At 47.9% G+C, this 140,514-nt stretch overlaps 6 protein-coding genes across 10 annotated transcripts; 4 read left to right on the top strand and 2 right to left on the bottom strand.

The window, feature by feature from the left end:
• Window positions 1-30,320: 30,320 nt before the first annotated feature.
• OXA1L (OXA1L mitochondrial inner membrane protein) lies at window positions 30,321-41,090 on the top strand. The gene is made up of 10 exons (XM_033170299.1): window positions 30,321-30,429; window positions 32,347-32,490; window positions 32,624-32,813; window positions 34,275-34,418; window positions 34,708-34,793; window positions 35,343-35,507; window positions 37,634-37,738; window positions 38,293-38,455; window positions 39,214-39,294; window positions 40,859-41,090. The coding sequence occupies exons 1-10, from the start codon at window positions 30,340-30,342 to the stop codon at window positions 40,960-40,962; spliced, it is 1,272 nt and encodes a 423-aa protein (XP_033026190.1). The 5' UTR covers window positions 30,321-30,339; the 3' UTR covers window positions 40,963-41,090.
• A 1,455-nt stretch (window positions 41,091-42,545) lies between these two features.
• Window positions 42,546-60,024, bottom strand: SLC7A7 (solute carrier family 7 member 7). Of its 2 annotated transcripts, none has more exons than XM_033169980.1 (10): window positions 59,792-60,024; window positions 58,016-58,558; window positions 53,020-53,145; window positions 52,377-52,521; window positions 50,105-50,228; window positions 49,647-49,750; window positions 47,103-47,199; window positions 45,278-45,427; window positions 43,902-44,085; window positions 42,546-42,857 (listed from the first exon to the last, which is right to left on the bottom strand). In XM_033169980.1, exons 2-10 carry the CDS (start codon window positions 58,554-58,556, stop codon window positions 42,775-42,777), a joined length of 1,554 nt encoding a protein of 517 aa, XP_033025871.1. In that variant the 5' UTR covers window positions 58,557-58,558; window positions 59,792-60,024; the 3' UTR covers window positions 42,546-42,774. The 2 variants fall into 2 exon arrangements, with proteins under 2 accessions (XP_033025871.1, XP_033025872.1); XM_033169981.1 differs by lacking the exon at window positions 59,792-60,024 and adding an exon at window positions 59,405-59,560.
• Window positions 60,025-61,827: 1,803 nt separating this feature from the next.
• On the top strand, window positions 61,828-66,134 carry MRPL52 (mitochondrial ribosomal protein L52). Of its 4 annotated transcripts, none has more exons than XM_033170952.1 (5): window positions 61,828-61,916; window positions 63,417-63,501; window positions 63,614-63,720; window positions 64,394-64,458; window positions 65,953-66,134. In XM_033170952.1, exons 1-5 carry the CDS (start codon window positions 61,898-61,900, stop codon window positions 66,097-66,099), a joined length of 423 nt encoding a protein of 140 aa, XP_033026843.1. In that variant the 5' UTR covers window positions 61,828-61,897; the 3' UTR covers window positions 66,100-66,134. The 4 variants fall into 4 exon arrangements, with proteins under 4 accessions (XP_033026843.1, XP_033026846.1, XP_033026844.1 ...); XM_033170955.1 differs by having other exon boundaries at window positions 61,840-61,916; window positions 63,653-63,720; XM_033170953.1 differs by lacking the exon at window positions 61,828-61,916 and adding an exon at window positions 61,928-62,023 and having other exon boundaries at window positions 63,653-63,720.
• Window positions 66,135-71,418: 5,284 nt separating this feature from the next.
• Window positions 71,419-96,062, bottom strand: MMP14 (matrix metallopeptidase 14). Its single transcript, XM_033169192.1, has 10 exons — window positions 95,889-96,062; window positions 86,370-86,518; window positions 82,147-82,269; window positions 80,926-81,233; window positions 80,249-80,410; window positions 79,387-79,550; window positions 78,602-78,740; window positions 78,069-78,219; window positions 75,232-75,347; window positions 71,419-73,683 (listed from the first exon to the last, which is right to left on the bottom strand). Exons 1-10 carry the CDS (start codon window positions 95,985-95,987, stop codon window positions 73,361-73,363), a joined length of 1,734 nt encoding a protein of 577 aa, XP_033025083.1. The 5' UTR covers window positions 95,988-96,062; the 3' UTR covers window positions 71,419-73,360.
• A 10,689-nt stretch (window positions 96,063-106,751) lies between these two features.
• Window positions 106,752-120,249, top strand: LRP10 (LDL receptor related protein 10). The gene is made up of 7 exons (XM_033169572.1): window positions 106,752-106,972; window positions 108,804-108,842; window positions 110,539-110,671; window positions 110,846-111,036; window positions 112,083-112,938; window positions 115,261-115,390; window positions 117,296-120,249. The coding sequence occupies exons 1-7, from the start codon at window positions 106,906-106,908 to the stop codon at window positions 117,881-117,883; spliced, it is 2,004 nt and encodes a 667-aa protein (XP_033025463.1). The 5' UTR covers window positions 106,752-106,905; the 3' UTR covers window positions 117,884-120,249.
• A 6,031-nt stretch (window positions 120,250-126,280) lies between these two features.
• Window positions 126,281-138,246, top strand: REM2 (RRAD and GEM like GTPase 2). The gene is made up of 5 exons (XM_033170379.1): window positions 126,281-126,430; window positions 132,592-132,878; window positions 133,965-134,038; window positions 136,741-136,948; window positions 137,128-138,246. Exons 1-5 carry the CDS (start codon window positions 126,396-126,398, stop codon window positions 137,400-137,402), a joined length of 879 nt encoding a protein of 292 aa, XP_033026270.1. The 5' UTR covers window positions 126,281-126,395; the 3' UTR covers window positions 137,403-138,246.
• Window positions 138,247-140,514: the final 2,268 nt, after the last annotated feature.

Here is a 140,514-nt window from a genome sequence, read left to right as displayed (position 1 = left end):
CGCGAGTAGCCCCCTTGGATCACGGAGCAGCTCCTGGCAGTTGGGCCTGGCACCACCTTCCCAGGTTGGATACCTGTGGACTCCACCTACTCCAGCAGCCGCCCAATCCCAACTTGAGTCATACCTGGGAAGTGGCAATTGGATTCAGAGCTTCCCCACCCTCCACTCCCTCAATTGATGTTTACTTTGCAGGTTAACCACCTTCTTTTTCCACAGCTACACAGGCACACAGGCGCTGCTATGTCAAGGTCACTGTTGAAGGGCCAGAAAGGACTTTCCCTGCATTGGCAGGCTTCGCCTTTCCTGTAGCAATTCGTCACAACTTTGGCAGTTGCAGGCCTTGGGCAGAATCCTTTAGTCATCTACAAAATTGGGGGGCATGGGGCGGTGACCACCACCCCCATGGCGGCGTCGATAACAGGGTTCCTGTTAAAGGGGTTTCAGGGAGAGGCATTGGCCATATGCCCAGAGGTCGTCACTGCCCTCCCCCTCCAGCGGTGGCGAACAGAGGGGCGGGCTATCTGCTTGAACATATGTTCTCCAGAGTTAGCCCAATCCCCACTCAGGCTGGATAACCCTAAAAATTACCCAGAACCTCGGCTGGGGGGCTGGGAAGGATAAACGCCCAATGCCTGAGTCAAGGTCTCCCTACATCCAAATATTAATGAAGTTGTGGTCAATTTAATCCCATAGAACGTTGACACGTGTCGTTATTTCCCTCAGGGGCTGCCCGGGGTTTGGGGGACGCTGCCTGGCCACGCAAAGGAAATGATCCCAATGAGAACCTATATCACAGCAACCATAAAGAAACTAGCGTTCTGCAAAAACAGACAATCCTTACCGGCATGGTCATAGGATTCAATGCAAGTGAAATTTCTGTCCAGTGGATGAAGAATGCCCTGGTTGAAGGTCACCATGTGAACACCCGAGTCTTGAAGGGCAGCAGCAAGGATTCCCTCTTGGCCTTCAGCCAGATGATAGTCCCCTACTCTGACTGGAAGAATGGCACTTCATACTCCTGTATGTTCACCCATAAAGCAGGCACCATGCAGCCCACCCAGAGGCCTGAGGAGAAACCCCAGGGTGAAAAGTGATGCACACTCCTTCCTCAGCATCACAACCTCTTCAGTCTATCCCAGATTCAATTATTTCCATGTATCCATGTCTGGCCTAAGACTAAATAAAAGTGAACAAACTCACAGACATCTCATGATGTGATCACTTGGTTGAGGCAGTCGGTGGGTTCTGGAAAGAAGCGGGGAATGGATTAATCTCCCTGCAAAATTGTGTTGAAGTTTGATGATAGTAGAAGAAAAGTGTATTTAGCAAATAACCATGAAGCTCTCTGGGGGGCTTTTGCCTAATCCCTGTCTCTCAGCCTAACCTACCTGTAATGATCTCAGGCGCTCAGGCAAGCCCTGATAAGAATTATGGTTCATTTATTTACCTTTTACATCCAGAGCACATCTCCGAGCCTGCCGCTGTTACCTAAGAGTTGGTCACTCTGAGTCTTCGCCCCCATCATAGCACGAAGGGCGCCAAGGTCCAGCCCCTCCTCTCTTGTACTTCCATTGCATTTGAACTCTTTCAGCTGCTGCAGGGAGAAGGGCCGCGGGCTTCCCCCTCGCAATTAAGTGAAGATCCGTCTAAACACTGACTTCCTCCCAGTTGCCTAGCAACCCCCTCAATGTCATCCACCTCCTCCCCTCCTTCTACCTGCGAACTCTCCAAGTCTGCTGCTCTATTCAAGTCTGGAAACTCCTGAGGAGGGTGGCCAAACTAACCCACTCCTGCTCTGTCTGTGGCTGCAATCCCTCATCTCCACAGTCAGACTCTTCCCATGTGTTCGATTCAGCCACGTCCCTGACACTACCTCACCGGGCATTTTTTCCCTTCTTCACCACACATTTTTGTGTCTCCGCCCACATACACCCAGCAGAGCACTTCCTATCAAAAGAAAGGTGAGTGGAGTGCCAGCAATTCATTTTGCTGGCCACAGTATCATGGTTTGTTCTCCTCCATCCCATATTACATTTTCCTTCTAACTGTTACCCAGTGATCCCTTATCTCTAAGGCCTCGTCTGCACTATACATTCAAAGCTTAGTGATTTGTGCACTGTTTAAGATTTTTTAAAAAATATAAAGCAGCTTAGAAATGATGTTTAAAAAATCAACAAATGAATAAATAAATGCCATAAGTTAAAACCTCTGCTTTTAATCTCAGTCCTTCAAGACTTGCTTTTCTCTGCCATCTGTTCTTGTCTACACTCCTGTGATATTCCTTCTCTCTGACCCTCTTCCCCATGCATATTTTCTATTCATAGATTCATATAATTCTAGAGTTGAAAGTGATCCCCATGCTCATCTAGTCCAACCCACTATAATGCTTGTTTACTTCGCCAAAACTTTATTAGGCATTGCAAGTATAGGCCTTCATAAAACAAAAACATCATAGAACATCCCTATGTAACATTTGAAAATATATACAAATAAATAACCACATAAAATACATAATGACAGGAATTTTCATTGGGATTTCTTCCCACCAGATAGTGCCATTCACCACTCAAATAGATACTATTGACAAAAACTCAGTGTCCCTGGCAGTTACTTTCAGGTTAATGTCAGACAGATCAAATCTAACAGCAGAATCTGAAGTTTGTTCTTGGTATGAGCTTTCGTGTGCATGTACTTCTTCAGATAGACTGAAACAGAGCAATAAATATATTGCTCGCTTGAATTATACAAGGGTTCCTAGCCAATACCAATAGATCTGATTTTGCTACATAAGAGCTGGAACCATCTGGATTTCATAGAGTTGGAAGAGACCACAAGGGCCATCCAGTCCAACCCCCTGCCAAGCAGGAAACACCATCAAAGCATTCCTGACAGATGGCTGTCAAGCCTCTGCTTAAAGACCTCCAAAGAAGGAGACTCCACCACACTCCTTGGCAGCAAATTCCACTGCCAAACAGCTCTCACTGTCAGGAAGTTCTTCCTAATGTTTAGGTGGAATCTTCTTTCTTGTAGTTTGAATCCATTGCCCCGTGTCCGCTTCTCTGGAGCAGCAGAAAACAACCTTTCACCCTCCTCCAGATGACATCCATTTATATATTTGAACATGGCTATCATATCACCCCTTAACCTTCTCTTCTCCAGGCTAAACATACCCAGCTCCCTAAGCCGTTCCTCATAAGGCATCGTTTCCAGGCCTTGGACCATTTTGGTTGCCCTCTTCTGGACACGTTCCAGCTTGTCAGTATCCTTCTTGAACTGTGGTGCCCAGAACTGGACACAGTATTCCAGGTGAGGTCTGAACAGAGCAGAATATAGTGGTACTATTACCTCCCTTGATCTAGACACTATACTCCTATTGATGCAGCCCAGAATTGCATTGGCTTTTTTAGCTGCTGCATCACACTGTTGACTCATGTCAAGTTTGTGGTCTACCAAGACTCCTAGATCCTTTTCACATGTACTGCTCTCAAGCCAGGTGTCACCCATCCTGTATTTGTGCCTTTCATTTTTTTTTGCCCAAGTGTAGTACTCTGCATTTCTCCCTGTTAAAATTCATCTTGTTTGCTCTGGCCCAGTTCTCTAATCTGTTAAGGTCATTTTGAAGTGTGATCCTGTTCTCTGGGGTATTAGCCACCCCTCCTAATTTGGTGTCATCTGCAAACTTGATCAGGATGCCCTCAAGCCCATCATCCAAGTCATTGATGAAGATGTTGAATAAGACTGGGCCCAAGACAGAACCCTGTGGCATCCACTGAATGGCAGCATTGTCTAGCCCACATTTTACCAGCTTCTTTAGAAGAATATCATGGGGCACCTTGTCAAAGGCCTTGCTGAAATCAAGATAGGCTGTATCCACAGCATTCCCTTCATCTACCAGGCTTGTAATTCTGTCAAAAAATGAGATCAGGTTAGTCTGACATGACTTATTTTTCAGAAACCCATGCTGACTTTTAGTTATCAAAGTGTTCCTTTCTAGGTGCTCACAGACCGTTTGCTTAATGATCTGCTCTAGAATCTTTCCTGGTATTGATGTCAGGCTGACTGGGCGGTAATTGTTTGGGTCCTCTCTTTTCCCCTTTTTGAAAATAGGGACAACATTTGCCCTCCTCCATTCTGCTGGCACTTCGCCTGTTCTCCAGGAATTCTCAAAGACTACTGCCAGTGGTTCTGAAATCACATCTGCCAGTTCTTTTAATACTCTTGGATGTAGTTCATCTGGCCCTGGAGACTTGAATACATCTAAATTAGCCAAGTATTCCTGTACTACCTCCTTACTTATTCTGGGCTGTGTTTCCCCTGCTGAATCATCTGCTCCATATTCTTCAGGTTGGGCATTGTTTTCTTTCTTGGAGAAGACTGAGGCAAAGAAGGCATTGAGGAGTTCTGCCTTTTCTGTGTCCCCTGTTCGCATTTCACCATCTTCTCCTCTAAGTGACCCCACTGTTTCCTTGTTCTTCCTTTTGCTACGAACGTACCCATAAAAGCCCTTTTTGTTGCTTTTAACCTCTCTAGCAAGCCTGAGTTCATTCTGTGCTTTAGCTTTTCTGACTTTGTCTCTACACGTACTGGCTATTTGTTTGAATTCCTCTCTGGTGGTTTCCCCCTTTTTCCATTTTTTGTTGTTGTTGTTCAGTCGTTCAGTCGTGTCCGACTCTTCGTAACCCCATGGACCAGAGCACGCCAGGCACGCCTATCCTTCACTGCCTCTCGCAGTTTGGCCAAACTCATGCCAGTCGCTTCGAGAACAGTGTCCAACCATCTCATCCTCTGTCGTCCCCTTCTCCTTGTGCCCTCCATCTTTCCCAACATCAGGGTCTTTTCTAGTGAGTCTTCTCTTCTCATGAGGTGGCCAAAGTACTGGAGCCTCAACTTCAGGATCTGTCCTTCCAGTGAGCACTCAGGGCTGATTTCTTTGAGAATGGATAGGTTTGATCTTCTTGCAGTCCATGGGACTCTCAAGAGTCTCCTCCAGCACCATAATTCAAAAGCATCAATTCTTCGGCGATCAGCCTTCTTTATGGTCCAGCTCTCACTTCTGTACATTACTACTGGGAAAACCATAGCTTTAACTATACGGACCTTTGTCGGCAAGGTGATGTCTTTGCTTTTTAAGATGCTGTCTAGGTTTGTCATTGCTTTTCTCCCAAGAAGCAGGCGTCTTCTAATTTCGTGACTGCTGTCACCATCTGCAGTGATCATGGAACCCAAGAAAGTGAAATCTCTCACTGCCTCCATTTCTTCCCCTTCTATTTGCCAGGAGGTGATGGGACCAGTGGCCATGATCTTAGTTTTTTTGATGTTGAGCTTCAGACCATATTTTGCGCTCTCCTCTTTCACCCTCATTAAAAGGTTCTTTAATTCCTCCTCACTTTCTGCCATCAAGGTAGTATCATCAGCATATCTGAGGTTGTTGATATTTTTTCCGGCAATCTTAATTCCGGTTTGGGATTCATCCAGTCCAGCCTTTCGCATGATGAATTCTGCATATAAGTTAAATAAGCAGGGAGACAATATACAGCCTTGTCGTACTCCTTTCCCAATTTTGAACCAATCAGTTGTTCCATATCCAGTTCTAACTGTAGCTTCTTGTCCCACATAGAGATTTCTCAGGAGACAAATGAGGTGATCCGGCACTCCCATTTCTTTAAGAACTTGCCATAGTTTGCTGTGGTCGACACAGTCAAATGCTTTTGCGTAGTCAATGAAGCAGAAGTAGATGTTTTTCTGGAACTCTCTAGCTTTCTCCATAATCCAGCGCATGTTTGCAATTTGGTCTCTGGTTCCTCTGCCCCTTCGAAATCCAGCTTGCACTTCTGGGAGTTCTCGGTCCACATACTGCTTAAGCCTGCCTTGTAGAATTTTAAGCATAACCTTGCATAACTTTTTTGTACATATCCCTTTTAAATCTTAAGTCAATTAAAAGTTCTTTAGATAGCCACCCTGGCTTCTTTAGGCACCTTCCATGTTTCCGTCTCACTGGTATTGCCTGAAGTTGTGCTTTTAATATCTCCCTTTTAACAAGCTCCCAACTATCATGAACTCCCTTACCTTTTAGTATTTCTGTCCATGGGATTTCACCCAGCATTTCCCTAAGTTTTCTGAAGTCGGCTTTCTTAAAGTCAAGAATTTGAGTCTTAGTATGCTTGGTTGCTCCTTTCCGCTGTATAATAAACTGCAGTAGAGCATGGTCACTCCCACATAATGATCCTGCCACTTCTACCCCAGTAACCAGGTCATCACTATTGGTTAGGACCAGATCTAAAATGGCTGATCCTCGTGTTGCTTTTCCCACTTTCTGGACAATGAAATTGTCTGCAAGGCCAGTGAGAAATCTGTTCGACCTTATGCTCTTGGCTGAGTTTGACATCCAACAAATATCAGGGTAGTTGAAATCCCCCATTATTACTATCTCACTTCCTTTTGAATGCTTGGCCATCAGTTCCAGGAAGGCATCATCTGTGTCCTCAGTTTGGCTTGGAGGTCTATAGTAAACTCCCACAATGAAATCACTGTTATTTTCTTCTCCCTTAATTTTGACCCAGATACTCTCAACTTGGCTTTGGAGTTTCAAATCCTGGATCTCTTCACAGGTATACACATCCCTGACATATAACGCTGCTCCTCCTCCTTTCCTGTTTGGTCTATTTCTCTGAAATAGATTGTATCCCTCTATTACTACATTCCAATCATGAGACTCATCCCACCAGGTTTCAGTGATGCCTATTATGTCATATTTAGTTTTCTGTACCAAGAGCTCAAGTTCATCTTGTTTATTTCCCATGCTCTGTGCATTAGTATACAGACATTGAATACCATTGATCATTCCCCCATGGCTCTTGTATTTATATTTGTATTGTATTTCTTGATTTATAAGAGTCCTTAAGGAAGTCACAGGGCCATTCCGTTGTCACGGGTGGGACACTTTGACCATGTTTTTTGGTATTCACACATGTGTAACAATGTAAATATACATAAAAATTAACAACCAAAATTTAAACTATGTTCTTAATAAGATACTGAACATTTTACTATTTTTTATTATTTTTATGGATATTTTTGACAATTTTATTAAACGTTAAAAGTGTTGTCACGGGTGGGACAAAAAAAGGAAATGGAGCTTGAGATAAGTTTGATTTATGGAAAAACTCTGTGAGTTGGGAGGTGAATCAATGATAAACTCAGCATATCTGTTTAAATTAATGTTTATTGGTTGCAACTATGCAATCAGGAACTAAGTTTAAGAAATTTAACGATACAAAATTAAGGAAAAAATGCTGTCACGGGTGGGACAATCATCAGAAAACTTTTAACTTGAACACTTCTGTGAAGACTACGTGGGTGGACTTTTGAAAAGAAGGTCCATAAAATAAACTTCTTTTGTCTTTAGCTTTTAAAAAAATGGTTAGACTGCACGTTTGGAATCTTCCTCACCAAAGTCCAGTGCTCATCTAGCATTCTTATCAGGCTCATTTTTCACGGAATGGCCCCACAGAGCAGAATCGAAGTTTGCCAATGAAAATGGCAACGCAACAGGTATTTTATAATGCTAGCCCACACCCATATTCCATTGGATGTATACCTAGTTTTGCACACATCTTCTCATACTTGGTTTCACTTGGGTGCCCCAGCAGAGATCTCAAGATGGATGTAAGGGTGATCTGGCTGAGACATCTGTCACCTCATTGATTGCCAGGGTGGTTTTGGCTGATCTGGCTGGCTAGGTGACTCACCCCTCTTTCCTTCACTGCTCCTTGATATCACTGTCTGATATTAACCTGGAAGTAACTGCAAGGGTGGATGAGTTTTAGTGTCTCATTAAAATCCTCGTCATTATATATTTTACATGGCTGTTTATTTGTATATATTTTAAAATGTTATACAGTGGTCCCTCGACTTACGAAAAGAATGGGTTCCGAAAGAGCTTTCAGAAGTCGAAATATTCGTAAGTCAAAGATCGCCATCTAGCGTCATAAAAAAAACATCACAAGTCGAAAAAACCGCATTAAAATCTTCGTAAGTAGAGGTATCGTGCCGCCGCTTTCCCTTCATAACTTGAAAATTTCGGCAATTTTTTTAGCTCCGGGACCCGTTCGCAACTCGAAAATTGCGTAAGTCGAGTTGCTCGTAAGTCGCGGTACGACTGTATATGCATGATTTATTATGTTCTATGATAGCTTAGTTGTAATGCCTAATAAAGTTTTGGCGAAGTAAGTAAGTAAGCATTACAGAGGGTTGGACTAGATGAGCATTGGGGTCCCTTCCAACTCTAGAACTCTATGATTCTATTAAAAGAAAGTATGCATGGGAAAGAGGGTCAGAGATAAGGAAAATCACAGAGGTGCAGACAAAAACAGATGGCAGGCAAAAGCAAGTCTTGAAGGACTGAGATGAAAAGCAGAGGTTTTAACCTATGGCATTTATTCATTTGTTGATTTTTAAATCATTTCTAAGCTGCTCTATATTTAAAAAACCTTAAACGGTGAACTAAGCAGCATAAAAACTGTAAAGCAGTATCAGAAAAACCATAAAAAGAGTAACATGGTCATTCAAAAACTAAGAATTACATCTATCTGTCTATTTATTTATTTATTTGTCTGTCTGTCTGTCTGTCTATCTAAATATTTATGTTCCCTTAGATGCAATACTGGTGTGCACTATCACTGGCTTTTACCCTAGAGATATCATCATTGAGTGGCACGAAGGTGGCCAATCAGGTGTGCTGTCTCCGTTAAATGAGCAGCCCATGACGTATGACAGTGAAAACAATTCTTGGTTGATAAGCGCACGAAGATTTGACCCATGGCAGAAGACTTACACGTGTCAAACGTCCCCCTCAGCATCACAAACAAAATTGAGAATCAAAATCAAGGAATCTGAAGGTAAAAACTCTTGATGCAGTTGGGACTTGGATTTCCTTTGATAAGCATGGTTTGGGAATGGAAGGATTGTTTGAGATCCTCTCAAGGCAGCTTCTTTCAATTATGGCCTGTTGAGAGAAGACTTATCCCACCCGTTGCAATGATATCGGTGCTAGTATTGGCTAAAGGCACAAGTTGAAACTGCAACCAATCCGATGAAGGTCTGAACAGTCATTCTCCTCCTATTTCTGCTCACAATGTTTTCACAGTGCTTAAACATTATTAAATGCATGTTTTTATTAGAAGGTAACACTGGGATGAAGGAAAGGGAAGAGTGTGTCCCGTGCAGGGGCCAAGGCGTCTCCCAGAATATTTTCCACCCCATGAAAACCATTCCCACCTCCTGCCAATGATGCTTCTAAACCTTCAGCCGCCTGTTGATATTGTTTACCCAGCATAGGGTGACCTAGAATAACAGGTGGAGCAGTTCTACTGGAAGCAGATTTTTATATCCTTGCCCTGGTGGCCAAGTCCACACATTTAAGGAGCTACATACCTAGGTAGCTGCCTCAGGAGCAAATGTGCAGAGATTGTTTGATGGGATATGGGAGTTTTTTTAGCTGTTTTTGGTATTCAAACCTAACCTACGCAGAAGGTTGAACGCACCAATACCTTCTCTGGAAAGGCTGGGATTCTGTGTCTTCTGGGCGCCTCCTATATACCACATTTTTCGCTCCATAAGACACGCTTTTTCCCTCCCAGCCTTTTAGAGGTGGGAAACCAGTGGGAAAAAAATCTTGTTTTCCTCCTCTAAAAATGGGGTGCGTCTTATGGAGCGAAAAATACGGTGCGCGTTGGGAAATGGAGCTGTGTGAATAGTCCTGGAATGTCCTCTATCCCACTGTGTCCTCATCCAGCTCAAGGAAGCCCCGTGTATGTGCCACAGATCTTCCTACTCAGGTCCATACACACATGGACTTCAGTTAAATCCCCTTTACGCCATAAAGTTGCCATTGAGGTTTTACGCCCCCCCCCCTTTGTCCACAGATTAATAATGTTTGTCAGAGAATCTAGCAGAAAATAATCAGCACTACATTTTGCCCATGTCTCAACTTAATAGCTGTTGTCTCTCCTTTTCTCTCATTCTTCCCCCACCCCAAAACTTAAAAATGCAAAGGGAATGATCCCAATGAGAACTGTCCCAATGAGAATCTTTATCGCATCAACCATAAAGAAACCAGCCTTCAGCCAGCACAGACAATCCTCACCGGCATGGTCATAGGGCTCAATGCAAGTGAAGTTTCTGTCCAGTGGATGAAGAATGCCCTCGTTGAAGGTCACCATGTGAACACCCGAGTCTTGAAGGGCAGCAGCAAGAATTCCCTCTTGGCCTTCAGCCAGGTGATAGTCCCCTACTCTGACTGGGAAAATGGCACTTCATACTCCTGTAGGTTCATCCATAAAGCAGGCACCATGCAGCCCACCCAGAGGCCTGTGGAGAAACCCCAGGGTGAAAAGTGATGCACACTCCTTCCTTCAGTCTATCCCAGATTCAATGATTTCCATGTATCCATGTCTGGCCTAAAGCTAAATAAAAGTGAACAAACTCACAGACATCTCATGATGTGATCCCTTGGTTGAGGCAGTCGGTGGGTTCTGGAAAGAAGCGGGGAATGGATTAATCTCCCTGCAAAATAGTGTTGAAGTTTGATGATAGTAGAAACAAAGTGTATTTAGCAAATAACCATGAAGCTCTCTGGGGGGCTTTTGCCTAGTCCAGGGGTAGGCAACCTAAGGCCCAGGGGCCGGATACAGCCCATTTGCCTTCTCAATCTCGCCCAAGGATGGTCCAGGAATCAGCGTGTTTTTACATGAGTAGAAGGTGTGCTTTTATTTAAAATGCATCTCTGGGTTATTTGTGGGGCATAGGAATTCATTCACTTTTTTTCCAAAATATAGCCCAGCCCACCACATAGTCTGAGGGTCAGTGGACCAGCCCATGGCTGAAAAATGTTGCTGACCCCTGGCCTAGACCCTGTCTCTCAGCCTAACCTACCTGTAATGATCTCAGGCACACAGGCAAGCCCTGGTAAGAATTACGGTTCATTTATTTACCTTTTACATTCAGAGCGCAGTTCCAAACTTGCCACTCCTAGCTAAGAGTTGATCACTCTGAGTCTTTGCCCCCATCGTAGAATGAAGGGCGCCAAAGTCCAGCCCTTCTATGAAATAGTGGGTGTACATAGCAGACAACACAGTGATTCTCCAAGCAGCTCTCATTATTCTCATGCTGGAACAGAACTGAACTGAAAGGCTGAGCCAGCCTGCTTATATAGTACTCAAGAACACGCAACAGTAGCAACTCTCTTGCTAGCTACCCAATCCGTGAGCTGCAATCTCAATCCCTCCTTTGCATGTAAGAACTGCAGCCACGGTAGGCAGAGTGAAACTATATACACAACACCCCTAGTGGCCTAGGGTGAGAACTTCAATACATAACACCTTCCTCTCTTGTACTTCCATTACATTTGAACTCTTTCACCTGCTGCAGGAAGAAGCGGGGTGGCCTTCCCCCTCTCTATCAAGCGAAGATCGGTCTAAACGCTGACTTCCTCCCAGTTGCCTAGCAACCCCCTCAATGTCATCCACCTCCTCCCCTCCCTCTACCTGCAAACTCTGCTGCTCTATTCGAGTCTGGGAACTCCTGAGGAAGGGGAGCCGAACTAACCCACTCCTGCTCTTCCTGTGGCTGCAGTCCCTCATCTCCAGAATTAAACTTGGGCTCCCTTTGTACTGGCATTCCTTCATCTCCAGTGTCGGACTCTTCCCAGGGGTTCGATTCAGCCACGTCCCTGACACTACCTCACCGGGGGTTTTCACCCTTCTTCACCACACATTTTTGTGTCTTCGCAACCCCCCCCCCCCAATTCTGCATTTTGTCCTCTAAAGAAGATTACAGAAGAGGATTATGTATTTTGTGTTCTCATGCACTTTTATGTTGGAAACTGCCTGTGTTAAAATTATGTACAGGTATGTGGTACAAAAAAAATTAATAATAATAATAGGAGAACTATTCCAGAAACCCAAACATCGGCCTGAAGTGTAACAAGTGATTTTGAGTAACTGAAGTTTAAGAAAAGCTGTACATTCATTTTTGGTTTTAAGCATGAGACATCTTTATATTTAGTTAGTTAACTTCTACCTGAAAAAAACACATTTCCTGACCCAACTTTGTTTCACAAATTTCTTATTTTTATAAATGAAACTTTTCTTGTTTAATCAATTCCTATCTAAGACTTTATGTCACTGAGTTTTCCCTTAGATGCAATAGTTGTGTGCAATATCTCCGGTTTTTACTCCAAAGATTTGACGGTTGAGTGGCTGGGTGGTGGGTGGCCAATCAACTTTGCTCTCCATGTTTGATGAGCAGCTCAGGAAAGACGAACACAGAAACACCTTCAGCATCACAAGTTCAATCAGCATTAGCGAATCAGACTTCTATGTGCAGAAAACCAGCTTCTGTTGAGTGCCCCACACAACATCCCAAGGTGAAAACCAAAGTCAAGAAATCTGAAGGTAAAAACTATTGACATGGTTGGGACTTGGTTTTGCTTTGATAACCATGGATTGAAAGCGGGGAGGAGGAGAATTATTTCCAGATTGCTGAGGATCCTCATCCTCTCAGTATGCGGATGATACCCAGCTCTACCTCTCTTTCAAATCAGAACCAGTGAAGGCGGTGAAGTTCCTGTGTGAGTGCCTGGAGGCGGTTGGAGGATGGATGGCGGCTAACAGATTGAGGTTGAATCCTGACAAGACAGAAGTACTGTTTTGGGGGGGATAGGGGGCGGGTGGGTGTGGGGGACTCCCTGGTCCTGAATGGGGTAACTGTCCCCCTGAAGGACCAGGTGCGCAGCCTGGGAGTCATTTTGGACTCACAGCTGTCCATGGAAGCGCAGGTTAATTCTGTGTCCAGGGCGGCTGTCTACCAGCTCCATCTGGTATGCAGGCTGAGACCCTACCTGCCCGCAGACTGTCTCGCCAGAGTGGTACATGCTCTGGTTATCTCCCGCTTAGACTACTGCAATGCGCTCTATGTGGGGCTACCTTTGATGGCTACCCGGAAACTGCAATTAATCCAGAACGCGGCAGCTAGACTGGTGACTGGGAGTGGCCGCCGGGACCACATAACACCGGTCCTGAAAGACCTACATTGGCTCCCAGTACGTTTCCGAGCACAATTCAAAGTGTTGGTGCTGACCTTTAAAGCCCTAAATGGCCTCGGTCCTGTATACCTGAAGGAGCGTCTCCACCCCCATCATTCAGCCCGGACACTAAGATCCAGCGCCGAGGGCCTTCTGTCGGTTCCCTCACTGCGAGAAGCAAAACTACAGGGAACCAGGCAGAGGGCCTTCTCGGTAGTGGCGCCCGCCCTGTGGAACGCCCTCCCATCACAGGTCAAGCAGATAAACAACTACCTGACATTCAGAAAATACCTGAAGGCAGCCCTGTTTAGGGAAGTTTTTAAACTGTGATATTTTAAATGTATTTTAATATTTGATGGAAGCCGCCCAGAGTGGCTGGGCAGACCCAGCCAGATGGGCGGGGTACAAATAAATTATTATTATTATTATTATTATTATTATTATTATTATTATTATTACTTGAAGGTCGACAGATCACTCTCCTTCCCAGGCTGAGAGAAAAATGGCGAAAAAAGGAACAGTGTGATTTTTGCAGCTGCTGTTGAAGTTTTAAAACAATGAACCAACTGCATGGCACAATGGAGAACTTCTGAAACAACAATGGGATATTAGCTCCGCCCAAGGCATGATGGACAGCAGCGATGGCTGGGAAAACATAGACATAACATTTTACAAGGACAGGAAGGAGCACCATGGACAGAATAATTGTCACACACAGAAGGAATAAGGATATAGTTTGAATGCTTGACCTATAGATTATAAATCATTTAATGTGTCAAGCTCTATGTAAGTTGTTAATATTGCAGTTAATATTGCAGTTGCTGTATAAGGGATTGTTATTTTGAATGGAATGTAATTGAGATGAATAAGATTTTGGAACGCAGAAGCAATCCATCAAACCATTAATTCTAGCACGCGGGGGTCCACTAAAATATATAATTTGGCATCTGAATTATAGGGATTAGAAATTGTATAATAATTTGGCATTGTTATGATGAGGCTAACACTGAATTATTGTAATTGAAAACTAATAAAATTATTGTAGAAATAAAATAAAAAACTGTGTGGTCGAGGAGGGCCAAAAAACCTCAGTGAGGTAGGTTAGGTTGAGGGACAGTGAGTAGCCAAAAGTCCCCCAGTGAACTTCATGGTTATTTACTAATGAGCGTTCCCCCATATCAAACGGGGTGCACATGTTGCGAGGTTGCGAGGAGGCCCCCTTTGGGTCACGGTGGCAGCTCCTGGCAGTTGGTCTGGCTTCACCTTCCCAGGTTGGGATACCTGTGGACTCCGCCTACACTAGCAGCCGCCCAATCCTGGCTGGGAAGGTGTTGCCAGGGGGATTGGCCAGGTAGAAGGAGCTATTATACAGTACACACAATAGAACTTGAGTCATACCTGGGAAGCAGCCGTTGGATTCAGAGCTTCCCCACCCTCCACTCCCTCAATTGATGCTTACTTTGCAGGTTTAACCACCCCCTTTTTCCACAGCCACACAGCCACGCAGACGCTGCTATGACAAGGTCGCTGTTGAAGGGCCGGAAAGGACTTTCCCTGCATTGGCAGGTTTCGCCTTTCCCGTAGCAATTCGTCACAACTTTGGTGGTTGCAGGCCTTGGGCGGAATCCTTTAGTCATTTACAGGATTGGGGGACGTGGGGCGGTGACCCCCTGCCCCCATTGTGGCGGCGATAACAGGGTTCCCGTTAAAGGGGTCTCAAGGGGAGGCATTGACCAAACGCCCAGGGTCGTCATTGCCCTCCCCTTCCAGTGGCGGCGAACATAGCGGGGTGGGCTATCTGCTTGAACATATGTTCTCCAGACTAGTCCACTTCCCAATCATGCTGGATAACCCTGAAGGTACCCAGAACCCCGGCTGGGGGGCTGGGAAGGATAAACGCCCAATGCCTGAGCCAAGGTCTTCCTACATCTGAAATATTAATAAAGTTGTGGCCAATTTAATCCCATACAACGTTGTCATGAGTCTTTATTTCCCGCAGGGGCTGCCCCGGGGTACAGGGGGACTTCGCCTGACCGCGCAAATACACATTGATTCTACTATCATCAAACTTCAACACTATTTTGCAGGGAGTTTAATCCATTCCCTGCTTCTTTCCGGAACCCACCCATTGCCTCAACCAAGTGATCACATCATGAGATATCTGTGAGTTTGCTCACTTTTATTTAGCCTTAAACCAAAAAGGGATACATGGAAATTATTTAATACGGCATAGGCTGAGGTGGTTGTGATGCTGAGACAGGGGTGTGCATCACTTTTCACGCTGGGATTTCTCCTCAGGCCTCTGGCTGAGCTTCATGGTGTCTGCTTCAAGGGTGAACCTACAGGAATATGAAGTGCCGTTCTTCCAGTCAGAGTAGGGGACTATCACCTGGCTGATGGCCAAGAGGGAAACCTTGATGCTGTCCTTCAAGACTCGGGTGTTCACATGGTGACCTTCAATGAGGGCATTCTTCACCCACTGGATAGAAACTTCACTTGCATTGAGCCCTATGACCATGCCGGTGAGGATTGTCTGTGCTGGCTGAAGGCTGGTTTCTTTATGGTTGGTGCGATAGAGGTTCCCATGGAGATCGATCCATTTTGGGGTGGGGGGGGAGTATGAGAGAAAAGGAGAGGCAATAGCTATTAAGTTTAGACATAATTGGAGGACAACATTTAGTGCTGATTATTGTCTTCTGGATTCTCTTTCAGACATTATTAATCTGTGGACAGAGAGGGGTAAATCCTCAATGACAACCTTAAGGAGTAAAGGGGCTATAACTGAAGTCCTTGTGTGTGTGGACCTGACTAGGAAGATCTGTGGCACATACATGGGGCTTCCTTGAGCTGGATGAGGACACAGTGGGATACAGGAGATTCCAGGAATATTTACACAGCTCCGTTCGCCAAAATATATACAGGAGGCGCCAACCACACAAAGCATCCCAGCCTCCTTCCAGAGAAGGAACAGTGGTACCTCGAGCTACAAACACCTCAGGTTAGACACACTTCAAGTTACAAACTCCACTAACCTGGAAGAGTTACCTCGAGTTGAGAACATTGCCCCAGCATAAGAACGGAAATTGTGTGCCGGCGTAGCAGCGGCAGCAAGAGACCCCATTAGCGAAAGCACACCTCTTGTTAAGAAAAGTTTCAGGGTAAGAATGGACCTCTGGAACAAATTAAGTTCGTAACTAGAGGTGCCACTGTATTGGTGTGTTCAATGTGCTGCATAGGTTGGGTTTGAAAACCAAGGACAGTTAAAAAACCTCCCATATGCCATGAAACAATCTCTGCACATTTGCTCCTGAAACAGCTACCTAGGTACGTAGCTCCTTAAATGTGTGGACTGGGCCACCAGGGCAAGGATATAAAAATCTGCCTCCAATAGAAGAGTACCACCTTTTCATCTAGGTCACACTATGCTGGGTAAACATGATCAACAGGCAGCTGAAGGGTTAGAAGGATCCTTCCCTGGAGGTGGCAATGAATTTCATGGGGGTGGACAATATTGTGGGAGATGTCTTGGCCCCTGCCATGGTCACACTCTTTCCTTTCCTTGCTCCCAGTGTTACCTTCTGATAATAACATGCATTTAATATTTTTCAAGCACTGTGAAAATCTATGAGCAGATATAAGAGGAGAATGACTGTCCACCAGACTGATTACAGTTTCAACTTGTGTCTTTAGAAGAGTTTGGATTTGATATCCCGCTTTTCACTACCCGAAGGAGTCTCAAAGCGGCTAACATTCTCCTTTCCCTTCCTCCCCCACAACAAACACTCTGTGAGGTGAGTGGGGCTGAGAGACTTCAGAGAAGTGTGACTAGCCCAAGGTCACCCAGCAGCTGCATGTGGAGGAGAGGGGAATCGAACCCGGTTCACCAGATTACGAGTCCACCGCTCTTAACCACTACACCACACTGGCTCTACTATCACCGATATGATGGCAGTGGTGGGAAAAGTCTTATCTCAACAGGCCATAATCGAAAGTGGATATACATTTGTGAATTAGGGAGGAAGCAGTCTTGAAATGGTCAGTCCCTGAGAGGATCTTAAGCAATATGGAAACAATCATCCCGCTCCCAAACCATGCTTATCAAAGTAAAACAAAGTGCTGAGGGTTTTTACCTTCAGGTTCATTGACTTTTGTTTGGGACCCAGGGAAGAATTGACAGACGTACTTGTTATCATCCTCAAAGAATCGCACCTGAACACTGGTGAATGCTGTGTTACCAATGCGTGCACTTATGGTGCCGGAGGTGTTACCTGATTGGCCACCTGCCATAATCATCATGCCTTCGGGGACAGAGCCAGAGAAAGTGCACACCAATATTGCACCTTAGGGAACAAAATAGACAGACAGACAGACAGTTGTAATTCCTGGTTTTTTAAAAGACTTTATATTACTCTTTTTATGGTTTTTCTGATATTGCTTTACAGTTTTTATGTTGCTTAGTGCACTGTTCCAAGATTTTTTTTATAAAATATACAGGAGCTTAGAAATTATTTAAAAATCAGCAAATGAATAAATGCCATAGGTTATATAACCTCTGCTTTTCATCTCTGTCCTTCCAGTCTTGCTTTTGTCTGCCATCTGTTCTTCTCGACCCCCTTGTGATTTTTCCTTCTCTCTGACCCTCTTTCCCATGCATATTCTCTTTTCGTAGAATCATGGAATTCTAGAATTGGAAGGGACCCCAATGCTCATCTAAGTTTTGACCCAGCTGCCAGGCTACTTCGATAGCGCTGATTATTGCGCCGTTAATGCGTACAGTTATGATGCCAGTGGTGTCACCACTGTCGTTCAGAGGAGACAGCACACCTGATCGGCCAAGCACCACCCACTCAACCATTACATCTTCAGGGGCAGAGACAGAGACAATGCGCATAACTATTGCATCGGAGGGAACATAAATAGACAGACAGAGAGAGAGAATTAGACAGATATATGTAATTCCTGATTTTGAATGACTTTGCATTACTGTTTTTACGGTTTTTCTGATGCTGCTTTACAGTTTTTATGTTGCTTGTGTGATTTCATGTCGCTTGCCCCTGTGATTCTCCTTCTCTTTGACCCTCTTTCACATGCATATTTTCTTTTCGTACCATCATAGAATTTTAAAGTTGAATGGGACCCCCGTGCTCATCTAGTCCAACCCTCTGTAATGCTTACTTACTTACTGCACCAAACTTTAGGCATTACAGGTATAGGCCATCATAAAACATCCTAAAATATCCATATATAGCATTTTAAAATAGATACAAATAAACAGCCATGTAAAATACATAATGACTAGGATTTTCATTGGGATATCTCCGCTCTAAATAGTGCCTTTCACCACACTAAGAGACACTGTTGACCAAAATTCAGCCACCTTTGCAGTTGCTTCCGGGCTAATATCAGACAGACAGAATCAGATATTTTCATTGTTCCGTGATGTTAGATTACCTTAAAAAAGGTGGGGGTAGCTTCTGTTTGTGTAGCTGGTTGTACAATGGACAGTAGAAATGGATAATGTTCTACAGTGTCCGGCACATTCAAAGAACATCCACAATATATTGCTCACTTGAATTATACAAGGGTTCCAAGTTGATACCAATAGATCTGATTTTCCTAGGTAAGAGTTGGAACCATCTGGATTTATAAGAGTCACAGAGCAGACTCGAACGTCGGCAATGAAATTGGCAACACAACCAGTATTTTATAGTCCTAACCCACACCCAGTATTCCATCGTGTGTATACCTAGCTCTGCACACACCGTCTCATACTTGATTGAACTTGGGAGCCCCAGGAGACGTCTCAAGACGGATGTGAGAGCGATCTGGCTGGGACATCAGTCATCCCATTGATTGCCAAGGCGGATTTGGCTGATCTGGCTGGCTAGCCAGGTGTCCCCCTCCTCCCTCAATGTTTCATGTGCATCCCTCCCTAAGCTGTGGGCATGGCCAAAGACGACGACCATACCAGATAGAAGGAGTGTACCGTTCTTCAGTCAAGGGTGGACTATAGCTGTGCTCCCTGTATGGATACAAACTCCTTGAAAGAAGCTCCCCCTGTAATGTAGGAATCTCATCTAAATAATCTCCGCTACATAGTTTCTGAGAGCCCTGCCTTCCTTGCCCCAATCAGAAGAATGTCAACTAAACCTACAAAGATCTCAGCACACAGAAACAGGTGCTTACAAATATTAATGAAAATGTACTTCTTTGGAACCAAGGGATCCCGTTTCCAGCTGGCAAATAAGCAGAAAAGTTGGAGTAAGAGAATCAAAGGGTTGCTATTTCTCTGTGTCTAAGGGTGATTTGAGGTAGGTGCATGAGAAGGCTTCAAAGAGGAAGGAAAGCAAAGCAAACTCACCTGTTTCAGCCTGGGAAGAGGTCAGTGGCAGGCTGGCCCCCCAAAGGAGTCCCACAAATGGTAAGAAGATCTTGGCCCACATTTTAGGATCCAGAGTGAATGGCGTGTGGGCTGCCAGGCCTGCTTATATAGCATCCTGGGAGACTTTGGTGACATATATTTCCAATCAGTAGCCCCACCCAGACAATCCAAGAAGAGGCTATTCTGTGAGGTTCTCAGAAGTCCGTCCAGAAACTTGAGTGTAATTGGGATTTGTGGGAAATCCTAATCACTACGGGGAAGTTCTCCTATTGTTATTATTTAATTTGTATGTCACCCTTCGTGCGCAGATCAAAGGCAGTTCAGAACATAAAAGTACAACATGAGAACACAAAATACCTAATCCTCTCCCATAATCTTTAGAGGACAAGATGCAGAATTAATAAAATGAAGAAGGAGCAATCGACCTTCAGCCTCTGCTGCCTTGTGGCTATGCTCATTAGTGAGAGAGGTTTGGGCAGTAAACCTCCAGGAATAACATACACCCCAACTGCCCCAAATCTTCTGGGACTGCCATCGAAGCAATTAACCCACCACAGATTCTTGCTTTGCCCTGAGATGTCCTGATTTATGCTGCTCTTAAAGGTGCAATGGGCTTGCGGCCACCTTTCACTTTTAGTGTTGCTGCAATTTAGCCCACGTCCCTTAGAAGAGTCACTTGGCTCCCCATCTTCCCTGGGCACCAACTTGTCGCTGAGATTGGGGGACTTGACATCATGATTCAAACGCGTTGGTAGGAGCCAGGGGCTGTGCAAGGTCGATGAGGCCCTCCTGGACCTTCCTGAGGATCTGCAGGTGGCCCACACCCTGGTGGTGGTCTCTAATGTCATCTCTGCCTTGGCCCTCCTTGTGGCCATCTCTGGAAGTGGAGGACCCACTGCGTGGAGGACCCAGAGGCCAAAGTCTCAGGCCTTGGGCAACTGGGCTGGCTCTGCCCGTTTCCGTCTCCTGGTCTACCAGCAGCATCGTCAGCAAAAATGTTAATCAGGCAATGTCCAACTCTGGGAGCCTTTCCCAAACCATGACTTTGAGAACCGCAGAAACAGCTGGGAAGACAGAAGAGGAGTTCAGGGATATTCTTTTTAAAAAGTTGTGTGTCCCTGTTTCTCAATTTGATCCTTTTTGCACGATTTGGTATTTTTTGTGGTGTCTTATGCATTGTGACCTGCCATTACAGTGGAACTTAGACTTATGTACAGCTCTTTTTAATTATGTTACAGGAATTTCCCCGAACCGCCCAGTTCCATAGGCACTACACTCACACACACACACACACACACACACTTGAGTGAAAGTATTTCTTTCTCTGTGATGTCTCTGTTATAAATTCCTATAAATTCAGCCTTTGTTTCTCACCATGGAGGGAGGACTATCGGGGAGGGAGACTTGGAGTGCGGAGAAGCCATGGTCTCCTAGATGTGGCAGCAAACTCTGCTCAGGTGCCAGACTGTGAATCATTTCACTTACAAAGAGGCACCTTTTGGGAATGGATTCAACACAAACTGAAACAAAGGACGGTGATCAAACCCTCTCTGGAAGGGCAGGAAACTGTGAACATCTCTTTGTCCTCTGGAATGTGTGTCTGGGAGGGGTGAGAAGAGGAAGCAGGACACATGTAAACTTACTCAGGTTTCCACCTTGAACCCTCCCTTTTTATGATGTATTTGTGATGTAGTTGTTGTAAGGATTTATAAGGGTTATATAGATAAAGGGTTCGATTCCGGGTGGAATCCTGAACCTCGGCAAGATGTTATTTTGAAACCCCTGCCTGAGCAGAAAAGACAGAGACCAGACCAGAGTTCTAAAGGAAATCAAACCGGCTAGTAAGCCTGATCTTTATTAACAAATACCGTTGCAACAGGGTCCTCACTCACCACATGCTAGATGGAGGAGGAACCCAGAAGAAAGGTCTGCCTGACCTTATATAGACAATTTAAAATTCCCCCGCTGCCTTCAAGACCACCCCCAGAAACATCATGGACACATCATGAAAGGGGAGGTCTGGTGGCAGTAATCTGAGCATCCTGGACCCTGCCCCCATGTCTCCTCTTGCCCTCCACAAAACCCATCAAGTGAAACTGAAATATACGCGGAGTCAAGTGTGAATTTCATGCTCTTTATTCAGCTCATAGTAGTGAGGAATGTAGTTCCCCCAAAACGTTTGCTTTATATACACTATTTACACAATGGGCCCCACGTGATTGGCTAATTCCGGGATACTCCTGTATGCCAATCAGAGTGCAGATTCACTTCCACCTGGAGCTGGATTGGGTGGCTCCTGCGGACCAATCAGACTGCTGCAATCTCAATCCTATTGTTCTGGGACCAATCAGACTGCTGCAATCTCAATCCTATTGTTCTGGGACCAGTCAGACTGCTGCAATCTCAATCCTATTGTTCTAGGACCAATCAGCCTGCTGCAGTTTGGATCCTATTCAACTCAGTACATAACACCAACAAAGGAGATTTTTACATTTCCCTGCTTCCCAGCCAAGTTAATCACACCCTTTTGTCTGGCACTGGTATCCGAATGCCAAGGATTTTCACTTTAATTCCTGAGATAATGGGAAGGTTCCCCCAACCCCTTCTTCCTTGCAGAGAAGCAGTTTGTCAGTTTGGGAGTGAAAAATGGCTCTCAGGGCTGTTTCTCCTGTGGTGCCCCACACGTGTATACGTGTCTGCTTGGTACAGTTATAACATGTGTGTGTGTGTGTGTGTGTGTGTGTGTGTAGCCTTAATATTCTTACAACATAGTGGTGGTGATGTAGTTCTAGGGGTGTAACTGGGGGATTAGGAACTAATAAAGGTTAGGGTCTCTCTTGATTGGGGGTTCCATCTTGTTCCACCTGGAGGCCTCCGATTTGCCAGAGCTCACCCCACCGGTGGCAGAGCACTTGTTTTTGTGACTGAGTATGGCACCCTGTTCAGCTACTGGTTGATTTTGTGACTGCATAAATGGATAAAAAGCCCCCCCCCCATCCAAACAATGACTACTGTATCATCAGTGCATGTAAGAAAAAAAATGTAAAAAATTTTTCATCTACAATACTGCCTTATTTATTTTATAGTAAAGTACATTGACTATTGCCTTCATTTTATGGATCTATGGTCTCGTTAGACAGTAAATTCCGTGTTAAATTGCTGTTTCAGGGGGTGTTTTTCATCATCTAGAACGGATCGATTCATGTGGGTGGGGAGGTGGGGTTGCAGCGATTTTTAGGAAGTCTTTAGTTTTCACCAGACATCCTATTAGGGAGACCCAGTTTTCTGAGTGCATGTTCTGGAAGTTGGGCAATAGGGGCAGCTAAGGATTCCCATTGTTGCACCGACCTCCCCGCTGCACCAAGGATTCCTTGCCCAAACTGTTTCAGGTTGTGTCAGATGTTCTCCTGGAGAAATCTAGTGTGGTGGTCCTGTGTGATTTCAACATCCATTATGACACAGCCTTACAAGGGGCTGCTTGGGACTTTGTGGAAAGCAAGGCCCCCATGGGGCTGTCCCTGGATCTGGCCCTACCAAAAGCCATGGACTTACCTTAATTCTGTTGTTTGTGGACGTGGGTGATCTGACACCAAGTGGGGGAAAAGAAGTGCCATGGTCAGATCACCTCCTGGTGCAACTAGACATCTCTGTGACCCTTCCCCTCCGCAGGGGGTTGGGACTGATTCAAATGGTCTGCACTGCCACTTAATAGGTCCAAATGGCTTCCAGATAGAGGTAGGGGATGTTTTATCCCATGTTGATGGCCTCTCAGCTGATTCTCTGATGGCCTGCTGGAATGCTGCAGTGGGCTATCGACTGTCTGGCTCCGAATTGCCTTCTTTGATTGCATGGAGCTCGGATGGCTCTGTTGTTTCCCCCAGAGCTGAGGGTGATGAAACAATCGCTGAGACGGCTACAGCACCGGTGGTGGAAAACTCATTACGAATCAGACCAAACATGGGTTTGAGCTGAACCTTGAGCCTAGCATGTGGTTACGGCCTAGAAGACAATCTTTACTGCCTCCATTGCATCTGCAGAAAACAGTAACAGGAGACTCTTTCAGGTGGTTTGAAGTCTAATAAAACGACCTTCACCATCAGAGTCTGGTAAGGCCTCCAAGATCTCCCCTCTTGCAACGACTTTGCAAACTTGTGGTTGTTGTTTTTTGTTTGTTTGTTTATTTGTTTTTTGCAGATAAAATCAGAAAGAGGTAGACTTCACCATGGTTGCATGGTTGGGGTGGGAGAGTGTCAGAGCTCTGTCTAGGTTAGGTTGTATGGGCTTGATTTCAGCCTGTTACCTCTGAGGCTATGGACAAGCTGCTTGGATGAGTAAATCCGATCACGTGTATTCTCAACCTTCGCCCATCATGGCTCATAAAAGTGAGCCAAACAGGGCTGGGTAATGGACTCTCTGGGGTGGGGAATGCTTCCCTCTTGGAGGGAGCCTTCCTGGAACCCTTAATGAGGCAGTTATCAAACCGGCCATTATGGCCAGTTATCACCCAGTCTCAAACCTTCTATTCCTGGGCATGGTGCACAGCCTGGGGGTCATTTTGGACTCGCAGCTGTCCACGGAGGCACAAATCACAGCAAACACACAGCACAGAGTTTGATACCAATCCAACAGAGTTAGCACAAAGAGAAGCAAAAGGCAATGTACAATCCAAGGATCATCTCATTCTCCCCACCCCCCAATTATTGTTATTAAGGATCATCTGATTGTTTGCCAGTTGCCAAGTCACAGTCATCTTCAAACAGTGGTCACAAGACCTGCATGTGCAAGAAAAGGGTACACATCTCGCACGCACACCAGGTTTACCAGCAATTAAAAACCTCCACGTTTTCTCCAAGCCCTTCGCCAAAAAGAAAGCAATGAGGGGACTAATAAAAAGCAAGGCACGTTGTCTTCCTTTGCATTTTTTGGTATCTTAAATTTGCACTTAAGTGAGTAATAAGGTACCAAGCCATTTATTTCCAGAGAAGTTATCAGAAACTCCAGTGCATGCCTGCAGACCTGACCAAAGCCAAACACAAAAAAATTATTGCTGTCTGTTCAATATACGATCTATAAACATTTTTAAAACCATGAGACCCTGCTCATATAAATAATAATAAATTCCATCAATACAATAAAAGTTGTATTGTAAATATTGAACGTAGATTACTGCAAAGGGAACCTTTTTATATACAGTATACCATTTAAAAACAATGATTCCTTCAGGTCTAAATTCATATCTTGACCTGAGTTCTTATATTTAAAGGTTGTTTAATCAGATTAACTCCTTTTATGGGCATTTGTACAGTAGCATTTAGCTAAGCAGTATTTGGCAACATTCTCAGTATGAATGGTAACAGTATATGTTTAAGGCGTGTTTCAGGTGTAACCAACAAACTTTGTGTTCTGGTATAACTAAGATACAATAGAATTTCATATTAAGATCAGGGGGGCACCAGGAAATATTTTTTTCAGTGAGGCACGTTTGATAATAAGATTGGTGAGCAACAATGATTTATCATTTCAAGTGAGCTAATTATGGCTATAGTAGTTTTGTAGAGTTTTTTTGATACAACTTATATTGGAAAGACGTGCTTTAGGCTAGCTACTCCATCTATCTTTTGCTCAATAACATTTGATGCTGAATACACTGCCATTCCCATAAATTAAATTTTCAAATCAGCCTTTCCATGTACATTTTGTTATTTTGCTTATGCTTATTCGTGCACATCTTGTTTTTTGTATTTAATTGTTTCCAAGGCAGCCTCAGAAAATTCAGGGCAGCTATTTCCTTCTCACAAATGGGTCTAGCCACAAGGCAGCGGAGGTGTAAGGTCAGAGTGTTCCTTCTCTGCTTTGATAATTCCGCATCTTGTCCTCTAAAGAATACAGAAGAGGATTGTTTATTTTGTGTTTTCATGTCATACATTTGCGTGTCAAGGTCCCCAAACCACCCTTGAAATAATTCACAATAGACACAGAATTATGGTTTAAGGTTTTTGGCATAATTTTGGCTACAACTTTATTGATTGCAGCATGTGAGTGGTTGCTTAGGCATTGGTTTGACTATCTGATCCTGCACTCAGCCCTGCAGAGGTCAGTAAGGGAAAACAATCTGGGGGAGGACTGAGCTGTACACCAGTCTCTAACCTCACCCAAAATGCTCCCAGGGGCTCTAAGATCATGGCCACTGGTTCCATCACCTCCTGGCAAGTAGAAGGGGAAGAAATGGAGGCAGTGAGAGATTTCACTTTCTTGGGTTCCATGATCACTGCAGATGGTGACAGCAGTCACGAAAATTAAAAGACACCTGCTTCTTGGGAGAAAAGCAATGACAAACCTAGACAGCATCTTAAAAAGCAAAGACATCACCTTGCCGACAAAGGTCCGTATAGTTAAAGACATGGTTTTCCCAGTAGTAATGTACGGAAGTGAGAGCTGGACCAAAAAGAAGGCTGATCGCCGAAGAATTGATGCTTTTGAATTATGGTGCTGGAGGATACTCTTGAGAGTCCCATGGACTGCAAGAAGATCAAACCTATCCATTCTTAAAGAAATCAGCCCTGAGTGCTCACTAGAAGGACAGATCCTGAAGTTGAGGCTCCAGTACTTTGGCCACCTCATGAGAAGAGAAGACTCCCTAGAAAAGACCCTGATGTTGGGAACGACAACACAGGATGAGATGGTTGGACAGTGTTCTCGAAGCTACTAACACGAGTTTGGCCAAACTGCGAGAGGCAGTGAAGGATAGACGTGCCTGGCGTGCTCTGGTCCATGGGGTCACGAAGAGTCGGACACGACTGAACGACTGAACAACAACAACAACAACAACAGGGAGAAGATACGTTTTGGCAGGAACCAATGGCACGGCTTCCCTCCCGCGGAAACCAATCCGGCAGAGGATCCAAAATCATGCTTCCTGAACCAGCAAATGATTGCTGTTCCCGCTGTAACTCGTACATTCAAATAAGGTCTGTAATACAACACAATACTCTATATTAAAAGCATCTTGACTGTGTTATTGCTTAATACACAACATGGGCCAAGATCTTATTACTCTCTGTGGGACTCTTTTGGGGGGCCAGCCTGCCACTGACCTCTTCCCAGGCTGCTACAAGTGAGTTTGCTTCTCTTTCCTTCCTCTTCCTTCTCATGCATGCCCCTGAAATCTGGGCATCTCAAATCACCCTTAGACACAGAGAAATAGCAACCCTTTGATTCTCTCACTCCAACTTTTCTCCTTATTTGCCAATAGTGAATGGGATAGTCATTCCAAAGGGAAGGATCCCTTGGTTCCAAAACAAATACCCCTTTATTAATATTTGATACCAATCTAGCAGAGTTGGCATGCAGCAAAGCAAAAGGCAATGAACAGTCCAGGGATCATCTGATTCTTTGCCAGTTGCCAAGTCACAGTCATCTTCAAACAGTGGTCACAAGACCTGCACGTCTCGCACGAACACCAGGTTTACCAGCAATTTAAAAACTCCACGTGTTCTCCAAGCCCTCCGCCAAAAGGAAAGCAATGAGGGGACTCATAAAAATCAAGGCACACTGACCTCCTTTGCATTTTCTGGTATCTTAAATTTGCACTTAAGTGAGTAATAAGGTACTACAGCGTTTATTTCCAGAGAAGTCGTCCTGTTTGCAACATCAAGAAAGGGCCTTGAGATGCTTTAAAAAAAAAAAAACCCATTCCACGCAAAAATAGTTTTGAAATTTGATGACTGTAGAAACAAAGTGTATTTAGCACATAAACATGAAGCTCACTGGGGGGCTTCTAGCCAGTCACTGTATCTCAGCCTAACCTACCTCACCAGGGTTTTTTGATGATAAAATGGACAGGTGGAGTACTCTGTATGTATGCACGCCCTCCAACATTTCTCAGATGAAAATAGGGACATTTCTCACTCCTCCCCACGACTGACCCTCGTCAACCACACATTTCCCCACCCCCACCCCCACAGCAGAGCATTTCCTATCAAAATAAAGGTGAATGGAGCGCCAACAATTCATTTTGTTTACCACATTATCCTGGTTTGTTCTCCTCCATCCCATATTACATTTTCCTCCTAACTGTAACCATCTGCACTATACACTGGGCCCTCCACCAGGCTCAAGTCCAACATCCTGTCGTCTGCTTCACGGTGTCTTCCCTCCATACATCCTCATACTCAGCTCTCCTTTTAGTGTCTGATGATGAAAAGAGCAAAGAGGCTTCTGTAACATTACTTAAGACTTTTGGTTTATTTATCTCCAGCGCAGTTTCCCAGCAACACCCACAAGCCCCTTGAGAGCCTTCCTTTGGTCCACTACAACAAACCACTTCAGGCCACGACATGAATTTGTTTGATAAATCATGGGCTAAATCAACTTCTCTGCTATAATTTTGATTCAGGGATAATCTATTGTCATCAAAGCAAAATGAAACTACGTCAAATATAAACAAACTTCAAACATAAAAAAAAATGTATCTGGGTAAAAGTTGAATAGACATGTTATCAAAACCTAAACTAATACAAGGATGCGTCTGGTTCATATCTGAGGATACTAAAAGCAGCATTTGCTGTGAACACCATTTATTTAACTAATCTATAAAAGGGGATTAATTAATGAATTGAGATTAATTAATGAATAAATTCAGGCCCATTCCATGTTTCTTTCTGTATCATGGGACATAAGCATATTGGTTCAAGATAGGAAACGGGGAGCAGAAATGAACATTTCTGATATGCAGGTGTGGTCTATCTCTCTGAAGGACATCACACACAAAAATAGGAAAGTCTTATTTCGTTCCTTTTTTAAGAAGTTAAATTGTGCTACAGTGGGGGTAAGCTATAGCACACGTTCCAGTGTCCCTGGGACTGGCAAAAAAAAACCAACCAGTAAAAAATGGAACTATTTGCCACAATTTTAGCTGAGATGTCTGTGTGGCAGAGGGGCTGGACTAGATGACCCCTGGGTCCCTTCCAACTCTACAGTTCTATGATTCTATGAGTCTTCAATATAGAGAAAGAGAACTTAAGAAAATGGTGGCTACTGGATCAGGCCAAAGGCCCATCTGGTATAACAACCTGTTCTCCACATGGCCAACCAAATGCCCCACAAGCGCTACCTGAGCACAACAGCCTGGGATGCAAATTAACATGGTTAGAGTCGGACACGACTAAACAACAACAAGTAAGTACAGTAGTTAAGTCCACATGAGGGCAGTCGGAGGCTTTTTACAGATAGACTGACTTGTGGACACACATGAGGGGGTGGGGTCAAGTTAAGGGTGGGAGGTGGGGTTGGGAGTTCACAGATAAGAGTTAAAAAAAAAAAAGTGAATAAAAAATGTATGAACAATGATTGATAATGTATTAATAAGAAAAAGGGGGGTTGTGTATATAACTAAAAAAGAAGGGGTGAGGTGTTTTTTTAAAGGCAACAAGAAAAAAGGGGCAGCTTAGGGTGTCGGGTCCCTAAGTCTAAAAGAGGGGGTGTTTTTCTATGTCCATCTTTTCCCATCTCTGCAGAATGTGAATAGGAGAACAAGGTTTTAGAAAACTTTGGATGAAAGTGTAAAGATCAAAGGGGCTCCTCCAGACCTTGCTCTCTGCTGCCCTCCTGTGGCCTTTCCGAAGAATGCACCCGGCTCAGCACTGCTGTTAACAAATACTGCTATTAGCAAATATGAGGTCTTTTCCAGTGCATCCATGTAAAATCATCATCGTACCTGAGATTACAGTGGGCAATAAATTGAGATGATAATAATAATAACAACAGTGTGATTTTGTAAAACGTCAATTTAACATGAGGTTTTATTAAATGTATTTGTTTTGAGATTGCAGATTTTTACTTGTTTTTAACGGTTTTTATTGGTATTTGAATTGAATATTGTTTTGCCTAAAATGCTTAAATGTGTGCGCGCGTATTTAAATTAAGCTTATATAATTATTGTGAAAATAAAGTAAAATTACCTGAAGGCAAATGTGTAAAATATTTATCGTTTGTTTCTCTGCCTTGAAGTGCATTTGTTGAATTTTGTTAAATTTCAATAAAATTATTTGTAAGTCCCGGGGGGGGGGGGAAAGAAAGAAAATAAAGTAAACTTAAACACGTGCTAAACCTTGACCAAGATAACTGGTATCTGTAGAAGTGTGCATGCACATGAAAGCTCATACCAAGAACAAACTTACCGGTAGTTAGTCTCCAAGGTGCTACTGGAAGGATTTTTTGTTTGTTTGTTTTAAAAAAAAAAACCTCTCTGCTGCCCCCTTGTGGCCTTTTCGAAGAAATGGCGGGATTTGTCTACAGACTTGGTGGTTGTTGTATTTGCCCACACATATTATGGCGATACACGGGCGCCACTGCCCAGAATAAGCATGGCCGCGCTTCCTCTTTTCTCGTGTTGCCCCAAACCAACATGGCCACGCTTTCTCTTTTCCCATATCGCCCATAACCAACATGGCTACGCTTCCGCTTTTTCTATATTGCCCGGAACCAACATGGCCACATCAGGAACACCACCTCTCTCCCACTGCTAAATTGAACAGCATCGCTCTTTTTAAACACGGCCACACCCCACTTTGCTCTAGTTCCCCCCCTTTTTTTAAACATAGTCGGGAAAAGAATCGACTGGCGCCTCCCCTTCAGCGGTTGCATGCCTTTCCCCGCACACACCCCATCGCTCCTGCGCCCCAAACCAAAAAAAGGAACTTCAGGGTCTCGAGAGGAGAGTTGCCCTTACTCAAGATGTCGACCCTTTGCGTTAAGTCGAAGGGTTTTTGTTTGCCCTTAACAAAGATGGCAGCCTCGCGCGGGCGTCACGCGTCCGACCCCTCAGTCCTCGCGGTTGCTGCCCGTGACGCTACCGGGGGCGGGGCCGAGAGGAGCGATGGCGGCTTCCGCAGCGGCGTTCGGGAGAGCGTGGAGCCGGTCTGGGCTCCTGGGGAAGATGCCCCTCGCGGGGAGCCTCCGTAGGCAGGTGGGTGATCCAGGGAAGCGGGCGCTACGCCTCTGCGGGGCTGCCCTGCCTCGGGGGTCATGACCTTGCGGGCCGGAACCCGAGGGACTAGCAGCTTGGTGCTGTTTCCTTGGAGGGGAGCGTCGCCTGGTTGGGTTTCTCCTGCCGCGCAGCTGTTGAAGAAGCCCGGGACCTTTTCTTGGGGGGGGGAGGCCTTCTTTGGGTCCCCGGATGTTGGTGGACTACAACTCCCATCACCCTTAGCGAGCACGACCAGTAGTCAGGGATGGTGGGAATTGTAGTCCCACAACACCTGGGGAGCAGAGGTTGAGAGAGAGGCTGGTGTTAAGTCCAGCTGGGGTGTAACGGGCAGCTTGGAGAGATCTCAGTGAATATACTAACAGTCTGAACAACTGATATATTTATATATTTATATTTATATATTTAATAAACATTTGCCATATGATATAAAGGGCGGGGGGAGAATATACAAACAGGCCAGAGATGCCTTAGCAGATGCAGTATGTGAAACATGTGAAAATGGCATGGATTATGTGGCGCTATATTGATGGAGGGGTTTTGTGCAGCCCCTTCTTTCCTTCTTTTTAGCTCATTTCATATGTTTGTATTTCCTCTATGAAGCAGAAGACACGCTAGTCTTTTATTTGTTTCGTGAAACCTATACAACCGCTTGATTGTAAAAAAGAAAACCTCAAAGCAGTTTACAAATATGCAACTGTGCTATAAAACATACAGAAGTTTAAATCCTGGGGGGAGGAATTAAAATTGCTTCAACCTTGTAAGCACCTAGGTAGGCTTATCTGTATTATGTATATTATTTATATCTGCTGGCCATCAAAATATGATTCACCCTTTCTGCCCTATTGTGTTTTATTGTTTTCTAAACTATGTCCAGAATTAATAGATTATTAATATATGTGCATGTGCGTAGATAGAAAAAGAAGCAGTTATAAAATTATATAAATATACATATTAAATGCACACAGTGGCATACATACTTGCTTCTCCCATGTTCCCCAGTTTATTCTCAACAACCCTGTGAAGTAGGTTAGAATGAGAGACTGTGATTGCCCAAAGTTGCTCCACCCAACGCAAAATATTTTTTTAACATCGAGCTATGAATACATCCTGCTCCCTAAAACTTGCACAAGAGAGAAAATGGTTTTACTTCCCTGTAAATTTAAAGTGGTTCCGCCACACACACACAAAAACCGGAATCAGATGGCAGTGATAACAGATCTGAGGAATTTGTTCCCCACACGTTCCTGTATATCATCATCAACAACAACTTTATTGCACTAGCCAAAGGCTATGGCATCATTCACAAAGGGAACCAAAAGGAAAGCAACAATAACCATAAAAACATTAGGCACTGCAGATACAATAAATCACAATCGCTTCTCCTAAAAATTATTTGTCGCATACGATAGAGTGGCAAGGGGTTCTCAGGTAGAATGTGCCAGTTTAAATGTCCGAATCACCTTTGCAGTTGACCGCTATTTTTTCTAGTTCTTTTCTCCTGATCTTCTTAGCTGCCAACGCATATAGTGCTACAGTGGTGCCTCGCAAGACGAAATTAATTTGTTCCGCGAGTCGTTTCGTATTGCGAAAATTTCGTCTTGCGAAGCGCGGTTTCCCATAGGAATGCATTGTGCAAAAAAATAATAATCACAAAACGTTTTCGTCTTGCAAAGCACAACTACAGAAAAATTCGTCTTGCGAGTCACCTAAAAAACCGCAAAACCCTTTCGTCTAGCGAGTTTTTCGTTGCGCGAGGCATTCGTCTTGCGAGGTACCACTGTACTTTATAAGTTACAAAGTCATCAGTATCACTCACGTTCCTGTATATCACAGAAGTAGTCATCTTCCTAGCAAGTGCCATTGTCAGGATGCTGATTCTCAAAACTTGCCTTCCAGATCCACAGAACGTCTGTCCCGTTCACGTGGCTCAGAGTTAAATCTCCTTTTGCCCCTCACCCGCGTCCTCAAAACGGCTGCCATGTTCTCCTGTTGAGGCCGACAAACAGGTGTCAAAGCACCGCAGCTGCTGCTGGCGCACAGGTAAGAAGAGCAGCATGGTTGTGAAATTAGGAAGGGTTGAAAATGAAGGTAGCGAAGAGAACCTAGCAGTTGGGGGCTGAGAGCATTTGGATTAATCAATGCTAACTTGCTTTCCTGCCTCTTCCTTCTTCAGGTTCTTCAGCCTGTATCCTCCCCGCCACTAGAAGGCGCTCTCTCTGCAGGGGACCTTGCCCAGGCTGTCCATGAGCCGAGTTTTGCAGAGCTGGGCCTGGGGTCCCACACCCCGGTGGGTCTGATCCAGAACTTATTGGAGTCCCTCCACGTGGATATAGGGCTGCCGTGGTGGGGAGCCATCGTGGCAGGTGAAGGGGCCTGCTGTATTTGGGAAGCGGGTGGAGATTTAGATGTACCTTTGGGCTGGCAGAGAGCGTCATCGGAGTGGGCACTTTGGCCCCGCGGCTTGGGGGACGCTGCTGCCAGGAGGGGCCAGAGCTTGGCAATAGAGTCTGTGCTTAGCACATGGCGGGTTACATTTTCTTGCCTAAAATTGTGCACAGCCCGGAGAGAGACATGAGGCGATACACACACACACCAAACACAAACTTTGTACCTCAAGCTCAGTTCCCTAGAGCAGTGTTCCCTAACCTTGGGCCTCCAGCTGTTTTTGGGCTACAGCTTGTTGTGATATTATTACAAGCTGAGCTGCAAAAGTCTCAGCAGCGAGGCTCACATGACTATGTGTCTGTTTTCATCCTGTGGGAAAGCCACTAGTCCTTCCAGCTTTCTCACACACGTGATGTTTTTGTATTGTACTATTGTCTTTTACTTTCAGTTCTGGCTCGAGAGATGCTGGACACCCTAATTGCAAGCTCTGACTTACTGAGCTTGCAAGCAGAGACATACTCTGCATTTTATCTGCAATAAAGTAGTTTTTAGCCTTAATGGCTTGTGTGTGTTGTTCTTCACGCTGGAGAGCAATCGCATATTATCAGTGTGACCCTGGACTCGAGTAGCCAGGAGGGCACGCAGGCTTCGTCCCTACCTGGGGGTCAGTCTTACAACTTGCCCCCCCACGGGACGTTTCATAACACAGCTCCCATCATCCCTAGCTAGCAAGGCCAGCGGTCAGGGATGATGGGAGTTGTAGGCCAAAAAACAGCTGGAAGCCCAAGTTTGGGGAACACTGCCCTAGAGCATCTCTTGTTAAAACGATGAGGTAACTGGTGCTGATGAGAGAGAAGCATCTCTGCTGAAGATCCTGGGGAGCTGCTGCCAGCCAGAGCAGGCAGTGCTAAGGCAGCTCTTTCCCCGCTGTGACTCGGCCCCGCGAAGAAGGAGCACAGCAGGAAGTGTGCCACCCATTCTCTGAGACGGAGACCGCAGCCAAACTTTGGACACTGGGTCCAAATTCAGCTTTCCAGGCTTCTCTCTGCACCCCTCGGGACTCCTTCCCCAAAGCCCACACACCCTCACCTGCCCTGCTCCTCATTTTCTCTTGTTCTTTGGCTTGACTGGAATGTATCCTCTAGCTCGCTTGGAGAGATGTAATGTAGAAAACCTCTGGGTTTAATAAGACAGGCTAGTAACCAAAATTTGTGGTCCCCTAATAATGATCACCACTACTGCCTTCTGGGTAAATGATGCTTTCAGCCTCTGCAGGAGAAGTTCGCTCGCCTACCCATTTTGCACAAGCCTCCAAACAGAAGTACCCAGGTGCATTCTGGGTAAGGTGGCGGTTTCTGGCATTGCATTGTGGGTAACATCGCAGCCATTGCACTTGAGGGTAACGGGTTTCTTCCTCTCTCCCATGCCAAACTCCTCAGGGACGGTTGTGGCCCGTTGCTTGGTTTTCCCGCTCATCGTGAAGGGCCAGAGGGAGGCGGTGAAGCTCAACAACCACATGCCGCAAATTTCAGAGCTGACCACCCGCATGAACGAGGCCAAGCGCACGGGGAACAAATTTGAGTGTGAGTTGGCCGGCGTACGGAGCAAAGCGCAGGGCTCCGGGGAAAGGGGGCACAACCGGGGTTGCAAACAAACCACGTTGGAAGGGACCACGTTGAATGAATCGAGGAGGTGGCGTTTGGGTTGCTAGGAGGAGACAAGGCTGGGGAGGCAGAGAGCGGAGCTCTCAAGGAATACGGTTGCCCACATTATGTCAGCAGGTGTAGGGAAGGGCAAGGGGCTTGTAGAAGGAGATGGTGGGCGATAATCTACTTTGCCTTCCCCGCAAACCATTCCGCTTTTCTCCCACAGTTGCCAAAGCTTATACGGACCTGAACCACTACCAGAAAACCCACGATGTCAACCCGCTACGAGGGTTTCTCGTGCCCTTGGTCCAAGTGAGTCTCTGCCCCCACTGCTAAGCTGGCTTGTTTTTGTTCTCTTTTTACGAACTTACGTCCTGCCCTTCGCCTGTAGACTTCGCAACAACGAATGCAAGCTACCAGATATGAAAGTCAGTTGAAAGAAGCTTCCCACCCCGAATTTCATGTCTGTGTTGCTCGTTTATTTATCGCTCGCTGTGTTTATTTGCTGCTTTTCATGCCGGGGTGCCCCGAAGCGATTCGTGTGACGCAAATAGAAATTACCGGGGGGGGGGGGACCATGAAAGCATCAATAAATATAAATATTTAGTTACAGGTGGATAGCTGTGTTGGTCTGCCATAGTCAAAACAAAATAAAATAGTATCTGAAGAAGTGTGCATGCACACGAAAGCTCATACCAAGGACAAACTAAGTTGGTCTCGAAGGTGCTACTGGAAAGAATTTTTTATTTTATTTTGTTATAAATATTTAAATTGTGTGTGTGGTATATATGAATGCTACTCCCAGTTCCGCCTCCTCCCCTTCACCCACTCATCCTCTCTCCCTTTCTCTCTCTCTCTCAGGCACCCATTTTCATCTCGTTCTTCATTGCCCTGCGCAAAATGGCGGAGCTCCCTGTGCCCAGCCTTCAAACTGGGGGTCTGTGGTGGTTCTCAGATCTCACGGCCGCCGATCCCTACTATGTCTTGCCCCTGACAGTGACTGTCACCATGTGGGCCATCTTGGAAGTAAGTCTTTGGGTCCCTCCGGAGGTCCTTTTCATACTGCATTCATGGATACAATGGATTTTGACGGGGGAGGGGGGAGGCACCTGCCTGCCCACATGTGACATCACGTCGCTGTCAAATTTGGCTCACGTGGCCGATCCGGTTAAGAATCTGACCTATGGAGCCGATAAGGTTCTCCAACGCTGGTGTAGGGGAAGTAAGTTAGGGAGGCCCTTCTTCTCCCTCTCCATAACGCTTGAATTCATGGGCATCCAACAAAGCTGAACAGTTGAAACTCCCAATTCTGGAAGCCTTCATGAGAAAGCTGCTCCAGAGGAAGATCTGTGAGGGGAGAGAGACTTTCTGTTCCTCATCAGGCAATGGCGTTTCCACCTGCCTTCTCCCACCCGTCCTTTCCCAGACTCTCTGACTTTGAGAGCAGCAGCAGCAGCTGGGAAGAGAGGAGTTCAGGGAGATAGATAGATAGATAGATAGATAGATAGATAGATAGATAGATAGATAGATAGATACAGCTTTGTAAGTTGTGCTTCTTTGTTTCTCAGTTTGATCCTTTGGCATGGTTTTGTATGTTTTGTGGTATTTTATCCGTTGTGATTTGCTGCTATTTTTATCGACTATAGATTGGTAATTCTTTATTGTGGTTGAACTGGTTAATTATTATTTGCTGGTGTTTAATTGTGCTGTTTACTATTAGGTTCTGATGGGATTGTTGAATGTTGCCTTGTTTGATATTAGTGGTTGATTTTAAAGTTATTGCGAGTTTTATATTGGATCAGATTGTTACTGTTACTGTTTGATGTTTTACAGGTGAAACTTGAAAAATTAGAATATCGTGGAAAAGTCCATTTATGTATGCAATTGTTTTCATTAGCTACTGGAGTTTAATATATGAGATAGACGCATGACATGCAAAGCGAGATATGTCAAGCCTTTGTTTGTTATAATTGTGATGATTGTGGCGTACAGCTGATGAAAACCCCAAAGTTGAGATTGTTAATTTGGGGTTCTCATCAGCTATATGCCATAATCATCACAATTATAACAAATAAAGGCTTGACATATCTCGCTGTGCATGTCACGAGTCTATCTCATATATTAGTTTCACCTTTTAAGTTGAATTACTGAAAGAAATGAACCTTTCCACCATATTGTAATTTTTCAAGTTTCACCTGTATTATGTTTTTATGTCTTGGAAGCCCCGAAGAGTGGCTTCGGCAACCTAGCCAGATGGGCAGGGTATAAATGAATTATTATTATTATTATTATTAACAAAGGAGGGTGTTTTTTTCCACACAGTGCATAGTTAGGCATTGGATCTTGCAAGAGGCAATGATGGTGGGATTAAGAGAGGTTTGTGGAGAACAAACCTCTCTGTGGGGTACTAGCCCCTATGCTGTGGGGGCAGAAGGTGTGGGGAAGGCAACTGAATTAGTGGACCAGTGATGAAATTTGAGGTGTCTGCATATCACAGAACAAATAGGAAATAAAGAAACCAGAGGCCTCATGGACTCTGAAACAGAGCTTAGACAGGACCAGATGTGTGAATTGGTTTGGTGCCCCTAATATTATGGGTCTGTATTAGACAAGGGTAGACCATTTTCAGTTGTTTACAAGATAGTAACCACAGTGAGGGTCCCGCTGGCAGCCCCCAGAGGACAGCCGCAGCTGATTCCAGCCTCCCAGAAAAGTTAGCCAGCATATTTATTTTTATTATTCCTTAGCTTATAGTCTGCTCCTTATTATTCCTGACGCTAGCGTGAGAAGAGAATAGATCAGTGTTTCTCCGGTCTGTCCCTAAAGCTCCGAAATTGTCCCACGCAAAGGAGATCATAAGGAGAAAGCGGAACGTTCGGAATTTGCTTTATCCCCCAAAAAAAGTTGGGGGGGGTGGGGCCTAGATAATAAGGCTGCAGTCAACCTCCTAAAGCCAGTTGCTGGAGGGATGGGCTCCACCGCCAAGGGCGAGAGGCTGTGGCTACCTCTGGATCCTGTCCATCGCTAGAAATTTCCCCCACCCCCACAATTTCAAAATTCTTGCTAGGCAGAAAACCTCATGTAGGAAAGGACAATGCAGTGGGAAACGGGGGAAATGGCAGGAGTGTTAACAGTGTCCACCTTCTCTGCAGCTAGGAGCAGAATCCGGAGTGTCGAACCCGAACCTCCACATTATGAAAACAATTTTCCGGGTGATGCCACTTGCTATCCTGCCTCTCACGATCTCCTTCCCGACGGTGAGGCGCCGACGCACGCTGATTTTACGTATTTCCTACGAAACATCTCGTGGCCAGTTCTGACTTGCCCTGCACAAACCCATGCTCAGCCTTGGCCCGCGTTCAATTCAGAAACCTGCAACTTAGCCCACACGGTCCAAAAGGAGAGAGAGAGGGAGACATAAAAATGTGCTTGCCTTAAAGCTTCCGGTTCTCAGGCGTGGCTGGATCTGTTCTTCCGCGGCCTGTGCAGGGAGTACTCTGCCCTCCAGATGTTGCCGAACTACAACTCCCATCATCCTTTGCCATCGGCTATGCTAGCTTGGGCAGGTGGGAGCTGTGGGCAAGTACAAAGGGGACTTTCCTGAACTTTTACCACCGGAGGGGACCCAAAACGCCTTTTCCTGTGGGGCTGCTGTTCCCACTTCCTCCCCGCTGACCCCCAGTTCTCCAGCACCTCTCACCCCACAGGGCAGCTGTCCTTTTGCAGCAGGGTCGGCCATGTTCTATACAAACTTGCCCCACGTGCAGTGAAGGAAAGGGGTCTTAGATTCTCTCTCTTTCCCTCCCTGCAGGTCATTTTCACCTACTGGCTGACATCCAACCTCTTCTCGCTGGTGCAAGTGGCCTTCCTGCGGTTGCCCGCAGTCCGCACCCGACTTGGCATCCCCGAGCGGGTGCAACACGACCCCAGCGTCCTGCCAGCTCAGGGAGGCTTCATAAACAGCTTCAAGAAAGGTGATTAAAGCAGAACCTTGTCTGAGATGCAGTAAGGATAGCAGTGTTTTTTAAAAAGCACGTTTTTGCAATGTCCTACAGTTAATAGGTTTTGGGAGAAAGCAGCAGATTATATCAATATGACTGTGCTGGAAAAATTAAAATTTTCAGAGGGAAATGTTTTTTTTTTAACTACATACGGAGTTTGATAACTGGGAAACATGAATGGTCATTTCCCGTAGTAGATTAAAAATAAACATATATGTATTTTGATGGTAATAATACCTATACAGTTTTATCTTGCTTTTCGAACTGCTTAGTTCTCGGAACATTTTGGCTCCCAAACACCGCAAACCCGGAAGTGACTGTTTCGGTTTGCAAACTATTTTTGGGAGCCGAACGTCCGACAGGGCTTCCGTGGCTTCCGATTGGCTGCAGGAGCTTCCTTCAGCCAATCAGAAGCCACGCTTCGGCTTCCGAACATTTTGGAAGTCGAAGGGATTTCCAGAACGGAAATCCATTCGACTTCCAAGGCACGACTGTATACTAGATAAGTATATACAGAACTGTAATTGTTAGCTCTTATAATGATTTAGTGTACCTTTTTTCCGCTTTTTATTTTTACTTGAAAACAGAAAACGTGAAAGAAAGCTGACTTGGGAGGAGCAGGGTGGCCGAAGGCGGCTGCGGTGCGAGGGGGGGGATAAGGGCTTCCCAAAGGCCCCCAGCTCCTACGGGGTTAACTTACCTGCGTCTCTATCCCCCACCCCCCCTTCCAGGCTGGAAAAATGCACAGATGGCTCAGCAGCTGGAAGAGAGGGAGCGCCACATCAAAAACCACCTGAATTTGGCAGCTAAGGGTAAGTCTCCTGTACCCCCTCGCCATCCACAGCCGCCAGGCATGTGTGGGATCCTTTTCCTGCAAGGAGGAGGGGATCCTGGGATGGGTTGTTCCTTCCACTTGCTCTGCCCAGAGGGTCAATGTGCAAATCAGAGGTCACCACCTTTACCAGTTCTCTGCTGTCATCTCGTCGCTTGAGAAGAGGCGGTTATCTCAGGGCGGCCCTCCTGGCCCTTCCTGCAGGCCCTCGGCTGTTTCGATACGTCTCCTATTCATATGTTAAGCGATTCTTGGCCTTCATCTATTTGACATTTATTTCACTCGGGCCTCCGCAGTTGTGTTAGCAGCTGTGGGAAGGTCGCCCTCCCACATGAGGAAGTGACATATAATTTGAATATTGACCTGCCAAGTGGAGCAAGGGGAAGGGGCAGCCCGTTCCAGGATCGCCCCCCACCCCAATTCCCTGCAGAAAACGGGCCTTCACGGCAGGTCCTGGGTAACATTCTGCGTGCTGCTAGCATGGGCGTCCGCAGGAACGTTTCCTGGGGCGAGGGGCACATCCTCCCAGTGGGAAAATAAAAACACTGAAAGGGGGTGGTGGAATGAGTAGGCCAATATGTAACTTTGAAAAAATGAGAATAGCGCCTGTACATTTTGTCTGAGGTCTTTTCAATGCTAGAAGCTCAGTTAGAGAAAGAAAGAGAGGAAGGAAGGAAGGAAGGAAGGAAGGAAGGAAGGAAGGAAGGAATCTGGTGTGCTACGAACCTGTTTTTTTGCCATCAGAATAAGGTTTTGCAAATTACACATGGGCTTTTTGATCCTACATAATGTAATTCTGGCCCCCACATCTTAAAAACATGGTACTGTAAGGCTAGGGGGCGGGGCGTACAGAAAGGGCAGCCGAAATCATTTGGGGAGTGGGACTGGCTGCTTCATCTGTGCCACCTTCCTTCTTAGAAAAGCCTGCAGTATTTGTGGCTTTTCAGCAGAGCAAAATGGCAACTTAAGATATGAGCAAGGGGGCGTGGTTGAGGTTTGTGGAATTATGGGTTGGGGAGAGTAAGTTTCTCTCTCTTACAATAATAGAAACTTGAGCTAGACGAGTGAAACAGATTTTGTGGTAGCTTCAGGACAGGCAGAAGAACTCGTAGCGCATGATTAACTTATGGAACTCACTGCCACAAGATGTGTTGTGGGCTAGTAGCTAAGACAGGGGCTGGGATATCTGTGCCCTGCCAGGTCAGAGTGGTCTCCCAGCTCCCCTCATTTCATACCGTCAGTCATTCTGGCTTGAGATGGTAGGACTTTGGGGAGGGCTTCAGGTTGCCCACCACTTTGGTCCATCCTTCGGGTTCAGACTCAGGATGCCATTGTATCCTGTTAGAGAGCATGAGCAGAGAGGGGCATCGCCTTCAGACCCTATTTGTGGGACTCCCAGATGTGTGAGTGGTGGGCTGGGTAGACAGTTGTTCTGATTATTCAGCCCGGCTCTGCTTGCGTTTATTGTTCTTGACGCAGTTCCCGGGTGGGGGCCAACAACTCTCCTTGCCCACTAACGAAACGTGGGCTTCTCTTCCACTCAGGGCCGCTGCGCCAGACCTTTTCCCACAATCCTTTGGAGCAGCACCAGCCGAGTCCTGCGAAGCCGCCGCCACGGAAGAGGCCCTGGGAGGACACGCTAGGCTGAGCGGCGAACGCCACCAAACCAAAAGACTTTGCACAGGGAAAAGAGCCTCGTCTCCCCCTTCCCGCCTCCCCAACCCTGGCCCAGTCCTCTGTTTTCTGAGATTAGGTAATAAAAGGGTGCGGAACTTCCTCCTGCCACGTTTGGTGCTTCCCAGATTTCTCTCCCCGACTCAAGCTCACTTTTTCCTCCCGCAAAGTTTCCACACTGGAATGTAGACAAGCAGAACCTGCAGGAGTTGTAAGCCTCTGGATTTGGGATAGGGGATCCCTCCAGTTGATGTTAAAACTCCTGCTTCCAGCAGCCCCCCGGATTAAAGGTCAGGGATGGTGGGAGTTGTAGTTTCAAAATGTCAGGTGGGATATAGGTTCCCTATCCTTTTTCCGGATACCGGAAGTGCGGGCTGAGAGAACGGAGCCCAACCCAGGAGGGGGCTGTCGCCTTATATGCCTCATTTGTTGGCTCCCTGGCAACATCCAAGCAACCCTCAATGAAATGCAGGACTAGTACGACAGACTCCTTGGTCTGATCCAGCTAGGGGTCTTCTCTTGTAGTCCTGTCATGCCAGATCCCTGCCCTCACTTTCAGGGGGATTAAAGCGAACCTTCACTCTTCCAAAACCAACTTAGGCCACGAGCCTTGGGCGATAATAATATAAAGAGCCCTGCGTTGGGTGAAGGATTCCTGCGTGGCAGGGGGTTGGACTAGATGACCCTCATGGTCCCGTCCCAACTCTATGATTCTATGATTTTTGAGGTTCAGAAAAGAGCAACCGAAATGATCAAGGAGAAGGAGCACTTGGTTTACAGAAAAGGTGAGTGAGAGGTGACCGAGAAAAGGTTTTCTCCCTCTCTCATTACACTAGACTCTCGTGGAAACCCATGGGGCGGAATGTCAGAAGGTTCAGGGACAGATGAAATTCTCCTTCACACAGCGGATAGTCAAACTATGGAACTCACTGCCGCAGGAGGCAGGGATGGTTTTAGAAGCAGATTAGGCGAAGATAAGGGTATCCGTGGCTGCTTGCTGCCTCCACAGTTGCTTCTGAATGCCAGTTGCTGGAAAGAGGAGGAGAGAATGCTCTTACACTCAGGTCCCCAAGCCAACTGGTTGGATGCTGCATTTGATAGGCCATGGGCCTGATCCACCAGGCTCGTCTTCTGTATATTCCACATATACTTACATTCCAGTGGACTCTAGGAGGAATAGGTTTGGCAGGCTGTGAAAAAGGGTTCACCGAGAAGGAAACGAAAGCGAGGAAGGGAGGGACTCGAGGAAGGAGGCAGCAAAACCTAAGCGTGGACAGGAAGGGGCAGAGCTCGGGGCTAGAGCATCTGACTTGCATGCGGGAGGTCGCAAGTTCAATCCCCAGCGAGAGAATTCTGCCAAGCCACTGCCAATCCGCAGAGACAGGCCTGAGCTGGGTGAGCCATTGATCTGACTGTTTAAGGTGGTGTCTTAAGATTGCCGTGAGGCTCATTTGACAGCAGGCCCAAGAATTCGGAGGTTGCAGACGTGAAGGTAAGAATAAACGTCCACAAGCAAACCTGTGGCACTCGGGGGTTTATTGGGACTTAGCTGCTGAGGGCAAAAGAGGACACCGACACTCCCACGTTTCACAGACAGGAACAAAAATAGGCGAGCGAGTCTCTCGGCTCCTGCAACAGCCGTCCCGGCAGAGTCCCCAAAGACTTCCTCGCGAATGGGTCTGGCCAAGTAGCAAACAATAAATTAGAGGTCACCAAAGAGTCTGTTACAGAAGGAGCAGGCGAGGGGAGAAGCCGGCCTCCCCACTGCCCCTGGGCAGCGTCCGCATCACTGATCCTTCGCTTCTGTGTCGGGATCCATCTCCGTCAGGACACACAAGGATACGAGCTGGATGAGCCGCGTCATGGAGGCTGCGGAGGGAGGAAAGGGGCATGTCAGGTCGAGGCCAGAGAGAGCCAGGATTGAGGACAGGAGCATTGGGGGGGGGGGGCTATGCTTTCCTCTCTTCACGGTTGGAGGCAGAAATGCTTCAAAATACCAGCTGCTGGAGAGCACAGGAGGGGAAAGGGCTCTTTTGCTCAGATCCTGCTTGTGGGATTCTCATTCGGGCATCTGGTTGGCCCCATCCTGAGAACAGGATGCTGGACTATAGGGGGCCATTGGCCTGATCCTGCGGGCTCTACGTGAGTGAGTGATGCAACAGTTTCTCCAGTTTGCAAATGGGCCCTAGGAAGGTTGGCAACCCCTGCAGTCCAAGCCTCAAGCAGCAGTTGATTTTGAGGGTTATTGTTAGAATTACAATAATAATTCCCCTCCAACTCTGCCTATGCATTGCAGTCTAATTATGCAACGTGGATCCTGCATTTTTAATACAGTCGTACTTGGTTGGCAAATGCCTTGGTACGCAGACGTTTTGGCTCCCGAACGCCATAAACCCAGAAGTGAGTGTTCCGGTTTGCAAACATTTTTTGGAAGCTCCTGCAGCCAATCGGAAGCAGAGTCTAGGTTTTCAAACCTTTCCAGGAATCAAATGGACTCCCGGAACAGATTTAAGTTCAGCAACCAAGGTACCGCTGTAAATATTTCAGGGAGAACCAGCCAGTTTAAGATGACTATCGTGTCCCCTCTTCCACATCTCCAGGACTAAATGCACCAGACTCCCTTCGACATTTCCTCATAGGGACTTGGGAGGATTTAGCCTAGAGCAGAAAGCTGATTTAAGAGACGACACGGTAGCTCTCTTCAAACACCTGAAAGGGCTGTTGGAGAGACGGAGAACATTTGTTTGCTGTTATCGACACCGTGGGGAAAAGCACAAAGCTCCCTCCGATATCGGGGACCCGACGCTAATTTCTGTTCTGCAATTTAAGCGTAGTTGTCCTAGCATTGGGGCAGGGAGAGCTAAGAAGCCATCGGTGAAATGGAGGGGGGGGGTGTTTCCCCCTCTGACTCACCCACGGCCCGGCGCAAGAAGTGCGGCCTCTTCTGCTCAGGCACCCTCACCACCAGGTAGTAGACGGGCAGTCCAGAAGCTGCTATGGCAATGCCAATGGCGGAGTTTATGGGGTCGCTGTAGAGGGGGACGGCTACCAGGAAGACAGTGCAGAGGCAGAAGATGATGGGGAAGACGATGCTGAGCTGGTGGGGAAAGAAAAGGGGGTGTCAAGCAGGCACTTGGCATCTCAAACTACCTCCCAGCCTTCACCTCAGGCTCTCCTCCGAAGAACTGAAGGGGAACAAGCTCAGTTCAACGGGTACAGGAGTCTCTTTCCAATAAGCAGCCAACTGGGTGAGATCATAAGGAAGGCATGAAGGGGGCAGCCATGAACTTTCTTCGCCTCCAGCCGAATTGTCCTCGGGGGTATACTGCACCTGAACATGGAAGCTCGGCTTCGCTACCAGCACAGCAACCATGCTGGGAATGCAACAATCCCCTTTCTGAAGCCATCTCAAGCTAATGGTCATTGCCACGCATGCTTTCAGAGTGGCTGGGGCAATCCAGTCAGATGGGCAGGGTACAAATAATAAAATTATTACTACTATTATTATACAGAGAGAGATGACTTTTCATCAACTTTTCTCAGGCTTACACTACTACCCTTTTTCCTGGAGTCTGGAGCCATTGATTTCCAGCACGGAGCTCACTGCTCTGTCTATTAAAGCCATTCTGGCCGAGCTCAGGCCCATTCCCTCCTGGTAGGAGTTTCGGCCATGGTGACTACCTGGCCCACAGCCATAACGCATTGCAAAGGATGTTGGGGCATGGGCAGAATGCATATGCTCTGCGAGAGAGGCAGCTCAGTTTTAGGAAGGCAGCCCAAAGAACCGCTGGCTGATTTCTTGTCGACCGCTTCCTGCTGGCTGGGACCGTTGCAAAGGAGAATTATTATTATTATTATTATTATTATTATTATTATTATTATTATTATTATTATTATTATTATTATTATTATTATTTCATTTTTACCCTGCCCTCCCCAGCCAAGACTGGGCTCAGGGCGGCTAACACCAGTTATAAAAATTGATTAAAATACAACTTAAAAACAAGATTAAAATACAACATTAAAATGCAGCCTCGTTTCAGTAGAAAATCAAAACTGGGGAAGAAAACGTCAAATCTTCATACCGGACGAGGTGGACTTTGGTCTATTGCAGCAAAAAGCTTTGTACCATTCACAAGAAAGGGTGTGTGATCAGCACTGCAGAATGCCTAAATGAGCATTCGAGGAACAGCACGCATCGTGCCTTGTGAATTTAAGCACAAAACAGCAGGCCGCGGGATCCTTTTTTTATTTTCAAAGACAAGTTTTGAGGGTTTCCCCTGCCCTACCTTGAGGGGACGTTCCCTTGATGGCTCCTTCCAGCGTAGGTACAGCTGCCCCGCGATCGACAGGCCCACAAAGAACCAGTAGCTAAAACTGTAGTAATTGATGAGCTTGAAGATGTCCTCTACGCAGAGGTAGACCAGGGCCATGGCTCCCTGTGGTGATTAGGGGGTAGGGGGGGGAAATAGATGGTAAGTGGGATAAGCTATGCTAGGAAGTCGGTGTGTGGTGTCCAAACTTTTTTCAAAGAGGGCCAGATTTGATGAAGTGAAGGGCTGTGGGGGCCAACCAAAGGGCCAACCAAAATTATTGACCTTTTTTTAGGATTGAAGTTGTTGAGCTTTTTTATGATTTTACCCCAGGAAATAAACTGCCACAGGGGCCGGATTAAACCGACCGGCAGGCCAGATATTGGCCCCTGGAACAGACTTTGGACGTGGCTTGTTAGAGCATCAGACCAGGACCTGGGAGATCAGGCTTCAAATCCTCACTCGGCCATGAAGCTCCTTGGGTGACCTTGGGCTGGTCACTGCCTCTCTCAGCCTAGCCTACCTCTCAGGGTTGTTTTGGGGTTTAAACGAAGAGGGGAAGAACCACGTTGAGCTCCTTGGAGGAAAGGGTGGGGCATAGAAATGCAAGGAATAACACAGCGTCCACCGTCTAACCAAACACATAGACACATCTCTCCCTGAAGACCGTGACTCCGCGAACTCAGCCCTTCCGAAAAGGGCCACCCACATTCTCCCCACAAGATGTCCCAGGAGCGCAGGTTTGTGCTATTCTGGGTGCTGACTCATGGCGCTTGATTCCCCCGTCTTCCTTCCTGGAGCTGAGGGCAGCTGTCTTGGTGGTTTCTATGACAGCCTCGCATCCAAGACCCAGCCCTGTTCGCCTCACAGATGGAGCGATATCTAGACTGCTGTGGTCTGCGGAGAAAGGCCGCTCCGCAGGAACTCAGGGCAGGGCTTTGGTGCAGCTGCCCCTATTCCGTGGAAGAGCATTCCTGTCGAGATAAAGACGGGTGCCCACAGCCTGCAGTTTCGGGAAATTTCTTCACTTAAGCTTTCCCAGCTGGAAGAATAGATCACTGCCATGGGATGTCTGGTTTTTTTGTTTTGCATTTGCCTGGTGTTCCTTTTGGTTGTTTTAACTGTTTTTATTATATCTCGCACATCGCCTTGGAAGAGAGTTATTACAGTGGAACCTCGGTTTTTGAACGTAATCCATTCCGGATGTCCGTCCGACTTCCAAAACGTTCGAAAACCAAGGATCAAAGGGCTGACTGCAAAGTCAATAGAAAAAAATGAAAAACGCGCCTTGGAAGCCTTTTGACTTCCGAGGCACGTTCGAAAACAGAAGCATTCACTTCCGGGTTTTCGGTGTTCGGCCCTCAAAAGGTTGCCCAGAAGGCAATGAGGCCCTCGGGATCAAAAAGGTTCCTTCCCTACCCCTGCTGCAGATACTGTGGGATGGGATTATGAATATAGGCATACGGTTCCTCTCTGTCTCTCTATGTGTTCATTCACAGGGGGGTTTTAATTGAAATGCAGCAGTCCAATAAATGAGCTTGCATTCCAAAATATTTGATCAGTAACAAATTCAGTTTTCCCCCATCCCGTCTAAGCCGATTAAGAGATCAGGGCAGCAGTCTTTAGCCAGTGAACCTGGGGAGGTCTGTCGTCTCCCCCTGCAGAAGGCTGCCAGGAGCTACAAAGAGTCCTTTTTCGCTTTCGCTTTATTTATTTTTTATTATTTTTATTTTTAAGACTCGCTTCCCTTCCTCCCCTGCCATGCAGCCTAGGGTGTTCTCCCCGGCTACCCAGGACTTACGTTAAAAAGCAGCGCTGGCACAGGCGTGAACCGCTCGACGTGGATCATGCAGATGGCATCAGGTAAGTGCCCCTCACGGGAACCAACGAAAAACAACCTGGCAAGAGCAAGGGAGGGTAAGGAAGCTGCTGGCTGAGGCAGAGGGGAATTGCCCCAGCTGGTGACCAAGACCAACAGAGGGGCAGGGCAAGGGGTCAGGCTGTGTCCCCGTCCCCCCATCCCCCCCGGGGACTGGCACAGTTCCCAGAATCCACTGTGCCAATTCAAAAGAACAAGAGAACGGACACTCCATTCAGACAAGGGAACCAGCCATTCCCAAAGCACTTCCACAACCCAGACTCCTGAAATCCCTCTTCCTCTGCTTAACTTTGCTGGTGAGAAACAGATATATATTTGGCGCTCAGAGAGGTTTGCCATACCCGCAGGGTGGCACAATGCCTCCTCCAGTGAAGTAAAATTAGGGCAGATTCAGATCCATTTTGCCACCAACAGTGGACGGAGAACACAGCCGTCATATGGCTAGTATCCACACTGACAGCCTTACCCCTAGTTTCCTGGGACCCCAGGTGAGTTTCTGAGGGTCAATCCAGGCAATTATTTTTTCTTACATGTAAGAAGCTTTACCACATAGGGAAAGACTTCTGTGCAAAACAGAATCTTTGCACAAAAGTGGAAAGTTACCTAGTTTCTGGCATGCTGACATTTCCCCCCTCCCAAATGTGGTTCATGGTTCCTCGGGTGAAAATGAGTGGAGGTAAATCCATTCGTGGAAGAGCTCCAAAATTACATTTTGAATGACTCCCGGGGCTGGGAGTGTAATGGTGTGGGCCAATCTGAACGTTTTCCATGGTTTATTTCTGAAGATCATGGGCACGAGTAAAAGTTGCCATAATTTTATCTCCGTTAAGAACTTTCTTGACCCTGGTACAACTCCTTATCGTGAACATGTCATGTAAGGCTTCCTGACCTTCTTAATACTTTAGGTAAAGACTAGTACAGTAATCTGGTGTTACCAGCAAAATTTAATTTACACCTCCTGTAAAAAGAATGGGGTCCACATAGACAATAGTAAGATAAGCTTGGAACTCAGGAAACAAACAAGATAACCAGTTTTGTAATTTCTAACTAGGATTATGTTCTTTCAAGTCCCAATTATGCAGAGTAAACAAAATAAGGAAATAGGCAGGAAACTGTAGGAAGAGACTACAGAATAGGAATGTAGGTGATCTAACAAATCACTCGTCCCAAAGACCCTGTCCCCTCAATGTTGAGAATGCATTGGCTCAAAACAGCACTTACAGCCTAAGATTTTCAATGGTTGGTGAGATGTCAAAAGCACCAAAATCGGACCCTTTTGACTCTATGCAGTCAAGGACCAGCCTGACACTAGGAGTCACGATAGGACATTTCCCCTCACCTTTCTTGTTTTGTTTTTTATTGTAAGTTCTGTGGCAAAATAATCACACTCACTTTCTTTAGGCTTTGGGGAATAGTTAAAGGTAAAGAGACCCATGACCATTAGGTCCAGTCACGGATGACTCTGGGCTTGCGGCGCTCATCTCACGTTACTGGCCGAGGGAGCCGGCATACAGCTTCCGGGTCATGTGGCCAGCATGATTAATCAGCTTCTGGTGAACCAGAGCAGTGCACAGAAACGCCGTTCACCTTCCCCCCCGGAGCGGTACCTATTTATCTACTTGCACTTTGACGTGCTTTCGAACTGCTAGGTGGGCAGGAGCTGGGACCCAGCAACGGGAGCTCACCCCGTCGCGGGGATTCGAACCGCCGTACCTCTAGATGCAAACGGGATCCGTTCCAGAGCCCTGTTCGCATCTGGAGCAGTCCGCAACCCGCAGTGCCGCTTCTGCGCATGCGTGGGTCTCAATTTGGCCCATCTGCGCATGATGTCATTTGACTCGTCTGCGCATGCGCGACCCACCAAACCCGGAAGTAATCCGTTCCGTTACTTCCAGGTTTGGCACGTTCGTAACCCGTGCCGTTCGCAACCCACAGCGAACGCAACACGAGGTACGACTGTACTCTACAAGTTGCTCCCCACTTATATTGTAACTCTGCTGCCTGAAGCAACATTTATATGCTCTGTCTCTCATTTCATGTAATGAACCATGGGTAGGCAAACTAAGGCCCGGGGGCCGGATCCAGCCCAATCACCTTCTAAATCCGGCTCGCGGACGGTCCAGGAATCAGTACGAGTAGAATGTGTCCTTTTATTTAAAATGCATCTCTGGGTTATTTGTGGGGCATAGGAATTCGTTCATTTTTTTCCCTTCAAAATATAGTCTGGCCGCCCACAAGGTCTGAGGGACAGTGGACCGGCCCCCTTGCTGAAAAACTTTGCTGACCCCTAAACCAACCTTTCTTTACTGTTCTTTCACAAGAACTTCTCGTGGGCAAACACATATTTGTAGCAAACGCAGAAGGCCCGAAACCTCTCGGGAGGGTGTGTAGGAATGCACACGAGTGCCGGGCAGGCATGTGGGTTCAGAGACACATCTTTATAACAGGAGATGCATTGCAGGTTACCTGGAAGCGGCTAAAATGGAAGCGTTCAGCCCCCCAAAGCAGGACAGGGCGACAGCAAGTGGGATCGTCCAGTTCATAACTCCAAAAACTTGATCGGCAAAGGTCTGGAAGGAAGAGAACATGAGAAGAAAATGAGCTGGTGAATGCTTTGCAGGGGGGTTTCTAGTATTAACTTCATTCCCAAATAATAAATTATTATTATTACTATAACTCAACAAGAGACTACTTGCGGCTGTACTCCAGGAGGCCAAGGTGGGAGGAATGCACCTCATTGCAAATCATTGCAACAAAATTGTTCATAAATTGCCACTCCGTTACCTCACATTGTACACTCTCCCTTTGAAGTTGTTCTTTTCAGTAAATGATCAACGCTAATGGCCCTCCGTGGACCAGCCCACTGGATTCCAAAGTGACCTGTCATTCCGGGGCAGGAGGAAGAGGGAACGGGATCTACTCACCACGGCCACAGCGTCGCTTGTTAATATCTCTGTCTTGCTCAGCACTGTGTAATACGCCACGTTGGTCATGATGTAGATCACTGTGACGATGGGCATCGAGATGCCTATGGAGAGGGGAAGGTTCCTGAGGAATGGCAGTGAGGAAAAACAAATGTTAACTCCCTTCCATCACCCACTTTGTACTTCCCTTGGCACTACTCATGCCCAGGGCTAGCAGAATACACTGAAGCCCACATTACCACCCAGAGGTCCTAGAAAGCTGCTTTGCAAAACCCAGGTACCCAGAATCCCCTGCTCCCCAAGACCCAGTTCCCAGAATCCCCTGCTCCACAAGACCCAGTTCCCAGAATCCCCTGCTCCCCAAGACCCAGCTCCCAGAATCCCCTGCTCCCCAAGGCTCAGCTCCCAGAATCCCCTGCTCCCCAAGACCCAGTTCCCAGAATCCCCTGCTCCCCAAGACCCAGTTCCCAGAATCCCCTGCTCCCCAAGACCCAGTTCCCAGAATCCCCTGCTCCCCAAGGCTCAGCTCCCAGAATCCCCTGCTCCCTAAGTAGCCTAAGAAACTCTGTGTCACCCTTGGCTTCCTTTATTTTCATTTGCCTGCTGTACTAAAGAACATGGAGAAAATTATTACCAGGCGGCGGAGCAGGGTGTTAAATGAAAAAATGCTCCAGCTAAGCAGAAAATATAGTGCTTGACTCTGCAGACTCGCTTTGCTGTGATGAAAATTGCAAGACTGGCACCTCCTCCCTCTTAAGCCAAGCTATTATTTGATTCAATCAAATCAACATTTCTGCCGAGATCCCTTTAAACAATTCTTTAGCCGAAAGTGGATCTTTAGATTACAGCTTGCTCTGCAAAACCCAATACATTTTATGCTAGGCTTCACACAGTGTTCCCCTTCACTGCCAAGCCCAGGAAGCAAGCTGAGCCTCTCTCAGCCGTCCCCGGACTGTGATGTAATGCCCAGCTGTGGCTGCTAGATGGCAGAACTCCTCCACAAGAGCCCATCCCGAACAAAACCCGTTAAAAGGAGGAAAGGAAATTCGGCTACTTATAGAATGGAAGAGATCACCGGGGTTCTGCCACCACAGCTCCATCACACACACCCATATTTTCTTTTCTCATTTTTTGAGACTGTATGATGTGCTTTCAAGTACGCAAGAGGGAGAGCACTCACTCAGCTGTTTTAAAAACAGCTCTCCAGGCAAAGTATGGAGAAGCCTCTTATCCATTTCTCTGCATCAGAAAGCCCAACTAAAGACCAGAGACAAAGACTGAAGATGCAGGGAGGGAGGGAAGTACTTAAGGCTAGTCAGTGGCGGAGTAAGGCTCCGCGGTACCCGGGGCGGCAAAGGAAACGCCCCGGGGGCGGGGCGTCGTGACATCACATTGTGACGTCATGACGCTCCGCCCCCAGGGCGTTTCCGGGGGTGCGGCTCAAAAGGAGGCTGTGGAAGCGGCGATCCGATGACAGAGTGCGCCTGCGCGCGCAGGCGCACTCCGTCGTCGGGCCGTGCGCTGCCGCTCCCAGGGTGACGGAGGGAGCGGCAGCGCATGGGAATGGTGGGAGGGGCTGCCTCTTGTCACCCCCACGTGCCGCCGTTCGCTCCGTTGCCCCAGGAGCAGCAGCACCGCACACACCGTGCGCTGCTGCTCCCGGGGGGGACGGAGCCAGCGGCAGCGCGTGGGGCTGACAAGCGCCGGCCCCTCCTGCCACTCCCCACGCTGCCGGTCACCCCGGGAGCAGCAGCGCTGCACGGACGGGGTGCTCCCTCGGCCGTGCGCTGTTGCTCCTGGGGTGACGGAGGGAGCGGCAGCGCTTGGGAATGGCGGGAGGGGCTGCCGCTTGTCACCCCCATGCGCCGCCGCTCGCTCCGGTCGCCCCAGGAGCAACAGCGCACGGCCGAGGGAGCACCCCATCCGTGCAGCGCTGCTGCTCCCGGGGTGACCGGCGTTGCCTGGGGAGTGGCGGGAGGGGCGCCGCTTGTCGCCCCCACCCGCCGCTTGTCGCCCCCACCCGCCGCTTGTGGCCCCTGTCGCCCGGGGGCGTACCGCCCCCAGCGCCCCCCCCTAGCGACGCCCCTGAGGCTAGTCAGTTTCAATTCCTTTGGAAGCAGAGCACAGATTTTAAGGAGGGAACAATGTCGCTTGTCCCTAAGGATGTCACAGGCGCTGTCCAATAGGTCCATGCAGCCTCATTCCACACAAAATGCCAAAACACCGGTCTCACTAGCTGAGGACAGCCACGTTTTTCTCTGCAAATGCTGACCTTTCAGGGTTCTTGATTTCCTCGGTGACAAAATTGAGGGTGTCCCATCCCGAGTAGGAGAAGAGGGCGGAGTACAGGGCAAGTGCAATGTCCCCCGTGTGCCAGGAGGATCCTTCGAAAGGGTCGGCAAAGTTCTGCGAATGTCCTATAAGCAAAGATAACCACGTCCAGGTCAATCGGTCAACTTCTAGTTGCATTGAAAAAACATCCTGCCTGAGGAAAATTGGAAGAGATGCAAAAGTCCCATCTGTGGTGCTAACACACTGTTTCCTCGCACAAGCCATCGCTAGACGCTCACAGCTGGCAAGTGAAAATTGTCCAGGTGCAAACAGAAGCCCACAAAGCCACAAGATGTGGGAAAGTGGGCTGTGAGTCTGTCTGGCTTTGGGCTTTGGGTTCAAGTCTCGCCTCAGACGTGGGTTCAGTGAGTTGCCTGGGGTGGACCACTAACTCTCAACTTTCCCACTGCAGAATGGGCACAGGGGCCTACACCGAAAGGCTCTGAGGTCGAAACACAGTAAAGGTCAAGAAGGCTCCAATGTTTCTATGCCTATGTGCATCCAAAGTGCCACGTCCGTCCGTTCTAAACCTTAATGTGGAGGGAGGGCAAGAGGGGGGAGACCAGGGCTAGAGAGGGGAGTACCTTGCCCAATGCGGACCACGCCGGCGATGATCACAGCAATGAGAGCCAGCACCTTGGCGTAGGTGGACAGATCCTGCACCCGCGTGCCCCATTTCACATAGGCGCAGTTGACAAAAGTGAGGAGGCCTGGAAGAGAAAACAAGCCAGAAGTCATCCTATGGCAAGGGGCCCTTGGACTACACCGGCCCCATCCACCCTAGACCATCCACATACACGGCAAAGTCCCACTGAATCCTTCCCTTCTCCAATTTCAAATGTATATTCAATACAGAAATATAAATGCATGCCTAAGCGGCTGATTCCTAAAAGAGAAAAAGAGAAAGAGAGAGAGAAGAAGGAGAGGGAGAAATTGACGCAGCTGTCCAGTAATTTTTCTGCTGGACTCCATTTTATTTTCTTGGTGCAGAGGTGGGAAACATTTTTTTTTTTGGCAGCCCAAGGGCCACATTTCCCTGTAGAGAACCTCCTGGGGGCCACCTCCCAGTCGTGGGTGGAGCCAGTGGCAAAAGTGGGTGGAGCAACAGATGCACAACTCTTCTAAAGTATGAATCAGAGTTTTTTACACACACCTCTCTCTCTACCCAGGCAAACATGAGACAACATCGCAGATCAAGGCCAAGAAGCCAGGCAAAAGCCCTCAAGGATAGGAGAGAGCAGGGCTGCTGAGGGATGCGGTTTGGGGAGAGTTCTGTGAACTGGACAGAGAGGCCTGGGGGGTCACATTTCGCCTGGAGGTACTGAGGTCCTCGGTTGCTCCAAATGAGGAGCAAATAAAACAAAAGGTACAAAAGTCTAGTGCCGTTGGGCCAATCCTTCCAAGGCGTCCTCAGGCAAATGGGGTGGCTGCACCCCTGGAGTGACCTGGTGAAGGAGGGGACTCCCTGCCCCCTTAACTGCCCCACTTTTTGTGGGTCTCTTGGGCGTGAGTTGTTAGGAACGGAAGCCTCTCTGCATGGCTGTGTGTTGTCTGTCTTGTGATGCACAAGTGGGTGGCTGGTATGTGTACCCCTGGAGGAATTGCAAGGAGGCAATGCAGCCCCGGGTCCAAAGAAGGTTAGCCATCTCTAGTCTAGGACCAGGCACAAAGGAGAACAGACCCCCCCCCATGCCACTATGACCTCCGACCTCCATTTCCCATTGTCATGGGATTATGCTCTCACATGCACCCATTCTCCTAGATGTGAGAAAGAGTGTGTATTCATGAGATATCCCTGGGGGACAAAATCTGAATCTTGAATCCAGAAGAGGGCAACCAAAATCTTGAATCCAGAAGAAGGCAACCAAAATGGTCAAAGGCCTGGAAACAATGCCTTATGAGGAACGGCTTAGGGAGCTGGGTATGTTTAGCCTGGAGAAGAGAAGGTAAAGGGGGGATATGATAGCCATGTTCAAATATATAAAAGGATGTCATATAGAGGAGGGTGAAAGTTGTTTTCTGCTGCTCCAGAGAAGCGGACACGGAGCAATGGATTCAAACTACAAGAAAGAAGATTCCACCTATACATTAGGAAGAACTTCCTGACAGTGAGAATTTGTTAGGCAGTGGAATTTGCTACCAAGGAGTGTGGTGGAGTCTCCTTCTTTGGAGGTCTTTAAGCGGAGGCTTGACAGCCATCTGTCAGGAATGCTTTGATGGCGTTTCCTGCTTGGCAGGGGGTTGCACTGGATGGCCCTTGTGGTCTCTTCCAACTCTATGATTCTATGAATCTTTGCGATTTTAAAGGGTGGGGAGGTGTTTCCCTGGACCCCACTACTTGCTTGGCTTCTGTTTATTCCCATGGAAAATTAATGCGGCTACTGAGCTGAGTCCAATCCTCATAGCCCTGTCCTGCCAGTCCTACTTCCTTCCTGGGTTGTGACGCAAGACCGAGTGACAAAGAGAGCGAAAGTAAGCGTTGGGAAATGGCTTGTCAGCAAACGAGTCTAGGAAGGATGGATGGGGGACCTACAGACAGGACAGCCTTGGCCCAAAAGGAACGCTTTGCCCCAGCTAAAAGGTGACCTTCATTCCCCTGCATTTGTGAGATCTGATAGATACCGGTACATGGCACCCAAGAGCTGGAGCAAAGATGGAAACTGGGGGTGGGGGTGGAACACAGGGCACAGAGTCTATCACCTATTCCTAGTCCTGAGAAGGAGTAGGGTCTAGCTGTTTGGTGCACCAGCTCTGCCTAGGTCCCAGGTTCCATCCCTGATGGCATTTCCAGGCAGAACTGAGAGAATGCGCCCTTGCCCGAAACCTTGCAAAGTCACTGGCAGTCAGTGTTCGCAATGAGCCAGGCAGATCCCAACAGCCTGATTTGGTATAATGAAGCTCCCCTCCTCTCAAGAGCACTTATGAATAAAATAGAGACGATACAGAATCTCCCAAAGCAAGGCGGTTGCCCTTTATTTTATTACTGCTGCAGCAGGGTGTTTGCAAGCAAAGACCACGAACAAAGGTACGCAAGCTCCTATATAGACTTTTTGAAATTCCCCCCCTCCAGCTCAAGACCACCCCTCCATACATTAGAATTACATCACAAATTGGGAGGGTCTGGTGTTATTTTCAAGATGTTATTTTGAAACCCCTGCCTGAGCAGAAAAGACAGAGACCAGACCAGAGTTCTAAAGAAAATCAAACCAGCTAGTAAGCCTGATCTTTATTATTTGTTTTGGTACATTAATAACAATTATTATATATAAATAAATTACCTTAAAAATCTTACAACAGTGTCAGGGGACCTTTTCCACCTTCCCTTCTGGGCTAGCTTCTAGACACAGCCATGCGCTCACCATGGATCCTCGAGGAGGATGCAAAGCAGGGCTGGTGGTTCTGCAGGCTGAGAAGCTTGGGGGAAACTCATCAGCATCCTAGCCCCTCATTTAAAAAGGTAACATTAACAAAACCAAACAACTTGGGCAAACATAACAAGGATCGTGGCTAACGCACAAACGGTCATCCAGAGTCCGAATTAAGAGGGAGGGAGATGGGACTTCCTCGAGAGGAAGTGGAGAAGTTGTTTATCCCTTTCCAGCTCCTGAGGCTCTGATCTTCTCCCCTGCTCACCTTTATCTTTATTCCAGGAACAAGTTGTTGTGACTCAAGGGGCTGTGCAATACTCAGCTTTCTACCAGACGCCCAAACCTGGCAGGAGGATGATGCTAGACACGGGGCGGGGGGGGGGGGCTCAGAGAAGGCCCCCGTCCCAGCTTCGTACCTTTCCCCCTCAGCTCCAGGGTGCGGATGGAGCTTTCCTATTGGCAGGAGCAGGGGGGAACTGGGGACACCTTGCAAACAACGGCCCTGCTTCTTTATAAACAAGGCCATAAATTCCTCTCTCTTATCAGGCGGGTGAGATGCTCTGAACAGAGAAAACCACACATACCGTGAGCTGCACTCGCTTGCACATGGCTCCAGCAATTCCCCACGCATGAGGCAACCCAGTTTCCTCAGTTCGGGTGCGGGGGGACCAAGTCCACCTCAAATCTTGCCCTACAAGAGGTTTTGGGGGGGATCCCAAATTTAGGGGTTTGTGGTTAATGAATCTTTCAGCTTCTACGTCTGTAAAATGGGAATAACTACAATGGCCTAACTTACAGACCTGTTGCTACTGCGTTAGCATTTGTGAAGCACTGAGCACCTGGGTAGCAGCGGGGGGGGGGGGCATAATCCTCTGCTCCAACCTTCCCCCGGCACCCTTTGCCTGAAGACACACTGGGCTTGTGGGGTGCTCTCAGCTAGCCTCCCATCACCTCCGGCATTCATGCCTGACCTCGTGCCTCCCTCAGCCGTCACATTCCTGTGTGTTGCAACGGGAGCGGTTTCGGGGAGCCTGACATTGCGTTTCTCGCCAGCTGGATCTGGACAACAGCTGCCGACTCAGCACGCTGCCGGTCTCCCAGCTGAAGTCACTCATTTCCTGAGAGAGACCCAGAATTACCCACAGGGTTAGGAGGAGCACAGAGCCGAGAGGCCCCAGAGGATAGGCTCGTGCCAGGTTTAGAACACCACTCACTGGTGGATCAACAGACCATGAGTCAGAAAAGGCTTGATATGAAAGCGGTGTCACTCTTGAGCATGTGCAGAGTGTCTGTCCCTCCCCACTGATCAACTACACCCATCTTGCTCAGTCCAAGGCAACAGGTGGTGAAACCCAGTCCCAAACAGCCTCAAGCAGGCACGGACTTGCCCAGATGCAAACAGTTTAGCTTTTAACCAACTCATCTTCCACAGGAGAGGGAAGCAGAGACTCAGGACCCCCTTCGTTCTCCCTGGAGACCACCCTAGAGCTCCAGCGGGGGAGAACGAGGCTGGGTGGGCTTCAGGGTCCCTTCCAACTCTACACTTCTGTGATTCTAGTATCTCTCCAGCTTGGAGCTGCAAGATTAACATCTAACAAACAGGCAGCTGATAAAGGCTGTGGAGCCATTATACTTTTCTCTTTTATGTCTAACTAGAGGAGTGAGATGTATTGTGGGCAAAGGGAGCTAGAAGCCGGGCCTTATCTGAGATAACAGCCATATCTATTGGTTATACCCAGTAACCCCTCACCCCCCCCCCAAATTCTGCTCTCCTGCCCTGCCCTCCTTCCAGGGGAGTGGTACTCCCATAACTAAAGGCATGTTGTGGGTGTCAGAATTCCTGGGTCCATCCCACACCCAGTTCCAGAAGCTCAAGGTGGAGCTTTGGCGAAGCACAAAGTCTGAAGCTTCCCTTACGCCGGAGATTCAAAACCATTGCCAAGGAAGGAAAGAGTTTCCCAGAACTGGGAAGGAAAGGTCGGCAGCAGAGAAAGATAAAGGAACAATGGGAGATTAGATAAGGGGAGGAGGGCTGCCTTTCAGCCCACCTGAGGCTGAATCAGCTCAGGCACTGCCAGGGCTTTTTTTTTACTTTTCTTTTCAAACAGCAACTAATGCCCCCCCCCTCCCAAGAAACTTCACACAGCCCCGCTGGGTCCCCCCAAATCCTCCTCAACCTCTCCCCACAGTGCCCGCTGGCAGTCTCACTCACAGATGCAGACGGCAGCCAAGAGTCGGCCTGCCAGGTAAGGCGCCTCGCAGGACGGGAACACGGGTTGCACCAGGTAGTTGGCGAATGTGATGGCAATGACAGCCTGGCTGGTGGGCTCAATGATGAGGAGAGAGGTCCACAGGCGGATGAAGGCCGGCAGCTGCCCAAAGGCTTCCAAGATGTAGGCGTAGCTGGCCCCCGATTTTTTGATGGTGGTGCCCAGTTCTGCGTAGCACAGGGCCCCAAAGACAGAGAACAGCCCCCCAATGGCCCAGACCACAAGGGAGAGGCCGTACGAGTCACTGTACATCAGCACACCCTTGGGAGAAACGAAGATGCCCGAGCCGATCATGTTGCCCACGATCAAGCAGACCCCGTTGATCAGGGAGATTTCCTTCTTCAGCTTCATGGAGTCGTCGGGAGACTTGCCGGAGGAGTCCTCGGGGGGCTGGCGGGAGGAGGAATTTGAGGTCCCGTTGGGTACTGAGGTGGCCGGCAGCTCATCCTGAGGAGTCGCCTCGTAGCGGGTGGTCTTGGCCATAGCTTGGCAAGAAAAGGAACAGTTCTTTTATTATTATTATTATTATTATTATTATTATTATTATTATTATTATTATTCATTACCTGCCCTGCAACCATAAGGTCTCCCAGAGCAGGTTGCATCATTGAAACGTAACATTAAAAACCATTTGAGACAATTTACAATCATACAGATAAAAATATACGCCTCAAGGAGGGGTGTCTTCAGCCTTCAGCATCCTCCAGAAGCTGTATAATGAAGGTCCCAGAGGAAGGCACATCCACGTCTTAGGGGTTCACCAGAGATCATTTCCTCTCCTGACCTGCCACTCCACCCACACCCCAGCCTCAGAGGGGGGAGGAATTGCCAAGAGGACCCCTTCTGCCAATCTTAGCATCTAAGAGGCTCTGTCGGGATGTAGGCAATCTTTCAGGGTGTTTTGGGACCTGAGGCGTTTGAGCTCTAGTGCATCTTGTACCCGTGCACCTGGCACATTTCAAAACCAAGAAGATGGGTTTTTGTCTCTTGCACTTTAAAAGGCAGCGGCTCCCAAACTCCTTAACAACTTGAAGAACCCTCTCCCGTTTCTGCTTGGCGCATTTTGCTAACATAAAGCAGTAGCTCTAGGAGGTACAACACCCAAAAGGATGGCGTACTCTTCCAGGAGGCGCAAGCTGCGACAGGGCATTGGGAGAAAAGAGGTTGGGGGTGTAAGCTGGCGTGCACAGGCAGGAAGGAAACGGGACATGAGTGCCTCTACTTTCCGGGGGGGGGGGGAGAGCATGCTATCCCAGGAGACAAACAAGTGCTAGAAGCGGGCAGATGTCCCTCTGCCTCCCAAATACTGGGGCCCAGGGCGTGGTTCTTACCTCTTATTTGCCTGAAGAGCTGCAAAGGATGAGCACTAGAACCTTGATCCTCATTTCTGGAAGGCGAGTCCAGCAAGCAAGTTTGGGGCACTGAGGTTACCTAGACACTATCTCTTAAATCTGAACAGCCCAAACAGGTAATGGTTGGGTAATCTTAAAGAGGTTGGGAGCTAGGCACTGTAGGTTTCCTTTTCTGCCCAGGGAGAGGGTGTCTGGGTGTGTGTGTGGAGAATGCAGGGGGCTGGGAACCAGGAAAAGAGAGGTTTCAGCTTTGAGAGCGCAGTTCTGGGGCTGGATTCCCACCCACCATCCCACACAATATTATTAGGGGACAGAAAGGGGTATATAGATGGGGATGATGGGAAAGAGAAACTGACAGATACTCACAGTCCACAGCGCAGTTCCTCCTCCTGCTCTGTCGTCTTATCCCCACGCCAGTTTAAGAATAAAGAGACAGAAGCTGCCAGAACAGCACTTTTAACATGAGGAACTAACCAGGGTTGCCGGAGGCGGGGTGAGGGGGGGGTAAAGGAGGGTGAGCCATTGACCGAGTCCAAGGTCCGTCTGGTGCCAGGTGGGGGCAGGGGGAGTGCTATGGGAGATAAGAGGACTGGCAGTGCCTCTGGGGCACCCCATGGCTGAGCGGTCCAAGAATTGGCTTCCTGCAGGAACGTCTCACGCGTGTGCACCCTCACAAACGGCACTATCAGTTTCCCACAGCAGCCCCCTTATGCATCCTGTGAGACGTCAAGCCTCCCAAGTCACACAGAGCGTCTCTGCAGAGACAAAGAGACCTGTGGGAATCGGCAGCTTGCTAGACCTAGCGGGGCAAATGTTTCAAAATTAAAAGGTTATCAGCCCCGAAAGCAACCAAGCCTGTCAGATTGGTTCAAGAGGAAAATCTCGCCACCATTCTTGCATTGCAGGGGGTTGGACTAGATGACCCTCAGGGGTCCCTTCCAACTATACAGTTCTATGATCCACGAACTTAACCTTCGCTTCTGACATTGGTAGTTGGGAGTTGGAGCAGGGGAGTTGTTGTTTTCACAATTTGGCAAATGAATGGCAAGTGGGAATCCAAAACTTCAAATGTTATCTTTTCCCAGACTGTATAAATCACACACGATGGCAACTTTCCAAGCCACACCAAACTCTTCTTCAGACAGAAAAAGTCCTGTGCGGCTCTTGACAATTGCTACACAACACACACCCTGCATCCTGGCTATTTGGAATTCGTTTTCTGGAGAAAATGAGCCACACATTTGAATCAGGTTGCAACCCTATGCACACCTACCTGGGAATAAGCCTAATTGAATTCAATGGGACACGAGCAGGATTACACTGCAAGAGCACAATCGTTTTGTACACTTCCCTGGGAGCAAGCCCCGTTCAATAAAGAGTGTGGGACTGAGGACTTGGCAAGTATGCACAGCATCACGCTGTAAGAGAATTGGGACAAGAGCAGCAGGGGAGGGGTTCACCCTGTTAAATTAACACTCCAACCCCACCCCCATGGCTAAATTTAGGGCTGCCACCTTTTTCACTGGCTGTGCTCCTGCGCCTTTTATTTCAGTTATATCACAGGCAGAAACACGCATTGATTTGGCTTCACTGAAATGCAAGCAGGTTTGGGCTCCAGTTATCATGCATGAGAAGGAGTCCACTTGCATGAACCATACATGCATGCCTGTTCAATATATATCAGATCACAATTTATAAATGTGTGCTTTATAAATCTATGTTATACACGTGCTTAAAGAGCAAGTTTCTTCAAAGGGGGGGGGGGGCGACAACTTGATCCACCCAACCTCCAGGAACCCAGGAGTCCGAGGTTGCCAGCAAAGCAACTCCTCTTCCTGTTTATGCCGTTTCCAAGGGCGACGGCTTCCTTAGCAACCGAAGGCCAAGGTGGCGACGGCAAAGCCTTGCCCATTTCAAAGATGGCCAAAGAGCCCCTTTCCGCCCTTAAGAAAAATGGCAGTTAGAAATAAATAAACAAACAAACAAGCACGCCACCTTTCCTGAGGCTATGAGTGAAAGGGAAATGCATCTTTCAGGTGAAAAGGCGACGCAGAGCGTGTTCCCTAACCCAATACGGTGAGTGGGGATATAGCTTCCGGTTTAAATCACAAAATGGCGCCGTGCTTCGTTTGCCGGTACTCACATCCGGGTCCCCGTACCAAAATGGCTGCTCTCACTATTGAAAATATCTCCCTTAGGCAACTAGGAACATTGATTAGCTCACGTTCCCAAGGCCCTTCAGCGGGGCCTGTGGGAATGCGCAGCTATATCCGACTGGGTTTACGGAGACTTCGGGCGTTTTCTCCTCTTTCCTACGTTTTTTTCTTAGAACTCTGAAACGATCCGTACAAGATGGCGCCCTCCTGGCATTTTTTTACGTCTCGCAAGGCTTCCGGATGAGGCGACCTTTCCGGCCGCAAGTGGCTGGTTTCCGCTGACGAATTATCCCAAAATGGCGGCGCTCATTTAAAAATGGCGACTCCCAGTGGAGGTGTGTGTGTGTGTGTTTTTCCCGTACAACCTCTGCGAACGGAAGCGCGTGGTCCATTTCTCCGATGTTTAGTGTCAAAATGGCAGCTTGCGTGGCTCGGAGGCTGGGTACGGAAATCTTGCCGGTGGGAGAGCTAGGGAAGGGAGAGGGGCTACGGATTTTGCATGTTTGTTCAGAAGCAGGATGCTCTTTTCTGGGAGTCAGTCCCACCAAAGCCGATGGGGAATCCCTCCTGAGTGGGAGGATTGCGGGGTAAAAGAGAGGAGTTGTCCCCCAAGTGCCCTTCTTTTCTTACTATCATCGCAGGTTGCTGTTCCAGAATTATACCCATGTCAAATTCGGGAAAGTGAAACGTGCACAGTTGCCTCTCTAGCAATTTTTAAAAGGGGGGGGGGCGGCGACTTTTATGGCTTTTAAATGGTATATACGTATATGATTTCTAAATGGCATTTGCTTAGTTTCTTTTAGCTTGTGTGTTGCGATGAAAATATAATATGATTTTCGACGTTTTAAGCACGACCCGTTGCCAGAGCCCATAATGGTTATAACTGATTTATGCACCGGCTTTCGCTATAGCATTATGCTATTGTACTGTTGTGGCTATGAAATACTAGTTGCTAGAACTTGCAAGTGGGGAGATGGCTCGAATCCTGCTTGCAGATTTCCCAAAGGCATCTAGTTAGCCACTGTGAGAACAGGATGCTGGGCTAGATGGCCCGTTGGCCTGATCCTGCAGCCTTCTCTTATGTTCCTGTAAAGTAAGGAGAGGGAGAGGCGATTTGACCCTCCAGGTGTAGGACTTCCAACTACCATCAACCCCCGGCAAGCACAGCCTGATGGGAAATGTAGTCCAAAACTGCTGGAGGTCACAGGTTTGGTGAATGCTGGACTACAGGTTCCCCCCACTCCTGCCATAATGGGGGGAGGAGCACTAATCCAGATTAGTACCTGCTTTCCTCTACCACACAGCACATCATCCTTGCAAAGTTCTCGGGTCAGTTTTTGCCTCTGCCCATGAACTTGGTGGTAGCCTTGGGGCAGTGGAGCATTTGCAATAATAGTATAGACCGGCCTAACGAGGTGGTTGTAGAAGAAGAAGAAGAAGAAGAGTTTGGATTTGATATCCCGCTTTTCACTACCCAAAGGAGTCTCAAAGCGGCTAACATTCTCCTTTCCCTTCCTCCCCCACAACAAACACTCTGTGAGGTGAGTGGGGCTGAGAGACTTCAAAGAAGCGTGACTAGCCCAAGGTCACCCAGCAGCTGCATGTGGAGGAGCGGAGACGCGAACCCGGTTCCCCAGATAACGAGTCTACCGCTCTTAACCACTACACCACACTGGCTCTTGTACTGGTTGTAACAGTTACCAAAAAAAAAAAGAATGCTTAGAAAGCTTTGGGTCCCCTAAAGTATATTTATCTATATGCAGTGGTTTCAAGAGTACAAGGCACCGTGATTCTGACTGAATCCTGAATTTCTCTTTCTACTTCCAACCCTGCAGGACCTCGGCTGGCAAAAATTGCTTCGGTGTCTCGGACCTTCCACTGCAGTACTGTGGATCAGTCTGGTGGGGCCTGGAGAGTGAAGTGAGTGCCAGAGATAGAGGGTGACATCTTCCAAGCTAGAGAGGGATCCTTCATCTTACTTACTCCATTATTATTATTATTATTATTATTATTATTATTATTTTTCTGGCAGCACTGCAAATGACTTTGCCCTCTGTATACTTCCTTCCAGGCACGGTTTCCCTATAAACCCTTCACATTACGGACCCTTAACAGACCTTCCCGACTGGTCGTTTGCTGGTAAGAAAATGGGTGTTTATATTATTTGTTTTGCTGTATTTAGGCTGCAGACTTGCAAAATAAAAATAATGTTGCCTTTGCATGATATCGGACCATTGATCCAACTAGGTCAGTATTTATAATCTCCTCTTCCACCCCAACTCACAGCTCGGTTAATCTGGAAGAGAACCAGTGTACTTTGCTAAGTGCTAACTTAGTGTTAAAATTTGGCCCATAATCACCATTCCTCCCTCCACTTCTTTCCCCCTTTTCTTCCTAATGCAACACTAATGTAACGCAGCTTGAAAAAAGAGACATGGCACATACTTTTGTAAACTAAGAAATCTTTAATAAAAAATTAAAAAAAAAAATTGGCCCATAAAACTTGTTACTATCTGTCATGATCTGAGGGTGCAGAAAAGGGGTGTGACTGTAGCATCCTTTGCCAAGCAGGCACCTTCCAGGGGTTGTTGGACTACAACTCCTATCAGTCCCTTGGTGGGAGTGATGGGATTTGTAGTCCAACCTCTGGAGGGCGCCAGCTTGGGAAGGCTGGAAGAGCGCATGCATCCGTGTTGAAATAACCTTAACAACCTGGCATGAGGTGCTATTGAGATTACTTTCTTGTACTTTTGAGCATACAGGGAAGGAGCAAGTATCTGTATCCTTTTTTTGGTTTTTTTCTCTACCCCAGATGGGCGGCCAGCCCCACCGATGAAAAATCATCTCCGTCGGAAGGAAAAGAACGAAAACTTGGCTGTAAGTGGGAGCCAGAGCACCTAAGAGTATTAGGAGTCCTGGTTTGGGGGGAATTTTGGAATTCCGTTAAGGAAGAGTGTGAGGCTTCCTGGATTCGCAGAATGCTGGAAAACCTAACAGGTGTAATAACAGATGGAAATGAGCCAATCTGGAGTTATTACTATGCTGTTGCCCTATAGGAAAAGGATCCAGTGGGTTCTGAGGCAGGGAGTTTTCTCTCTAGAGGTCTGGTTTGTTTGTTTTTTAATGGCAGGCTCAGTCCTGGATCCTATGAATTAAGTCTGCATATGCTCAGAGGCAGGTTGCCTATGAGCAGGGGTCAGCAAACTTTTTCAGCAGGGGTCCGTTCCACTGTCCGTCAGACCTTGTGGGGGGACCGGACTATATTTTGAAAAAATAATAATGAATGAATTCTTATGCCCCACAAATAACCTAGAGATGCATTTTAAATAAAAGGACACATTCTACTCATGTAAAAACACGCTGATTCCCGGACTGTCCGCAGGCTGGATTTAGAAGGCGATTGGGCCGCATCCGGCCCCCGGGCCTTAGATTGGGGACCCCTGCCTATGAGCATATGCAGAGTGCCCACTGCTGAGCACCTTCAGCCAGCTCTTTTACCTCTTGAAACTGGGATAAGGATGGGAGGGAAGCATGAGCATTGGTGAGTTTACATTACAGCTATGAACGTAAACCGGTTTGAATCCCATCGCTCCCCACGAACGTTTGGAATTTTAGCTTTGTGCCTTCCGGAATACGGCTGAACAGTTCTCAAGATTTCTTGAGAAAGGACAGTGCAGTTTGAAACCCGTTTTAAAATTCGTGGCGTAACGTAATGTAACCTCAGCAACGGATTATGTACTTATTTTATTTATTTATTTGATCCAGCGTATGAATCGCTTCCCCCAAAACACCTTGGAAGTGATTTCGCAGTTTAAAAAAAAGCATCAGAGCTAAATGCAATTCCATATGTGAAAGCGATTTTTTAAGATTCCACGTGTTAAAAAGTGTTTCCGTGTATACAAACAAAACAACGCCGTTTAAAAGCAATTTCATGCGTAGAAACCGTTCCATATCCAATATGAATATAGACTGCGATAAAGAGAATCGCTTTAAACGCTTGTTGAAAAAGGCCCCATCTGCACCCAAGCAGAACTACAGTTTCCAGAATGGCTTACCAGTCTGTCTTTTTTCCTCACAGGGAATTCTGGGAATGATAGTTCTCTGAGGGAAATAGTGGTTTCCTAACAACACTCAGAACCCTTGTTTTTATTTATTTTTTATTTCCTAAAATTTATATACTGTGTGTGTGTGTGTGTGTGTGTTTTATATTTTAAAAAAACTGGTTCCCAGGAATGAGGCAGAAGCTGTGACAGTTTAAAGTGGTTTGAACGTCTAATGCAGATGGGGCCAATAGAGACGGCGCCTGTCCAATGGCCGCTGAGGATTTCCTCAGGCTCTGAGCTCACTTCGCTCTTCACTTTGCCTCCTCAGCGTCGGATAGCCATGATCTCCGCAGAAATGGATCAGGGGGTGGAGAAGTGGAAAGCTAAGCAGAATGAACGAGAGCAACAGGCAGAGGAAAAGCGACGCAACAGACTTCAACCTAAAGGAAACTCCCAAAAGCAAGACCCCAAATAAACACGTTCCCTCCCCCACATACACATCCCTCCAATTTGGGGCTTGATTTGTTGTTGTTTTTTTAAAAATGTTCTCTTTTTTTAATAACAAGGAAGAAGGAATAACAGATTCCCAACGTGGTTCTAGTTCAAGAACTGCCCTAGAGCCTTCGCTTGGGGCCAACTGCCTCGGCAGCCATTTTGTGTGCCGTATCTTAAGGAGAAGAGGCAGCGGGCAAAGGAGAAGCAGACCTTGGCTGGCTTAAGCTTTGGCAAGGTTGCCCCGTCCTTCCATCTCCATGCTGTGGTCTCTCTCCCGTGGTGCCCACCTGATGTTTGCAATTGGGAAATAACCGGATTGTTCCATAGAACGTTCCTGTCCAAAGAAAATGGAACCTGTAGCTCCTGTTTGTTTGGGTTAGGGGAGAAGCGGCACAAAATGGTGGTCCTTTTGCACAGTAGCTTGGAGGAGGATCAATTTTAATGCAGCTTTATAGGGTGTGGGTTAGGCTTTTAAAAAAACGGTTTGGGCAGAAGCTGGGACATTGCAACAAGCTCATCTCAGGGTCACGCACGTTAGAGTCACCTCCACACCATACATGTTAAAAGACTGTTGTATCACTCTTAACAGCCATGGGTAATTTTGGGGACCGTGTTTGCTTATTTTAAACTGCACATCCCCTCTTTTCATCTAGGTTCTCAAACGTGGCTTACAGCAATAACACATTGCCGCAAACAATCAGAAACCTAGATTAGACCCCTGACATTTTAAACTTTGAGAATCTAAAATCTGCAAAAGGGAGGGGGGGGGAGAGAAATTCAAATATATGGGAAAGTAGGGTGCAAAGGCCTACCCAAATAATCTGAAGCTGTTAAAGGAGCCCTGGAACCTTGTGAAGAGGACTAAAAAATTCTGGGCTGCATCAATAGGAGTATAGCATCTAGATCAGGGAAGTAATAATACCACTGTATTCCGCTCTGGTCAGACTTCACTTGGAATACTGTGTCCAGTTCTGGGCACCACAGTTCCAGAAGGATACTGACAAGCTGGAACGTGTCCAGAGGAGGGCAACCAAAATGGTCAAAGGCCTGGAAACGATGCCTTATGAGGAACGGCTGAGGGAGCTGGGTATGTTTAGCCTGGAGAAGAGAAGGTGAAGGGGTGATATGATAGCCATGTTCAAACATATCAAAGGATGTCATATAGAGGAGGGTGAGGTTGTTTTCTGCTGCTCCAGAGAAGCGGACACGGGGCAATGGATTCAAACTACAAGAAAGAAGATTCCACCTAAACATTAGGAAGAACTTCCTGACAGTAAGAGCTGTTCGGCAGTGGAATTTGCTACCAAGGAGTGTGGTGGAGTCTCCTTCTTTGGAGGTCTTTAAGCGGAGGCTTGACAGCCATCTGTCAGGAATGCTTTGATGGTGTTTCCTGCTTGGCAGGGGGTTGGACTGGATGGCCCTTGTGGTCTCTTCCAACTCTATGATTCTAGGACCCCAAAGCATGTGCAAAGTTGCTTTACCTTGGTCTGCTGTCCTAGCAGTTCGGAGTCTCATCGCTCCAGGGAGGTTTTCCAAGAGAAGCTTAAAAAAATAAATTTAAACTACTGCTACCTCTCCCCAAACCGTACGGCCTAGGGGTTAGAGGAGGTACAAGGGTTGGAGAGAGTCAGCAGCATTACACACTTAATATTTTTCTGCCTTTGTCAGCTGGCCTGAGGAACTGTGTGTGTGTTTAGGTTGGAGGAGATCTCAGCCTGGCTGCAGACCTCCTGGTGGCCATAAGCCAGGCTGGAAGGAATCTTGGCCCTCTCCTCTGGAAAAGGGAGCGCTCCTTTTCCCCTCCTGCCATGTAGATTCCCTCTTGAGATGGCTCTCTGCTTCTTCATATTTTGTTTTTTTCACCTTCCCTCTCTTGGCCCCGTGGGAACCACTGCCTGCTGGAGGTGAAGTCACAGCACTGCAGGAAGGAAGAAGGATAAAGGGCTGAGAATGAGGGACTTGAAAGGCAGAGGTGTGCACACACAAACACAAAAATATTACTTCCTTCCCAATGGAAAAGAGGTTCCCACACATTCACCGCTACCGCAATGATCTATTCTGGTGGTTTTCTACCCCTCCTAAATTGCCTTTTTCCCCCTAATAGGGTGGAATGTTTCCTGTCGCACCCAGTAGCCATTTTTGCAGCAAGCATCACAGTATTGTGACACCTTAACAAAGTAGTTACGCTTGTAATTTTTGGTGCCATCATAATAATAACAATTTAAAAATGTTAAAAGTCTTTGGCCCTTTTGCTGCTTTTCCCTGGAGGCTTTTCCCCTCCGGGGATTTGTGCAAACGGCCTCTGAAATTTATCGGAGGCAGGATGCCAGTATCTGAGAAATCCTAAGCAGGGAGAGTACCGACACACTGCTCACGATCCGCTTTCAGATTTCTGGGACAGCTCAGTTGGCAGAGCACGGCAATCTTAAATCTCAGGGTGGTGGGTTCGAGTCCCACCTTGGGCAAAAGATTCCTGCACTGCAGGGGGGTTGGACTAGATGGCTCTCGTGGTCCCTTCCAACTCTACAATTCTATCATTCCTGTTGGGGGCAGGTTTGGGACAAGCCTTCTGATCATGTAGGGTTGGCCTGTGTTGCCTGTGATCTTGGGAGGACGTGGTTTTGTGAAACTCTTCTGATGCAAAATTTCCATTGTCTCCAGTGCGGCCTGCCTGCTTCTCCCCTGGATTTTTTCTCTGTTTAAGCTTTCTAATACAGGAACTTGGATGCCAAAATTTGGGTCAGTGGCTCAGCCAGGGGCGGGAACAGAGTAGGGATTTCCCCCCCCCCTTCCCTCCTTCCCAAAAAAATCCTCTTTCCATCCCGTGATCCTAGCTGTGACTGACAACACAAAGCCCAACCCCAAAGATTCGGGATTTTGAGGCCCTGTGTGTGTGTGTGTTTAGTTTCTCCCCCATTCCTCCCCCCAACCCTGCCAGCTCTGCCTTGCTGATCCCAGCTGTGTTTTGAACACATCTCTCACCCCCCCCCATTCCCTCCCACCCCATATTGGTAATTGCTTCCAGATGCCAGAAGCCACGAAAGCATGGATGAGATCAGCGCCTGGGGCCTCTGCCAAGCGCACGAGACCCACGGGGACATCCAAGGGGCTGGAGAGACAGCAGTGCAGAGGGTTGCCGTTTGCTGCAGCGCCCCCCACCCCACCCCATTGAGCCTCGGCAACCCACCCTCCCAGCCCCACTTCCTCAGGGCTCCCCCCTACTTCAGGGTCACCCATCCACACACACACACCTTCGAGCATGAAGCCAATGGGGCGGCCAAAACATTTGAGCTGTAGCCTCGCTGCAGCCCTTGTCAGTATCTATTGAATTATTCCTGACTCAGTTGAACGTGTGGGGGGGGGGCAGGGAGGACACGCGGTTATACCAACGTCAAAATGGTCCAGAGATAGGATACAGGGGCTGTGCGTCATGCGTACATCTCTGGTGATTGGACTTTTATATGGTCATTTTTGATGAGGGGGTTGCTAATGCGTTCATTCTAGCCCTGCGAATGGCTCATGTGGTCTAGCACCCTTTTTTATAGAATCGTACGAATTGGAAGGGACCCCCGAGGGTCATCTAGTCCAACCCCCCCTGCAGCGCAGGAATTTGTGGCTCTCAGCAACGGGCATTTGCAGGTAAACTTCTGTCTGACAGTGGAGGGACGGCAACAGCCACCATGGCTATGAGAGCGTGCTTAGGATAGTTTTCTCTCTCTCTCTCACACACACACACACGTGTGGTTCTTAAAAACAACCCCTTCCTCTAATTGGCTATAGCTCGCTAGGCTGCGGGCTGCCAGTATGGCACCCATGGGTGCACATTCACCCACAGGGGGCTTCCTTGGTGCCCACAGGGTTCCCTCCACCCCTGTCCCTGTGGAAACCAGGCTTGAGAGAAGCATTCTCTTGCAGCCCTGAGAACAGGTTGGTGCATGGCTAGGTTGGCTATGGTATGTTAAACAAAGTGCACAGCACTGCCATCGAGGTAGTCCCCAAGATGGCCAAAAGTTGCCTTAAGACATACAAACACCCCACTTATCCCAGTCAAGGAATACTTGCTAACACTTCAGCCAGTTTCCAAAACATTGTTCCAGAGGCTGTCCAGGGTTCACTTTGAACCAAAGTCTGATCGGCAGGATTTCAGCCGCACAACTGTGAAGTCTACAGCTCAGCTCTGGAACACACACGGAAGATGGAGCACAGCGCTCCTGACCACGTGCAGAGTACATTTCCCTAATCACCGTGCCAACTCAGCTGACTCCCCCAGCAACAAACAAACAACTTGCCCCTGAATTTCCCAGAATTATGGCGATGACGTGCAAAGCAAAATACAGTACTCGGAAACTAGATTTCAAAACAAACATTGCACAATGAGATGCACTTTTCCAAATGCGGTATCATCATAAAATTTCCCAAACGTGTAGCTTCAATTCTGAAAAGATCAGGGGGACAGGAAGTGTGTTTCTGCAATTCATCTTCTCCCTGTGACTTTCATCACAGCCAAAGTCTCGCTCTGGTGTTTGACTCCACGAAGTAACCCAGGATGATTTCGAGCAGCTAATTTTGGCAGGGAAGCGTTTCCGTGGCCATCCATTCAGGGCCATTCCGCACTATAAATTTAAAGCAGTATCATAGCACTTTCAACATTCACAGCAGCTTCCCCTAAAGCAGGCACCCCCAACCTTCGGCCCTCCAGGTGTTTTGGACTACAATTCCCATCATTCCTGACCACTGGTCCTGTTAGCTAGAGATCATGGGAGTTGTAGGCCAAAAGATCTGGAGGGCCGCAGGTTGGGGATGCCTGCCCTAAAGCATCCAGGGAAGTGTAGTTTGTTAAGGGTGTTGAAAGTTGTTAAGAGGAGAGCCCTATATCCCTCACAGAGCTACAGTTTTCAAGAGTTCCCTGGGAAAAGGGATTGATTGTTAAAACACTCTTGAGAAGCGTAGCTCTGTGATTATTCTTAGATTTGAACTTGGCTCTTAGCCCTTAATGGGCCAAACACATTGTGGATTTCTATATTAGCATTTCTTTGGGTCAATGAAAAGGAACAGCAAGCAAACTTTCCAGGAATGTGCAGAAATATCTCGGGAGTATTTAGATATTAATTCCCAAAAAAAGAAATATAAATCACACTTTAATACAACATACTACTAAAAAGGAGGGGAAATTCCAGCATTTATTTTTTTCCAAAAAAAAAAAAACTTCTCTGGCGATTATTTTTAATAACAAAATAGTCATGAACAAATTGTGTGGGGACAAAAATAAAATAAAATAAATGTTTGAAAACTCCCAGCATTTTGAGTCCATTTCCACCCAGAAATGGGGGTTTTTATTGCTAAACGTTAAAAGGAATAACAGATTTAAAACAGCCTACAGGCCCCAGCGATGTATGTTATATTCCCCTCCCAAAGAATGGGTGTTTATTAATAATAGCAAAATAATAATAACAATAAAGTGAAACAATAAACAATATTAAAACCCGCCCACAAACCCAAATGTATCGTTAAACACAGTTTAATTCCGTTTGGAGACCATTTGAAAACACAAGACCCAGAATCCAGACACACCCTCCCCGCACCCCCAATGGAAAATGGTCTGAATAGGAGAGAGTTTAGATACCTCGTTCCCGGCCCGCAGGATCTGGGGGTTCAATCTCCCACCCCTATTCTGATTTCCCCACCCTGTTAATGCACTATTTTAAACTTTCTTTTTTCAAAAAAGGCATTTCTATAGAATAATTAAAAAAATTACATATTCAACAAACAAACAAAATTAAACATTTTCCCTAAGAAAGGAGGATAAGGCAGTTTGAGGCAGTTCTCTGGTGCAATAGGAATTTTTTCTTCCACTTTTTCTTTTTCTTTTCGTTTTTGGAAATTGCTACTTTGCTTTGTTTGGTTTTTTTTTTAAGAATCCAGAATGGATTGGAAGTTGACAACTGTAAACTTCATGCAGTTATAATCAGACATTGGAGTAAACATTTATGCAGAATCATTTGAACCGTGCTGACCAACTCCATCCCATTCTACACCTCCTCCTCCACCTCCAGACCGACGGCCACAACCACCCTTCCCTTTCCTCCTGCTCCCAAACTTGCCCCGCTCTCTGTTGCATTCTGGGTACCAATGGCTGACTCCATCTCTGCTGTGTGGGAGACCTCCACTTTCCCAAGGTTTGGCCCTCTTAAGATGCTTCCCCACCTCCAAAAGGTATAAGCTGTCATGCCACGCCCCACATTTTAGACCCCGCCCCTTGTCTTCCACCAAGGGCCCTCCCTGCCACTCCCAGTTGGGTAATCTACATAAGCGCCTCTATTGGTCAGCCATGGCTCCTCCCTCCTCTTCAAGCCACGCCCAATGGAATGATAAAAGAGTTCCCTTTTTGGAATGCCGCGATTTCCTCCCAGCTACGTTGCCCCGCCCCAAAACCCTGCAGCTTCCCTATTTCGTCTGCATAGCTCCGCCCACCACGAGGCCGAAAACCTGCAACTCCCCTCCCATCACTCCTAATCAACAATACCCATCCTTCTGCCCATCCTTCATTCCCATGTGACCCTGGAAGAAGGTTGCGGGGTGGGCGGCAGGAACAACAGCGGATACTTGGGAGGGTCGCCGTGATCATTTAACCTCGATCCCACCCATGGGAGAGCGCGGGGGGAACCTTGGTGGGCGTTCACAGTGTGCCGTCTTATCCCCCTGCCTTGCAGGTTGGCAGGTCAAAGCGAAGTCTCCTTTTCCCGAGCGGAGGTCAAGGGGTGCACTGCGACGGGGGTCGGGCAGAGACCGAAACCAGCATGGGGGAAGAAGGTCCTCTTTTGCCTCCTCAAGTTACACTCGTGGTGAGCATGCTCAGCACACCCGCTTGCATGGAAACAGGGGGGAGTGGAGGGGATGTGGAGAGACCGAGAAGGAGGAGAGGTGGGGAGGGGAGGGGAGGAAGGAGGGAGAACAGGACCAGGGGAAAGGATGCAGTAGGAGAAAACGGAAGTGGAGAAGAGGAGATCAGGACATGGCTTAAGGAAGCAGCACTCAAGGAGCAGTGGCAGAAGGAAGGCAAGAAGAGGAATGCAGGGAGGATGAAATGGCAGCAGGGAAGCACCGGGGAAAGGCAGAGAAGGAAGAGTGTGGCGACTAGGGCAAAAGGGTTCACAAAAGAAGCACCGGAGGAGAGATGGTGGCCAAGGCGGGGGAGACAGGAGTGCCCTTGTGCTCCCGGCCCAGCGAGGGAGCCCGCCTGGTCACACCTTGTCCAGCAGAGAGCGCTGGCAATACAGCAACCGTTTGGGCGTGCCGTAGCGCTTGAAGATGAACAGGGCGATCCCCAGAGCAAAGATGGTGAGCAGCAGCAGAATGGGCAGCACCACGGCGGCTGCGTTCACCTCCCCTGCTTCCGCATTGTCCACCTCGATGATGATGACCTCCTCGCCGTCTTCCTGGCGGTCGCCACCCGAGCTGCATCCCATCCAGTCCCGGAGCACAGACTTGGGGTACCCTGGCTCCACCTTCAGCTTCTCGTTGTTGAACTTCCAGTAACGGTCTCCCTTGTAAAAGTAGGTGAAAACTGTAAGCGGGGCGGGGGGGGAGGAATAGGGGGTGGTCAAGAAACAGGAGAGATAAGGAAGAAAATGTGAGTCAATGAACAGCAAAGGAAAAAATTATCCGAGAGCAACAATGGGATCGTTTCCGATAAAATTCGAGATTTTTTTGGGTGAAATTCTGAATCCCACTTTTAAATTGTGAACCCATCTGAGGCAGGAATGTAGGATCTGTCTGGTGGCTACTTCAAAGTTAATTTACAGTTTCAAGTTGAGGACCTTGCAAAGCACGTTTTATTTCGTGTGCATATTTGGAATTCAAGTGATATCTGCCTGTGTTTTGCGGATTAAGCTTTGGAAACCGAATTTCATTTTCTGCCCCCCCCCCCCATTTTGAGTACATATGGAGAATTTGTGGCCCAAATGTTCATTTCAGACCTTCCCTTTGGATTTTGACACCAATGTGTCAATTATAAAGGCATGTGTAAATTATAAAGGCAATATTTTATTTCATCCGAGACTTTTTTGTGAGAAAAACGGTATTTCACACTGAGTAGTGTCATTATTCTGAAAGCAAAATGTTTTCTATCTGAATCGTCACTTTCATTTCATGTTAGAAATTCATAAAAATAACCTTTGGTTCCAGATCAACAAGTTTTTACGGCTGGATTCCAATTCAAGCTATAATCACTTTTTTAAGGCATTTTACATTTCACTGTAGCAAAACGGTTGGGAAGGGTAAAGCTTCCTTTTTTAAAAAATTCACATAATGAAAAATTCATGTTTCCATAAACGATTACCAGCTGCCACCCGCTGAATCATTTTGGGAACACAACATTATCTTCGCAATGGCGGTCAACGGTATCGCATCAGCCATCTTTCATAAAGGCTCAAATGATTATTAGTCATTAAAACGGGATGCCTTTTGAATGGCTGAGTGTGGAGGGGGTTGATTTTCACACAAGAAGCACCTGGGAGGCATTCTTGGCATAATCTGTGCACCTAGGTGCATTGCATTTCTTCAGGAGATTCCTGTGGCTGAGGCCAAGCTACCCTCTTTGTCAACAATCAGGGGACGGGGCAGGCATTGCCTTCACTGCAACGGTGAGGAGAGACAATATTGGACGGGGGCTGGGCCTACTCCCGCTGAAATCCCTCTCTCAGCCATGATCCTGACTGGGTGACCCTTAGGCCAGCCCATGTCTCTCAGCCTAATCTGCCTCACAAGTGGAAGAGAACTAGGCACTTCATAACAAACCAATGAATGCATAACAATGTCCCAGAGTGCAGCAATTCAACTTTTTTCTGGACAGCTGCAATATGGTGGCTGCTGATTAAGCTCCCAGCTACAATGACTACAACTATTAGGTATCAAATCCTGACCCTATCGGCACACCACCATCCAATTTTATTCGTTTACTCTTTCTTGGTCACAGAATGTTGGCAGCTGCTTCTTACATAAGTCAATATCAGGTGGGTTGCATCCTTCCTAGCTTTGCGTCAGAAAGTGGGGCCTTTCCATAACCCCCTTTTCCTCCCACCCCATAGCCCCGCCTCCCCTCCCCTTTTCTCACCCTCATCGCTGCCCATAAAAGCCCCCCGGAGTGACTCAGGGATCCCTTCCCAGACAGAAATGTGCTTGGGGTAGCCGGGCTCAACCGTTCGGCTCTCTTCGTTGAAGCGGTAATATCTGAAGAATGAAAAAAGAACGCCGTGTTAAAAAAAAAAGACCGCAGAGCAGAAAGAGAAAAGTAATTGCTTCCCTTTTTGCAGCAAAACCCCCTGATGGGATGAGCAAGGAAACTGCACCAGTGGTGATCAAACCTCCCTCTGGTGGCCAGACAATGCCTTAAATTGGAATTCAATATTGCATGATGTTGGCGCCGACCTACCAGCTAAGAGGGCCTTTAGAAAGGGTTAGTCCAAGGGTGGAAAACTCCCACCAGCCCTTTCAGCAAGCATGGCCAGTGCTCAGAAAGTTACAGTCTAAGAACATCTGGAATATCTCATGCCTGCAGTTGTTGGATCTTTGGCCTCATTGAGCAACACAGCTCTTGAGGATCTGCAGGTAAAATGTCTGCAGTGTGCAGACCAATCTAAATTTACTCAGAACATCCCACTACCTTGACTTGGGGACTTTTTTGCCCTGGGCAGTATTCTGAGGTCTGCAGGGGTACTAACTTGCACACAGCAAACTGGCAACCATAGCTGAAAGAGAGCCAAACCTTTAGGTTTAACAAGGAACCAGAAACACTTCTTGGTTGACCTATCTCTCAATGTGATCACTGAGCAAAGCAGAGATTCTGAGAGCAGGTGCAGCGTTCAGCATCCTGACAATCTCAGTTGCCGTTCTTTTGAAATAAAAAGCCAAGCTCTTCGCCCTCAAGGATGTGAAGACAGGCTTGGAAATGTGCAGGTGTTGACTGGGGAAATTACGGAACCCAGAAGGGAAGGATGGGGAAGATTCCTAGTTAGCTGGTGGAGCAGAACTTGCTTCCGTGCCCTGATCTTCAGCTCTTTGCCTCCCCCCCCCCCCCGCAACTCACAGTAGCATATTGTTTGGAAGGGCTATAGCTTGGTGGTACAGCATCTGACTTGCATACAGAAGGGGTTCAGTCTCTGGCAACTCCAAGCAGGGCTGCCTGAAACCTTTCGAGAGCCGCTGTCAGTCAGTGAAGACAGTACTGAGCAAGATGGGGCCCCAATGGCCTAACTCGGTACTGTGTCAACCTCCTATCCTCCTGTGTCCATTTGCTTACAACAAACAGCCTGTTCTAGGGCTCGGGGTACGTTGCAAAAAAGCTTCCCAAAAATTATGCACGGAAAACAAAAAGGACTGCGCCACCTGCCAACTCACAAAAAAGGGTCTCACAATTACCACTCGCTCCCCACAGAGACTTGGCTGGCATCCTGCTTCGCCCCAAGGACCCTGCAGCAATTCCCCTACACTCTGCCCAGGGAAGCTGCCATTGCATGGCAACCCTCTCTGCACATGGCCTCCTGGGCACAGCAATGAGATTCAGACACCCGTGCACAGAATGCTTCTAAAAGACCGTGATGGATAGGGGTGGGACCGCTGAGCAAAGGGGCTGGGCTATGAGACCTCCAACCTCTTCCAACTCTGTTTCGGTCCCAAGGAGCCAGAGCAGATGTACGCAGGCAGAGTTTTGAGCCCAGGCTCCACACAGGTGTCCTGCGGCACAGTGGAGGGCCGGTGGAAGCTGACTGAAGTGGGACCCCAAGGCTGCCGCCAGCCTGCTGAGCAGGGAGGTAGAGCCTGAGTGCGGGTCCAGGGACATGGGAGGTGGTGAACTGTGCCCAGGCAGGGCAAAGCCACAGAGAATTATGCTAGAGGTCTACAGCAGTCCTGACGTGCAAATTACCCTTCTGACCTGGGTGCAGGGGCAAAGGACTCATTGAACCACCCAGTGGTTTCTTCCTTCAAAACAGCCGGCACTCGTTACCCAAATCCTCCCGCATTTTCATCTGGCAAAGCAAATGACTAGAAGTCTTGAAGCTGAAACAATTTCAACCATTCGCTGGGTAATGAGTCTGGTTCCCTGGGTGCGGAATGTGAGCCACCTTAGTGGGCCACAACAGCTTATCGGATTCCCTGGTCATGAATGGGATAGCTGTGCCCCTGAAGGACCAGGTGTGCAGCCTGGGAGTCATTTTGGACTCACAGCTGTCCATGGAGGCGCAGGTTAATTCTGTGTCCAGGGCAGCTGTCTACCAGCTCCATCTGGTACGCAGGATGAGACCCTACCTGCCTGCGGACTGTCTTGCCAGAGTGGTGCGTGCTCTGGTTATCTCCCGCTTGGACTACTGCAATGCGCTCTATGTGGAGCTACCTTTGATGGTGACCCGGAAACTGCAATTAATCCAGAATGCGGCAGCTAGACTGGTGACTGGGAGTGGCTGCCGGGACCACATAACACTGGTCCTGAGAGATCTACATTGGCTCCCAGTATGTTTCCGAGCACAATTCAAAGTGTCGGTGCTGACCTTTAAAGCCCTAAACGGCCTTGGTCCTGTATACCTGAAGGAGCGTCTCCACCCCCATAATTCAGCCCGGACACTGAGATCCAGCGCCGAGGGCCTTCTGTCGGTTCCCTCACTGCGAGAAGCAAAGCTACAGGGAACCAGGCAGAGGGCCTTCTCAGTAGTGGCACCCGCCCTGTGGAACGCCCTCCCATCACAGGTCAAGGAGATAAACAACTACCTGACATTCAGAAAATACCTGAAGGCAGCCCTTTTCAGGGAAGTTTTTAATGTGTGATATTTTTGTATCTGATTTCTGTTGGAAGCCGCCCAGAGTGGCTGGGGAAATCCAGCCAGATGGGCAGGGTACAAATAATAAATATTATTATTATTATTATTATTATTATTATTATTATTATTATTATCTCACTTGTCTCCCCGGAAGAAATAGGTCTTCCCACTCGGCATCCAGAAAAGAGCAGCATCGATCCGGTCTGTGGGAAGCCCTCTGCCCAGCTCCTTGATGTGCTTCGGGTAGCCGGGTTCCAAGGTGGCTTCGTTGAAGACCCAATGCTTGTCCCCTGAAAGAAGGAAGGCCACCTGGTTTCCCAAGATGCACCAGCAGCCTTAACCATGTCTACCATTCCCTAGTCAGAGGACCAAACTTCCACCCCCCATCAAACACCACAAAGAATCATGGGGTGGGGCTCTGACCTGCAGGTCAAATTTGGCCCAGCACAGGTCCCAATTTGGCCTGCAAGGCTGTTTTCCCACGCAAGGGACTTTGGCAGGACAGCGGAACAGCCCACCTCAGCAATTAAAAGGTATATAAATCACAGTAATCAGAAAAGAGTATTTGGGAAAGGGGGAATAATATATTTAGTTATATAATATATTGGCATTCCACACCAAGGAAGACCTTGCTGCCTTCAGAAACTGAAGTGTTCGTAACAGTCCACCAACCTTTAAAGAACACGAATTTGCCGTCTTTCCTCTCATAGGCTGTGTTGATTGTCGAGGGGAGACCAACCCAGAACTGGCCGATAGGGAGAGGGTGCCCGTCCATCACGCGGTTGTTCCGGACTCGCCAAAACCATTTGTCCTGGAAAGCAGCGAGTTTCCAAACGTGTCAAATGATGTAAAACATCGTTTGCCTTGCGTACGTAGATCGGTGGGTCCATGCATGATGATACTAATGCTAACGGGTGTTGCAATAATAGCTGGCACTTGCACACTTTTGCAATTCCACAGCCAGGCTGGGTTTGGGCTGACGTTGGTTACTAATGAAAGTTGATGTTGGGTACTGATTTCTACATTCTGACTATTATTTTTTTTAAATCAGCCCTTAAGGTTAAACAGACAAGCTTGAAAATACATAGCAAATAATATTCCACTTAGAATTTCAGTAGCTACCAAGGGAATGGGCACTAAAGGCCTACATACACCTTAGTCTGCAACCATGACTAATAGAGGCTTAATAAATTATGCAAAATAAGCAGATTTGCTAAATCTCCGTATTTCATATACAGGTTGCAGAGTTCAGGGTTCCCCCCCCAAAAAAAAATCTTGTTGCCGAATGATGAATCTATCTCTTTTATGTAGCAAACATAAACCCAGATAATAGCATTTTCAGAGATGGCTCCAAACCAGGGCTATCGCCCTTCCTACAAACTCATAATCACCTCCCCTCTCTGCTTTGCCCTCCCCACAGCCTAAAGCTCTGGTTACGCTCCCTGCACTGGGCTAACCTTGAAGACAAACATCTCGCCCCTTAGCACAGCGATGGTGTCAAATCTCCCGTCACAGATGTTGGGGCCGTACGTTGGGTTCTTGGGCGGCCGGTCTGGGACTCGGGGCTTCATAGTGGTTCGAGGGATAGGCGGAGGTTTACTGGGGTGGCCGATTTCGGTTCCTGGAGACAAGGATAGAAAGGGTTAATCTCAAACCTTTGTGGGCAGGGTTAAGCTCAGCTTTGTGCGCAAATAAAACATGCAATGAAAGTTCTAAGAAGTCAGGGTTACAGCAAAGAACTGGGGTGATTTTAGTTTGGCCTGCGATTTCCCTTTGGGGAGGGGGAATTATTAGCCACAACAACTTAAAATCGAACCTCCATGTTCAAGGGCACTATTCTGCCAATTACAAAATGGCAGGGGGCAAACAACAGAGATGAATGACTCTGTCGTGCTCCATAACTGTGAACCCTCCCTGCTGTTCCCCACTGTTATATACATAGCTGTCAACCCTCCCTGCTGTTTCCCAATGCTATAATAAGGGAATTTCCCGCAAAAAAAGGGAAAGGTTGACAGCTATGTCGTGCTCTGGAGCATATCCCTATTCCAAAGGAGGCAGCTAGTTGTCAGTGTAAAGTCGGAAAATCAGCTCTGAGTAGAACTGGAAGCAGAAAGCCTCAAAGTAGGCCGGGTAAACATGGCCGACATTCCCTTGAGGCACTCTCTTAATCGGCCATGCTAAGGGAACAATTGACAGTGGGTTTTGTAGCTACCAGCCACACAGCCCAGCTCTCCTCAGAGATGCGAGAGTGATATAAGAGTAGAAATGGAATCAGGCCAAGGGGTCAGAAGTCACAACGGAAGTTAAGAGGGGTCATACCATACAATTGCTGTATGCCACGCCGGTCATCTTCCGGCAGCTCAAAGTTATCCGTTTCCATCCATTGGTAGAAGGGGGCCATGATGGCGGACGGGTCGTTCGAGTGCTCCAAACCCAGTGCATGGCCCAGTTCGTGCACCGCAACCAGGAAAATGTCATTTCCTACGAGGAGGGAAGCAATGATTTAACAGCGTCCTTTGAAAATGGTTTGCCAGAGTCAACAAATCCCCTCAAGATGAAGGACACTGGATGGTTCAAGGAGTGCAAAAATCTTGGCCAACGGGACACTTGACCTCATGGCGAATCCAACACAACTTGGGTCAAGGATAGCCATTCCTTCACAGGTATCGGTTCTGATTGAACGAAGGCTTATTTTCAGGAGAAAATAAGGAATTGGATACAGGGGATTTCCTTCCTAAGAAGTCCTTCTGCTTTTGTCTAGAACTCAATTCATTATGAGATTTGGGGAACTAGAAAAAGGAAGTGATGTTCTGGCTGGTCTCGAGCCGATGAGGAGAGAGGGGTTCCTTTTCCCCGCAGGTTGTTACTCATAGTGACTCATTCCCACGCAAGGGTTCGTCAGCCACGTCTGCCACCCTTTTACGCTTCTTCCTCCTGACACTTTATCTCCCCAACCCCACCCCAAGGTCGTTCCAGCACCTTAAACTTCCACTCACCGCTAAGGTCATCGCTGCGGGACGTCCAGGGCTCCGCAGCGTCGAAGTGAGTGTCGCCACCGATGTGGGGCCCAGGGAAGTAGGCGTGGGCCAAGAAGCCTCCCTCGCCATCGAAGGGGGTGCTGTCGCCATGGAAGCCTTCGGCGAAGAAGATCATGATGTCGGCCTGCGGCTGGCGGCCCTCACGCACATCCGAGTAGGAAACCTCACGGAAGCGCAGTGGCGTTACAGACTGCCACACGCTGAAGGCGCGTCGGATTGCGGTGAAGGTGGCGTGCTCTCCCACCTTGGGTGTGTAGTTCTGGATGCTGGAACGGAAGCAGAAGTTGAAATCCCAAGGGTTTTGGAAAGTCCCGTCCGGATACCTCAACCATCTCAGGCATGTAGGCCTCTGAAACCTGCGTTGCTTCCACAAAGGGATCACTTAAGACACCTCTTTCAGGATGATTGAATCCTAATCAATCATCCCTTTCCAACCAGCTTCAGATTTCCTTTTGTCCGGCTAAAATTACCTTCCAAGCCCTCTCTCAGTCATGCACCCCATTTATCTGCTTCCCCCTCTTAAGATGGCTCTTTATGAAGGACAATGGTGCCAAAAGCTTGTTATGACTTCTGCCCTTCCTCCGACAGCCACTTTGCAAAACTTTCAGGGAAAGCACTGAAAAAAATAGGGCGGAAGAAATCTGCTCCGTTGCCTGGAAACCTGAGAATCTGGATTTGTAGCGCAAAACGTGTTGGCTTATTCGGACCGTCAGATTTCTTCCTATCTGAAGTGTTTAGTTTGTGCAAATGGTGTTTGCTAGGATACGTGTCGGGCACTCAAAAATGAAGCTGGAGAGCAAAAAATTGAGAGCGGGGCTTGAGGAGTCAGACTTTGCCTTCCATGTAGGCCTTCCCAGGTCTTTCTCAAGAGGCCACTACGCTGCCTTTTTACTCATGCTTTTTGCCTCATTGTCTCATCTCCTAAAAGTTTCCCCCTTTGAAGTCCCACATTGATTTCAACATCAGGACGACACAAAATGTGTATAAAAATAACCCCTTATTTGCATTTTCCTCTGGTAACAGGTCAGAATTCTGCCCCCAGGAATTCATGCTTTTCTGTATCGCCTGCCTTTCTTCCAACAGATCCATCCCCACAGCTAACTCTCCCTTATCCCTCCTTTCCCGCAGATCAGCCCTTCGACTCCCTGCCCCACACCCCGTTTCCTCTGCCAACCTCACCAAAAAGTAAGATCGTAGTGCGACCACTTCAGCCCTTGGATGGCGTAGCGCCTGCGCCGGACGTTGGCCTTGATCTCCGCCCCAAATTTATCCGGGACGCCGCAGCGGGGCCTCTTCATAGCCCTGGAAGAAGGAAGACGCATTTAAGGTTCCAGCTGCCCTCGAGAAACGCATTTCTATCTCACCAAAGTCTATGTAGGTCGACCTCCCCATGTTAGCCATGTGGACAACCTGCCCGGGCTCAGCGACTGTCATGAGGTCCGTCTCTCTTCATGCGCCGCCTCTGAGAGAGGGGGACAATGTGAGAAAAGCTTTCTCGGTGATCACTCCCCGATTGTGGAGTGCTCTGCCCAGCCTGGCACCACCACACTGCCAGCTTTCATTTGCCAGGCTAAGTCATTCCTGTTTACCCTTGGTTCCTTCTTGGAATCATACCACAGTATGATTTTCGGCCTGTCTGTGGTGTTAATCATTTAGTAGGCTGGGGTAGCATGTGTCCTTCTTATAGGGTTGAGTATTGTTTCAGCAAAATAATAATAATAATAATAATTGTAGTTTATTGACGCGTTTGCTTTTAAAAGTTCGAATTGTTTGCATATTTTATGGACTGCTTTGAGATTTGCTTTTTAGAAAGCATGAGATAAACAGTGGTGTTGGCGGTGACGATGCCTTGACATCTGGCCAGCATTTACCGCTGCTTCTGTCGGAATAGTTATTTACATTCTTGCCGTCTATCGGTAGACAGGTAGAACGGAAGACATGGAGACGCAACAGCAGGTCCAAGTCAGAGCCAATGGCAGGCAGAACCAGCTCGTTCTAGTTCTGTCTGCCATCTTTCTCCCTGCCGGGTCCTAAAACGGCAACGCTGAGACTAAGGAGGAGGAAGCAAACAGGGTACTTCCACCCTTGGGCGGACTGTACACAGGGAAGCAGGCAGCTGCAGACCGAGGTTGGTGCGGCAGTCAGGTATTCACCCTAATAAGCCAGCCTCTGCCGCTCAAAACAACAGATGGAGAATGATTTCAGGATGCTCTGATCATATATGGTGCCCACTGCTATGAAGACCAAAAGAGAAGACTCCTGAGAGGAGGGAAAGCTCTGTCTCTACTCTCTGATTGCACATATTTTGTTTGTTTGTTTGTTTGTTTGTTTGTTGTTAATAATTTTATTTCTTCCCAGCCACTCTTGGTGGCTTCTAGCACATAAAAAGGAAATTTGTATAACGCCCCTTCAACCGTAGATCTAAGGGCAGTTCACAACATAGAAACACAAGAGGTGGTGTCGTAGACTGAGGAAGCTAAGTTCATAACTCGAGACAGCCAATTCTGGGTCTCCATTAGTCAGAAGATTGTGCGAGGTTAACTTCTTGGTGGATCGGGCCCCTATGGATTCATGCGGAGGGGTATCGCTCCGGGCTTCTGCTTCAGGAGCCATAGTGTTGTGGGAGAGTAGCACCAAGTGTTGCATGCGGGAGTAGGACCTGGGAGACCAGGTTTCGAACCGTCACTCGGCTGCCTGGGTGGACCTGAGGCCGATCGCAGTCTCTCATGTAACCTGCTTCACAGGGTTGTTGTGAGGAGGGCCTGCTGCCTGAAACACTTGTTTCTCCACACAGTTCCCTCTCCCTTCCTCCACACCCACAATTCTGACTTCCTCTGCCTAGCGTAAGAAGCCTTTCTGGGATGCTTTTGGCACAGGGATAAGGAAACCAGTAGCCCCACCCCACCAAAGTTGTTGAACTCCAAGCCCCATCATCTCCGATCAACCTTCTCGCCCAGCCCTTCCCCTTATCATCACTAAGCCAGAAAAGACAAGCAAATAACATGTTTTAAAGGGTTTCTCTTGCCCCACTCTTCCTCCAAAATGCTTTTTGCAAAGGATCTCCAAACCAGCTTTCCCCAGCTCTCTGGATGTCTTGGACTACAAATCCCATCATCCGGCGTGTGCACGGAGTTCTTACACTGGTTTATCAGCTTTATACAGGCCAAGGGGTGCCAGTTTTCTGCCGGTCACCTAGCTCTATATGCCCAACGTAGTGGAGATGTGTGACACTTTTTCCCTTTCCCAATCTTTGCTGACCAAGAAGGCAGAGAAGACCCCAGGCCTGCCACCCTCAGCTTGGCCACAGCTTCCTGGGTTGGCAGTGGCAAGCCTGTCAAAAGCTTGTAGGCAGGAGACATCCATGCCAGCACTCAAGATGGGGGCTAGCTGGGGCTTTGCAGGGGAGGAGGGCAGAGGGCAGTCCTGGCACACCTCACCGGCCGTGGCAAATAAAACTGCTCTTTCGGCTGGAGTGTGCAATTACACGACAGGCAAGTGCTGGCCCTAGACTAAACTGGGTTGGGGGGAGCTTAGAAAGAGGGAGCAGAGAGGGGATGGAGAGGGGAAAGGTAAACACTCAATGGACCGAGATTTCTAGTTTAAAAAAAAAATGTTAATTAAATCTTTTGCTAGCTTATAGTTTAGGAACCACTTAACGTGCTTTAAAGGACGATGTTGCACGTTGCAGTTGGCAACTACGCGCTGCCACCGCGAAAGATGAGCCCCCACCCCACAGAGAGAGAGAGTTCACAATCAAAGGGGGGGAGCAGTGCATTCGTTTGCCCCCCGCTGCAAAATTTGTAGATCCGGCACTAGAAGACCCACCGTTTCCCACCCGGAAGATGCTTCTGAGTCCTGTTTAAAATTCCCCCACCTCCTCCTCCTCCTCTGTTCTTTGTACCCTCGCCAAGCTCTTGTGGTGTGGAGTTCCACTGGTCAGCCCTAACTCCACCAGACACTGCTTGCTCTGTAGGCAATACGAGGGCCACCCCTGGGACAGGATGCCGCTCAGCCATTCTGCCTGCTTGCCAGCGCTGGGAACTGGAAGCCAGCCACCCAGCCACAACCACAGTCCCAGCCTTTCTCTCGGTTACATCATGGGCCTTTTAGGTGGTTTCATAATATCGTGTTCTCACCACCAGCTTTTTGAGAAAAGGCCGTGCGGCATTTTGGAAAAACTGCCCGTTGGCCTTCAAATCTGGATAGGAGAAGTTTTCTGAATGCAGGAAGCACCTCACAAGGGACAAATCTCAGCTCCTGGACTGGTGGTCTTGCCTGTCCCGAGTTCGAGATTTATCATCTATGAGGTGCTCCTTGAATTCAGAAAAAGTTCTATCCAGTAGAGCTTTATCAAGGTTAGGTCTCGCCAACCGTGTACCCCGAATGAGGAAGGCCCTCACAGTTGTCCTCTCCCTCAATTCTCCTCTTTACCCAACTTAGGCCGGCAGGCAACCAAGGGACACAGTTGCCGACCACACACTCATTTCAAAATGGCTGAAGCACAGTCACTAAAGACCGCCATGATACGACCTGTGAGAAATATATCCCATTTGCTTGATTGATGCTTGGTTTCAGTACTTAGGGAGACAATTCCCCTCTGATACCGTTTCCCAGTAAAGCAAAACAGTTTTGTTTGTTTTTTTACACCCACCCCATGACTAAAAGACCCCACGTACCAAAAACACTGCGGTTGCCACAGCACCTCAGTGAACCACGTAGATACAATCCGGTTTTTTGGACATGGTTTGCAATAAATCACTGTTGTTGTTGTTGTTGTTGTTGTTGTTACTATTTACTGCTACACCTTAAAACTGGGGTCCCAAATGATTTTGGGCCTGGGGCACATTTAGAACCCCCAAAAACTGTTGTAGGGGAGCCTCAAAAGCACGCATTTCACATAAGAAAAGCTGCCAATGCTCAGAAACCCCTCAAGAAAGAAGGCAAAACAGCTACAAACACCCCAAAATGAATGAAAACGCAGACCAAAAAAAGCAGGCAAAGCAGCCTTCTCTAGAAACATGCAACTCTCCCAGCCAAACAAACCCCCACACCACCACAAAAAAATTAAAAAATTAAATTATTGGGAGGGAGAAGGGCGTTATTGGCTTCAAAAGGGTATGGGTCTGAAAGAGATTTTAAAAGGGGGTCTTCCCTTGTGGGTAGGGGTGAAGCGACGTTCCCAAGGCTTTCATCGGTGAAAACAGAGAGTTGCCACGGGATTTTGAAAGGAAGCATTTGTCACACCAAGGGCCATGGTGGCAGGGCCTGAGCACTGCAACGCAGGCGTCCGAGAGGCCCCCTGCCTGACATCCTGGAGAGCTGCTGCCAGTCAGTGTAGGCAATGCTGAACTGGATGGACCCAGGAAGGAAGTGAGCAGTGGCAGCAGGAGGAGGGAACTCACTTCATGGTCTCGGAGTCTGCTGTGCCCGTCACCTGAAGGCCGTAGAACCGCTGCATGGCCGAAATGGCAGCCGTGAGCGACTGTGGGGAGCGCTGAGTGTGCGTCCGAAGGTCTCCGGGGGGCAGGTAGCCATACTGCTGCAGCCAGGCCTGGGGGGAGAAGGAGAAGGGTGTGAGAAGCACAGACGGCAGGAAGGACAGCCGTCCTCACAAGCAGCGTTCAAAATTCCCCAGGCACGTTTTGGTTATTTAAATCCCAACTTTTTCTCCAAGGAGTACATGGTTGACCCCCCCCCCTCAGTTAATCCCGACAACAACCCTGTGAGGTAGGTTAAGGGGCTGTGACTGGTCCAGTGACCTTCATGGCCGAGTGGGGATTTGAACCCAGATCTCCCAGGTCCTAGTCTGGCACTCTTAACGGATCCAGCCCACTGGCTTCCTGGAGCACTTCTGCAATGGGGCAGCTCTATAAATTAAGTAGGTAAATAAAATATGGGGGGAAAGCCAAATGTCACTTAGAAAAGGATCTGAAATATTTTCTTTGAAGCTTGAACCTGTTTTATTCTGGGGGGTTTTATTCGACGTTTCAGTGAGTTGTAAACCACTTTTTGAGATTGTTTCTTTAAAATATAAAGCAGTATAGAAATGAAATGAATAATAATCGTAACGAAAATTCTACCGCAAAAAGGTGCTTAGACATTGCATTGCAGTGACCAGGTTTAAGATGCCATTTGGCAATTAGCTTATATAGTTTGGTCACAAGCGCACTTGTGAAGCCAGAATCACGGCGAAGGGTACACAACCCAAAAAAATGCAGAATGGAAGACTGAGCCACGGCAAATGGTTTCAGGATTTTTTTTCTTTCCTCCGTCCATTTCTACCTATAGGCTTCATTCTCACTAAGATGGTCAAACCTGTGTCTGGGCTGTGCCACCTCAATCTGCCGCAGGGGCTCACCCGACTTAAAACAAAATCCCTTCAGGCAGAAGATGAGCACGGCAAAGAATATTAAGCAGCCGCCTCTCTGATGTGCTTGATATTTTATGCAGAGGGGTTGTTTTCATATGGACAGGCGCTTGGGCCTACGCGCCCAGCCCTTCGACCATCTGAAGTGGTACAGCCCAGTCTTGGCTCACCGCTTTGGTGAGAGCTAGGCCACAGAATCATAGGGTTCGAAGGAACCAGACACAGATAGAGGCCAACCCCTGGCCTCAGAACAAGGTTCCCCACAAATCCCAGCCCTTCTCCTTGCTAGATCCACTCGCCGCATGCAGGCACGCTCTGGATAGCTCAAGAAAAACGAAATAGCTGGCTTCCAGGAGTGGCAGTGGATCAAACAAACTGGGCTGGGGAGCCTGTGGCCTTCAAGACTTTTGCAGGACTACATCTCCCATAATCCTTAGCCACTGGCCACATTGGATGGGGTTGATGGGAGTTGGAGTCCAGAAGGCCAAAGCCTTGACATAAGTTCAGGAACCTCTAGATTACGAATCCATTTACAAAGGACTTGGAGAATGGTGCACGGGGCTCCCCACTATCGGTATTCTGTGCTTCTTCTATCCCAGTGGTAGGGAAGATTTGGCCTCTTCAGATGTTGCCGGACTACAACTCCCATCACCCTTGCCCACTGGTCATGCTCATTGGGGATGATGGGAATTGTAGTCTATCAACGCCCATAGGGCCACATGTCCCCCGCCCCTGTCAGCTCAGCCATTCTATCCTTGGCAAAGACCCACTGCCCAATAATTGCTGGTATCAATCCCACTCAGTGCCTCCATCTTTCAGTATATCTGTCCTTCCCACACTCCTCCCTACATATCAATCCATTTGTGTGTTCTCCGTTGCCTGCTTTGAGGTAGGGCATCCTTTATAAAGGGCACCCCTCAACTATCAACCTTCCCCTCCACATACATCTATCTTTGCGGTTTCGTTTTTACAGTCCAGCGGTATATCAAATTTATGAACTAAACAAATAAAGCTCACAGTGCAATCCTTCTGTTTCCATGTGGTCTGAGGACCTGTTTAGTCCTTTGGATGCCGCCGGACTCCAACTCCCATCAGCATGGTCAATAGCCAGGGATGATGGGAGCTGTAGTCCAACAACACCTGACTGGCCCCAGCATCCTCAGTCCTGATCTATTGACTCCATCGTTCTTTCCTTTCTCTGTCCATCCACTTTTCCTCCCCAATCGCTGCCCATCCACCAACTCATTCCCATACGTTGAACTCATCTTTCTGTCCATCTGCCGATCCGTTAAAAGTATGCTGTGAGCCCAAAGCATCTACCCATTCAGGAGCTGACACGTTGTGCCTCTGCGTGATCGCCTTGCCCTCCTTCCCATCATTCTCCTCTGGATGAAGGGCAATAGCAATGAACAGGGCATGATAAATTCATTCCATCGCTCCCAATACAAAGAGGTGCCAAAGAACCACCTGATCTCAAGAGGAGTCATACCTAGAACAGTGACTCATACAGAAGCACAACAGGGGAGGAATATTAAATATATTTTCAAAATTAAAGGACTACACTTTGGGGAGCTGTGTAAGAGGGTTGGAATTTTGGGAAACCCTGAAATACTCCAAAATAATACCTTCTCCTTATTCTGCCTATCCGTTGCACCAGCTTTCCCCTTCAGCTCAGTCAGTACAGCAGGAGACTCTTAATCTCAGGGTCGTGAGTTTGAGCCCCACGCTGTTCAAAAGATTCCTGCATTGCAGTGGGTTGGACTAGAAGACCCTTGGGGTCCCTTCCAACTCTACAATTATGTGATGATTGTGGCTGCTGCTAAGGGTAACTTATCCCCCACCCTGCCCCCTACCCAGTTCAGTCAGGGGAACATCAAATGCAACCTTGTAAGTTCCACTAATTTCAGTGGGATTTATTAAGTGCTTCCTTCATTTATCAGTTGCTTTGTGTGTCAGCTCCTGCCAGGCACACAGGCCTTGTGGCTGTCTCAGTTCCTCCCCCCCTCACCGCCCCACTGCTACCCTTCCATTGATCTTTACAGTGAATCACTCTGTCTGCAGCCATTTCCAGGCATGGTGACCCCTGGTAAAGCAGGCTGGGCAAGGCTCTCCTCAGATCTAAGACGCCTGGGATCAGATCTTCAGATGCTGGTCTCTACAATGCTTTGGGGTAAGGGGAGCTGCTCTTGTGGCGAGACTGGAATTGAGCAGCATGAAAAAGAGAAGAGCAGGAAGAAGAAGGGGAAGGGGGGGTCCGTCTCTACAAGGAACTGTGGTTCAGGATTGACACTCATTATAGATCATCTCCTTGCGTAACACCAGGTGATTCAAAGGGGATGTTGCTCAGAGGGAGAAACCCAGGAAACAAGCAGCAAATGAATTATTGTGGGGAAGAGAGAGAGAAGAGATGGGAAAGGAGAAGTGTTAACCCTTTGTGATGCGAAGAGGTTTTGCAATGGCGATTCTCCCACCTCCTCAAGATGCAACCGCATGGCCGGATAATTTAACAGGGCCTCCTAGCCTGTCAATCCATTTCCAGACAGCATAAGTATGGCAGGTCTTTCCTGATGTCTAGCCCCGGTGCCTGCTCTTTACTCGGAGGTAAACTGCCCTCTGCACAAGGGAGGTGTCATTTAGCTACAGAGAGAAATGTTTCTCCCTCTCTCGGAAGACTAGAACTCAGGGGCACCCCGTGAAAAATCGGCTGAGATGGCAGACAGTGCAACTTGCAAATTTTTAAGCAGCGAGGTATGGCAATGGCCAGCTTGGCTTGGAGGACATCAGAGGGGCAATCATCCACATTCCCAGAGGGAAAGAGAAGCCTGTCTGTGATTATTGGCCACGACAAATGAAATACTGTAGAACCTCCAGGCTTAGGAGCAGTGTACCTCTCTCAATGCCAGCTGCTGGAAGGGCACAAATGCAGGAGAGGGCTATTCTTGCTTACACGCTCTGCTCGCGAGTTTCCTGGCCACCCCTAGAAAGAGGATGCTGGATGAAATTGGCCTGATCCAGCAGCGCTCTTCTTCTATTCTGGTGTTCTTATCATGGCTGGTAGCCATTGGCAGCCCTGTCCTTGGAACACCCAAATTTTGGCTTTGATACAGTGAGTGATACAACACAGCTGCTGCTCCTCTTTCTGCAAGTTTTATTTTTAATAGCTGTCAAACAATCCAACAGTTTTTTTTAAAGAAAAACACGCTGATTAATCACCTACCTTTTAACCAATTCATCAGCTGATTAAAGCCCACTAGGGAGGGTTATTGTTTTTATTTTGATTATATATTTTGTGGTTTTATATTTGGATTTTGTTCTGTGTATAAGGAGGTATATAAATTCAATAAATAATAATAACAACACACTGACCCGGCTTAGCCATGGTTTATTGTGCGAATGCACAAACATGCAGGTTTCCTGGATAGCAGATTGTGACCACTTCTCCCCCTGCACTGCTGTTTGCTAAGCCATGGTTTGGCTTACCATAATGTCTGAACATGGCCTTTTGAGTTGCAACCAAGGTTTGTTCTATGGTTTTACCGTTCATGGTTTGTCCGGAGTATGATAAACCACAAGTCTGGGATCAGACATAATAACACTATGCCAAACCATAGCTTCACTCACAGCAGCAGCAGCAGCAGCAGCAACAGCAGCAGGGCCAGAAAAGGAACAAAACAGCCACAACCTAGGAATCTGTTTGCTCTTTCCCACTTAAACCATGGTTTGCGGCTTAGCGCTTTGGGTACACTGAGCCAGTGAGATGTACTTTGAAGTAAACACACACATGACTGCACTGTTAAGTTTTAAGAAACTTAGCAATTTAGGATGGTTTGACCGCTGTGGCCTTTCTTGAACAGCAGTAGACTGGCCACCCTGATCTCTAGCACCCTCCAGCTTGGACTACTATAATGTGCTATGCATGGGGCTGCCCTTGAATACAGTTCAGAACCTTTATCTAATACAGAATTCACCTGCTAGCAATCTACATGGTTTATCTAGAGACATATGACATCAACTCTGAAGGAACTACGCTGGCTCCCTATTCACCAGATATGATAAGCCAAGGGCTGTCACTTGGGAGGCTGGAGCGAGCTTGTTTTCTCCTGCTCTGGAGGGTAGGACTCGAACCAATGACTTGAAATTACAAGAAAGGAGATTCCGACTCAACATCAGGAAGAACTTTCTGACCGTAAGAGCTGTTTGGCAATGGACCGGTCTCCCTCGGAAGCTTGTGGACTCTCCTTCCTTGGAGGTTTTCAAGCAGAGGTGGGATGGCCATCTGTCATGGATGCTTTAGATGAGATTCCTGCATTGCAGGGGGTTGGACTGGATGACCCTCGGGGTCCCTTCCAACTCTACAATTCTATGATTCTATCACAGAGACCAGTTAAGGCAATGCTGCCCTAAATCAACCTTCACCAACCTGGTGCCTGCCAGATGTTCTGCACTCTCCATCACCCTTTAGCCCCAGCCAGCATGACGATGGAAATTGTACTCCAAAACACTTGGGAGGACACAAAGTTAGCAGCATCTGCTGTATAAGAACCTGGGGTTCAAATATCTGCAGCAGTGCCTCCTCTTGTGCCAAGCTGCTTGAGCTCTTAACTTCACCAGAAGAGATCATTTTCCACGCTCCACTAAAGGAGAAGAATACTATGCATGCACAATCTTATATGTGCTTACTCAGAAGTAAGGTGGTGTAGTGGTTAGAGCGTTGGACTAAGGCCTGGGAGACCAGGGTTCAAATCCCCTCTGTCTTTGAGCTCGTTGGGTGACCTTGGGCCAGTCACTGTCTCTTAGCCTAAACTACCTCCCAGGATAAGATGAGGAAGGGGGGAAACCATGCTACCTTGAGGAAAGGTGTGATATAAATCAAAGCAAGTATTTGATGGGCCTCACTCCCTAGTAAGTGTGCTTAGACTTGCAGCCTAAACCTTCTTCCTGGTATCTTTGGCCTTACTTATGAGAGTTAAAGTCAAGCAAGTGGGCGCAGGGAAATGGGGACTTTAGGGTCAAAGTGAGCAGGAATGTATACATTTCTATACATAAAGGCCTTGTGTGCGTGTTTTTTTCCAGAAACACACCCCCTTAAGGCAAAGATTTTAAAAAAGAACTTGGAGCAGGCCCAGGTGATGATGTCAAGGAGCCTGACAAATTTCGACACCCTCGGGCGTTGCCAATTATTTTCTTGCTTTCCTATCCGTCCATGACGCGGCCCCCCCCCCAAATTTCCCTTGCTCTACTCGCCAACGTTGGGTATAAAAAAAGACCCCGTGCCCCCGCTTTTTTCCGCTTGCTCTCCCTTCGCACTCCCTTCCCTCGCTTCGGGATGGAGCGGTCCCGGTCCCTAAAAAAAAGTCAGCGTGTCTCATCCCTGAAGTCTCAAAAATATCCACTGGAAGAGAAAGAGACACAAACAACCCATCGCCCACGCAGCCTTTGGGTACAGTAACCGTCCTGCCCTCCTCCTTCGTTTCATCCTAGGCCGGAGCCTTCCTTAGAGTGAATTCCCCAGCAGTCCCCGGGCCTTCGCTCTTGTCCGAGCAAACTTGCAAACTTCCTCGAGGGTTCAGACAAGGCCCTCTTTTGTCTCGTCCCTCCCCACATCCTCATTCCTGGCATTCGGACCGAGTGGCTTAAGGTCACAGCCGCCAGCCCCCTTTCAGAGCTGGTACCGCCACTTCCCTGAACTGTTCTTTCCTCTGCCTTCCTATGCTGGGTCCATTTCCTTTTCTTCTTCTTATTTTTTTTTCCCAATTGTAAAATTGGCTGACAACACCCACATGAAAAGCTGCCCTTTTCCTGCCTGGGTTCCTTTCCCATATTCCTCTCTCTCTCAATCTCTCTCTCTCTGCATTCATTTTTTCTTCCAAACTTATCACAACAATTACGTTACAAGGTAAAAGACATCCTTCCAGTTGCATCTTCTGCCGGCCACCATCATTCTAGCCCTCATTGATCCCTAAGTACTGTACTTCACAGCTCTTTCTTCCAAACCAGCCACCAACAGCCAGACTTCTTTGTTCCTCTGAGGACATTTCAGGACTTGATTCGGGTTCTTCACCCTTAACATAAAATATTCCCAGCTACCACAAAAAGTGTGTGTGCGTGTGTGCGTGTGTTTCATCAGCAAAAGTTGCTTGGATCGGCAAGAAAACCCAAGGAACAAAAAGAAAAAAACAGAGAAAGAAAGGAACTGTAACAATAACAGACAACCCGTCAAAAGCCAAGGAAAAGTTGGAAGGAGACCAAGGTGGTTTGTTTGGGGTTGTGTTGTTTTTTCCCCCCTTCAAGGATTGCGTAACTGAGAGCAGTGTGATCAAGAAAGAGGGAAGGAAGATGGAAGAATGATGGATGGGGAGCCTGAGATATGTATGGCTAAATGGAGAAATATGGATGAGAGAGGTTCAATGGGTGTCAGAGAGATGGCAGACTAAGAAGTAGATAAGGTTAGATGATTGATGGGCAGGTGGAAACTTTTTTTTAAAGGGAGCTGAAAGTGGTTTGAGACAGACTTCACTCTCTCCGGTGTACAGTATACACATAATTCTTTTGTCTGGCTGAGTGAGGCAAAAAAAAGGGGGGGTGGATGATGAGTGTGACCACCACAAGTAGCAATCCCTCTTTCAAGCTCCCTTCAAAACAGTGGATGTAGAGAGAGATATAATCGGACAAGCAGACAGATAGATATGGGAATACAGGGAGGGAGTTTGAGAACAAAGTGGGCAAAGGAAATGGGTCACAATGAAAGAGGGAATTATCTGCTTTTTGCGAATGGCGAAGGCTCAGAAGCAAGGAATGAATTGTGATTTAGCATTACTTGATTTATAAAAGGAGCAGGGAGCCAGATCAAATAACAGAAAGGAAGGAAGAGATTGCATGACAATCTGACGGACTGTTGCAAGCTGCCTGGAGAGTGCGTGAACCCAAGTACATAAATGCAAATAAATAAAACTTTAAAAGTACATAAACAAAGGGGTAGGGAAAGGAACAGGCAGGCTGGATTTCCATCCACTTTAGTGGAGTTTAAGCTGCAATATTTCTCCAACAGGGAAGAGAAAAGGTTGTGAAAGAGAATAAAGGCCTTAAAACTTAAGTGATTTTGGTAGACATTAATAATGGGGGGGGGGGGCAAGAAGGCATGAAAGTATTTAAGCTGATGGTCAAAATCAAGGAAGAAAGGGAACTTGCATCAAAGGGACAGCCATCCAAAACTGGAACACGAAAGCGCAGGGAAGTGAGGGAATGGGGAAGGTTGGCAAAAGAACGAATGGAACAGAAAATGCCTTGGCATAGAAAACACCACCTCTCCGTCCAGCTGCAGAACACATCCAAGAAAAGAGGGGAGGGGGTGAACACAAAGGATGGTAAAAGAAAAAAGCAAGGGAGGAGTAGATGGAAAGAACAGCTGGAGAAGGAATGTGAATAAAAGAATAGGAGCAAAGGTGATGGGAAGTTTGGCAGAAGGGAGATACAGGAAGGAAAATTCAGAACGTGCAAGGGGCGTCTCAAGAAGAAAAAGGAAAGGGGGGAAATCAGGAGTGGTTGAAAAAGGCCATATTGACCACCAGGGAAGGGTGGGTGTCAGCAGCTTCCTAAAAGGAGGAGTGCTGTGGAAGGCAGAACACATACAAAGGAATTTGCAAAAAGGAAGGCAGAAATATTGAACTGCAAACAGCAATCAAGCAAAGGAGGGGAAATCAATATATAAGCCCAGTCAACGGGAAGAGGTGAAGGCTCTGTCATTGGAGAGATGGAAGAATCCTGTTTAGGTGGAGGGGAGCCACTTGGTTGACAAATAAGTGGAGAATAACGTGTGCCAAGCTTAAAGCGAATGAGTGTGGCAGAGGCCAAGGGAGAGAGAGAGCAAAGGAGAGGTGGGGGATGGAGCCATCTCTGCAGCGGACAAGTGGAGACAAGAACATCTAAGAATGGAGCATTTAAGAGAACTTAGCAGGAGGGAAAGGCACGGAAGGGCACAGAAGGAAGGAATGAGAAACCTGGGCTGGCAGAGGAGTGCAGAATGCAAGAGGGACAGAGAGAGAGAGACAGAGAGAGAGCGAGAGAGAGAGAGAGAGAGAGAGAGAGAGAGGGGGGTGAGAGAAGAGTGAAACAAGGGGGAAGTCTACTGCGGGCGCAAGAGAATGAGAGAGCGAGGCAGAGGGCAGGAAGAAGGGAGTGGGAAAGCCAGCAAGTGAAGGGGTGGAAATAAGGGGGGGGATCTTCTCCAATGGGTCTCATTCATAGCAAAAATAATAATAATAAAGGTTTCCCGGAACAAAAGCGCACCAAGAGGGAACGCGGAGGAATGAACTGTCCGGTAAGGAAAAGAAAAGGAGGAAAAAAACGTAGAGGAGGAGGAAAGCAGAGAGCAAAGGAGCGGGGAAGGCAGGCGGGTGGAGGGATGCAAGGGAAGGAACGGAGAAGCAGGTCGGGCAGAGGAAAGCCTGGGAAATTGAGAGAGAGAAAGAGGAGGGAGGCACGGAGGAAAGCTGGCCAGGAGGAGCTGGCATTACCTCTCTTCCCCCCCCTTCCCTCGATTTTGCAGGACACTCACCTCGGGGCTGAAGCGGGAGGTGGAGGATCCGCGGGGCAGGAGGGCGCTCAAGGCCACGGCGAGGGGCAGCAGCCGGAGGAGGGCGAGCCACGGACACATGTTGCTTCTCCCCCCGAGTGTGGCGCTCTGTGGCGATCGCACTCACTCGAAAGCCTTTTTTTTCTCTTCCCCCTCTCCCTTCTCCCGTTGTGCAAAAAAAAAAAAGTTGCTGGTGTCGAGTTTCTCTGCCCCTCCCTCCTTCCCTCCGTCTCTCCTCTCCTCTCCCCTCCTCGCGCTGCTTTTCCCTCGCTCGCTCCCTCCTTCCGCCCCGTCTCTCCCCCTTGCCCAAAGTGGAGACGTGGTCAGGCGCGGGGTCTGGCTCCAATTAGAGGGTTGCGAGGAGGATGGAGAGAGAAAGAGAGAAAGAGAGAAGATGATGGGAGGAGGGAGGGAGGGAGGAAGGAAGGAAGGAGGAAAAGAAAGGAAAGGAAGAAAGCCAGAGAGCCTCCAATCCTGCATGCGCCTGCGAGGCAGCAAAGCCTATTGAACTCAACTTCTGAGTAGAGGAGGATCGCTGCACATTGCGACCGAAATGCATGCATGCATGCTCTTTCCCGCTTCCACCACCTCTCTTTTCCCATCCCCTGGTTCTTCCCTCTGCGCTGAACTTTTAACACCTTTAAGCCCCCCTCTTCCGGGCAGGAACTTACCTTCGCCTTAATGTTACTACATCGACTTCTGTTGCATGCACACGCCGCCTTTCTTACCGAGGAGCTCAAGGCGGCATGCATACATGGTTCTCTCCCGCTGTCACCGTCGCCTGCTCACAACAATCCTTAAAAGTTAGGTTAGGCAGTGAAAGAGCGAGATTGAACCAAAGTCACCTCCTGAGGCTCATGGCTGAGTGGGGATTGAACCCCAGTCCAGTGCCGGATTTATGTATAAGCTAAACAAGCTATAGCTTAGGGCCTCACTCTCTTGGGGGCCCCCAAAAAAATTAAAGGAAAAAAACCCTTGATGTACATTTCCAAAATATAAGATAAAAAACAAATAAAGTAAAACCTACATACAGCAACAGTGTTTTGTGTTGTGTAGTAGGCTCCTATTTTGTTGTGTGCAAATGGCTTTAGATACCTATAAATGACCATATAGCATATATTCAACACAAAAAAAACAGCGAGAATTTGTTGTTGACAAAGGACAGTTGGATATATAAAGGGCCCCATTACCTTCAGTAGCTTAGGGCCTCATCAAACCTAAATCTGGCCCTGCCCTGGTCTCCCAGGTCCTAGTCCTACACTCTAACCACTACCCCACATTGCCTTTCTGGTCTTTCTCTATCATGCTACTGCTCTTCGTGGTGGTGGTGGTGGTGTTATGCCATCACTGTGCCTGGCAAAATTATTATTATTATTATTATTATTATTATTATTATTATTAATTTATTATTTAATAATTATTTCATTTAATTATTATTTCATTTAATTATTATTTCATTTATTCCCAGCCACTCTGGGTGGCTTCCAGCACATAAAAATTGTAAAGCATTAGACATTAATGTAAAACATTATTATTGTTATTATTATTATTATTTACACAGCTTGGGTATTCTCTGAATGTAGAGCAATGTGTAAATCCTGAAATTAATTAGGTAATCAAATAATAGAATCATAGAGCTGGAAGGGACCCCGAGGGTCATCTAGCCCAACCCCCCTGCAAGGCAGAAATATTTTGCCCAACATGGGGCTCGAACCCACGACCCTGAGATTAAGAGTCTCATGCTCTACCTACTTGAGAGGGAGGAAGAAATTCAGATCTAGAAAGGAGACTGGAATTCCCCTCTGAGGAAAGGTTGCAGTATGTGGGGCTTTTCAACTTAAAGAAAAGGCAAGTAGAGACAACAAGACGACAGTTTATGTAAAATTATGCAAGTCATGGAGAAAAGTGGTTAGAGGGTATTTTCCCCCCACCCCCTCATAATGCTAGAACTTGCAGACACCCAAAGAACATGGGATGCGGGTGGCGCTGTGAGTTAAACCACAGAACCTAGGGCTTGCCGATCAGAAGGTCGGCGGTTCGAATCGAGCTCCCATTGCTCAGTCCCTGCTCCTGCCAACCTAGCAGTTCAAAAGCATGCAGTGCAAGTAGATAAATAGGTACCGCTCTGGTGGGAAGGTAAATGGCGTTTCAGTGCGCTGCTCTGGTTCGCCAGAAGCGGCTTAGTCATGCTGGCCACGTGACCCGGAAGCTGTCTGCGGACAAACACCGGCTCCCTCGGCCAGTAAAGCGAGATGAGCGCCGCAACCCCAGAGTCGTCCACGACTGGACCTAATGGTCACGGGTCCCTTTACCTTTAAAGAACCTGAAGGTTGAAGAATTTGGGTTGGAGCAGGGTAGGTTAACAGGGGGTGACAGCGGCCACTCCCCGGGAAACAGCTTCAACTGGCCGGAGGCGAGGGTAACCGATGGGTCTCTCAAACCCTCAGTGAGTTAGGGATTTCCTCTGTAGGTGCAAACAGGCTCTGGCAGATGGAGAGGACAAGACCGAGAGGGGGTCCAATGGTCAAGAAAGCGGTTTCTGCATGTCTTGTAGAGGGAAATGAAGGGCAGGTGGGGCTCGCCCACCTGGGAACGTAGCCCATCTAGGAGAAGGAAAACTCTGGTCCTAAACCTCCGCTATCTTGTGGGATATCTTCAGATGAAAGGGCTAAGGAGTAAACCCTACTCAGATCTGGAGTGGAGTCCCTCAGGGGGTTGGATGGCATCTTATATGCCTCCTTCCAGCAACTCCTGCAGCCAAGCTGGTGCCAATTGTCTTGTTCTGCTTTCCTTTGGACCACAAAAGTGAGACCGGGTCAAGGGGGGGTGTACCTTGTTGTCTGGCCAGTCCAGGACCTCCATACACACTGCCCAGGCTTGCACCCCAGACAGGTCGCTTGAGTGCTGCTAAAACAGCAAAAACAACATGGGAGGCAGCCGTTATGAGTTGCCGGTCTCTGCAGCCACAGCAGGTGCTGTGATCCTCCAGAGGTTTGACTTCGCCCCTGGAGGCACGGTCCATTGTCTCTCAAGAGACAGACATATGCCAGCACCCACCCAACATTTCTATAGCATGAGGCGTAAGAGGAGAAATGTTCAAAGCAGGACCGGGCAGCTGGGATGCTGCTTTCTTTTCCAGTGAACAAAAAAAAAATGCTATGGCCTGGGATTCTGCGTCTACCTCTGGGAGCAATGCGCTTCAAGCCAGAGCTCACCCCACACCCAGATTTCAGACCAGGGAGGAGGGCTGGGCTGAGCGAACCGGTGGTCTTGGCTTCCAGAGAAAGTGAGGAAATGGTTGGAGCCAAAGGACCTTCCTGGGGTTCTGTTCCGCCGAGCTGTTAAGACAAACATGCTACAATGCGAGGGTTGCTTGGCGAGGTCCTGCTCCAGCTGCTCTGCCACGGAGGTTCGCCTGAGCATCGTCTATTTCAGAAGTTGCACGGCAGCCTTTCTTAGCAGGGCAGACAGGTGGCCGTCTACGAGAGCCGGTGACTCAGACGCACGAATGGCCTGCGCAAACCCAGATATCCCTAATATCCGCTTTGCGGGAGGATGCGAAACGTGAAGTCATTTGGGGGCTTCCTTCCTGATGAGGGTGGATTGTTCAGCAGCGCTGGGTGACTGGCAGAAGCCAGCCAGCACTGGCCGATTGCCAAATCCTGGGCAAGGGAATTCTCCCTGTGCCACACCTGAGGGTTATGGGATGGCCGCTCCCATTTGAGGCAGCCCACATTGCACCGTCCCTCACCACTCTGCCTCTTTTAAGAGGGTCTCTCTTTCCACAGAGGGAAAACAAACTCTGCCCTGATTTCTAGGGCAAAGCCAACTCTGTTCTGGAAGGGTAATTCCAGGTATGCGTGCTGTGGACTTTGGCATCGCTTTATCACCCCACACGTGAAACACACACACACACACACACACACACACACACCCCTACCTTTGAGCTGAAACTTTGGTTCCAAGAACTAAGGGCCCTCAGAAGTTCAGGGTTGGGGGGGGGGAGAGAGCAGCAGCCCAGGAAGAGGGCATTGTCTGTGGCAGCCTCTTAAGTAGGCTATTTCCTCCTCAAAGAGTTGTATCCTGGCACTTTCATTATGCACTTTCCGTTGAATGCTGAAGGTGCAGGTCTTTGCTCTTCCTGGCCTTGGAAACTATATAGAAATAGGTACAGGGATATAGATGGCCCCCCTATTACCTTACCTGCAACTTGCTTTTAACTGACATTAATATTACATTTATACACCCCTGTAATCTACCCTGAGGCTCTATGGTGAAGGGGAGGGAAGAAGTCACCATCATAACCCAATTACCAAATACAGTCAGTTCTGCAGTGCTACAAGTATTGTTTAGAAATGTGACGCGAATCCAGTTTTTCTCCCTCTCTCCTAATGCTAGGGCTGCGGACAAGAGCTGGCGTCCGTCTGTCTCGGGAGACCGTGGTAAAGTGCGCCTTTGGGGATGAAGTCAAACCATTGGAGAGTCACGGCGCCTGTTGTGGCTGTAGGGACCAATACGGGAGAGACATGTTTATTGCAGCCAGGGCAGATCAAGACATCCGGTTTCGCTGTTGCAGGTGCAGCAGGGAATCTCTTTTCTCTGCGCTCCTCCCCGCAGCCATTCCTCCTCTGGTCACTGCTGTGGATGCACGACCTGTCTGTCTGTCTGTCTGTCTGTCTCCTGGTTCTGTGGTCGTCTGCAAGGAATTCCCACATGGCTGGGGGTTGATGTTGCCAGCCCTCATGTCGTGTTTGCAGACATCTTTGTAACGCAGAATTGGTCTGCCGACAGGCCTGGTACCTGAAGCCAGCTCCCCGTAGAGCACGTCCTTGGGGGATCCTGCCCTCTTCAATTCTGTGTACATGACCAAGCCAGTGTAGACGGCCCTGAGACAGGAGTGTGAACACGCCTAAAGCACATTCAAAGCACTTTCTCCCACCTTCCAGAAGCTCCACTCAGGGGCGTAGCGAGGGGGGCAGGCCGCCCCGGGTTCCATAATGGAGGGGGTGACAAATTAGCAAGGAATTGGTTTTTTTTGGGGGGGAAATGAAAAAAAATATAGCTATATATGAAATTATATAGCTATATATGACATTTCATGCATATCGGTTAATATCTTGACCCTCCTCCACCAAAATAGCTGTTCACTTGGCTGTTTTCCTAGGTCATGAAGGCTGAAATTTCAGTTCAGAGAACACTTACTGTTCCCAACCCTAACCCTGTGGAAAGCCATCTAATTAGACTTTGAGAGGTTTTTAGGAGGTAATTTAATTATTGTTTGATTTTATACCAATGTTATGTATCTGGTGTTAGCCACCCTGAGCCTGACTTTGGCCGGAGAGGGTGGGATATAAATAAAAGGGTTTTTTTATTATTACTTGTTATTATTCCTTTGTAAGAAAATATGAAATAACGTAAAACCATTTTTGCGGGGGGGGGGTGTCAATGGGGGGGTTGACAAGAAATTTTCTGCACCGGGTACCACCTGACCTGCCCATGTCTTGGGGGGGGAGTGACAAAATTTTTTTTGCCCCCGGGTACCAATTTACCTACTAGCTACGCCCCTGGCTCCACTTGTTAATTGCAAATATGTGTGCAGAGGCTGAGAGGACAGCACTCTGTGCGTTCTCAGAGGCCGCCTTTACTTCCACATATCCAACCGCTTCCCGCAGAAAGGGTGTGGCCAAAGCTTGAGATGCAGGGCTAAGTGGGTGTGGTCAAAGGAGGAAGCGGTGGAGTTAGCGGGCCAAGAGGTGTCCAAAGCTGGCATCACTGCCTTACTGCCTCTGGTGGGTTTCAAGACATCCAACCATCACTGCTGCCATTTTATTGGAAAAGGAGGAGGAGTTAATTTAAAAACCAAAGGACAAAAATATTGCCCAAACTTCTGCAAGCACAATTCTCGATGTTAGTGAATCAAGAGATTGAACAGAAAATTAAACTAATGAAACAGGATTTTTTTTTTTTTTTTGCCAATAAACCAGGTAAATGGTTAGCACGGGCAGCTTAAAAGAGAACCTGCGGCCTTTCAACAGGACTAATAGGAAGGAAATCGAAAGGGTGTGTCGGGGAAGCAAGTCAAGTCAGTGGAGGATGTTGATTTTGCAAATGATGTGGGCTTCCCCTCTCAGCAAAAAATTATTCCCCCCTCCTTCTCCCCCCATCCTGCATGTCTCCCTCTGATCCTCGTCTGCTCCCCTGCTGGGTGGGGACACTGGCTCCTGCAGTTGACTCAGCAAACACTGATTTTTGCTGAGTTGGAAGAAGAGAGCCTCCTCTTGGCCATTTCAGCCAAAGTGGGGGAAGTGGTGAGAGGACCTGGGGGCATCTCTCTCTCTCTCTCTCTCTCTCTCTCTCTCTCAGCTCTGCCTTCTCTAGCCCGCAAGATCCCTCCCGGATCAAGGGATGGAATTCAAGAGTCCTGCATCCTGTGTTTCTCTCTCCCACTGGGGAGCTTAGCTATAACTTGGTAACCACCAAAACAAAACCCATTAGTCCTGGTGGCCCCTAGCTCCCTTCCTCTCCCCTCCCCCCCCCGCCACTGCACCCCCCTCCATTTCACCCCCAGGCCGGTAGCTGGGACTGAGGAATCCTGCTTCTCTGCCTACCCCGCCCCCCAACCCATCAAATGACCTCCTTTTGCAATCTCATTACACCCACCACAAATATCTACATCCTTCCTCCCAGGTATGGTGGGTGGTGGGTGGGTGGGGGCTCAGATTTAATCTGTGTGATCACTGGAGCGTGCTCCCCCTTCCTAGAGAACCCCAGGAGTCCTGGGACCCAGCCAGCACAAGAAAAGAAGAGAAAATGCATAGGGCAAAGGAGAAAGAGGAAGTGGGAAACCTTAAAAAAAATTTAAAATCTGGGATCAGCAAAATGTAAACGCCAGGAACCACGTCTGGAGACCGACAGCGAGAGATCCAAGTTCCATGGAATGGAGGGGGGGGGATGAGAGAGAGAGAGAGCGGTGTGTGTGTGTGTGTGTGTGTGTGTGTGTGTGTGTGTGTTGCTCTTCATGCAGAAGATACTTTCGGGAAAAGGCCATAGCTCTCTGTTAGCATTAGGGTTAGGATTCCATAGACATGCACTTAAAAGAGAAGGCAATACCTAGCAGCTTTCGTAAGAACAGAAGAGTCTCATGGATCATGCCAATCGTGGCCCTTCTAGTCTAGCATCGTGTACTCACAGTGGCCAAGCCTGTGGGAAACCTGCAAGCAGGATTTGAGAACAAGAGCCCTCTCCGCTCCTGAGGTTTCCAGCAACTGGTATTCAGAAGCATTGATGCTAGCTAGCCCTCTCCTCCATGAATTGGCCCAGTCCTCTTTTAAAAGAGTATAGCGTCTAGATCAAGGGAAGTAATAGTACCACTATATTCTGCTCTGGTCAGACCTCACCTGGAATACTGTGTCCAGTTCTGGGCACCACAGTTCAAGAAGGATACTGACAAGCTGGAACGTGTCCAGAAGAGGGCAACCAAAATGGTCAAAGGCCTGGAAACAATGCCTTATGAGGAACGGCTTAGGGAGCTGGGTATGTTTAGCCTGGAGAAGAGAAGGTTAAGGGGTGACATGATAGCCATGTTCAAATATATAAAAGGGTGTCATATAGAGGAGGGTGAAAGGTTGTTTTCTGCTGCTCCAGAGAAGTGGACACGGGGCAATGGATTCAAACTACAAGAAAGAAGATTCCACCTAAACATTAGGAAGAACTTCCTGACAGTAAGAGCTGTTCGGCAGTGGAATTTGCTACCAAGGAGTGTGGTGGAGTCTCCTTCTTTGGAGGTCTTTAAGCGGAGGCCTGACAGCCATCTGTCAGGAATGCTTTGATGGTGTTTCCAGCTTGGCAGGGGGTTGGACTGGATGGCCCTTGTGGTCTCTTCCAACTCTATGATTCTATGATTCTATGAAAACGATCTAGGTTGGTGGCCATTACTGCCTCCAGTGGGAGGGAGTTCCATAGTTTAACTATGCTCTGCATGAAGGACTTTCATCTATCCTGAATCTTCCAACATCCAGCGTCACTGAATGTCCATAGTTTCTAGTGCAATGAAACGCAGGGGGGCAACTATTCCCTATCCACTTTCTCTATCTCCGGAAAAACAACCTATCAAAGAACGTGTTGAGGGCATTTTACCACTGTACGGTAGAAAGTGTACTAACCTATGGTCTGTGTGTGTGGTTTGGGAGTGTGGTTTGGGGGAAAGAACAGCACTGTCCAGGGTTGTAAAGACAGCGGAGAGGATAACCAGGTGCGCTCTTCCCACTTTGGACGAAATTTATCCCTCCATGTGCTATAAGAAAGCAACAGACATTGTGCAGGATAGTGTGCACACCGGAAATGATCTTTTTCAGCTTCTGCCTTCTGGAAGGAGGTATAGGGTCATAAAGACCAGGACCAGCCGCCTGAGAAATAGCTTCTACCCAAGAGCGATTTTTGTTCTGAATGCAACAAAAGGCAGTCTGTGAGGGCCCAGTCTGTACTCAGATGTGGGGTATCAGAGTTTTAGGGGTAAATTAGGGGAGGTATCAGAGTTTTTAGGGGGTTATTATGCAGAGGTGGGATGGGTGGGGATAGCAGGTTGATAGTTGTAAGTTTGATGTAGATGTTCAATTTCATTGTTCCGCATTGGACAACGACAATAAAGATTATCCTATCCTATCCATAATTTTAGAAAATTTTATCATGCCACCTTTTACTGGCCTTTTCTCTAAAAAGTCCCAAATGCTCCAAAAAATACTTCGAGAGTGCAGCTTGCCTGTTTGGAAATAGTGCACAAGGAAGGGGGGGATCGCTGTTCCGAATTCATTTGAAAGGACTCCCCTCTAACTCGGTGGGAATGGCCTAGGTTTAGGTTGGTGTGTGATGTGAGTGGAAGTGCACTCTGCACATGGTCAAAGATTGTCTTGCCTTTATAATGGCTTGCATGTTCCAGCTCCAAAGTGCTGGGGCTCATATCTTATTATTTGACTGTTATGTTATATTTATTATAAATTCATATCACCCTTATTCAAAGGAGCTACAGTTCCTTCTTCTCCTCCCCTCCCCCCATTTTACTCTCACCACAAACCTGTCAGGTAGGTTCTGCTGAGCAATACTGACTCATTCAAGGTGACATTAAACCCTGTGCCACAGAATGTTTGTCCCGTAGTAGTTAATCCTGGCTCCATTACTGCATTCCGATCCTTTTGCAGAAGAAGTTGTGTGAAAAATCCCAGCTACTTGGTAGCTAACCTTGAAATGTATCTACAAGCCCCCACCCTCTTTGAGCCCCTAGGAAGTCCCTGCTAAATGGCAATTGCCCAGTCAGTCTATAAAATAAGTGAAAATTAGCACCGATGCATAAACAATCCCTTACCAAGTGCATTCATGAGCCCTGGTTAGGGGAGAAATCCTGCGCACTGTAAACTAGATCCTAGACTCTGAGGTATCATGGCAAGCTAGTATAGATAATAGTGGAATATTTATCTATTGGTTTCGGTGAGGGCCTGATTTAGTTTTGCACATGCCACTGTGGCAAGTTAGTACCACTGGGGTTTCATTGCTGCTGCTGTTTTGGTCATCAAACTGCCTAGGTGTGCCAGAGTGGAGCGGCAAGTGCTAGAAGCTAGTTGGGACATAAATGCGCTCCCTGCTTCTGATGTTAGCAGGAATGGGTTAGCACACTCCGTTGCCTGCTTGCATTCAGTAAAAGTATATATTAATCATCCAGATTATTCTGGGGCAAGCAGAAGAAGAAAGAAAAAAGAAGGGCGAAACAGCTGGGGAGAGACAATGATGGATGAGATGCAAGGGTTAAAGCTGGCAATAGGAAACGGGGGCGATGGGGGGAGGAATGCAAGCAGCAGAAGCAGCGGCCTGAGCAAGCAAATTTGAAACCTGCAATTTGAGGCCTGGGGTGGCGCTTGGCTCGCTTCTTGTCCCGGCTTGCAGAATCGCGCCGAAGCCGCTAGATGGCGCCAAACGCTGGCCAACGGCGGAGTCCGGGAAGGGGAGGAGGTTGGGATTAGGAGCGCCCACTCTTAAAAGGACAGACCCACATAACCTCGGACAATTGGGTGGGTTTGGGAGGTGAAATGGTATTTATTCCCCCCCAGGGCAAGCAGGATCACAAAAAGGGGTGCTTACTCTTCCGCTCGATCCTTTTCGATGGGAAGGATTCAGAAGGAGGGGGGGGGAGGAATTGTTTGAAAGATCAGGTTTTCATGTAAACACCGGTGTCACTCCGGTTTAATGCCCCCTATTGCCTTTTGTGGGTCCTGCTTCGTTTTCGGGTCGGGAGACTCTCTCCCTCTCTCTCTTTTTTCCTTTTCTGAGTATATTTCCCCACCGGGGTTGGGGTGTGTGTAAATGAAATGCAAAAAATTGCTGGCAGTGCCACGAAGTAGTTAAAAAGAGGAGGAGGAGGACGGGTGTGCGTGTGAAAACAGGAATGAGGAAAGGGGAGGGTCAGGAAGGAAGGGGTCACGTGGCTGGCCCCTCCACCTCCCCCACCCCGCGCTCCTCCCCGCCACGGGCTGAGAAAGTTGCAAAGGCAGGAAGTGGGAAGGAGGAAACAAAAGTTTGCAAACATTCGGGGCGGAGAGGACGCGTCCTCTGCAGCGCCAGCACCAGGGGGGGGGGTGAAAAAACACCCCGGAAAAACAAGAAACCCCGGCGAGGAGTCGTCGGAACGGGGCGCCACGAGGCCCGAGGCCGCGGCGATGGGCCACAAGCAGCCCTGACTCGGCAAAGGGGCCGGGGATGGAGGCGTAGAGGTCAAAGCGGGGGAGGGAGGGAGGCGCGAGAAAGTGAAAGCGGCCGGCTTCCATCGCAGATTCGGGGGGGGGGAGTCTTTTCTTTTTAGGAGGGGGGGGGAGAAAGGATTATCTCCTCTCCCACCATCCCCAAGGAAGGATCCACCGACCAGCCTTGAGATCTGGCTTCCTCCTCCGGGGCCACGACGCGAGGGGAACCCCAACAGGCGCCGGAGAGGACGGAGAATCGGGCGGAGGGGGCGATGGGGCCCCCCAAGATGCCGACGCCTTCGGGGCTCGCCCGGGGCTTCCTCCTGGCGCTCCTCCTGGGTAAGAGAGAGGGACGAGTTGGGCGCGGGGTCGGCTTGCCTTTTGGGGGGCACAAGCGCCCCTTTTAATATGGTCCCCAGTTGCTGAAATGATGGCGATGGTGGGGGGAGGGCTCAATCTGTGCCCCCCCCACCCAATATATATGCCGGGGCTCCGGTTCCCATCAGCCCGGACCAGCATGTCCAGTGGTCAGAGATGATGGCAGTTGTGGTCCAGCAGTGCCTGGGGGGTCAAAGGTCGTCCTGCTCAGAGCCCTTTGCAGCACCCCACATTTCTGGTGGTTAGGAGTGGGTCAGAGACCTGCCCGTTCGAAGGAACACCTGTAAAATTTGGTCTCTAAACCTCAGCTAAGTGTGGTGATGGCCAATCCACTGGTGTCAACATTAACCTCAGATCTATTAAAAAATAATAATAATAATGGGGTCAGCGCAGTACTTTTTGCCACTATGGGTCTAAGACTGTGAAGTTCGGCCCTCCTGCCCGTCTTCCCCAACCTGGTGCCTCTAGTTGTTTTGAACTTAAGTCTGAGACATATGGGGAGCAGAATCGGCTCTTGAGTCATGCACCAGGTCAAACCTGCTCTGAATCTCCTCTATTTCCTGCAGGCAACCTGTCAAAAGGCCTGTACTCATGCCTTGTTTTCCTCTCTGGTAATCTGAATTCCTCTTCATATTCTATGTTAGCAATAGAGATAGCATTATCACCTGCTGACGGGTATTGGGAAAGGGTCGCTGTGTTCCTGTATTTAGCAGGCTAGTCACCTTTCTGTTTATAAGGTGCTTTGTGTATTTAGTTCATAGAATTTATACACTGCTTTATATAGCGACAACAATAAACCAGCCTCAAAGAAGTTATCAGTTTTTTTAAAAAAAAAGATAAAAAAAACAAGTATTGCATAGAATTTCATAAGAGTTGGAAGGGACCCCCAAGGGTCATCTAATCCAATCCCCCGCAATGCAGGAATCTCAAGTAAAACATTCAGAGAGAATTAAAATCAGTGAACCACACTAAAACACCTGTCATTGTTCTTCCTGTCGGGATGGGCTTGCCTAAACAAAATTGTTTTAGCAGGCACCAAAAAGTGTTCCTGTCTGGTATCAATGGGCAGGGAGTTGTTATTATTATTATTATTATTATTAATTATTGAATTCATATACTGCCTTATGCTCGGGGATCTCAGAGCAGTTCACAGAATAAAATCAAGATATAAAACCACAAAATGCTAATAAAAATTAAAATAGCCCCTCCCCCCACAGACAGGGAGCCACTGCAGAGAAGGCCCCATGTTGCCACCCTCCAGACCTCTCGAGGAGGAGACACACGAAGGAGGGCCTCAGAAGATGATCTCAGGGTCCAGGCAGGTTCATATGGAAAGAGGCGGTCCTTGAGGTATTGCGGCCCTGACCCGTTCCAAAAAACTGATTTCTTACCAATGTGGAACAGACAATATGTGGCACCTGTAACAGTTCCCCAGATTGAAGTAGCCAAGTGGGCATATAAAGAAATAAAACCCCTTGTAAACATATTGCAGGTACCAGTATGTTATTCCCAAGCTACTGAGGGCTTTATATACGAGGAGTAGCCCCCATGGCGGTTGCAAAGGTGTTCTGTGCTGGCAAAGTATTGTTTGTTGTCGTTGCCATGCATGAGTATTTATCTACCAGCTGAACTCTGTCAAAGTGCATTCCAGCCTAACTGAGGCTTAGGCCACAATGAATGTGCTCCTTCAACATAGCAGGAAGTCCTTCTTTTGTGTGTTTTCCCCGATAAGCAGACTTAACACAGGCAGCCTGTCTGGAATGTGACTTTCTCTTTCCTTTTTATTCCCTAGGTGGGATTCGGACCACTGAGAGCAACTCCTCACACATGGGTGAGTTGGGGGATAGAGGTGGGGGGCTCAAGGCATGGGGCAGAGAGGGAAGGTGGGTGCGGAGGAGGGGGGTATTGTTTATATTTGGAGGTCCAGAAAAGGGTAACAAAAATTGTCAAGGGGGTGGAGCGATCCCTATGAGGAAAGGCTGTAGCATTTGAGACTTAGTGAGTTGGGGGGGGGGGTGACATGATAGAAAATTTATTAAATTATGCATGTCCTAGAGAAAAGGAGATGGAGAAAAGTTTTTTATTCTCTCTCATAACTTTTCATTTTCATTTCATTTTTAATTTGTAGACCACTTTTCTATATCATGGTACCCAAGGCGGATCACAGTAGCAAAATATGCAACAAACAGCACACATCTTACAATAATCTGATCCGAAGTTGTAATAAAACGTAACTTTCAGATAAAGCCATGTTCAATCAACAGTTAGTCGTAGTACACAATAAAATTAACTCTCAAAACACCAGCAGATAATTATTAAACAAGGGATTCGCCCTTAACAGTTGGAATTAATAACTGCTAAACTACAACCGATAAAAATGAACTGCAAGTCACAATGCCTAAAAGACCACAATGCGTACAAAACCATGTAAAAGGGTCAAATCGGGAAACAGGCACATGAGTTTTAAAACTATTTTCCGCCTTGCTCCCACAGGAGGCAGTGATGACCGTCTTGTGTGGCTTTAAAAAGGGATTAGGCACGTAGCTGCTAGCCGTAATGGCTGTGGTTTATAGGCAGTAATCCTTCTGAACGCCAGTGGCTAGAAACCTCAGGAAATGCTCTTGTGTTTGAATCCTGCTTGTGGGTTTCCCACAAGCAACTGCGAGATCAGGGTGCTGGACCAGATGGGCCGTTGTCCTGATCCACCAGGCTCGTATTGTGGCCTAGTTTTATTTTTAGGCAGTTGCCTAAATAGTGTAGTTTGCTTAAAAAAAAAAAAAAGATTCCTGTGGCCCTTCAGACTTTGAGGGGACTCCAGCTCCCCTCAGGCCGCAGCCAGCATGGCTCCTGATCAGGGATGAGGAGAATTACAGTTCATAGATATTTGGGGTGTCACACATTCACCACCCCTGAGGGAAAGGCAAGGGTAGCCAACGTGGAGCTCCAGCCAATACAGCCCTTGTAAGGGGTGATGCGAGTTGCTGCCCCAAAATATCTGGAGATCACCTCGTTGGCTATCTCCGTATTGGGTTTGGAGAACCAGGTGCCGTGACAAAGGCTCAGAAGGAGCAAGTAAGGACTGAGGAGGGCACTGAGCAGAGTGGGGGGTGGTGGTGGTAGCCATTTCAGGGATAAGTGACAGCAAGGGAGAGAAGCCCGAAATCACCATGGAGACTACGGTGCCTAGAAAGATCTCGATACCTCGGTTTTCGAACGTAATCCGCTCCAGAAGACCATTGGACTTCCGAAACGTTCGAAAACCGAAGCGTGCCATTTTCCAGGAGCGTTTACTTCTGGGAAGCTCAATACAGAAGCCGCGTGGCACGTTCGGCTTCCGAAAAGCGCTCGGAAACCGAAGCGGTTACTTCCGGGTTTCCGGCGTGCGAAAGCCGAAACGCTCCGACTTCCAAGACGTTCAAAAACCGAGCCGCCACTGTATTACGAAGGGGAACTATAAAAGAAAGTCAGGGGGAAGTATGGGGAAGGGGCTCAACGTTGCTTCACTGACCTCCTCCCCCCCCCCACAGCTGTCTGTCAAGGCTACCCTGACGTCCGGAGAGAGCCGCAAGGCCAGATCCGTAGCCCTTCTTCCCAAGGGACGACATACAGCAGTTGTAGCTGGGTCATTCTGGCCGACCCTGAGGAGATCATCAGTATCAGGTGAGAAGGAAACATTTTTAGTTGGGCCCGAAAACCAACCTCACATGAGCGCATCCTTCAAATTTCCTGGGAAGCGCCACATAGAAGCAGATGTTGGCATGCATACATGATCTCTTTCTTTCTTTCTTTCTTTCTTTCTTTCTTTCTTTCTTTCTTTCTCTTTTCCTTCCACAGGTTCCAGCACTTCCATCTCTCCTGTACCTCGGAGATGCTGATCATCCAGTCAGCTTCGCTCCCTTCATCTCCTTGGAAAATCTGTGGCTACCACACTCCTGAGCCCCTCCGGATAAAGGGAGGCAATGTGACCCTGAGTTACAACTGGAAGTTCATGACAGGAGATGGCTTTCAGCTGAAATATGAGAGAGGTACGGAGGAGTCCGCAGCTCTGGTGCATTATGGGAAGAAAAGGGAAGCTTCTCTCCCAATCAATTTCCCTCCCTGATTATTGTTTCCAATTATCCATCTCCTTTTACACACAGGCATGTACACATGGACCTCCTTTCTCTCCGTTTCGTGGGTGGGGTACTATTTTTCATCTAAAGTGTGGCTCTTCCTTCTTTCTTATTTAAAAAACAACCACCACAAATTGATTTGGAAATGAGGAATGAAAACCACAAGGCTGAAAAAATCAGAAAGTGAGAGAAACCAGAACTGAAGGTGTCCCCCATCCCTACCGTTTCCAAGCACAATTCAACTGTTGGTGCTGACCTTGAAAGCCCTAAACGGCCTCAAAGGCCCAGTATACCTGAAGGAGCATCTCCACCCCCATCGTTCAGCCCAGACACTGATTTCCAGCTCCGAGGGCCTTCTGGTGGTTCCCTCCCTGCGAGAAGTGAGGTTACAGGGAACCAGGCAGAGGGCCTTCTCAGTGGTGGTGCCCGCCCTGTGAAATGCCCAGATTTGAAGGAAATAAGCAGCTGTCTGACTTTTAGAAGACATGTGAAGGCAGCCCTGTATAGGGAAGTTTTTAATGGTTGATTCTTTATTGTGTTTTTGATATTCTGTTGGGAGCCGCCCAGAGTGGCTGGAGAAACCCAGCCAGGTGGGTGGGGTATACCGTATTTTCTGGCGTATAAGACGACTGGGCGTATAAGACGACCCCCAACTTTTCCAGTTAAAATATAGAGTTTGAGATATACTCAACCGCAGATTCTCCACCCGGCGTATAAGACGACCCCCGACTTTTGAGAAGATTTTCCTGCATAAAAAGTAGTCTTATACACCAGAATATACAGTAAATATGTTGTTGTTGTTGTTACCACCAACCCACATCTCCAAAGCTGATGGAATACAAATCTGTATATTATTAGCTGTGCCCATTCCATGCCTCTTTTGGGTTCCTGTCCGTCCCTCTGACACCTTCATCCTGTGTTTTCCACACCCCTTTCCTCACTCTCTTTCTCTGCTCCAGAAGCCATCAGGCCACCCGTCTTCCCTTGCAACCTCACCCTGGACAACTTCTACGGCATCTTTTTCTCACCCGGCTTCGCCTCCGACTCCTACCTGGGCGCTGCGCATTGCCAGTGGGCCATCGACGCCCACGACAGCCGCCCTCTCAGCATCCGCTTCACCGCCCTCAGCCTGGGCGTCGGGGACTCCCTGAGGGTGTACGAGGGGGCTCCCGGATCCGCGCCGCGCCCCCGCTTGCTGCGCAACCTCGACTACACCAGCAACAAGAAAGTGGTCTCCGTGGACTCGCCTTCCAGCCGCGCGTGGGTGTCCTACCAGGCGGCGCCGGGAACTTCAGGCCGGGGCTTCAACGCCACCTACCACGTGCGGGGCTTCTGCGTGCCGTGGGATTTCCCCTGCGGCGGAGGCGACGGCGAGGGGGCCACTTGCTACAGCGCCGCCGAGCGCTGCGACGGGTTCTGGGACTGCGCCAGCGGCGCCGACGAGGACGGGTGCAAAGGGTGCCCGGTGGGGCAGTACCCCTGCGGGGGGCGCGGGATCGGCGGGGCCGGCTGCTACGGGCCGGCCGACCGCTGCAATTACCAGACTTTCTGCGCCGACGCCGCGGACGAGCGCCATTGCTACACGTGCCAGCCGGGGAACTTCCGGTGCCGGGACGGGCGCTGCATCTACGAGAGCTGGGTGTGCGACGGGCAGGCGGACTGCATCGACGCCTCCGACGAGGCCGACTGCTCCTACGTCCTCCCGCGGAAGGTGGTGACGGCGGCCGTCATTGGCAGCCTGGTGTGCGGCCTTCTCTTGGTGATCGCGCTGGGCTGCACCTGCCGGCTCTACGCCCTCCGCAGCCACGAGTTCGGGTGAGGGGAGCAGCCGGGCAGCGAGGGGCAAGGTTGGGGCTTAGGGAATGTGCACACGAGGTATCAAAAATGGGGGGAGCAATGGAAACTGTGTGGGCAGGACTGGGAAGGTGGGTGGGAAGTACAGGAACGGAGCCATACAAAGAAGGAAGACGGATGTGTGCAGTGATCATCATTTGGTCTCTCATTTTCCATCCATTTTTAAAAAGAGCTTTAAGAACACATGCAGACCCTGCGCCATGAGTCGCTTCTATAGCAACAATCAGTGTTTTTTTTAAATAGTTTAATGACATGGAAAGTTAGGAGCATTCAAATATTGGCGGACAAATACTGTGCAAGATGAAGCTCCTCCCTTTCAAGTTACACAGTCTGCCTCAGGTGCTTTATTCTTCCCCCCTTCCACCTCCCTTCCTGCTTGTTACGGTGGGTTGCTTTTTGCCACAGGACAGCCCACATTTCAAATGCCTGGGGCCCTTCAACGGATTTTTTTTTAAAAAAGGGAGCCAGTGTGGTGTAGTGGTTAAGAGTGGTAGACTCGTAATCCGGTGAACTGGGTTCGCTTCCCCGCTCCTCCACATGCAGCTGCTGGGTGACCTTGGGCTAGTCACACTTCTCTGAAGTCTCTCAGCCCCACTCACCTCACAGAGTGTTTGTTGTGGGGGAGGAAGGGAAAGGAGAATGTTAGCCGCTTTGAGACTCCTTCGGGTAGTGAAAAGCGGGATATCAAATCCAAACTCTTCTACCCTGGTGTATGGAAATCGACTTTATTTGCTTAAATACCCTCCTCTTCTGTCCAGGGTAGATTTGATTTAAATCACTAGTCAGTAAGACTTGATTTAAATCATATATATTTTTTACAGAAAGACTCATTCTTGCTGGCATAATCTTAATATTTACAAGCAGATGTAAATATTATTCATTTTTGGAATAATAAATTTTCAGAGTAGTTTTTACAGTTATATCAAAAATTACAGATTTGGTTATACTATTAGAAATATACATAGACAGATAATTATGAAATTATTGTGAGGTTTAATAAGTTAACTGTTTATATTGGGACAACTTTTCTGCTGTACTTTATTGGAAGGAGAAAAATAATAATTTCCTTAGTAACAATTTAAACAATTTATTTTACCAAAACAGTAACATTATAGCATATGTACCCATATTTAACTGATGTGGTTAAACAATTAAAAAACAACAACAGACAGAGATTTAGCAGACATGAAAAAACCTTAAAACAAATCCTTATTTCCTGATGAATAGCCTTTGGACTATAGTGTAACTTAAATAGAAAACTATCTCTAGAAAGATTTTTCCTCCGAAAGCATTTTATTTTAAAAATCTGATTTATTTTTTTAAAATCCTTGATTTTTGTCCACCCTGCTTCAGCCAGAAGTAGGTTCCTAGAGCAGCTTACAAACGTCCGTGATAAGACAGTCGCTGCCCTCAGGCTTACAGCCCTAAAGGTATAACACGAAAGGAAGAAAGGATCCGGAGGGAAAAAGAAAAAAGCAAACTCAGGCACGCTCTTTCTTAGATGACAGAGCTTTTGTAACAGCCTGCTGGACTGTTCAAGGAAAGCTGCTGGCCTTTCTCAGCAGAGGTGACAGCAAGATCCTGCCACCTTACCCCTCTGTTCCTGTAGCCTGATGGGATGGCTGCTGTGGGCGGCAGCGGAGAGCGGAGCCCGAGGGACATGGTAAACCAGTGGCCTAGCCGCTGCGGGTGCAGCTATTGCCGCCTAATAAAGAATGTTGCCGTTTTAACAGGAGAGATTGTAGAGCTGGAAAATGTGGGCAATGAAAATTAACTCGGGGGGGCATCCAACGAACCTGGACGTTGGAAGATTCGGGACAGACAAAATACAATCGCTTCTTCTCACCGTGCATATTTAAAACTGTGGAATCGGTTCCCATGAGAAGCAGTGAGGACCCCCAACTAGGACAGCTTGGATCAGACGAATTTGTGGCAGATAACGCTATCAATGGCTGATAGCCACAGGGGCTATTCTCCAGCCGCATGGCTGCAGGCAATGGGATTTGGAAGTTGGGGAGAGTGCCGTTGCACCCTGTTCCTTTTTGTGGACATTGGGTTGGCCACTTGGAGGAACAGGGTGTTGGGCTGGACATGCCCCCAGCCAGATCCAGCAGGGCACATCGCCTGTTCCTATGAACTGAAAGGAAGTTGGAAACTTCCACTCAGACAGAGATAGGGAGAGATGAGGAGGGATAAGAAAAGAATGTTATGGAGGGACGGAGAGGGGTGACGCCTGCAGCTCTCACACTTTGTGTGTGTGTGTTTGTGTCTTTCTCCCCACAGTATCTTATCCCCCTTGTCGCGGATGGAGGCCCGGCTGGTGCAACGGCAGGCGCCGCCTTCCTACGGGCAACTCATTGCCCGCGGCGCCATCCCCCCGGTCGAAGGCTTCCCCACGGAGCACCCTCATCAGGTCAGCAAATTTCTAGCATTTGTAGAACCTGAGGTATGAGGCAAAATGTACAGGCCCCACTCTCTTCATTTTGTGTGTGTGTGTGTGTGTGTGAGAGAGAAATTTGCCTGCTCCCCAAAGCGTTTCGTTTGTCCACCCTACCAGGAAGATCCCTACAGGTGCCCCATGTCTTGACTCCCCACGTCTCCCCACATAGCTGGGCAAGGTTCCCTTCCTGAAATTGAGGTCTAAGATGTTACATTATTCTGGCTACTTGGCTGCCACAGGGATTCCAAACTGCACAGATGCCTCTCTGTAAGCTCCATTGCTCGTACGATGGGCTGCCCATATGGTATGGGCCAATTATAACCACAGCTGGGAAATGGCCCTCATATTAAGATGCAATTCTTTCTTAGAAAGCCGTGTCTTCGAGGCAGCAGTCTGGGGACTCGATGAGTCAGGCGTTTTGAGCAGCAATAGGCAACAAGAGCACTTGGGCGAGGCTTCACTGTATGGATATGTGTCAACTAGCTCTCGCCATATTGAGGGCCTGCAATGAATGTCAGTATTGCAGCCTCCCCTATAACCCAGTTCTGAAGAGGACTCTGAAAACTCTGGAACCATCGCATGCGAAGACGCAAAGACCTGAATTAAAGATGCGCCCAGCAAAGGAACTGTAGGGCATGCATCTGTAGAAGGAGAGCAAAAATACCTTAATGGAGTCTTCCCAACATATCGACCATCTCAGGCCCTGTGATTGGCAGGGGAGGCCTGTTACCACCTCTGGCTGCTGCCTGGATGGCGTTGACCCATGACAGGGACTTTTGGGTGGTGGCTCTGCATTTGTGTGATGCACTCAATGATGAGGTGCACCTGTCTCCCTCATTATTGGCTTTCTGGATAATTTTTTTTTATGACATCCCTATTTACCCAGGCATTTGACTGGGACCCTCGTACCTGGGACCCTTAGGACCCTCGTACCTAAGGGACCGCCTCTCCTGTTATGTCCCAGGTAGGACCTTAAGGTCCTCAAATAATAACTTTTTGGAGGTCCCGAGTCACAAGTATGCTAGGTTGGCTTCAACTAGGGCCAGGGCCTTCTCAGTACTGGCCCCGACTTGGTGGAACGGTCTGTCACAAGAGACCAGGGCCCTGTGGGATTTGGCATCTTTCCGCAGGACCTGCAAGACAGAGCTGTTCCACCTAGCCTTTGGGTTGGTTTCAGTTTAACCCTGATGTTTCATTCTTTTGGTGTAATTGGCGGGCTACTTAAAAATGAGGCTGCAGTCTAAATTAAATTTTAAATTGTATTTTAATCTGTATTTTAATGAATTGTTTTATGTTTCTGTTGTGATTTTATTGGTGTTAGCCGCCCTGAGCCCGGTTTGACGGGGAAGGGTTTGGTATACATAAAATTTTATTATTGTTATTATTATTATTATTCTTAGACTGATGACGGCTATTGAAAATGTTGAAATTAGTAACTATGAGGGAATGCAGTTTTTTTTTTAGTGTTTTCCAGATTTGCGTTTTTGATGTTTCGAATATCTTTCCTAGTTTAAACAAAATAGAAAATTCTTTCCAGTAGCACCTTAGAGACCAACTGAGTTTGTTCTTGGTATGAGCTTTCGTGTGCATGCACACTTCTTCAGGTGCTGCTGGAAAGAATTTTCTATTTTGTTTCGACTATGGCAGACCAGCATGGTTTCCTAGTTTAGATTGTACTGTTTGGACTTGTTTGCCACACTGGGCTGCTTTGGGGAGTGGGAGGGGCAGGTTGCAAATGTAAAAAAAACTAATGAATGAATAAATATGCCCTCCCGGGATTTCTTGAGGGACTCTCCCTTGCCAGGTAAACACACTTGTGTTTGGTTTTCGGTCTGTCCTAATTCCTCAACCCCCCCTCCCTCTGCTCTTTCATTTCAGAATTCAGTGCTGGGGAACTTGAGATCTCTGCTGCATTTGTTCCGCCACGACACAGCCGCCGCCACTGCCGCTGGTGGGAACCGCCGTCCGCATCGCGGCCGCTTCCTGCGCCGCTTGGCGAGGCGCATGCGGCGGTTGGGGCTGCTGCCTCGGCCTGCTCCAACCACCTCCACTTCTGCTGCTGCCGCCGCCGCCACAACCGCCACCACAACCACCTCTTCGTCACACTCCACTCCGGATACCTTGCCTGAGCCACTACCTGGAGAGGAAAACACAACTTCCGGCCAGCTGGAAGAGCAAGCCCCGCCTCTTCCCCAGAAGGCCCCGCCCCCGCCTGCTGAGCCTGTGCCAGAGCCCCAGGCCCCGCCCCCTCCCACCCCGCGGTTCTCGGGGATGATGCGGTCTCTCCGCGTACGGCTGTTCTCCCCTGTGCTGCCGTGCTCTGTGGAAGCAGGCAATCCCCTCAGTGCCCCTCCGTCCCCCGAAGACGAGGACGACGTCCTTCTGGTGTCCCTCACCGTACCCGACTCCGAGAGCGGAAGTGCGTCTGCCGACTGGGCTGCGGATGACGAGCCCCTTCTGACCTGAGCGGCCTTCTGCAGCAGCATCCGGGCCATCGGGGACTTTCTTACCCAAACACTGGACGTTGCCTTTTAAGAACTGCACACAGGGTTACTTATGCACAACAACAGAAGCATAATTTTTTCCAGCTCTCTCCCACTTACCGTCTCTCCCTCTCCCCCCCAACCCAACCCACCAGCGATCCCTTCCCCTCCCGCTTCCCTAAAGGTATATTTTGTGGTGTATGGGAAAGGATGGCAGTGTATGGCAGTTTAAAAAAAAAAAAAAGTTCTTAAAGGTTATTTTCCATGCTTGGCGTTTGAGCAAGAGAATATGCTCATAGGGGCCACGGTGACACCTCTCTTTCCTCAGCACACTTTGAGGATTCAGATACCAGCTCAGCGGAACAGGGGAGCGATATTTGCGTGCCACGTAAATCGTGGTTCTTCAAAGGGGAGAGATTCTGATCTGGTATACCGTCGCTGTTTCTAGTTCTGCGCAACGAGACGTGAGGGGAAAAATCCCTAGGGGGCCACCCAGTTATCTTGACACCTCCATCTTCTGAGAGCTGCCTGCTGCAGGTTTTGTTTCAGTCGGTGCTGAAATCGCGGCTTGTGTGGAAGAAGTGATAGGAGTACGTGCACTTGACATTTGAAGAAACGTTCTTGGAAAGTGAGGAGGAGGAGGAGGAGGAAGGGACGGAAATGAAATATGCTTCTGCTGGGAGAAGCTCAGATATATCTGCCTGAAGGAAGGAGAGTTATGTAGTTGTCAGAAGTAACCCTTACAGGCACTGTAACCCTTAAAAGCAATGACTAAATTGGCAGGGCCCCAATCCTTATTTTGCAAAGCCACAACACAGAGAGAGAAATCACATGATTCGAGTGGACTAGAAATTTATTATTGTGGAGTTGTGGAAAGATTAAAAGGAGGAGGAAAGTTAAAACAATGTTTTAACCGTGCACTCCCCGTGTATGTTTACTCAGGAGTAAATCCCGAATTTGTTCAAATGGACTTACTCCCCGGTATAGAGATAGAATTGCAGCCTTAGGCAAGGAAAAGGATGGACAATGTTTTGTTCCTTTTATTGATTAAATGTTTTGTAAGGAAGCTATTTTTTGAAGAACACAGAAAATGAAAGAAGTTAAATTTTGCACATGGAATATCCGAACAGCTTTAAATAAGGAAAATGTATATGAAGGATTTATTTTTTTAAAAGAAAACACTCCTCAAGAGCAATGATCTGTTAAGATTTTTAGTCGTGATCATTGCAGATTATTTCTTTGGCAGTGACCAAAAGCACAGAAAACGATGGATGGATCCAAAGGCCCAATAAATTATCATAACTTGGTGTAAATGAATAAATGGTGATAAAAATAGATTTTAAAAGGTAAAGGTTATCTCTGGCTATTTAATATAAAGAATACTATTTTTTAAAGATGAAGCTAAGGCTTCATTCAAGCCAGTCAGAGAATGAAGAGATGTTTTTTCTAAACATGACATTAGAACAGTTAACTCTTAATTCTACCTGATTTTTTAAAAAAGGCAGTGCCTCGTTTTTAAGCATCTTTCTTAGACAGGTGTTTAAAAAGAAGCATAAAAGGGTAATATCTGCATTGATCCTTTGCCCAAATTTTTGTATGTCTATTTTTAAAAACAACAATTTAACTGACAATATTTCGAAAAACAATTTCAAAAGGACGTCGTGGGTGACTTCCAATGTTACCTGCCCATTTGTGCAACAGAGATCAGATTTGCACAAGGAGGTTTCTGGTTTCCCCTCTGCTTCCTCCAGATCTTCTTCAGAGAGTCCCCTTGCCTTCTGGAGCATAATTTGAGGGTTTTAAGAAGGGCTGAAGGGGCAAGAGAGGAAGGAGAGCTCACATCTCAGAAGTGGAATTTCTCTCACACCTCTGTTGCCTCTTGCCCATTAGGTGTGAATTGGAGCTGGGGAACCTCTGGGCCTCCAAATATTGTTTTCTTCTTCTTCTTCTTCTTCTTCTTCTTCTTCATTGATCCAGCTGTTGATATGCGGATTAGAAAGCCTGCAGAACATTCCGAATCAAAACGATACGCTGCAATCCTGTCAGGTAAAGAAACCTCCTAACAGGATTTAGCTAAACCGGTGCCTTCTTAATCGCACAATCTATGGGCTCTCCATGTGACTCCGACGAAGAAAACCAGGGCAGAGGTGTGGGGGGGGGCCTCTGCAGTTGGCAGCTATTACTGTACCTCTCCTGGCCCACCTGGGCCTTGAACTCCTTCCCCGGCAAGGATGGGAAGTGGGGCTGCGGCTCCCATCACCCCTAAGCCAGCACAGTCGGTAAACGGGGATTATGGGAGATGCTGTCCAGCAACATCTGGAAGGACACAAATTCCCTGTCTCTCCCCTTTTTTAAAAAAAGTTACCAGTAGGTGAGATGTTCAAGCCCAATTCAAAATGGACCCACGGTGCATTGGGTCCCCTGGCTTTGTTTGCTGCTGGCACAAGTATGTATGCGTGTGAGATATATAGATATATATACATATATAAATTATATATAATTTATTCTTATTTGCTGACAAGAGGTCCTTCTCGAAGAAATTGGTGGCGACATTTAATGGAAGCCAGGAGTTCATGTTTTCCTGCTGTCTTGTTCTGTTCTCTCTCCCTTCCCCCCCCCCCCCCGGGTAGGTGTGTGTGGATAACTGACAACGTCGAGTTGTAGATGAGCAAATATTTGCACTGTGTATTTTAGTCCGTTGAGCTGTGACCACTAACTGGGGCCGTGCTGTTTTGTTATTTCACCTTCTGTTGCCTTTTCGAATTTGTTTTTTGCTAAGAATTAAAAAGAGAGATTTTTGAACTGTAAGGTGGATTCCCACACCAGTCTTTCTGTTTCTGAGCCAACTAATTAACCGGCTGCCAAAACAGGCTTGTAGGTTTCGTTCAGGGATGTGATGAGGGAGAGACCCATTTGCCTAGAGCTGTTTGCACGGTCAGTTGTAGCAATTCCTTCAACTCTGGTCCGCCTCTGATGTGCTTATGAGGGTGAGTCCCAAATTGGAGAGTCTACCCAAGGTTGCGCCTCTTTCATCCCAGGGTTAGCAGATTGTGTAAACCAGCCTTTCCCAAGCTGGTGCCCTCGAGATGTAACAATTCCCAAGAGTCCCTGTCCAGCCTGGTTCCTCCCCCCCCCCCAACGTAGTGCAGAATTGAAAGAATAAATGTGGGGAGCCACAGAGAGAAAGAATGGCTTGACTGTTATCCCAGGATACTTGGCAAAGACGTATGTGGGTGAAAATAATCGGGACCCTTTGTTCTTACAGATTGCTACATCAGTCTGTAAGAACAGCAGCCCCAAAGCCTTCGCTATGGAAACAAGGCATGGGTGGCTCGGAGTCGTCCTCGCTCAGAGTCTCAGTTTCCTGTATGTGAGACAGAACCGACAAAAACAGTGCCTTTGTTGAGCTGCTGTGAAGATAACTCAGCCGGTGGACCCACGCAGTTCTAAAAGTGGGAAGAGGGAGATGTGTTGCCTGCTGCAGGTACATCAAGAAAGTTTCTGTGGTAGTGCCCTCTGCTTGTCGCAGTTAGCACGGGTCAAGCTGTGGAGGCTCCGAAGAAGCTGGCGATTGAAGCCTGTGGCAGCTAGACTGGTGACTGGGAATAGCCGCCGAGACCATATAAATAACACTGGTCCTGAAAGACCTACACTGGCTCCCAGTACGTTTCCGAGCACAATTCAAAGTGTTGGTGCTGACCTTTAAAGCCCTAAACAGCCTCGGCCCAGTAAAGTGGTACCCCTGGTTAAGTAAATAATTCGTTCTGGAGGTCCGTTCTTAACCTGAAACTGTTCTTAACCTGAAGCACCACTTTAGCTAATGGGGCCTCCCGCTGCCGCTGCGCCGCCAGAGCACAATTTCTGTTCTTATCCTGAAGCAAAGTTCTTAACCTGAAGCGTTAGTTCGTAACCTGAAGCATATGTAACCCGAGGTACCACTGTATACCTGAAGGAGCGTCTCCACCCCCATCGTTCAGCCCGGACACTGAGGTCCATCACCAAGGGCCTGCTGGCAGTTCCCTCCCTGTGAGAAATGAGGTTACAGGGAACCAGGCAGAGGGCCTTCTCGGTGGTGGCGCCCGCCCTGTGGAACGCCCTCCCTTCAGATGTCAAGTAAATAAACAGCTATGAATTTTAGAAGACATGTGAAGGCAGCCCTGTTTAGGGAAGTTTATAATGTTTAATGTTTTATCATGTTTTTAATATCCTATTGGGAACCACCCAGAGTGGCTGTGGAAACCCAGTCAGATGGGATAGGTAATAATAATAATAATAATAATAATAATAATAATAATAATAATATATTGTTATTATTTATGCCTTTGCAAGGGGGGTTCAGACTGAATGGCCTCTTGGTGTTCCTTCCCAGTTCTTCTAACAAACATATCTACACACACTTCAGATCAATTTAACTAAGCAGCGTGCAGCAAATTCAGTACTACAAACAAAAGGTTGGCATACAGACCACAAACTTCTGTTACCTCTTTGCTAAGTGCCCAGATAGGGAAAGATTGGGATGGGAAGGTTTGCTAAGAAAACAGCACGAGGGGAAGTAATCGGCTACCACCACCCAACAGCATGGGCTATTTTATTTGCAAATAATCCTTTACCAAGATTAGCCCTTAATACCTTCCCCTCCCCAGCCTAAAAGTTCTTGTGGGTGAGGGGGCTTGTAGCCCCTTCAGCGACTGCCTAGGCCTGTTGGGACATATTTGCAGTTGGCATAGCTGCTAGGCAGCAATAAACGGGGAAATCCCAGCAACTGTGTTTAAAAAAAAAAAAAGTATTGATTTTCAATCATAAGGTTGAGGGGTAGCTTCGCTCTGCGTGGCTAATATCATCCAGGCTGCATGGCCTTGTTCACACAGGAAGCTTTCCACATAACGCACTGCTGTGCCAAGCGGGTGGTCATTTTGGATTCATTAACCCCATGGGTAGGAAAACTAAGGCCCCAGGGCCGGATGCGGCCCAATCGCCTTCTAAATCCGGCCCGCAGACAGTTCGTGAATCGGCGTATTTTTACATGAGTAGAATGTGTCCTTTTATTTAAAATGCATCTCTGGGTTATTTGTGGGGTCTGTGTGCTGTTTTTACATGAGTAGAATGTGTGCTTTTATTTAAAATATATCTCAGGGTTATTTGTGGGGCATAGGAATTCGTTCATTTTTTTAAAAAAAAATTCAAAATATAGTCAAGCCCCCCACAAGGTCTGAGGGACAGTGGACCGGCCCCCTGATGAAAAAGTTTGCTGACCCCTGATTAACGCAGATGGAAAGTAGAGGCCCAGAGTTTGTCCCTTTCTCTACCGCCATCCTCACCTCGAACGGCTCCAGTCTGTTGCCCTGCCAACAGCATGGAAAATGTCTCCCAAGGATCAGAAAGGCCATGAGTTCAAATCCTCCCCGGCTGCAATTAGCGCAAGGAGGATGCCTCGCTGATTGCAGCTGAGGCTGAATGTGTGTGTGTGTGTGTGAGAGAGAGAGAGAGAGGCCAAAAGCGCAAGGATGCCGAACCAGGGCTTGCAGAGCAGCCAGGTGTGCTGTCATTTGGATGCTTTAACCTCTAAACACAAACAGCAGAATCAGCATGCAGGAGGGGGCGCTTGCCTGCAGAGGGTCCCCACGGGCCCAGTCAGCCTCAGCCTTGTTTCCTGTGTCTCCCAGGGGGGCTCCCTTCTCTCACCCTATGGCAGGCATTAATTATGCCTAATTAGCATCCTCCCACCCGTGACTAACTGTATAATTCCCTCCCCCCTGCCTAATTAGGCTGAGCAGCTAATTCAGCATCATTAAAGAGGGAGAGAGTCTCTCCTGTGCGCACTCTCTCATCTTTGCCCATCCCCTTCCTATACGAAAACCATTCACCAATGCATGCTCCCCAGCCCCAACCCCCCCCCCACACACCTCACGCTCTTGGTTTCATTCTCCATCCAATTACTTTGTTTACTCTTTCTTTCTCCCGGGACTTTTTTGAATATTCATTTATCCACCTAACATTCACCCTCTTTCCACATCATCTGTTGCCTAGATGGCTGCATCCGTGCTTTGGATATATTTTTAAAGCTGTTTAAAATAGAGGGGCAGGTTTTTTTTAATAATAATAATAATAATAATAATAATGCATTGTTTTGATTTTGTGTGCACCCATCGTTTGCCACCCTGGTTTCCTTTGGGATGAAGGCAGGGATACAAATTTAACGAACCAATAAACATACACTACCTGCCGAAGTTCTAATTAGAGTAGACCCACTGAAATCAACGAAGCTAATTTAGCCATGTTAATTAACTTCAGTGGGTCTGCTCTGCTGCAGGACTAGCATTGGCTACAGCAGAGTGGATTTTGCAAATGTGCTTTCGCAATCACACAAATTGCCCTTATCAGTCTTTCCCCTTAATCCACCCATCCATCTGTTTCCTTTGTTTATCCCTCCACGCTCACTTTCTCATTATCTTATATGCCCCCACGCTCTCTCTCTCTTTGCGTTAGGCTCTCACTCTCTACTCTTTCCAACAAATAACCCCCCACAGACACACACAAACAAATATACACACACCATATTTCTTTCTTTGGCCCCATTTGTGCTATACTGTACATTTAAAGCAGTATCATGCCCCTTTTAAATAGTCAATGCTTCTCCCAAATAATCCCGGGAAGCAGGGTTCCCCAAACTTGGATCGCCAGCTGTCTTGGACTACAACTCCCATCATCCCTAGCTAACAGGAGCAGTGGTCAAGGATGATGGGGATTGTAGTCCAAAAACCCTGCTGGGAAGTGTTGTTTGTTGAGGATGCTGACCCCTGCTAGGAGACACCTGTACAGTATTCCCTTCAGGGAGCTACAATTCACAGAGATCCCTGAGAAGATGGACTGACTGTTAAACCACTCTGGGAACTGTAGCACTGCAGGAGGGGGGATCTTCTAAAATCTTTCCAAACTGCAGCTCCCAGTAATCTTGGGGGGGGGGGAGCCATGACCCTATAAAATTGTATGACACTATTTTAAATGCCTAGAACAGATGGGGTGTCACCGTTCCAAACCCTCAGTGTCTCTCATGCACAGATATACCTCTATTGTTAATTCTACATTCTGCAGTTTTAATTTTGAATTTTTAAATTTGTATTTTAATCTGTATTTTAAATTGATTGTTTTTATGTTTGGCTGTGATTTTAATTAGTGTTAGCCGCCCTGAGCCCGGTTTTTGGCTGGGAAGGATGGGGTATAAATTATTATTATTATTATTATTATTATTATTATTATTATTATTATTATTATTACATTGCTCTACCTCAGGCTTCCTCAACCTCGGCCCTCCAGATGTTTTTGGCCTACAACTCCCATGATCCCTAGCTAGCAGGACCAGTGTACAGGGATGGTGGGAACTGTAGTCTCAAAACATCTGGAGGGCCGAGGTTGAGGATTCCTGCTCTACCTACAGTGTGCAGCATGGCTCACTTCCCTGAGTCGCCTGCAGGCAGTTTCGCCGCAAGGCACCTTACCTTCGCTTTTGGCACCCTGTTTGTGGACACTGGTCAGGGGGAAGGGGCCGGTGGGTGCGTAACCCTGTCCTGCAGCGGAGGGAATGGACCACAGCAACTCCAAGCCCAATTCCGAAAGGTGTTAAGGGCCGAGGGAGACCCATGATGGATCCTGCCAATGGCCCACCTAGCCCAGCATCCTGTTCTCACACAGTGGCCAAGCAGAGGCCTCTAGGAAGCCACACAATCCAGACCTGGATGCCACAGCCCTCTCCCCAGCTGTGATTCCCCCGGCAACTGGCATTCAGAGACACACTGCCTCCAACAGTGGAGGGAAAACAAAGCTCATGTATGCTTTTTACACCCTTTTATCATGTTGGGTTTTTAAAGCTGAGTTTATTAGCTGAAAGCAGAATAGGTGTGTGTCTGTGTGTGTGTGTGTGTGTGTGTGTGTGTGTGTGTGTGTGTACATATTCTCCTCCTTTGCCTGTCTCTCTTATCCCTCCATCCACCAGCACCCTCTTCCCCCTAAGATTAATCAGCCTATTGATTCGTTCCCAGTGCCAATGTTCCTGCCTAGTAATTTGCCAACCCATGCACAGATACATAGGCTTTCTGTCTTTCTTAATCCCCCCATATACATGCCCTAATCTTGCTTCCCATCTGGCTGTGCCTCCCTCCGTGCACCTCTCTCCCCTTCCTTCCTTTCCTTCCCTCCCTCTCCATCCATCCTCCAATCATTTACAGCCTCTCTCACTCTCCCTCTTTCTCCCCCCCCATGCTCTCCCCTCTCCATAAACACACCCCCTTCGCCTAGGTCCACCTGTCTATCATCCAGACACATCCCTCCTGCTAATTCTCCCCCTCCCTTCCTTCCTCCCTTCCTCCACATTTGGGCTGTAAGGAGCCGTGGCCATAACCTGGGATCCCCTCCAAAATTAGCATCCTCGCCTCTCTGGGTCTTGGCGTTTCGCGAACAGGTGGGTTTGAGGACACGGACCGGCCTCGCAGTTTCCAAACATGTGCGACTCCCCTCCAGGGCGGGGCATCCCCAGGTTTGTTTGGATTATTTTTTCCTGCTTTTTTTGTTTTTAATAAGGGAGGGGAAGGGGGTTTAAAAGGGGGGGGGGCTTGGCTGACAGCTCTGGAGGCAAAGAGAGGGAGCAAGAGAAGGAAGGGGTGAAGGGGCCCCCACCATTCAAAGCAGGCAGTGAGCTGGGCATTGGGGGGTGGGGGGGGTCTGTAGGTGGGGGAAGGCGATGTGGGAGCCAGGGGTTTGTCCCCTCGGCAGGGTATTGTGCCTTTGTCGCCGTGTGTCTCCAACTGATACCTGTGAGAGACAGCGTGTGCCAAGACCGGCATTGTTGCACAGATGAGTGTGCCAGCCGGCGTGGGTATGAGCGGAGAACATGGCAGAGCATGAGTGCCTCTGCCGGAGACATGAGATCAGAGTTGTCGGTGCCTCTGCTAGAGAGCCCTGACAGACAGTCAAAAGCCCCCATCTTCAACTCGGGCATCCGACAAAGTAGGCTGTTGCCTGACTGCAAACGCTCCTGCCACAATCTAAGTGGTTATTAAACTGACGTGCCAGCCAGCCAGCGCGCTTTTCTGACTTGGGAATTTTTTCACGAAACAATTGCGGATATCCGAACTCTATTCCACCTTGTTCCCATAATACCAGATTTGGTGGGGAAAGGCACCCAGAGGAAACTAATTGCCTAAAGGATTCCAACAGGCACAACACTTCCAGCAAGGTAGATTTTGGCAAGCTGGGGGGGAGGGGTGGGTAAATGGAGGTGATCAAACCCACCACATGGTGGGCTCCTTCAGACACTGAAAATACAATTCAGACAGTCCATCTTGGCTCAGCTGAATTTGCCTTTATGGAACGTGGTGGATTTTGCCTCCAAGTAAGAATCTAGTCAAATCAGATGGTTCTGATGTGCGGTGCTTGCCAGTGTTGTCACAACGTTCACGAGTTTGTCGTAAGTTGTCTATAATGTGGTAGCCGCACTGGAGGACCCCTTTAGGCAACCGTTTTCCTCCCACCACTCAGAGCTGCAGTAGTCACAACTGGGGGAAATGTGCTGACATGTGCTTTGGTGTGCAAGTGACACGTGCTTTGGGGTGCAACAGCCAAAAGTACAGTTTAATGTTCGTGTTCCTGATTTTATGGTGGTGGTTTGAGGACCCGCACATTGCCTGCACTGGGTGTGGGTGCATATAACCCCCCCTTGCAAGCAGCGTTCATAAGGAATGAGAGAGCTTGTGTGGATAAAAGAGTGTGTCAGTGAGATTGGTGCTTCCACAGCAAGTGTGCCGTGAGTACTCCCCATGCAGAAGTTGCTGCAGTACACAACACTGTTATGACAAAGGTGTCTGGAAACCAAGCCTTATGAAGAATGGTTGAGGGAGTTGCATGTGCTTAGCTTGGAGAAGAGAAGACTGAGAGGTGATAAGATGTTGTTGTTGTTCAGTCGTTCAGTCGTGTCCAACTCTTCGTGACCCCATGGACCAGAGCACGCCAGGCACGCCTATCCTTCACTGCCTCCCATAGTTTGGCCAAACTCATGTTAGTAGCTTCGAGAACACTGTCCAACCATCTCATCCTCTGTCGTCCCCTTCTCCTTGTGCCCTCCATCTTTCCCAACATCAGGGTCTTTTCTAGGTAATCTTCTCTTCTCATGAGGTGGCCAAAGTACTGGAGCCTCAACTTCAGGATCTGTTCTTCTAGTGAGCACTCAGGGCCGATTTCCTTGAGAATGGGTAGGTTTGATCTTCTTGCAGTCCATGGGACTCTCAAGAGTCTCCTCCAGCACCATAGTTCAAAAGCATCAATTCTTTGGTGATCAGCCTTCTTGATGGTCCAGCTCTCAAGCCTAATAGCCATCTTCAAATATCTAAAGGGCTGTCATATTGGAAGACAGAGCAAACTGGCTTCCTGCTGCTCCACAGGGTAGGACCTGAACCAATGGATACAAATTGCAATGAAGGAGCTTCCAGCTAAATATTAGGAAGAACTTTCCAACGGTAAGAAGCGTTTGACAGTGGAATGGACTCCCTCAGAAGGTGGTGGACTCTCCTTCCTTCGAGGTTTTTAAGCAGAGATCGGATGGCAGAGATCTGTGATGGATTCTTTACCATTGGATCCCTGCATTGCAGGGGGTTGGGCTAGATGACTCCTGGGGTCCCTCCCAACCCTACAGTTCTGTGATTCTAACCCATGCTCCGATGGTGCAGCTATATTTGGGTTGGCTCTTTGTTCTTGCGGCTCACGGGGTCGTGAGTGACTGTGCAGTGGTATGCCATAGACGTCTCCTGTCATTCCAGTAGTCAATGAAATGGAGGATAATTAGGCTTGTGTATTGATGCTTGGAATGGTATTATCTCTGCTTTTTGGCTCACAAAGTGAGGAATGTCAATGTGTCTGTGTGGCGTTACTGTGCGTGCCTCCATATTCCTCCAGGGTTCAGTTTGACAACCTATGCATCAAATTCTTGGGTGCCTGAAAGATGCATTGTGATGCCTGCTTAAACCCTAGCTATGTTTTGAGTCTGAAGCTGTGTTCGCACGGTGCGTATGGCCTCTCCCATAGAATCCTGGGAACTGTAGTTTGCCAAGTGGAATTGCAGCTCTGTTAGGGGTAAACTACAGTTCCCAGTATTCTTTAGGGGTGGCACAATTAGCTACCGGGCTAAGTTCAAGATGCTAGTTTGGTCTATACACAGTGTGGGACCAGGACACATGAAATATTGTCTCACCCGCTAGATCTACAGCTGAGGGCTTCCTGCAGGCACCACCTTATCAGGAGGTCCGTTCCGCACAATGAAGAAATCAGACTTTTAGTGTTGTTCCACCTGGCCTTTGGAATGTCTTCCCCTTGACCATCAGATGTGCGCCATCTCTGTTGTCTTCTCGGTGATTGCTGAGCCCGAACATCTTCAGCAAGCCTTTGAATCTGAAGTCTTTCCCAGTTTGCATCTGTGCCTGAATCGTTTTTCAAGATATGCTTATTGTTTAACTCCTTGTTTGCTACCCTCGGCTCCTTTGGGAAGAAGGTGGGCTGGGCTATAAATACAGTCAATACACACGGTGTGTGTATACAGCCACAGTGTGCAGATGTGCGTGTGCACATGACCTCTGTCGATGTGCGTACACAGCGAACCTGTTAGTTTTGGGGGCCTCTGTGTTTTGGTGTCTACTGAACCCATCAGGTGGATTGAATGAGGATATAGTTTCAACCCAAACATGCATGGCGTTTGCGTGCCGTTGTGTGCGCGCCTGCATTGTGACACTGCCACATGTATTGGTGTGTTTCCCCAGGGACCACATGCACATGAGATGCAGTCCTTTTTCGTATTGGTGTCAAACTAACGCCGTCTCCTTGGTCTGAGTATATTGGCTGGGCTGGTGTCTTTTTCTGTGGGTGTGTCTGTCCTCCTATGTGAGCGGAAGGCGTATGTGTTTGCTCGTTCTCTCGTTCTATTTGTGCATGCTTCTAAGCAGGGGACCGCTTGTGGCGTTTATTGGCAGGCCCTGGCTGTTCCCGAAGGTGTGTTTATTGCTGTGCTGTGTAGAATTAGAAAGCTGTAAAAGCAGTCCACCTTTCTGCTCAAAGACAGGATGCTGTTCCCACCTGTCCTTTTAAGATGGCCACCCCACCCCACCCCCAGCAAATCTCCTCCTCTGCCATGTACAAACTGCACGCCAGGCAAAATGTTTTCCGTTATTGCATCTCCTACCTAGAGAAAGCTCTGCCGGTTGAATTTCTGTCTGTATTGCAGAATAGGAGATCTGCAAGGGGGAAAGAAAGAAAAAAGCAGCGGGGTGGGGGAGCAGCTTCATTTACTCATACTCCCCTGACTTAGAAAGAGAGAGGCCCATATGCAACCCACAACTGTAGAACAGAAATGGACCCCCCAGCAGTGCCTGGTAACTCGAGAAAGCGAGCCAAGCTGCGAGGGATGCCAAGACCTCCCCCCTGCCCACACACATCAAACTACGCAAGGGTCAACCCTGGTGAAAATTCTATGTGCCAATTCAGACAATGAAGCCTCAACATCGGGTGTCTCTGAAAAACCATTTATTTCCCGGGGAGCAGAGAAAGAGACTCGACCCACCTTTTCCTATGGGAACCTGCTTTCCTATCAAGATCGTCATAATCAAAGATCCTCCTGTGTGTGCAGTATCGCCCAGAAATATTCCTGATTTGGAAAAGGGAAAGGGCCTTTTCATTGGCTCCCTCCAAAGGGAGCCCCGCCTCGTAGCTTCTCAAATGGCCTTACTTATGACACTCCAAAATCTTATCTCTTTTGAGGGAGGACAGATATAAATCGTTGCTCCGTTTTTGGAAGTGACAAGTTGTATCAGGGCTAGGTTAGACCCAAGTCATGTCCATTCACTTCAATGACCCAGCAGGACTAGCACTGGATAAAAGCCGTAGCAATTGCTATGGTTTAATTACGCTTAATTAATTTAATGACTGCTGTACTGTTTCTCTTCTTAGTGTTTTATGGCTGCGATTAAGTTGTTTATTAAAATTGCAAACCAAGCCTGCTGCCCCGTGCTCACTTGTTTAGTAGAAGTATTATTACGTTTTTAAATTTTCATTTGACACTTACAAAGTACCCACAATTTTTAAAAGCACTGTACGTGTATTAAAAAGTACACCAGCCCCTGTCTGCAGGTTCACAATCTTGAGTCGTGATCCAAAAGGAATAACGAATGGGGAGGGAGGAGGAAAGCAAGCATTTGAGCAGCTGAACCTTCACTGGCCAGTGGATGGGGCCAAGCTGGTCTGTTTTGTGCCCTGGTGTAATTTCTGGGAGAAAGGTGGGTGCATCCTCCCAGGGACCCCAGGTCTCTTTCAGCTCAGAAGTCCCTGGTAACTAGCAGTCTTCTTCTATACAGGTAAAGGTAAAGGCACTGGCATAGGAAGGGCGGGGTGTAGGGGGCGGGGCACCCCGGGCAGCGCGATCCTGGTAGGGTTGCATCTTGGCTGCCCCCCCACCTGTGCTGCGTGCCACACCCCCAGAACATGCACCACGCCCCTGCGGGTGGCGCGCCATGCCCCCAGAACGTGCGCCACACCCCCAGAATGCGCACCAGCCCTGCCCCCGCCTGCTTCCCTCCCCCAGTGCCAGAGCATGAAGCTCTGCCACTGGGTAAAGGTAAAGGGACCCCCGACCGTTAGGTCCAGTCCCGGACGACTCTGGGGTTACGGCGCTCATCTTGCTTTACTGGCCAAGGGAGCCGGCGTACAGCTTCCGGGTCATGTGGCCAGCATGACTAAGCCGCTTCTGGCGAACCAGAGCAGCGCATGGAAACGCCGTTTACCTTCCCGCCAGAGCAGTACCTATTTATCTACTTGCACTTTGACGTGCTTTCGAACTGCTAGGTTGGCAGGAGCAGGGACTGAGCAACGGGAGCTCACCCTGTCGCGGGGATTCGAACCGCCGACCTTCTGATCGGCAAGCCCTAGGCTCTGTGGTTTAGACATGTATCAAATTCCACCATTATTTTCACTTGCATCATTAACTCCCTTGAGCTCATGGAGAAAAGGCAGGGTGCAAATGTTTTGAATAAACAAAGAGACCATCGAATATTGTGTCTGCCTGCCTGTCTTTATACTCTGCAATATGGGTAGTTTTAATGTGTTTGTGAAGTAGTGTGTGTGCAAGGGGAGGAGGTAGAGAAAATGTGCTTGTTTGTGTGAGAGAGATGTGTATTGTTTATGTGCTTTACTGTGTCTCTAGCTCTACGATGTGTGTGAAAGAGAAGGGGAGTTTGGTGCTTCTAACCAAAGTGTGATTGTGTGTTGTGTCATGTTGAAAACCTGCAGAACAGATACACGGTATTGCACATGCGTTGGCTACATACACAACATAGATTTCAAGCACACACACACACAGAGAGAGAGAGAGAGAGAGAGAGAGAGAGAGAGAGAGAGAGAGAGAGAGAGAGCGAGCAAGAGAGAACACAGGGACAGTCCCGGATTCAGAGAAGCCGACAGTTTCTGAATTGATTGTGGAAGCTCCCACTTTTCCTTAGGATGTCCATGTTTTCTTTGGAGAAATGTTGGAGGGTAAGGAGTTATCTGACCCCTGAACCTGAGTGGCTTCAGCGACCTGAATTACACCTGAAAATGTTATGTGTGCATGATGTGCCCTGGTGCTGAAATGCTCTGACCTCTTGCGCATCTCGCCCGTTCCTGCAGCTTGCCTTCCACCATGACGTTGCCCTCGGCGCCGGCGGGTGCCGGACCACGGCGTGGGAGCATGCCTTTGCCCATCAAGCACCAGCTGGTGAGGGCGTCGGCGGTGGATGAACTGGACTCTCCCCCCAGCTCCCCCGAAGTGGGAAGCACTGGGGGGGCCAGCCCCGCAGGAGGACGCGGACCCTACAAAGTCATGTTGCTTGGCGAGAGCGGGGTGGGGAAGACCACCTTGGCGGCCATCTTCGGAGGCCTTAGAGGGGGCGCCCACCACGAGGAAGAGCACACAGGTGAGCCCAGAGAGAAGATGCCAGGGGATGGCGTTGCAATATTTCACTCTGCAAAAACAGCAGAAGTTCAGTAGGCCCTGCTTTTCCTGCCATACATGCAGCAGGAGCGGAACAGGAAAGAACGGCGTGCTCCATCCGAGGACATTTTATTTTTATTGATTTATATAAGACAGCAGAAGAGCCATATTGGATCAGACCAAAGGCCCATCAAGTCCAGCATCCTGCTCTCCATTCACCTGTTGAATTTCTGCCTGCCATCGCATTGCTGTTGGGGAAGGGGAAGGTAGAAACTCTCCAGATAAATGGAGGTTTTGTGTTGAATTTAAGCTGTTAGGCCAGAATTTCAAAGTGGCGGCTGTTGGGAATTGACTTTGCGCCGGTGATTTTCTTAAAATCCTGAGTTAGGAAAGTATGGGAAGCTGGGATAGATCTTCTGAAAAATTTCAAATCGCTGCTATCTTAAAAACCTGACATCATATAATATACATAGTGTGTGTGTTTGAGTCTAAGGCTGTGTACACACTAAGCCTTCAAAGCACACATGCAAATAAAAAATGGGCAGGATAGTATGCTAAAGGTTGCTGGGAATTGTGACTTGTTGAGGGGTAAACTACACTGCCTTGAGATGCTTCTCAAAAAATAATTTTGTTCCTACCCCACATTTATACCCAGAAGGCTCTCCTAGGCTCCCCTTAACTTATCCAACTATTAAATGCAGCTAAAACAAAACAAAACAAAATTCCTTCTAGTAGCACCTTAGAGTCCAACTAAGTTTGTTATTGGTATGAGCTTTCGTGTGCATGCACACTTCTTCAGATACCTTCAGGGTTGCAGCTGGTCCTACTCAGAGTAGACCTACCGGTACTGAAATTAATGGACATGGCTAATTTAGTCCCATTAATGGTCTCCTTTGAATAGAAGATGGTCAAATTCTACCCATATAACTTGACAAATCAGCTACAAAGTGGATATTTGATGGTACAGACATATCTGGCAATAGTTTGTAAAGTGGTATTCAAGCTATACTCAACTTCCTTTTCCCTTTCTTTCTTTCTTCCCCCCTCCACATTTCTTTTATTCCCTCAGAGGATTCCTACGAAAGAAATTTCTACGTAGATGATGAAGAGGTCACTCTAATATTGTACGACATCTGGGACCAGGTAGGTGCATTTCTGTCACCTTCCTACCCATTGTGGTGTAGTGGTTAAGAGCGGTAGACTCGTAATCTGGTGAACTGGGTTCGCTTCCCCGCTCCTCCACATGCAGCTGCTGGGTGACCTTGGGCTAGTTACGCTTCTTTGAAGTCTCTCAGCCCCACTCACCTCACAGTGTTTGTTGTGGGGGAGGAAGGGAAAGGAGAATGTTAGCCGCTTTGAGACTCCTTCTGGTAGTGATAAAGCGGGATATCAAATCCAAACTCCTCCTCCATTGAGATGGGATGTACCTAGGGCGTCATCCCCAGGAAAGGGGAAAAATATTACAGCAAGAAGTTGTCTATCCCATCTAACGGCTACAATGTTTAGTCATTAACCGATTTGAAAGCTTTTGACCAACTTAAAAGCGGATAAATCTGTCAACGCACCGGAAACATTTTAAAATTTATTATTAATGCAAGTAGTTGCGTCAACCATATGATGGAAGGCATGACCATATAGAGTTATCTTTTACACACAAACGAAGGAACGCCTTTGATTCTAAAAATAAGCATCTGCTTGTAATCCGAAACAAAAAAAGGTGACAGTCGATGAAGTTTTACTCAGTGCAGACCCACCGAAATTAACGGGCCTAACATCTTCATGTTCATTCCTTTCAAGTGGGTTTACTATGGGTGTGACTTATCTGAATACCACCCACAGAAAATGTGCTCTGGTCTTCAAAGTTGTTGGCTTATTCATAAGCAAAGGCATGATGACTGAATCAAAACTCGTAACCGGACCATACAATGGAGACTTGTGATTTGATCTCTCATTCCTTTTAGTTTTAACATACAGCTGTCATCAGGAGCAGAAGGGGAATTTACTTTTCCTCCCCAAACAGCATTTTGTAAGTCAACCATCTACCAACGTGGATTCATTGCCCCACAAATGGTAATATATATCTTTAAATGGGTGACAGCCCCAATCTAACCAGTCTAGCACAGAACATAGCAGGCTTCATCCTGAAGAGATTGAGAGTATTTACACCGGTGGCTCCAGCATTTGCCCTGGTTTTCCGTTTTCAAAATTGGGGTATTCCACAATTTTTGAGATGTACAGAAATTATCAGTCAGTTACAAATCCAGCATTCTGAGAATCTCTATTGTTATTGTTTATTTGAACCAGTTTTCTAGATCTTAAGGCTTACAGAATTTTGTGGGCAATGCCAGGCAATATCAGAATGTTTTAGAGATTGTTGAGTGGGATTTCCGGTTGGCAAGGGCATAGTTTTCTTTGCAGCTCTTGGTTACTGCAAGGGGCAAACGGAAACAAGGCAAAATTATGCAAAAAATCATGGCATGGTTATTACATTCAATTACATCCAAGATTTACGCAAAGCTAGACAACCGGATGGAATTGCCTTGTTTTATTATTGTTTTGTTTTAGCATCTCGTTCCAAAATTGCACAGCATCCCTGAATTGAGGGAGTGTGGTATGCAAATTTATGCAAAGCCATATTAAATTAACACAGCCGTTTGGGAATCAGGCGGGGGTGTATACCACTGACATGCACGAATATGCAAATTGTTCTGGAAACTGGCAGCATTCTTGGGTGGCTTGATTGCAGCATACAGTGCTATTATGCAAATATATGGAGAGCATATTCAACTGCTAAGGAGAGTAAGCAATAGAACCCCCATTATCTGCACGGCAATTATCCAAATTCCTCGATTATCAAAAGCTGCCGTTTTCAAATACCTGCATGTCTTCTCTCCTCCCGTGGCTACCAATTCGAAAATGCCCAGGGAAGGATCCTGATGAGCTGCTATATGTTTCAAATTTATCTTAATTGCCATTTTGATTGTTGTGTTTTGACTTTACTGTAGATGTAAGTCACCTTGGAACGATTCGTATCCTTAAAGGTGAGATGCGAATCATTATAATAAAAAAAATGTGTAAAACACACTCCTGTTTATCTGAACTTTTCAGTATCCAAACACACCAATCGGAAACATTCAACAGCCACCCCGCTTAATATCGCTGTCACATTCACTCTGGTAACATGCTGGATTGATCCATTACACTTTCCAATATATTTAAAAGCTGCAGCTTTGGTTAATGTAATTCTTTTTAATATCACCCACATATACAAAAAAATGTAGGTAGCTCTTGGAGAGAGGGGGGGGGGAGAGAGGTTGCCTCTTTTAATATGTTGCTGATTACGACTTCCAAACTGTTTTTTTTTCTTCAGAACAATTTCTGTGTGTGTCTGTTTTTTTAAAAATCACATACAGATATAGAAAAATTAAACTTGCATGATTTACCAGCTAAAATTTAACAGTGGAAATGTCCATAGCAATAGATTCTATATGTAGCCATGAACTATAACAATCACCAAATAATCCACACCAGGGTGGCTCTCGTGAAAGGTCTCAGTAAATTTTCCCTCCAACCCCCCCCCCCCAATATATGACAGACACTGTTTGGGAGACAGGTGTGGGCTTCCGCCCACCATTTTGTGGTCCTGTCTCTTGTTCAGGTGGGGAAGCCATTTTGTCTTATTATGCCACAACCCCAATGGCGGCCATTTTGTGACTGGCACCCACGGCGCTTCCCCCAAAATGCTCGCTGTCAAACGAAGGTTGGCAGCCCCTGATCTGGACAGGCACATGCCCTCACTTCGCCTGACTTTGACCTCTTCCCTCCCCGCAAACTTTTTTCCGCAGGGAGATCCCGGAGGCTGGATGCAGGAATCCTGCCTGCAGACGGGAGACGCCTTCCTGTTGGTTTTCTCGGTGACCGATCGCCGCAGCTTCACACGGGTCCCCCCCACCCTGCTGAGCCTACGGGCAGGGTGCCCTCGAACGGACCCCCCTATTATCCTGGTGGGGAACAAGAGCGACTTGGCGCGATCCCGGGAGGTCTCACGCGAAGGTGAGTTGCCAGAGGTGCCGCTCCCTAAACGCCGGGGAGATCACCTGCACACCGTCCAGGTGGCTTCCGGTCTACCATTTTGGAACAATTCGTTCCTTCTGAAGGGCCGAGGCAGGAGAAGGAACTCAGGAGAATTGTTTGCTTGTTTATTTTCTCATGTTTCTTGCCTCCATATCCAGAGGGCCGCAGCCTAGCTGTCATGATGAACTGCAAGCACATCGAGACGTCTGCGGCGCTGCATCACAACACGGAGGAGCTCTTCGAAGGCGTCGTGCGGCAGATACGGCTGCGCCGCCGTCGGCGCGAGGGCGATGGCTTCAACAGGGAAGGGGCCGGGGGCCGGCGCGAGAGCATCACCAAGAAAGCCAAACGCTTCCTCTCTAGCCTCGTGCCGAGGAATGGACGCTTCTTCAAGCAAAGGTCAAAATCCTGCAACGACCTGTCAGTGCTATGAGCCCCATCGCCAGCATGCTAGAAATCTCTGCGACAAAAGGAAACACGTAAGACTCCCTTTACCCACAGCTGCATCGAGCTCAGGACAGCAGCTCCGTCGACCCAGGGGCAGTTCCCAAACATAGCAAGGCTCCCAAAACCCTCCTTGGCTCAGCTCTCCTCCCATCATCTTCAACGCATAACTCAAACAAACTATTTGCTTCTGTCCTTGGCTCCTTGAGAGGGCTTCTCAAATGAACGAGTTTTACAAAAAAAAACACATTTAATATACAGTATGCTTTACAGGACCTGGAGACACCTACTGGTCTCCAAACTCACGTGCCTCTCACCTTTTCAAATATTGCTCATGGCACTCTTGTGAGATTTTTGTCTGCCTTTAAGGGTGTCTGTCTTGAAGGTGCCCAACTGGTACAAAATGCTTCAGCCAAGAGACTCAGGACTTCTGTTCAGGATTTCTGTTCCTTTCTCGTCCGTGACGCTCAGGTGCCCATAACCTCTCATGGGACAAGGTTTTTGTTCAAGGCACTAACTCTGGAGCGAAACGTTACGTCTACTGTATATGTAAACAAATGGCCCCTAGACTCCTTGTGCAAAGCCTTATCCGTTGTGCTACTTTGCTGTTATCTTAGGAGGTATTTTTAGAGGTGCTGTTTTTTTGCTGCCCTCTGCGTCCATACATATACCGAAGAGGATATAAAATGCTAGAGGTTTATAGTCGTGCAGCGCAGCACGCTTTTAAGAGGTTAAAGGCACCGACTTTAGAATGTCCCTTCCTGTATGGTCTAGCAAACAGGAATGCTTTGTGTTTGCTTAAATGTTCATCTTTGAAAATGCAGTTAAAGGCACCAGCTTTTTTTGGGGGGGGGTATTTCAATCTCATTGCATCGACACAGTGGAGGAATAGCATCTCTAAAGCTCTGTGTACCTCACTTTTAAAGAGCACGTAAGGGCGTACCCCAACTCCTGTGCTTATTTCAACCAGCTAACTGCAGCTTTGGAAAGCTTAATTTGTTTGCTTAATGATGCTTCCTATTCCATTGCTCACCTTTTAAACAATTGTTCTGTTTATTATTATTATTAAGGAATTCATCAAAGGAATTGCTGTTTTAAATACCAAACACATATGCTTCTCTTTTAATATCACCACCCACCTGAAGGGAACGCTCTCCTTAAGGAGAGTCGTTGTGGAAGATGGATGATCAGTTAACTGCCATATCTAGCACATCGTTTTAAAGAAGCCATCGCAACAAGCAGCCTTTTCAATTCAGCTACAGATGGAGAATTCTCCACATGCCGTAGTTTATAACCTCCCTTTTAAGAGGCAGACTAAAGGCACAAACCTTGGAAGAATTTGTGATTGTGGGGCAGGTGTGTGTGTGTGTGTCTTTTGACTGACTTGCTGGACCTTCTGTTTCAACATGGAACATTTAATGATTAACCAGCTTGGAGCCTGGTTCTTTTAAGGTCTTAAAGGGACAGGAATTTTATTCCTGGAAGGCTGCTTTTAGATTCAAAAATGACAGGATCGAAGGACGTAGCCTTATTATATGTACACCACGCACCTGCCAGAAACAACAACAAAACACCTTGAGGAAGAGTGCCTGACAAATGCTGTGTGCTTGTTTTCCAATTAAAGCCATTTTCTATTATAGTACCTTCATTTATCTAACCTGTAGCGTCTGGGCCAGGGGTTGCTCGGAAACATTAGAAAGTGGTGTGGGATGTGGGGAGCAACAAAGGATGGACTGGCAGGGGAACAGCAGGGAGGGCAGGAAGAACGCAGGAGGCAAGGCAGTGAGATTACTTGCGGAAAGGCCATGAAAATTATGTGATCCTGGAAGTGCACAGCTCCTACTCAAGAAATGGACATTAGGATGATTTGACAGCAGGGTGGGGCGTAGGATGAGAAGCTCAAACACACCGGACATCCATTGTGTTCACGACTGGATCAGGGCAGTTATACTGGACCCCGTTTTCCATGTTTGTGCCTGCAGGAGTTTTGAGGGAGACCAGCTGATCCACACCTTTGCTCGGCCCGATTCCCCTGGGTCAGAGAGCTTTCCTTGTCATTCTGTGGCTGTGCCTTGCAAAATAAAAAAATAAAATAAATCCAACCTTGCCCACTGAATTGGATCTTATCGGATGCACCGAAAAATCAGAAGGAAGGTTTTGCTGAACCGAACTTCAGCTCAGCAGGCAAGACCACACTTTTGCAAGGCAGAAGAGTGAGAAAAGCTCTCAAACCCAGAGGAATTAATCAGGATGCAACACAATTGAAATAACGGAACTCGCCTCCAGAGGAGGCAGCAGCAATGATCAACAACCAAGGTGCCTTATAAAAGAGGACTGAACAAATGAGTGGAAGACGAGGCTATAAACAGCTACTAGGGACAATGGCTAATGCTACCTTCGCTGAGGCAGTCATGCCTTTTGAATACCACTTGCTGGGAACCACAGGGAGGATGCTGTTGTGCCGAAATCCTGCTTGCGGGTTTCTCACAGGCATTTGGTTGGCTGACAGGACGAGATGGGCCATTGGCCTGATCCAGAAGGCTCTTCTTTGTGTTCTTAAAACTGAAGGGTGCATCCACAAAAACAAGCAAAACAGAAAACCCACCAGTATGGAGGGCCCCTCCAAAATGCGATTTCCGCTTAGCTTTGCAGGGACTTGGCTGTGACAAGAAAGGCCTTCTGTACATGCTCTGTTACCGGTCCATTCCTTCATCTTTTCCCTGGGCTTTAACACACTGAGAGCAGGTTTCAAGGGGCTGCACTTTGCCTCTATAGGCCGGGGTTGGGGTTGGGGTTGGGGAAAGGAAAAATCAGGAGCAGGAGAGGGAGGAAAAGGAGGGGGTTTGCCTACAGAAGCCGAGGCCCGATGAGCAATGAGAGCGGCACAGCAGAGGAAGGAGTCAGCGGGCCTCGAAGCGAAAGGCAGCGCAAGGAGCCTGCTTAAGATGCAAGCCATGTGCCTCCCCTCATCAGCAGAGGAGACAGGCTGACGGTTCAAGCTGTCAGCGCTTTCCAGGGGCCCTCCTACGCCTGCCTTGAAAGAGAAGCACCTGCAACGAAGATTTCTATTCCTTCCCCCCCAACGCTCCACTTTCTGCCAA

This window comes from Lacerta agilis, chromosome 14 (assembly GCF_009819535.1).
Source record: "Lacerta agilis isolate rLacAgi1 chromosome 14, rLacAgi1.pri, whole genome shotgun sequence".
Classification (NCBI taxonomy): Eukaryota; Metazoa; Chordata; class Lepidosauria; order Squamata; family Lacertidae; genus Lacerta; species Lacerta agilis.
Note: the sequence above shows the minus strand (reverse complement) of the source record. Positions and strands in the feature narration are given on the sequence as shown.

Excerpts from the sequence above, each read along its gene's own strand:
- OXA1L (XM_033170299.1), top strand. The coding sequence starts at position 30,340 with ATGGCGGCTTCCGCAGCGGCGTTCGGGAGAGCGTGGAGCCGGTCTGGG. Across the intron at positions 34,794-35,342 it reads TTCTCGTGCCCTTGGTCCAA|GCACCCATTTTCATCTCGTT; the intron begins GTGAGTCTCTGC and ends TCTCTCTCTCAG. Across the intron at positions 39,295-40,858 it reads CCTGAATTTGGCAGCTAAGG|GGCCGCTGCGCCAGACCTTT; the intron begins GTAAGTCTCCTG and ends TCTTCCACTCAG.
- SLC7A7 (XM_033169980.1), bottom strand. The coding sequence starts at position 58,556 with ATGGCCAAGACCACCCGCTACGAGGCGACTCCTCAGGATGAGCTGCCG. Across the intron at positions 49,751-50,104 it reads CAAGCGACGCTGTGGCCGTG|ACCTTTGCCGATCAAGTTTT; the intron begins GTGAGTAGATCC and ends TCTTCCTTCCAG. Across the intron at positions 44,086-45,277 it reads CAAGGGAACGTCCCCTCAAG|CTCAGCATCGTCTTCCCCAT; the intron begins GTAGGGCAGGGG and ends TTTCCCCACCAG.
- MRPL52 (XM_033170951.1), top strand. The coding sequence starts at position 61,981 with ATGTTTAGTGTCAAAATGGCAGCTTGCGTGGCTCGGAGGCTGG. Across the intron at positions 62,024-63,416 it reads TTGCGTGGCTCGGAGGCTGG|GACCTCGGCTGGCAAAAATT; the intron begins GTACGGAAATCT and ends CCAACCCTGCAG. Across the intron at positions 64,459-65,952 it reads AAAAGAACGAAAACTTGGCT|CGTCGGATAGCCATGATCTC; the intron begins GTAAGTGGGAGC and ends TTGCCTCCTCAG.
- MMP14 (XM_033169192.1), bottom strand. The coding sequence starts at position 95,987 with ATGTGTCCGTGGCTCGCCCTCCTCCGGCTGCTGCCCCTCGCCGTGGCC. Across the intron at positions 86,519-95,888 it reads CCTCCCGCTTCAGCCCCGAG|GCCTGGCTGCAGCAGTATGG; the intron begins GTGAGTGTCCTG and ends TTCTCCCCCCAG. Across the intron at positions 78,220-78,601 it reads CAAATTCGTGTTCTTTAAAG|GGGACAAGCATTGGGTCTTC; the intron begins GTTGGTGGACTG and ends TCCTTCTTTCAG.
- LRP10 (XM_033169572.1), top strand. The coding sequence starts at position 106,906 with ATGGGGCCCCCCAAGATGCCGACGCCTTCGGGGCTCGCCCGGGGCTTC. Across the intron at positions 106,973-108,803 it reads CCTCCTGGCGCTCCTCCTGG|GTGGGATTCGGACCACTGAG; the intron begins GTAAGAGAGAGG and ends TTTATTCCCTAG. Across the intron at positions 112,939-115,260 it reads CTCCGCAGCCACGAGTTCGG|TATCTTATCCCCCTTGTCGC; the intron begins GTGAGGGGAGCA and ends TTCTCCCCACAG.
- REM2 (XM_033170379.1), top strand. The coding sequence starts at position 126,396 with ATGTGCGACTCCCCTCCAGGGCGGGGCATCCCCAG. Across the intron at positions 126,431-132,591 it reads CCAGGGCGGGGCATCCCCAG|CTTGCCTTCCACCATGACGT; the intron begins GTTTGTTTGGAT and ends CCGTTCCTGCAG. Across the intron at positions 136,949-137,127 it reads CCGGGAGGTCTCACGCGAAG|AGGGCCGCAGCCTAGCTGTC; the intron begins GTGAGTTGCCAG and ends CTCCATATCCAG.